This window comes from Opisthocomus hoazin, chromosome 19 (assembly GCF_030867145.1).
Source record: "Opisthocomus hoazin isolate bOpiHoa1 chromosome 19, bOpiHoa1.hap1, whole genome shotgun sequence".
In the NCBI taxonomy this organism is placed as follows: Eukaryota; Metazoa; Chordata; class Aves; order Opisthocomiformes; family Opisthocomidae; genus Opisthocomus; species Opisthocomus hoazin.
Genome location: NC_134432.1, coordinates 10,779,860 through 10,904,537, shown reverse-complemented (window position 1 = coordinate 10,904,537; position 124,678 = coordinate 10,779,860). Strand labels below are relative to the sequence as shown.

Here is a 124,678-nt window from a genome sequence, read left to right as displayed (position 1 = left end):
TCAGAGATGTGTGCAGTCATTAAAAATGAAACCTACAGAGCAAAGATAGAAATTGGAAGATGATATTGTATCACATTTTTCTTCATGACCACAATTGGCCTTTCAAAGGAAATTTATGTTATCAGATACTCTGAAGTCCACATCTGTGGTGTCAATAGTTTTGAGCAGTTCTGGTAGTGTCTGCAAAAGGATCTATAGAAAACTCACACTTCTTTCTTGCTTGTCAGTGTTAAGAAATTGATTATTGGTGCAGAAGCAAACGCAAATGCTAGTCTTCCCTGCTGAATATTATGTGTAATTCTTTGGCCCTCACTAAGCAAAGAACTTGGAGAGGTAAGTCAGCATCAATTAAGCAAGCACTTAAAACTAAGTGTTCAGCCAAATGCTTGACTGAGCCAGAGCTATATAAGCAAGGGCCACACTGTTGAAATTCCGGGAAGTTTATTGAGTCCTGATTCGCATTAGCAGAACAGTTTGATTGTGTATGACTTAGCTGAGGAGGAATTTTGCTCTGAACTGTAACAGGAGAAGGCATAACTGAATGCTGAACCAAGGCTCCAGAGTAGGGACTTGAGAACAGCAGGGCACGGTGGACCCGTGCTCAGCTGATGGTGGCACCTGTCCTCGTGCCACCATCGCACTCCAGCCACAGCGCACTGAGCAGCTGGCTTGCATCCTGCTCCTTGTGATGCTGTGGTCAACCCATCCATACCATTACACTCACCGTAAGTATTTCTTTCCTAGGTTCCCTTTAGTGCTTTGTTTCTGAGGCGGTAAGGATCTTAGACTGCCTTGTAAAGCAGGAAAGCGCCATTCCAATACGGCTTCCTGGTATGAGGATTTAGTATAATCTCTCCAAATGTACTACTAATTAAGATAAGTTTAAACAACATTAAGCAGGTTATCAGAAGGCAAGTTGTTAACTGCTTCTAAACAATAGATTTCCCAGCCCTTTCTGCCACTCGCAGCTTCTTGGTGCTGCAGCAGATTTTAAAACACTTGTCAGTGCGGTAACCCAGCGAAATTGTCCATCATGTCTGTGTGTGTATACATGGCTATAGCTATATGCCTTTGTCTATCAGACAACCATTTTGTGAAGTGATAAACTTAACGAAGGCCCTGCTCATCTTCTTTCGAAAGATGACGCTGGGACACAAACTGTGGCTCTGCAGGCACAGAGGTGCTGTACCAGCCCACAGCACACAAGCAGTGAATGAACTGCGCTGTACTTGTGGCCAACAGATGATGATGTAATGGCAGTCATCAAATATGTAACACCTTACTGTAACCTTAAACAAGAGCAAATTGGTATCCTCCTTTCAGTAAGTGAACTCATTCATTTTATGAAGATCTGCTCTGTAAACGAATGAAGCCATGTTTCAGACTGGCCAGTCAGATACTGTGCCATATGGCAGACCCAATTTTGCAAACTTAACTTCAGCTTGGCAGAAGGTGAGGCCACTGCAAAAGGAGACCCGGTCATGCAAGGTGACAAATGTCTCCCAAGGGCCACGGTGGAGTTGAAGGGACTGAACATCTCTCAGGGTCATCAGACCCCAACTGCAAAGCATGAGGTATGTCCAAGTGGATAGGAGATGAGATTAAGGGCTTAGTGGCGCTAAGCAGTGCCTGGCTGTTTGGGGCACTAACAGCTGCTCCATCATGCACTTGTACACATAAAATTGAAAGACAGAAGTAGGGATGGGAAGCCCACCTTGACCAGTGGTTGCAATGGCCACTACCACCAGTCTGGGGTGTTTTACAGGCTTATAACTTTAGTCTGTTTTGAACAGAGATTAGAGCTGGAGCAGGCACCTGGAGAAAGTGGAGCTAACAGGGCAGCATGAAAATCTGGAAAAATAAAACCACAAAATTACCATGGCCAATGGTCAGCCTGTATCCATGTCCTGTTTCCCAGCCAGGTAAGAATCCCCTTGAGATGGCACAGATGACAGTGAGTGAAACCAGACACACTTGGTACCGAAAGGGAAACCAGATCTAACGCTGAAGCGTGCGGCTGCTCCCGTGGGCAAGAGCCAGGGGAGTGTCTCGCTGGAAAGGAGCTTCCTCACGTTACAGGTGACGCTGAGAGTTACGTCCTAGCATGATGCCCTGGTTTAAGTCGTAATTGTTGCAGGAAAGTATTTCACTTCTACACGCAGGTTTGCAATAATCAGTTAAAGAAGAGGGTGAAGAGCATGAGCAGGCAAGGCCGGGAGCTCCATGGCCCCCAGGCACTCACCCCCCTGCGAGGCTCTTCTCGGAGGGGAAACCATGCCCATGTTTAATGCAGTTTAGCATTTCCAGCCGCCCATGTTCTGAAATGTTCAACAGAATGGTGTTTTGTCCCCGAAAAAGTGGGAGAGCTGAAATGCTTACATCATTACTTTACAAAAAAAGCCAAAGCAAAACAATTGTTTCAAAATGAGCCTCCTTCAATGCAGGATGGGGCACGATAGCAGCTGGCTTCCCAGGTTTTCTCCCCTGCCAGTGACAAAGAATAGCGACTAGAAATCAAAACGAAAGCATAATTATTTCTCTCTCCAAGCCTGAGGGCGGTTTGGCACCGTGGAGGACATGGAAGCCATCAGGTCCAGAGGCTCTGCCAGGCCTGGCAGGAGCCCGGGGCCCCGCCGCACCCCAGCAAACGCCTCTTCCAAAGGCCTGTTTCTCGGAGCCGGGCCCGAAGGCGCCCGGGGGGCGGCGGGGGCCCGGGGGGCGGCGGGGACCGCTCCGGCCTCGGCCTGGCCCTGCAGGGGCCTCGCCACCGGCCCGACAGACGCTCCCTCAGCAAAGATGGCGGCTGTGCCCGGGAACGCTGCATTGTGCCCTCAGTAAAGATGACAGCCCAGCGTCTTCGCCTCTCCCGCTTTGCTAAAAATGGCAGCCGGCGGACGTCTCTGTTGCTTCCCTCATTCAAGATGGCGCCCGACGGCATTCTCTCCCTTTGCCCAGCTGGCAGTCGCCAGCACCCCCCGCCCCACTCTGCCCTCAGCCAAGATGGCGCCTTCCCGCCCAACTTCAGCCGCCGCCCGCAGCAAACATGGCGGCTCCCCTTTAGTTTCAATTGTGCCCGCCTTTTACGCTCCTCCGCGGTGGCTTCAGACCCTTCACCTCCGTCGACGCAAAGATGGCGGAAGCGGTTGCGGCCGTTTGAATTCCAGCGAAGCCGCCAAAGCCGCGCACAAAGGAGCCGGAGCTTTGGCCGCTGGCGGGACCCGCGGGCCGGCGCCGCCATGGACTCGCTGCCGGGAGAAGACCCGACTCTGCCGGTGGCCTTTGAGGGCAGGTAGGCCGGCGGGGCCGTTGGGGGGGGCTGTCCCCGCCGCGGGCGCCGGGCCCGCCGCCCCGCTCTCCGCCGGTGCGCGTGGCGGGAGTGGGCCTGCTGGCCCCGAGCGGGCGGCGGGGTGACGACACCCCGGGCTTTCGGCTCCTCAGCCGTGTCCTCCTCCTTCCTCAGCGTCTCCCAGCTGCCAGACGTCTCCCGCGGGGACACCCAGCCCGGCCCGGCCGGCGGCCAAGGTGAGGCGCGATGGCGAGCGGGAGCCCCCGGTGCGGGGCCGGGAGGCGGCGGTCAGGGCCCCGCGGCCCCGGCAGCCCGGCTTGGAGTTGGGGGGGGGGCTCGGTGCTGCTGCGGGTCTCGAAACCTGAGGGAAAACCCGCCGTGCCTGAGGTAATGAAAAGGCGGAAGGTGTTCCGAAGGGGTGCAGCTTTTTGTAAGTTGGGTCTTTTTAAGGCTACGGAACTCCAGCGGCTGCTGCTGCGGTGCCTGTGGTCGTGTGGCTCCGGGTCCTGCCCAGGGCGGTCAGCGGTTCTGTGGAGCGTGTGCTTGAAGCAGCCGGAGCGTCTGGCACGGCGGTCCCGGTGCTGCGTGCGGTGCTTGGCTGCGGGGAGGCCGCGTGCTGCGGGTCCTTGGGTTTTCCACTTCAGCTGTTCTGGGGTGCCGCCCGCCTGGAGGCCTGCGCTCGGCTGCTGGCCTTGGCGTTTGTCTAGTCACGCGTGGAGAAGGCGCCTGTCTAGGTCCTGTAGAAGAGAAGCTGTAATTCAATACCTTTTTTGGTATGATGACCACGTAGCCGTGTTCATCTTCACGTGTGGGAGACTGGCTTCAGCTGTGGAAGGCTGGCTTGAAATGCTTGTTTCAAAGCAAAACGGCTGAATAGTGTTATTTTGAAACGTTCTCTCTGTGTTGTTAACTGTTCCTTGTTCTCTTATGTAAATTTGAGGTGTATGTTTCAGATTTCTCTTCATGCATTCATGTATCCAGCAACATAACTTGGCTGACTCCGTTGCATAGATGAAGTAGGTAACTGAGACTAGTTAGATGGTTTGCCAGGAAGATCTCTTTGCTCTCAAAAGGAAGGAAATATAAGAAACATACCAATGCTGCAAAACAATGTTACTGCATTCTGCATGTGCTCTAGGAAAGCTGTCTTGTGAAACGAATTAGAATGTCAAGATATGAAAACCACTGGCTGGTATTCTTTGGGTTGTTTCCAAGATTCCTCTGCGTAGTTGCATAACAAATTTGGAAGTGCTTTAAATGAAATACTTTCTTTTAGTTAGTGTGAGAGTCAGTCTGAGTCCTCATTTACCTCGTCTTTATACTTAAGATGATGCAAATGCTCTATCTCTTATACAATCTCATTGTCCTGATTAAAAGTTTACTGTCACAGATTTGAGACTAAATAAATTGTGCAGCCCTGTTAAATGTGGCTGTTATAGAATGCGTGTGCAAACAGAAGTTCAAGTACGTGTACATTCAGGAGGGATTACATTTTAGGAACATACACACTGGCCGTTTCCTCTGTCCATGGTTTCCCTGAATCTAAGGTGGAGGTCTGTCCTCTAACCAGTAAGACACTGAAGGATTTGAACTGCTTGCTAATAGCTTAATAGGACTTAATTCTAATATGGGAGTCCTTTGTAGTTGTTCTGAGGACTTGCTCTTGAAAGTGCACCTCGCATAGCTTATTTTCAGTGTACACCTTGGTTTAAAAGGGTGATGGTGGAACTTGGGAGCTTAAGTCATAGACAACTTATTGCGATCAGAAGAAACCTATATACTAACTACTTAGTAGCACTAACGTGATGTAAACGAGGGGCAAATATATGCTTCCATTGCTTTCCAAAAGAAGTTGTACTTTTATTATGTGTAGATTAACGTAGGCCTTTGCTGTTTCTAAATTGAAGCCTAGTTTAGAGATTCCTCTGTCTGAACTTGTTCTGTCTTCTTAAATGTCTAGCGTTACCAGATGTGGCAGAAGATAAAGTCTCACCAACTAGAGCTCGGACCATGAAGGACTATGAAAATGTAAGCAGAATTTTAATATAAGACTTGGTGACAGATTTATGGCTAAAACATTTCTAACGTTGGTTAAAGTGTAGACTTTCTGGGTCAGGTTCTTAGTTTGTGTCGGTCAATGCAGATCTATTGAGGTGTGGGCCAGCTGGCTATGTGTGCTTTCAATCTCCCTTTATTCAGTATTGTTTTAGAGGCAAGAATTTGTTGTTGAGACTGGCCAAGTGCTGCTTTTAACTTGTGAAACAAAAATTGGCACTCTCTGCTCTAAAGTTCATGCAGTCATCAGAAACAGAAGAACTTGGTTTGCAAGTCTGCATTTGATTTATTTCAGGGAAGCATCAAGTTTATTTTCATTTAAACTAATACAGGATTTAGCTTTAATTCATTGACTGCTGTGACCTTTTACCTTTATAATTATGTATGAGTCTGTTTGGAATACTTTTGTTGTAAAGGTCTAGTATCGTTGTGACAGTTCTCTAGATAAAACCGTTTTTAGCACTTACTAGAATATAAAGGAAAACATTAGATTTTTTTTTTAATATATTAATGGTATTGGTTATTTAAATTGAAGAAGCCAATTGTTTATGACTGCTGAATGATGATTTGGTTGGGGTATAGCTGTGTTGCAGGACACTCTCCATAAAAAGTTTTAAATTATTTAACTAAAGTTCTTATGATTGTGTGAAGAGACTCTAGTGGGGAAAGCAATCGAAAATCTGAGATGACTGCTACAGATAAAGGCTGTGGCTCGCTATCTTCAGGATGTATTGAAGTGTCTGCAGTTTTTAGTGTGCTTCTGTAACTGCTGTTACCTTTTGTAGTGTTGTTATGTCTGAAGTCAGTGTTTCTTCTAAACTCTTTCAGTTTCTTGTGGCCTTATATCCTTCTGAGGAGAAAGCTATGCTCTTTGTTCCGAATTTAAAGCTTGTTTTGGAAAGCCTTCGTGAAAGATGTCTTTTACAGTCTGTATCTATTTCACTTTCTCTTTTGTTTTTGTGTATTGACTGGAGCAGAATGACACAGCCTTGGTGTCTGTATGTGCGTAAAATCTTTAACTGTCATATGTGCCACAGACCTCAGTCTAGAATATACATTCTGCAAGTGGTTTATTATCTGCAGTGTTCCTTTGCACAGGGGAAAAAGTTTTAGAACGGAGCAAAAATCTGTTGTTGTTTGTTCTGTGTGATGTAGAGGAGAAAAGGTCTCCCCACAGATCTCTGGCTTCCTGGTGTATACAGAGGCCTGACATTAAACTGAGCTGTAAAACTTCTCGTAGGCTTTTATGGATGCCAACAGTATAGTGAAGCTCAAAAATCTGTTCAAGCAAAGGAGGAAAAATCCATTAAACACAACTAAACACAGATATTTCTGTAACTTCTGTTTTTGAGTCTTACTGGTAGCTGGAAGGCTAAACTTGAGAAAGGGAACATTTACTTTCTTCCTCCTTTTACTATTTACCGAGCATCCAGTTGTAGCTCTGTTTAGATGCGCTTTTGGACTGACAACAGAGGGCTATTCTTATCCCACTTTAAAACAAACCTGAATTAGTGGGTGAAGTTCCTGATATCTACTGCTTGGAGATGGTTTGTGTGTATATGTATGTTAATGAATTTGCTGATTTTTGGGGCTATGTTATTTATACAGGATATGAGATGGAGGTAATGAAAAGAGCCTTGCAGCTCAGAGAGAGTAGGATGGGTATAACCACCCTTGAAGGGACTAAAGAGTAGATCCATGTAGATAAGGTCTTTTTATTTTTATGCCTGGAGAAGATTCTGAGCTAGACAATATTAGAGATGTAGTTTTTGGGTTTTTTTTTAGTATTTGTGGTGTGTTCCACTTTCTGGCAATATGGGGGGGAATCACCTTGTGATAGAATATATGATTACGTGGGCAAAATGAAAGGCATCTTGAAGTGAGGACCTTGTTATGGTTTATTAGATGCCCATGAATAGAAAGGATGATTGATACCAAGATGGGGAGCTAGTAATATTTGTTGTTTTTTTTCTTGTCTCCCCAAGCCCACTTAGTTCGAGTTTTGTTGTCTTGTAAAATGGCCTCTGCTGGCAAAAACTGTGCTGTGCTGTGAAACCACAGGCTCTGCTGACAGATGCCATTTTGCATAAAAATGGCTCTGTGAAGACTTGGAAAGGAGCTAAACCGAGCTAGGCAAGTGTTATTTGCTACTGTGCTGTCTGTGGTGTGGAATATTCTGTGCACAGTGTATTGCATTATCCTGGTTTTTCAAGAAATGTCTTCTATTTATCTTCTCTTATTCCTTTTTTAAATACAGAAATCAAAATGCATAAATGAATAAAGACCAAGTCTTTAAATGCATAAATTGAGAGGATTGCCATTAAAATCCCTTTGTAATATGAACTTATTCACAGTTTACAAGTTGTCTTTTATTAAGCTATAACTTTTTAGTTGTAGTCTGCCTGAATTAACTTTCCTTTGAGAAACTACATGTCAGAGACAACATTTGTTTCACTTCTTGGTTTATGATTGCATTAGTCTGTTTTGTTTGCCTTTTGAAAATAGTACCCTTAAGCTCTCTGGTTAATTCTATTGCCACTGAAATACACGTGAGTAGAATTAAGGAATTCCGAGTTCTTTTGCAATTGTTTTTTTCCTTTTGACTCAGAAATGTATTGAATGTGTGAAGACTAACTAGAGGTTCAGCTGATACAGTTTCATAATGTCTTTGGCGCTTGGACTTTTTTGGAATGAATAAACAGAGACTAATTTAGGAATGATCTACTGACAGCTTAAAAAACCCCCACAAACCAAACCAAACGCTGTAAGGTCTGCATTCTCCAGTTGACCATAGTGCTGAACTTGACAGCAAGACATGCAGGATCTAGCCCAGTTCTGCAGCCTTGCTTCAAGAAATTGGTAATTTCTTTGCTTACTCTGAATAAAGATTTCAGTTTTGAACAGTATTCTACATTGGGCTCTGTGACTTGATGTACAGTCGCATTGTTTTCGTGCTTACATCCGTCTGAATGTTCCAAACTAGTCATTCCAGTTACTCAAGAGACTCCATGATACTCATGAGTTATCACACTTGAAACAGTTACAACTTGTGTAGTTCAAATTTATATCCAGTACTGTTTGTGGCCAACCAATTGGAATTGTAGGGAACCAAAGATAAAGTTGAATGTATGTATTGGTACTCCTTCTAAAGACAGGCTTCTTCAGGATGTGTGAATGGACCACAAAGTTTGTGTAGTCAAGCGTATGTTCAGTTGCTTGGATGATACTTACTTGTGTGAATAATGACGAGGCATCTTGCTGGGCAAAGATTATTAAACTGAAGAATTGTTTGCAGATGCAGGTTCTGAGTGCAGTTATAGAAAATAATCTTGGGTTTCACGAGTCGAATATTTTAAGAACTGTATTGCTAATAATTTTTACAAGTGGTACTATACGATTCTGGAAAAGCCTACATAAATATTTTATTAGTAGCTCTGTAACATATTAGATTTCCTTTTGCTGAAAGCATCTGGCAGGGGACACAAGTCTCATTTGAATGAACATTTTATGCTTAGTCTCTTAAAAAAAATTTAGGGGGAAACTCCTTTCCTTAATGAAACCATCAACTATGTTACTGCTTCTAGTAGGAAGGCTAAAATTCATAAGCAATTTTTTCACAAAGAATTGCACTGTGAAATATGGGATGGGATAAAGGTTTTATTGGTGTTTGATTGGGCTCACGTGTCTTGTGTGCTTGTGGCTTTTCTTCCTGTGGATAAGGCTACAATTCCAAGCTTTTGCCAAGAAAATACTGTGGTTTCAACATGACGTCTTGTATTTTGTTCAAGTTCAGTTTTGTAGATGAATTAACTACTTAATGTTTTTGGATTTAAAAAAAACTCTGTTGGATTCTTTTTGTGTGAAGTCAGACAATGTTTTAGTACTTAAAGAAGGAATATTCTAAAGAGCACTGTACGTAACGGCATGTATTATAAATTTTTAAACAATGTATTTTTGTAATTGTTACTTGTTTAAGTGCTAGTGTCTCAAGAGTTTTGCAGGGCTAAAAATAAACACAAGCTAAATGATAACATCTTACACAAACACACAAAGTTTATGCATGTGCCAGTGTGTCTACATATCTCAAAACAAAACTGAAAAAACAAACTCCAAAACATTCAGAAAGGGTAGGCTGGAGCGGGATTGCTTCTTATTCGGGTAAGGAATGGAGATAGGGGGGAGAGAGATCTTATGGCTGTGAGGGGATGATGGGAGAGAAGTATGTTTTGTGATATGTGCTGAAGCTGGATAGAAACCTGTTGAAGGGCTTGGAGTATTTGCAGCTCCCTGGGTGATGCTGTCATAGAGGGACAGATGCTTCATTTTGACGTGGGTATCATCTGCTGTTATTAACATCTTCATGATTTGAATGTGTATGTGTGTACATCACCCACACATGTGTACAGGTTTAACATGTCCGGTGGGTTGAATTCTAATCTTGCACTGTGGAGAGCAAAACCAAATGATAGTCGTTTTCACTCTTTATTTTGCTTGGTTTGAAACACATGACATAATTTGCTGATTTTTCCTTCTTATTTCACAGCAAATCACTGATCTGAAAAAAGAGAACTTCAACCTGAAGCTTCGTATATACTTTCTGGAGGAACGAATGCAGCAGAAGTTTGATGGTCCCACTGAAGAAATATACAAAATCGTATGCATTTAGAATAATTTAATAGAATTATGTATCTTTTTGAAGAATTTTTTTTGTGGAGAGGTTGCTTGTTTTACTCAACTTTTGAGTGTTTATTATTGAAAGTTTTGATATGATAACTTTCTTTTACGCTGCCCTAATCCTTTTCAGCAATAACTAAATTAAAATCACCTTTAAGGTGTGGAAAAATTAGTTTCAAATGTATGAGCGTTTGTAGTTATGGGACTGACTAAGAGATGTTATGTTTCCAGTAAGTGGTTATAAATCTTTGGTAGCTGTGCTACTGAAATTATATACTGAATGGTGAATAGAAGCAGCAGCGCGCTTCTCCTGAATTTGGTATGTAATTATTCTGCTTTCTGCTATCAGGCAGTTCAGTTCACTGCTTTATTCTTTCCTCAGTTTATCAGCCATCAGTGTGGTTACTTGGAGGTAGCTTGGGTGCTCCAGCTCAAAGTAGCTTCCTTTGAAGCATGTAAAGTTGTATGAGGGGTGGGTATAGCTTCTAGTTTTATTGCGCTAGATTGAAAGAATGTGTGTTAGTACAGGATTCAGGAAATCTATTGGATTCCTGTGTCAGTTTGTAGAAAAAAAAATGGTATCCTTCTAAGTTGGAAAAAGGATTTGAGTTGAGCAGTATGTCTTGCATCCTTATTATTTCAGGTTTATAGATGATAGAAGGCATTTCTTATGCCCTTTGGTGGTGCCTGCATTCTAGAAGGGAAAGGAAGTAATTTTGGTAATGAAGTAACACGTTATTTATAACAGGTGCTTGCATCAGGTCTCTCTTCTGTAATAGGATGGAAACTTAGGTCTCTCTTGATGCTTGTTGCAGTAAAGTACGTTGATGTTTAGCTGGGTCATGGTTTCAGCTCAATATTGCTGATTGGTCTTCTGTCCTGGTGTTCTACACTGGTGTCTTTCTTGTAACTGCTCCTGTATTGAAATGGTACCTGCCAACTTGCAGGCCAAGTAGTTTTTTGTACAATGTGTGCTTATGTCATGAGTAGTTTTCTCAGACTATAACAAAATAATTTTAAGATTATTAAAAACCTTAATAGTTGATACAATTGGGTTTTTAAAAGAAAAGGTCTCGTAGCTCAAATTAAAAACATGCATGAAAGCCCTAGGAACTCCCAAGCTTATCTGTATTGACTCCCCATTATAATAGTTTTGTGTGCCTGTCTGTAGGGGATTTGTCTTGCTTGAATACAATGGCCCTAAATGCTTTTTGAGATTTCTGAAAGTCTTGAACCTTGTGAAACATGTCCTGTAGAAGCTAAAATGCCTCTGTTCTCATCCCAGTGATACTTTATACTTGCTGGTCCAAGCAAAAAGTAGTCTACAAATTGCTAATAACCTTTGGGTAGGGTGACCTCTGAATTCTCTCTATGCACTTTAATTCTTTTGTCCTAGAACATTGAGCTGAAAGTTGAGATAGAAAGTCTGAAGCGTGATCTGCAGGAGAGAGAGAAACTACTCATCAAAGCCTCGTAAGTACCAATATATTTCTTGATGTTTCTTACTTAAGATTTTCAAAAACTTGCTTCTGTTTGTTTTTCCTGAGGTGTTAGGAATATGAGGATCCCAATGTAGTATTTTAAGGGCACTTATCTAGAAATTTCTTCATTCCTTACAGAAATTATGTGTATTAAATGCAGAATAATGTTAATGTAATTATACTGGATGGTGTGGCTTTGGTATTATCCTTCATTCTACTGTGTTTTTCAGGTAAATAAATGACCCCCTAGTTGGGAATGGCTTAGCATTCCTGTTGCAGAAGTTCAGCTAAGGGCTTAATTATCAAAACAGGTGAAATTTCTTTTTTACAGTGCTGGATTGGGAAGACAGTACACAAAACACTTTTCAGTAAGGCTGAGAGCAGTTCAGAACTAATCTAGAATGAGTCTTCTGGTTTTTAATGTTATAAAAGTGAATGCCCTTTAAATTCCTGCTTTTCTGTTAAAACCTCTTTTCTAAATAAATATTATTTAAAAATTACATAGTGCTACATTGTCTTATAGTATAGGCAAGGTGGAATATGCTCTGGGGAGGGAATGGATGACTGTAGGGCTGACAATAGCCTGATAAATTGCTTCCTGCTAGATGTCTGGTTCAAAAATAATCCAGGCTGGTAATGACTGACAGCTACTGACTGCTACATGGGCCTCAGTTGCAATGGAATTTTCTCTGTGCGGCCTACCTCACATGGCATTGAATTGTTACCAGTTAGCCCTTGTTCAGTAGCTCAGAGAGGCCTGGTTTCAAGTAGATCCTGAGGACTGGATTAATGTTTGCTTGGTCTCTCCAGGTAGCTGTCAAAAGGTATTGCTGGGCTTTGAGTGGAACCTTGCATGAGTTCATAATAGGAGGCAAAGGTTAGGGGAAATAATAAACAAGGGGTCACCCTTAGTTCGGTAAGGAAATGATAGCTGTTCTTTTCTTACAAGGTATTATCAATTACTGAAAAAGCAATTGGAGAAGTCTCAGCAGCTGTGTATCTTCAGTTTATTCCAGTGCTGCTTTCTGTAGAAAATACATCCCTACCAAAGGATCGATGTTGTATTTGGAAGCTTTAAAAATAGGAAGGAAATATTACACTTTTCGTCATACATACAAAGTTCTTGCTTATCCCCTGTGCCAACTCTCAGACTGTACCACCAAAATTGCTCTATAGTGTGTAGATGTTTGTATTTAGCCTTAAAGTGACAAGCAGGTACAGACAAAGTGGAAGACACTTGCTTGTACGTAATCTGTCAGCCACTTGCTCTTTAAATGTTCTCCACTTTGATATGCAATGGGATTTCTGTCTATATTATGGTCTTTCAGTAAGGCGGTTGAAAGCTTGGCCCAGGGTGGTGACGCCGAAATACAGCGCGTGAAAGAAGAGGCACAAAAGAAGATGCAAGAAATGGAAGAAATACTCACTAGCAGAATAAACTTTCTGGAAGAGGTGAGTGGCTGAAACTGAAGTAATAGTTAGAAATCGGTACCGTCTGAGATTTGATACTGTGATCTCTCTGTATTTTCAAAATTGTTTCAGCTTTCCTGGAAAAACAGCCAGTGCAAAACCAGACAAAAATAAAAAAAGCAAAGAAAAAAAACAATGAAAGGGGAGGTGTTTTTAGCAGCTCTTGATGTGTCAAATATGAGGATAGCAGTTCTTCTGGAAATTTGTACTTTTAGGTTCATTCAGCACAAACCTTTGATTCCTGAATTCCAGTGTGAGGGGGCTACGTTTTCAGAACTGCAGTCTCTATTTAGAGGAAGATCCCAATCCCAAGCACAAATACAGGCTGGGTGGAGAATGGATTGAGAGCAGCCCTGAGCAACAAGGACTTGGAGGTGCTGGTTGATGAGAAGCTCAACGTGACCTGGCAATGTGTGCTCGCAACCAAGAAGGCCAACTGTATCCTGGGCTGTATCCCCAGCAGTGTGGGCACAGAGCGAGGGAGGGGATTCTGCCCCTCTGCTCTGGTGAGACTCCCCTGGGAGTCCTGTGTCCAGCTCTAGCCCTGCTCCAACAGGTCCATGTCTGTCCTGTGCTGAGGGCTCCAGAGGAGGCCACAGCAATGATCCAAGGGCTGAAACCCCTCTGCTCTGAGGAAAGGCTGAGAGAGTTGGGGCTGTTCAGCCTGGAGAAGAGAAGGCCCTGGAGAGACCTTAGTATGTCCTTCCAGTACCTGAAGGCGCCTGCAAGAAAGCTGGAGAGGGACTTTTACAAGGGCATGTGGTGATAGGACAAGGGGTAATGGCTTTAAACTGAAAGAGGGTGGATTTGGATTAGCTATAAGGAGAAGTATGTAAGAGATACTATGAGGGTGCTGTGAGGGTGGTGAGGCACTGGCACGGGTTGCCCAGAGAAGCTGTGGCTGCCCCCTCTCGGGAAGTGTTCAGGGCCTGGTTGGATGGGGCTTTGAGTAACCTGCTCTAGTGGAGGGTATCATGATCTATATGGTCCCTTCCAACCCAAACCATCCTATGAAGAGGGACTGGATTTTGAACACTTCTACTGATAAGGTCTCAGCTTCATAAATAGCTGAAACCACTGTGTAAGCACTCCTGTCATTTCTCATCCTTATAGGAGTCCTCAGTATTGCAGTATAGAAAACCACAGAATCCGAGATTCCTATCTCTGCTCTTGTGTGTGGTGTAGGCTGAGAGGGGCCACCTACTGATGGCAGTTTCTGGGCGGGTGAACCAGTGGGCGCTTCCCTGTGTAGTGCCTGCATGCCTTGCACTCTGTTGTTAGATTCACCTTTCGCTGCCAAATGCGATTGGCTTCTGCTGTTACTATAACACCTTTTTGCATAACATTCCTCTGTTCCACAGGATTATTCTTAACAATGTCTTTTTTTATTCCTTGCTGTCTGTGGTTGAGACAGTTTATTCCTGTATTTATTGCTGAGCCATTGCTGATATCTTTACGGGGGAATTGCTTCACATTCTTCCTATTTTATAGTGTAAAGGCAAAAAAACCACAACTCTCTGTATGAATAACGCACCTCCTCAGAAGCAAGGAGAAGTTCAGTTTCTTGTAAAGAGCAAATGTGATATTGAATGGTCTGTGCTGGAAGTGTTTCTGTCGAGTTCTAGAAATACATAAACTTATGATTGTTTTGTATCATTGACTGCATACACTTATCTGTAGGTATGGGATTTTGTAGTTGTGTTTGTGAGGGGGATAGGTGTCTGGTGCTCCTTCTGTAAGTAAACAGAAATACCACAAGTAGGTATATTTCAATATTTGCTTTCCTATCCCTAAAGAATGAATTGGTCATGGAAGATATTGGTAGCAGTCTCCTGATGTTATTTTCTAGTAGTGTGATTTAGCAGTGCTCATAAAGCAGTAAGCTCCGTCAGGGAGGAGGAGGTGGGAAACTCCATGACCTTTTTTCAGTTCAGCGGAACTGGGATTTCTCAAAGCATTCTTCGTGCTATTGGGTAGGTAGAGAAGTTCCTAAATTACTTAGTCTGTACCAAAACAGCCAGTCAGGCTGGTGTTTCCGCGATCTGTCAGGCAGAAGAGTGAATATTCTAATCTCATGATGATACAGGTTTTTCTGTAGCCTGCAGGTAATGTTGGCCTCTGACATTAATTTTATTATGATTATGAATGTAAACACTGCAGAGTACTATTAGTCACTTGCTTACGTAGCACCATATAATTATACAGATCCAGGTAACGCTAACAAAGATTAATTTCCTTCAGTGTTTTTGACTGGAAGGTGAACGCTGGTAGAACAGCTTTTCAGGAGAAGGGGGTGAGTGGGGAGGTCTGGTGGTGAAGGACTTTTTCTTCACCCTCCCTCAAAGTAGTGCTTTTTAGTATAGAGTTGAAGGAGAGAGGGGAAATTACTTTTTAGCTACAAGAAGGCGTTTATTTCATAGAAAGCAAAATTCAGTGAGCACAGCAGGGAAGCTTACAATAGAAAAATGAAGATCTGAAACAAATTTTATGTAGTGTATGACAAGTGTTGTTTTTCTGGTGTTCCCTGTCTCAGTGAGTGGGGTCACTAGAGAAAGTTGACTGGAATATCTGGGTGTTATCTCAGTTTCCATTGCTGTTCAAGAGAAAAATGTCTGGTTCATACTTTATCTGTTCTTGCAAAGTATTACAAATGACATGGGGAAGAGTTCCAATTAGCTACAGCGAGCCCGTGAAGGTTAATTTCATCTCTGATTGAATAAAAAAGCGCTTCTTTAACCTCTTTAAGTGTAGCTATTTATTATGATAGTGGGAGGACAGTGGGACAAAGCCAAATTATAATAGCTAAATCTAAAGCCATAGCATAGGGGCACTTTTGTTTCAAGTTCTGCTATCATTTAGGGTATTTGTTTCTTTGAAACTAACTTCCCTTCTTTATGTACTACAGAAAGCGGATTAATCTTGAAAATGCAGACACAAGAGTTCAGAAGCATTTGCAAAGCACTTAAAATACTGGTAAAAGTTGCCAGATTAAACATACTAACATATGTTTGGTAGAAGAAACCAGTATGTGAAAAATTTTGTGAGCATTTTGTTCTTCAGTGCGTCAGGATTGTGTGTTTTTAATTACAGAATCTTAAAGCTGCCCAAGAAGATGTGGAAAAAGCCATTGCGATGACAGAGGAGGAGAAAGCTCTGAGAATAGCTGCTGAGCAGAAACTTTCTTCAGTTACGAGTGCCCCTGCAAAGGATCTGGGTGTGATTACAGGAGCTGAGAAAGACAGGTCAGAAATCTTGCCGGTGATGTATCGAACCACAGGAATTCTTTACGGTTAAAGTCTGAAGAGTCAACGTGGATATAGGTTTTAATAGTTTGATCTTACCCTCAGATACATGAGTGAGTGTTGCTGACCATCTTTCCCATCCAGCCATTAAATGCACGCAGCAGAGAATCAGTATGCATGTGACATGAGCATGTCCGGCTTTAAAGCATCTTTGTAACTTTGCTGACTTGCCTTCTGCTTGCTGCTTTCTTAAAAGCATTGCTGAATAGAACTTGACTCTACCATTTGTGTTCACTTACTGCTTTCTTGATGTTTATGTCCTCTTCAGTCCCAGTGATGTATCTGTTGAGGTTGGTAAATCTAATGGGAAAAGAAATGTAATGTGTTTGAGCTTCATGGCTTTGATTGTGCTTTGCAAAGCACTGGCTTTGCTTTGTTTGACAGGTAGTTGGAAAGGTGAGTTGTTCAGTAACTTTAGGTGTGGAAAAATGTATAAACTCAAATCTCAGTACTTGGAGGATTCTTTTTTTTCTTTTTTTTTCGATAGTAGGGTAAAATACATGCCTGGCAGGCCTTCCAATGAAGCTTAGTTAGTTTAGGGATGTGAGCCCAGAGTGGAGATCGAAAGATTGTTATGATTCCTTATGCTTTGATGTATCCTTTCCTGTCCATTTGTGACGGAACCCTGCATGTGACTGGTCTGAGTAACTGCATAATTGGTCTACCCTGGTAATGGACAGTTATGTTGGCCAGAGGCTTTCATTTTGTCGGATTTATATTATGATAGGATCGAAGCAGGGTTTGCAGTGTCTTCCATACTGTTGTTGTGAAAGCATATGGGTTGAACTGCAAGTCTGAAGTCTACAGTGGCATAAAATTAGGAAACTGTTCTAGTAAGTTTTGGTGACGCACCTTGTGCCACCACAGTAATTATAACCTGGCTCTCGGGTTATCTCCCTCCTTTCCATTTCCTGGCTTACTCTTTATGTCTGTCAGTCATCTGTGTGAATGCAGTTGCTCTCCTGAGTGACTTGAGCTGGAAAGGAGTTATAAAACCAGTCCTTTTCAGAGGTACTTCAATTGCCAGCTCTATAACTGGTGTGAAAACCTTGCTTAAAGTGTGGAAACAAATTGTCAGGATTGCATCATTGAAGTGAAGGCTGTGTGGAGTATGATGAAGAATGTCCTTTTTTTTCTCTCTGCATTTTTTTTACCACCCTTCTTGTGATCCAGTGTTAGCAAGAGCTTCTGTAATTACATGCTGGTAGATCAGTGTAGGCATTCACAGGACCAGAAAAACGTAGTGCTAATGGAAGAAGAGAATATTTGACTTCTTGAAGTGTATCAAATATTAAAGTGCAATGGTTTAAACTTGTCTGGGAGTAGCACACCTGAAATTCGTATTGTTGTAAAAAGACACTTTCACCATCTAGACTGTAAACTACTAACAGAATCACAGTTGGCTTCTTAAGCCAGAAAGTTTTCACGTGTAACCCTTCCGTCTGTCAGAACACTCAAGCGTGGTCGTTTTTGTCAGTTGAAATACTGGAAGTGTCAAGATGTGTATTGACCAGAGAAGGTAACTCTGACCTAACATTTTTTTTACTTATGTGAAACAAGAACCAGCTTAGGTACAAATATAAATGAAACTGAGTGCTTGAGGGACACTTAGTGATGGCACATAAGGATACGGTATTGTATGTGCTAAGAAGTGCAATAGATTGATAAGCTTTTTGTGTGTGCTGTAAAGGACAAGGTAGCTAAAATATCGAAGCTTAAGTGTTGACATTTGAAATGGTACTGGAGGAAAATAAGAATGAGCGCTTTGCAGAAAGCTCAACCCTGTTTGTTGCTTGCTTTTAAGTTACAGCACCTTTTCTGGTTTCTCTGGAGGGAGAAAGGGTTGTGAAGTACTCCCCTAAGTTTTACAAGTATTGTCTGGAGTCCTTACCTAGGAAAGCTGTCTGCAAGATTTACTGCAATGACTGGAGAATTGGTGGTAGATGATGCAAGATTAATATTAAAAATCTTATAATTTTAGACTTATAGAGCAACTGAATCTGTCATTGAAAAGTAAAGAAGCTATAATTCAACACCTTGAAAAGTCTCGGAGTGGATCTTGTGATGGGAACTTACCAGCAGAAAATATCAAAGAACTTACCATTGCTTTGAGGCATGAAAAAGATAGTGAGATAGAGGTGAGGAAAACGACTGAACAGTTATGTGTTATAAATCTCATGTGGTCTAGGGTTTTAAAGGTTTTGTGCATGACGGTATGTGAGCGACTTAAGCCAATTTTTTAAAATGCTCTTCTCCACAGTTATTCCCTTTTCTGTTCCCTTAATGTTCATTGGTTAGATTGTGGTTTCGTGGTTAGTATTCATCCTTATTGTCCATGCTACCGTTCATTCAATGAGAGGTCATGTTTCCCACTGACTTTATGCCTGTTTTTTATTATAGATATTGTGCAATTGCTTTCCCAAAGTATATATGTAAAAAATGCTAAATGTTAATAGATCTCTCAGTAGATGATCTAACTGCTATAGAAGTTAGGAATGTGAGTTGAGAGGTTATTGTTGGGAAGTATCTCTACTGTTACGAAAAAGCTGTGGTAAGGGAGGCAGACATAAAAACACTCATGAAATAAAGTGGAAGTCTAGCCTTTAGCCGACAAAATGTGCTAAGAGTCTGCCTTTTATTTCACTTAAAAGAGGAAGACAGATATCCTGAACGCTGAAAGGTAGAAACAGGTCTAAAGGCTTACTGTCTTCCCCTCCCCCCCCTTGATTATTCAACCAATAAATTAAAACTGGCAGAATTAAGAAAGTAATCATAGACGCTGTCATGCCTCTGAGAAATTTTCTTCCTTTTTGTTTTGGAACTTGGTATTGATCAATACCTAAACACTTTTTGTTGTTGTTGATATCAAGAATAGACAGGAGAACCTACTATGACAGGTCTGAGTGGAATAAAAAATTTTCAGTTCTGGATCTTCTTGTAATTAAATCAAAAGGTGTCAGGGAAAGCTACCCTGGTTTCACAAGAATATTTGTGTGTCAAGATGAAAACAGGGACAGGGTCATCTTTAGTAATTTCATAGGCAGTAAACAGACTGTATCATCATTTTGGGGTGCAGTATTGGAGAAAAAATTCTGATGAATACCTTTGCACAACTCTGTTTCTATATATGATTGCTTTTTAAAAAAAAATATTCTTTAACCTTCCCAAGGAAAAGTGCTAATTAAAATCTCCCTTGATAAAAGTATCTTGCTGACATAGATAAATGTCACGTAAAAATGCATTTTTATTAACTTGGCAAGTACAGTTGTCCCACCATGGAAGAACATGTTGTGTGGGGTGTTTTGGGTTTTTTTGTCTTAATTTGGACAGGCTCATACTGCGCCCAGGTAGATTTGTGGACTTCCAGGAAGGAACCGATTCAATATATTCCTGCTAAAAAGTTGAATGTAGTACAGTTTTGAGGTGTAGACTAAGGTGTTGGGGTTTTTTTGTCCCCCTCCCCTGTTTTTTAAGCCCATTTTGCTTCATTTTAATGCTTCATGAGTTACATTTGTGTTTAGAAAGAATTTACTTGAATGTAACAACTGTTTGGTTCTTACAGGCTATTAGAATGGAGCTTAAAAATGAGAGAAATTCCTTTGAGAAAATGATTCAGGTAAGTTCTACTCTTGTTTCTGTTTCCTCGACCACTTACAGTGCATGCTGGGATCTCTTCTGTTATGCATTCATAGATACAGAGAGGTTTTGACTCGAAAAGATGCAAAGCAAGTCCTGTGGTAAATTATCTTTTATGTTAGATGATGGGAAGGCTCGCCTTGGTTTTGAAGCAATTTTCAGTAAAGCTGATAGGCATGCTCATCAAATATTAAAGCTGATACTCATGGCCAGCCCATGAGATTATGCTTCTTATGCTATATTCCGGGCACATCTTTAAGATGATGACTTGCATTTTGGGACTATATTTTATGTTAGTAATCTGAGTAATAAGATATAAGAACTCAAGAGAGAATGTACTTATTAATGTGCAGTTACAGTATCTCTTAGTGGGAAGTTAATGCAACTTTCACATAATCTAATTTAGTCACTTCAAGAAGAGCTACAGGAGAGAGAAAATGAGCTTGCTGTTGAAAAGAAGAATGGCTTGAAAAGGGATAAAACCATTCAAGGACTAACTGTTGCATTAAAAGCAAAGGAAAAAGAGGTATGGTGATTATGATCTTGCTGGTTGGCTGAACTATCATTGAGAGGGGAATGTGTGGGTTGTGTATGTGGCAGGGGTTGACTGATCTCACTGTAACCACTGGGAGGCTTCTGGTGGGTCCTTAATCACGGCTGTCATATCTGTAAGCAGTTCTGTTTACCTGGAGTTTTGGGTCTTGGACTGGAGGAGAGAGGAAAAAGATACTTAACTGATACTTTCTCCTGTAAGAACTTTGAGGAAAAATTTTTTCGGTCACACACTGATTTTGATCAGCTCTGAGCACCACTTAAAAGGTGTGAGAAGTGTTTTATGTTGTTGAGTAAGTGGAGCTGTCGCAAAGACAGCTAAAATAGGAGAGGTCAACATCTGAAATTCTGATTTTGTGGAGGAATGGGAAATATTTAACTTGAGTGGTAGGCAGACTAGAGAGTGTTGTATAAGAACAAGGATTTCTTTATGCAAGATTTATTATGATGTATTTGGTGTTTTTGTTCTTTAAAGTATTTGTTTTGTGTAGTTGGATGAATGGATAATGAGATGGGATAGCTATTACTGAATCGCCATCCCTTGGAAATAACTCTTTCTACATAGTATGCATTTTACTTTACTTAAAGAATGAGGAGCTTGGTTCTGAAATTGAAGATCTAAATGCTTCACTGGCTAAGGCAAGAGAGGCAACTCACAAAGCACACATCCAAAAATTCAAGGTAAGAAGCAAGCAATTAATGTGGCTTCCCTCATCCCTGCTGTTCTCCATAATTCCACATAGCGAGTAGTGCGTTGTATCTTTGAGAGAGAAGGAATGGAAATTAGTTTAAAATGTTAAATTTTTCTTACTTTGAAAAAATATTTCCCAAATCAAATTATTTAAATGATAGAGCGTTAAAATGTCAGATTACTCATCTTGTTTCTTGACTTTTTTTCCGTCTGTAACAACTGACAATTAAGGAAGAAATGTGTAAAAGCAAAATGAGTTAAAAAAAAAGACACAAGTAGTTGTGGAGCTGAGATGTTATTAAGCTTTCTTTGTTGACCTAAGAATGTTTTGGTTTTTCTTTCAAAAGCATGGTAACAGCACACTCTTCATGTTAGCAGAGTTGAACTGCACAAGACACTTGGATTTATTAATACAATAAATGTGAAACCACGGTTTATAAAATAGTAGAATGTAGTTTGTGAAAATGCAATTTAGTAATGCCTTCATGTGTGTGGAGAATAAAGGACTTTATGATGGTAATTTATGCACTGTAAAGGTCTTAAAATGTAAAATGGGAGCAAGTAAGAATTTTATATTAAAATAAACAACATAATGTCTCTTGTAATGTTTTCAAACTCTTCGAAAACGAAGTCTGGTAAAACGAACTAATGTAGATTAGAGGCAGTGATGAGCCTTTTGTTAGGATGTTTGTTCGTCCACTTGGTCTCTTAGCTCAGCGGGAATGGAAGCGGTTGATACGCTTGCCTCTGAAGTACACACACCTAAAGCTTTTGTGACTGTCCGTACTGTTTTTTGATTTCAGAATCTAATGGAGTAGTAATCTTTAGTTCTCACAGAGCACCTCCATTTCTTCAAAAGCCATTTATTTCACTTAGGCCCAAATTTTAAGTGTGCTCTGTTGAGAAAAGTGTGTCCTATTTCTTCTTCGAGTCGTTTTGCCCTGCGTGTGAATCTGTAGCTAATGTTTGCTTTTACATACCATGGAAGTCCAGTGTTGAAACATCACTCTAATTTTAGCCCTTTCATTTTTGAGAGCTTGATTATTTTTGAAAAGTTCTAGGTTTAAAAAGTGTGCAACTTATCCCTCCTGTCCACAGAATCCATATTGCATGGTGGGTGACAGAGCAAGCCTTTCTCCTCATTGCTCTGCTACCGAGCTACAAACTTGAGTTGAAGGCAGCTCTCTGTGAGTAGATCATGCTGTATAGCCTGCTACCTGTCACCTGTGGTGTGAACTCCGAGGCCAGCTGTAACAGTATGCGGTGGGGGAGAACACAACTCAGACTTGCTATTTCATGGAAAAAATATAGTTATGACTTGGTAACTACTTGACCTAGTCTGGATTCAAACTGACCCAAAAGTAGAAAGCTTTATGGAATAAGAGCTTTGGGAACCAATGAGATGATCTCGTTTGCATTATGGACTCCTTTGCAGATCAACCTTAGTTATCTAAGGCTTTGTTATCCTGTGCTGGATGTCACTGAAAGCTGCGTTACATTAGTTGAGAAAATTTTCAGTGTAACATTTTCCCTGTTGTGCGAGTAACTGTTATTTCACTGTATTATTGCACCACAGTTTTGAAGTACTGGAAAGAGGTGCGGAGGAGTGGGTTTGGACTCAATAGGAGTAAAGGCTTCCAGTATCTACAAAAAACCCTTATAGAACTTGAATGCTGCTTTATGTTTCAGGGTGCTGAGGATTATCAAGCTCTCCTGATGGAAAAAGAGACCCTCTTAGCAGAGCTACGTTCAGAAAACCTTACAAAGGATGCTGAGAATCGTAAACTACAAAGGAGGATTAAAAGGACCGATCAAGAGCTAAATGATTTGAATTTAGAAAGAGAGAAAATGGAGAAGGAGCTGGATGAAGCACAGCTACAAAAGAGCAGAAGTGACAAAACCATTAATGTTATTATCACTTTTTTCCTTTATTTCATAAAGTTTAAAAATAGCTTAGCACTTGTAGCATGTCCTTTTCTAACAAATTTAGTTTTTTAATTTGTATAATTATTGGAAAGGTAAATGCATTTGCCTAAAGCCAGTGGTCAAAAGGATGTGGCCAAGAAGACTGAGGAAAATTCTGGCACATAGTCTGCACAGAAAACTGTTTTAAAATAAATTTTCTTAATTAGGTTCTAGAAAAAATCATTAGCGTTTGTAAGTGGTAGATAGTTACTGTTGGTTTCAGTTTTTCTGATGGGAGAATCTGACCATGCATGACAATGTACATTTTCTATTTCTGCTGTATTTGTCGTGTTACATGACTATAGATTATTTGAGATTACACTACTTATGTTAAACTTTCTGCTGACTTCTAATGCAGAACAGGAATAAGTAGCCAGTTGTTGCAACCTTAAGCCAAACTTCAGCTTGCTTTTTCTTCTCATAGAAGGGTCACTGTAAAGGCTGTATATTTAATAATTTCTGCTTACAAAATTCCCAAAGTACAGGATTAGTTGATCTCAATTTAACAAAATTTTATGCTGTATCTGTTATTTAATTTTGCTTGCTTCCTATTCTTTTTAGGGTTTTTTAGCCTTGCTGTAGGTGTTTAGATAAGCACTTCTCTGCCCATCACACATAGCTCATGCGACAAAGTGAATGATCAGGTTTCTTCTTTTCTTCCTTTGAAAAAAGGATGCACTTTCTGCTCAGTGTTTGGTATAAAGCATGCTTCTCATCTGTATGCCTTGTCGCCTGGAATTTTCTGAAGTCTTCTCAACTAGAGTCCTGCCTGCACGCAAAGTCTAGTCCTCTTCAGCTGGGGATTAGTCTGCTGCTGTATTAAATTACATAAAAGATGAAATGAGCTTGTATTTATTCAGTGGATGTTTTTGTTCAATTATTAAATAAGGACCTTAATAAAGCAGGTGCACGTGGAAATTGGTGTCCCTGCAATATTACTTAAAACCAGTAGAGGGATCTCTTTACCTACAAACAAAGGAATTTGCCCGGTCTCCTGCACCCAATTTAGCTTGCTTTTTTAGTTGATTGTCAACTGTGGCTTGGCTGCTGTCACAAAGTCTATCTTTGGTGTGTTGTGAAATTTCTTCAGGGTGTTGAGGTTAAGGAGAGAAAGAACAGATCTCTCCTGTCAGTAAAACAGCCACAAAGAACATATTTTATTGATTTAAAGTATTTTTTATTGAACTGTCTTCCCTATTCAGGACTTTTTTCATCTTTCAGGGGAGTTAGAATATAACTCTGTACAGGAAAGACAGGAGAAAATAGAACTGAGTAGGGAGTTGCCAGGGGATTCAGAGTTACTTGTATTACAGAAGCCTATTTGACTCCATTATGTCCAGGTTTTTCATGTAAATGACTAGCTCCTTGGGGAGAAGCATTCCTGTCAAAAGATGAACAGTCTTATAAAAATTATATCCCTAACCTATTTCCTGCTCCTTGCAGAACAGCTGCTTCAATTTCAGAGTTGCTGGTACGTTTGGAAGTAGCAACATTGCCTGTGAAATGTTGCCCATTAAGTAGTAGATATGTGGGAGTAAAAAAATATGCTGTGATATTTTGCTCTTTGACAAATAGAAAACCACTTCAGTGATCTGATGCAAACTTTTTATGAGACAGCCTTAAAAATTCTGTTCTATTTATGCTCTGAGATACCTATTTATCAGCATTTCTATTTTGTTACAATAAAACTAGCAAGGATGTGCGTAAACTGCAGAAAATGCCCTCGACATCTGTGACGAGCTGCTGTCTTAGCTCTTCAGTCGCTCACAGGGAAATTTTCAATGAGTCTTCATACGCTGTAATTGGGATAAGCCCAATTTTTGCATATATCGACTTAAAAACAAACCTCAAACCTTACAGATCCAGAGAAAGTACTTCTGCCCTGTTGTAAATCCAGTTTGTCTGGAGATGATTTGGGCATTACTGTCCTGGAATGGAAGAAGGTTAAGCTAAATTGACTGCTACATCATTCAAATCACAGACTGTGCCCAGTATTAGGAGTCTTCTGGAGCAATGGGTGTGTTGGTTCTGGAACAATGTCCCTGCATCAGGGTGGACGAGTGCCCTGTCTTTACTGGAGCAACATGAAAAGCAAAAACTTTCAGTTTTGTCCTTTCCAGAAGCTGCTGTTAAGCAGTAGTTCAGCATCATGTTAAGCTCTTTGAAGCAAGAAACTTTGGACATATCTTCTTATACACAACTGATGAGGAATAAAGATCAACTCATCCTTAATGTTGCTGGCGTCCACCCTGTTGCCGTGTCTATAATATAGATTCAGTGCTTCTTGATCGAATCAAATTTACATGATTAAACACTTTAAGTATCCGTGCTCTCTCCAGGCCTAAATGTAGACAATTAGAGTGTATTTACTAGGTATTCATATTTGATCAGTTGGTTGGGGAAATGCAGAATAACTCATTAGGAAGAATTTATTATTTGGTTTCCCTACCTGCAATTTAGTCTGTGAGGGAGGTTTTGGAGCTTCAGGACTTAATTATTCACCAACCTGTTTTCTGTCTGACAAGGAGGGGGAGGCATATGCTCCAGTCTTCTACATTATACTGTTCCACATTCATTTTCTTAGTTCAACTATCATTAATCATAGGAAAGTCTCTTGGGGAAGAATGTTGGCAGAGGGAATTGCAAAGTTTATGCTCTGAGAACTGTAGGCACTATATTATCCTTGCAACTCAACGTATGGAAACGAATAGATTTTTTCCCAGACAATTTCAGTGGTCAATGAGTTCAAGCAACCTGCTATAGTGATGGATAGTTTTGTTGCAGAATTCTAGCTCATGCAAAGAAGATAATTTTCAGTCTCAACTCTAGCTGGTTTTGGGAAGGATTTAGGGAACTCTGGGGGCAGAAATAGTGGAGGCAAAGTATCTGCAAATTGCAAATCTCTTGCAGGCTTTTTTACTTTTTCCACAATTGTATGCCTGGTCAGTCCACTTTTTTTCATAAAAGCAGCCATAATGTTTCTGTTGCTTTAAAAATGGAAGTGTAGTTTCTCTACCTGTTAAGTGTTGTACACCAAGATGACTGAGATTAGATAACAGGGCGTGTAGCACTGTTACTGCAGCAGCATCTTTTCTATCTATGCGTGTCTTATCTTTTCTGCTTAAAGCTGTTTATGGTTTTCATAAAGAGAAGTCACAGAGTATTGATCACTTGAAGTTATAAGACAGGTCAAGAATGTTCCTTTGAAGTTTAGTTACCTAACAGGTGATATATTCGCTTAAAGCCTCTCAGTGATGCAATAGTATAAAAACAATGTAAAAATAGAAAGCCGAGGAGTGAACTTTGCAATGCAGTGAAAATCGGAGCACTGCAGTTGATGCTTTGCTTCCAGTTCACCTGTTGTACATGAGTAGGCTTCATGTGAGCCCCTTGAAGAGCTCCATAACTCGAAACCAAAAGACTTTGCAGTTATCAGACCATTACACTACTTTCAGAAGAGCTGTGCAACACCGCAGTTTGTATTTATAGTTAGTAGTCAGGAAGAAGTAGAAACATATTTAAGGGTTTGTGTATATAGACAAGACTTGGACCTGATTCTGCAGTTCTTCAGTTTTCTTAGTCAAGCAAGTAGTTCTTTTGATCCTGAAAAAAAAACCAAACTTTATTAGTTTGCAGAACTGAAGGTCTAAGCTTAATCATGCTTTGAAACTGAATAACATCTGAGTTTTTTGGGGAGCTATTAAGGATTTCTTAGCTGAATCCTGGTAATGAAGCTAAAATTAAGCAAGTAAACCAAAAGGCATTGTAAATGACAATTTCTATTTAAGGTGCAAAATAAACAGAAGTAAAACGCTGAAGTAGTAAAATGATGTTAAGGATTTGATGTGAACCTGCATGAAGCAAGGTAATTAAGTCAAGAAAAGGACATAAAACAGTTTGTAAAGAGATTGCAATTAAAGTGTCACTAGTCCTATTTCTTTATACTTAAAATAAGAAACAGCTATTGAAGTTTAAATTCCAGTGAGGTAAATGTAAAGTTTATAAGTGACTTCCATACGTGCAAACTATTTAAAGGGCTTATGATACTTCACAAATGGGCCCTCTTGGGGAATAAATGGAAAACATTTATTTTAAGATGTGGGCTGTGTTACCTGGTTCTTTGGGTCTGAAGAGAAGTTTAGATAGTATAAATTCTTCTGGAAGTTTTAATTGTTTAATTTTAGACAACTCCTCAGTTGTTACAAGTTTCTACTTCTCTTTTTCCACACAATCCATACAGTAAATGCTCTAGATCTTCTGGCAGAGTAAAAGCTTCTAAAAGGAGGTGAGTGTATTTGCTAGTGATGCCTCCTTCAGCTGACAGTGTTGAAACTTCCAACAAATCGGCAAAGAAGTTTGAAGTGACACAAAGAGTGGTGGTGGGAGAGAAGCTGGAAGGACAGAGAAGACACATTACAGATTTTTCTACTGCCCTGTGCTCTTGCATATTTTCTGCTCTGTAATTGGAACTGATTATTAATGATGTTAATAATTTCATATATATTTCCATCAATTTAGCGATTGTCCCAGTTCGTAGCAAAGTGTAAGGAATAGGAATTATTTGATGTTATTGCTTAGAACCCAAGTCTTTAGCAGGTGGTCAGACTTTGAAACCCCATAGATAGCTACATTTTCGGCTGGCAGAATTTCAAGTGAAGTGGAACGGGATCTGTGGGAATGCAGAGGAGAAAGCTATCAAATGCGTAACCTGCAGACAAAGAGATACTGCTTGTTACATTATGGTAGTCCACCTTGATCCTAACAGATCTCAGGGTCCTTTGGACTTGCTACTGCATGAGGCTACTGACATAGGTTGTTTCTGTGTGTTAGAAGCAAAATGGACAAGAAGTATGTGTTTCTCTGATGGGGAACTAGGACATGGAGATAATGCAACTAATCTTGGAGCTGCAGGAAGTAGTTAGCAGAGCCGGAATGAAGATTGAGTTCTGTTCACAACTTCTAATCATGAGACTGACCCAACTGGTCATTTGAAGTTTGTGCTTTTGTCAAAAGAAAACGTTTTAACGTTTCTGACGTCTAGTTTGATGCAAAAGTTACTAGTAATACAATATTCGTGCCAGAATTCTTGTGGTGTGATGAGAAAAAGAGTAAATGACAAACTGAATCACCCATAACCGATTTTCTCCTAGCAAGGGAGTAAATTCACTTAGAAATGAGTGTTCATTCTGACAGCAACAACCTCTATGTGCATGATATTCCCAACAGCCTTGGAGTCCAGTCATTCTGTATGAAAAGCATTTGAACAATAACAACGTAGATTTTTGGAAGACAATACTTGACACCTCATCTAGAAGTTTTCTTTCCTTAATTGTGTTCATTGATGCCAAGAGAAAGATACTGGCTTAAAAACATTCTCCATGGAAAGTGAAGCTAATAATGTGGGTGGTTAGTCTTAAACATTTTAAAAATTTGATTTGCTAAATATGCAGTTTCATTTTTTTTTGTAGGATCTTAGAAATCAACTAGAGAAATTACATGGTGAAATGACTGAGAAAGAAAAAGCAGCTGAACATCATTACAATATTCTTTTGAGTGAAAGCAATCAGAAGTTGCAGAGCCAAGAACTAGTTATCAAGCAGCTGACAGACATTGTCAATCAAAAGGATCTACTGCTTCAGGTCGGTAGACTTAGGTTGAAATGAAAAGTGGAAAGTTATAATTTGATTTTGTATGAGGAATTATTACAAAATCACTTTTGTATTTGGAATTACTGTTGATTTTGATGATAATCCTTCACTTTTTGTAATACTCTGTTTGCAGCAGAGACATAATTATAGGGTGTGTGGCATTCAACAAGATTTCTTGTTAGAGTTTTATGAAGCGTGTGGACAGAGGAAGAAGAAAGCTTTACTAATACTTACGTAGAATTTTCACTGTTGTGGTAAGATACTGTAAAAGCTCTGAAGTGCCTATGATTTTCAGTTTATTGTGCAGAAACTAGAAGTTGAGGAATAGGTATGGATACTGAAATTTTTTTTTTTTTTTTTTTTTTTTTTTTTGAGCCCATTCAAAATGAGATATATGAGAAGGGAGCTGCCTGAATGCTAACAGACCCCTGTTCAGTTGTTTTTGTAGGTGGAGGCAGAATCCTGAAATGTACTGATTGTATTCAACCAGCAGTGCAAAGAGTAATAGTTGGGGTTACTCTGTACCAAAGTGCATGCCTTGACTTATTTTTTAGTACCTGAAAGATTGGGTAGCTGGGGAAAGCCTCTGTTTGGTCTTTTTTTTCTGCTACTATGTTAAGTTGAGCTCTTCTTTTGCAAGGTATGTGAAGAACATGTGCCAGATCATCCTGGGATATTCTCCTGAATTTTGTTTGTTTTTCTACTTTGCAGTCTAAAACTAGAGTAACTTTTGTAAAACTGTCTTATTGTTTTCTTTTATTAGAAACTTGATGGAACAGTGAAGGAAAAGGATGTAGAATTGCAGGAGCTCCTGAATAAGTACAAGAACCTTCTAAGAGCCAATGAAGAACTTGAATTGAAAAATGAGGGCTTAGTAAAGGAAAAATGTGCTGCACAGTCACAACAGTCAATCATCAAGATAGTCAGAGAGCTAGAGGTGAGTTTTTCATAACTGATCATTTGCAGATAAATATGTTGACTTCAAATTGAAGAGAATTTTGACTTTGGCTTCAAAGGTGTGGACTCATACATGTTGTAATTCACCCATGTAGCAATGGGCTGTTTTTCCTTCAGGTCAATACCATCACAAAATGTTCTGTATTATTAAAATTATAACAGTTACTCTATTAATGATAGCCATATGTTTTGTGTGATTGTGGTGGTGTTGATCTGGCATCATAAGAGTACATAATACTGTACTCTGATGCATTTATATGTGATCACTAAACTCTTTACTCTCACAAAGTGTGTAAAATGTTTTGCCTGCCATAAAGAGGTAGAGGTTTGTGGTCTTTAGGGTAGACATATTTCCCTGAGAGGGAGAGTATCCACATTTTTGAGGAGAGGTGCAGAGGAGAGTTTGTGTACTTCTGATAGATAAGGGGAAAGATTGCACGGAGCTAGTGACCGCAGGAGATAAATGGAATGTGAGGATGAAAAATATAGGTAGGAGTGAAGTTGTGTCTAGGACAAGAAGAAAAGTACTTCAAAGCAACGAAGAAAGGAAATAGTACAGAAAAATATATATATTAAATAAAGGAGGACAACATATGCCCATTATTTTATTTGATGCCATAAATTGAAAAGACTTATTAGTACCTGAAATTGGAGGTCAAAATTCAGATCTTAAAATATAGAGTTAGTTCCTTCTCCCTTCACCCCCCACTTCTCTACTAGCGAGAAAATAAAAGTTAGGTACTGTTGACAGGTTTTTGAATCACTTGCTGACTCCATCGGTGTATTTTTTATTATTGTGTACAGGTTAGTGAGCAAATAAGCTGCTTTTCAAGATACATTTCTTGTCTTTTTTTCTGTGGTTTGCAACATAGTGTATTAAGGTCTCCATAAGCATCAGATAAAGTAAAAAGAATTAGACTAGTATGTAATAATAATGGAGAAAGCTATTTAATTTCTTTAATAATATATCAGTTATTAATGAGATTTTCTCAAGGAAGTTTAAAATAAAAAGTGAGCCAATGTCAAAGGAAGCATGAGTGCTATGTCTTGTTTCACATTCTGAACACACTGGTGTTCACATGCTTGATATGTCGTGGGCACTGTGATTAAACAAGGCAGATGCAAGCACACACTGACTCATGGGTTGTATGACAAGCTCAGAGTAAAGGAGCTGCATCCCTGTTTGCCAGGGTACCAGTGCAGAGTATATCGAAGTGTATGTGAATATACGTGCAGAGAAAATAAAGTCTGTGAAAGGTTGCGCAGAAATTCTACCTCCGTAAAACAAACTGCAGTGCATGCACGTAACTTGTGTTACAAAGGTACCTAAGAGTGAAGGAAAGTCATACAGAATTAATGAAAATCAAACACTAACTTTCCTCTCTACAGCCCACTTCCAGTACAGGTGTAGAAGCAGGAGAGGGAACAGTGGCAAGCGAAGCCGTGCATAGTAATGACCCAGTACCCACCTTCTAATCACAATCTATTCTCTATTGCTGGTTCACTTAGGGATTGCGAACAATACCTAATCACAACCTATTGTCCTCTCAGCTCGACCTCTGTGTAAGGTATCTCCTGTAAGAACCCATTTTGGCATATTAATCATAAGTTTTTGGACACAGATTATCCAGAGCTCTGCTCTCATTGGCTGCCTCGGACTCTTTGATGACTTTACAGTGCTGCACCAACTCTCAACAAACGCACAGCTGGATCCTCCCCACCAGAGAGAACAGAAACCCAGCTCTTCTAGCCTCACTGATCTTTAAAGTTGAAGAAACTGAATTGAGAGATGCAGAACTTTCTCTCTTTCATCATACCTTTTTACTTTATTTTAATGTAATGATAAATTTTAAAGCAACCAAAATCCAAAGCTCTGCTGGGTGCCTTGGCCAGGCCAGAAAAGATAAATGACAGTTTCTAATTAGAGTTTGGATTGTTGAGCCACTGTCATGGGCTATAGAGAGAGCGTGCGAGGGCAGTAATAATTAGGTTAGTCATGCAACTGCTGACTCTGGTGTCTATGAAGTCTTGCAATGAAATATATTTTACAGCCAAGGAATTGAGGAGTGCAATGAGCTCCATATAATTTTGGAAACTGCAGCTGGTTTTGTGCTAAATGCTCTTTTTCTCACAACCAATACTCCTAGACTTACAAAGCTCTTTTTGTTGGAGTATTTTTTAGGTAAATATGTTTCTAACACAGATTTTTATGCCTTTGTGGTTCATTTTATTACTGAGAAAAGCAGCAGAATTGAGAAAAGTGGCTCTTGCTCAATCCTTGAGCTGTGCTTCCGGGTTCTGTTGTGTTGCATGTGTGATCTTGCACGCGACACATACTGCAAGAAGGGGCCACAGTGATACGAGTTTTCATTCTTAATTGGTTTCTCTGAGCCTAAAAAAAATTATTGGATTTTCTGTAACGTAGCCTTTCTGTGATGTCTGTTTCTGGGAGAGGGAGCTTGTATGCTACTTGAGGGTGGCAGAGGGAACGCAGTCAGCTGACGCGCTGCAAGGCAAATCTGATGGTTCTGCAGACTCAAGGCACTTTCTCATTCCTGTGTGGTCAGCACATTAATTGACTTTGGTTATAATTATTCCTGTATTTGGGGACTTCATAATGTGCAGTCATGGAACTGAAGAAGACTGCGTGCATACAGTTGTGATGTCTAATCTGCAGCAGCGGGAGAAGTTACAGCCAGTGCATGGAAGTTGCGGAGGTAGCTGGAACGTTGCAGTTGATGGGTGTGGTGAGAACTGGAACTGGTGCAGTTGTTGCAGTGCTGCAGACGTGTCTAAGCTGTTGAGATGGATGCAGTGTGCAGATTGTTGCAGAGTCATCATGATTATGGCAAGTGATGTAGTTGACTTTTTTTTTTTTTTTTTTAAAACAAGGGTCCTGTCTATTAAACGGTGATCAGTGCATAGCAGTTGCTTTCAGTCTCTTGAAATTGATGTTGTGAACATATGAACAGGGTGGTAGTTCTGATTTAAGGAGTTTATAGCTGAAAACAGCAATCTTTTTTGTCAATATCCGTGTCTTCACACCCTTTTAACGTGATCCTTTTTACCTGTGACACTGAACATGGCCTGGTGATAGGAATGGATGTGCTTGGTGTATCTCACCATTTCCATCTTAGCAGAAATTTCATCTTAAAGGGGTTAACCTGATGAAGTGATATTTGGAGTATATAGTCCAGTAGTCTTGCCTATCACCAAGATGGGCCATGGAGTTCCTTGGAGCCGTCAGCTATGTGACATTTTCTGTGGTTGAGATGACATCTTCTAAAAGTCACCAGCAAAGTCTTTTGCTATAGTAATTTTCGTCTTTAGATCTATGACTCAGTGGCCTGTAACAACTTTAATCTTATTAGTGATTGTTTCATTTGTGGTAGACCATACATAAAGTTTACGGCAGTGTTAGAAGAAATTACCAAATTCTGGTACTGGTGGATGGATGGATGAATCGATGATGAGATGTAGGTTATGGCTTTCTCTCAATCATTCATCCTCTAACCTTCAGAGATTTTGAAATGTTCCTAATGGTTGTTGTAAGCAAGAGAGTGTTCAGTGAGGCAACTGGAAATTCTTGTGACTTTGCCAGTAAGTTATTTATCGTGGAGGTATAAACCTTTTACTTTCATTGCTTACAATTTGAGAAACCTTTAATGAAAATAAGTTATGTTTTCCACCACTGCTGCTTTGCAATAGTATTTCAGACTTAAATATAGACTTTAATGTATTAGATTGCCTCCTTTCATGGGAATATAAATCTTTCACTGCAGTATGGTCCTGGATGTCTTGCAGCTATCTCCTCTAACACATTTTCCCTCACACCATGTGTCAAGAGGTTTAATGTTTCATTAACTCCCACAGCATTATGGTCTATTTAAGTTACAGAGCTGCCTTATGTTTTGTGTACCATTGGGGAGTTGATTGGAATAATTCACTCCTACGCTTTATTTAGAAATGACAGTAATAATGTACAAAAAAAAAAAAGTTCATGCTGTATCTTCTCATCCTTATTATTCATGAAAGATTCTGAATAATCAAGAACACATCATGATTTTGCTAACCTCTGCTTAGCTAGTTGAATTTAGAATTTAATAATTTGTGTGTAGTCTTTGACATTTGGAATTAAGAAACAGCTCATGTCTCCTATTAGGCAGAAAAAAAAAGAGTTGTTGGGATTTCATGAGCTTACTGAGATTTTGGTGCAAATGTAGAATTAAATTAACATGTGAATTCTATAAGAAGCATAGGAAACCGGAGTATGGTTCTGCCTGTAACACTGCTTTGTTAATACAGCAGCAATAGACCCTGAACAACTTGTGACAATCGTTATCTAATTTGTGTACCGTAAACTCTTCAGAGTGACATTACTTTGCCAGTGCTTCAGAAAGAGCTTTTAATTAGGATATAGTTCTGTAGTGTCTTCAGTAATAATTGCAAGGCTTGTATCAGACATATGGAAGAGTTCACTAGAACTTTTAACAGACTGTTAACCGACTAAATTAAGTCAAAAGATTTATATCTTCCTGTTGCTTTCTACGTCACTGATCCGTGTCATTGTGGTCAGACTTTTTCCAAGTTAAATTGCAATCTGTGTATTTTAAGTTTAGTGACTGTTCTTGAAAGGCTGAGATTCCACCACGTTGATGACACTCCTTAATACAGGCTGTAAGATGTGTTTTTTTACATGTTTTTTTGGTGAGATTTTTTAATTAATGGACTCTGGACCACCCACCTCTATCTGTTTGCCCTTGTGTTTCTCAGTACTCGGTCAGCAGAAGCCATTGCTGTGTGCTCCTCCTCTGCTCATCTAGATAAGAAACTTGATGTGAAGCTCAGTATTTTGCACTTCATATACAGAATAATATTTAATGTGTAAATTGAACTAGAACCTAGAAACGATTGTTAGAGTACAGCTACCATTAGGAATGGTGTTAGCTGAACGTGATGCACGTGTACAAAGGCAAGGTCACTTCTTCAAAGAATCTGTAGCGTTAGGTGGTAGAAGCTACTCTTTCTTCAGTGAGATCTGACATGCAGATTACCTCAATGGGAGTAATTTTATCAAAACTTGATTACACTTGCAAAGTATTATTTAACATATTTGCTAGCATACTGTGTAAATAATTAAAAGTAAACAACAGTTGTCCTTGCTTTTGTACTGTTTACTTTGCAGTATACAGAATGTTTCAAATTAACAGACTCTTTGCATCATTAGTGTGAATTAACGAGGTTCTACTGTAGCTGAATTTTTGTTGCAATTCCTTCCTTAGGAATTGCAATTGAGGTAATAACGGCTGCTTAAAACTCCTGGGTGTAGACTTCTTCCTTGTTAATGATCTGTTCACTAATGATTTAGTATCTCTTGAGAGTTTAGTTTCCAATCTTGAGGTTGTAAAATGGAGAAAATAGAATTACCTTTCATTCTTGCTCTCCAGGGTTATCTTGTCATACCAGAGCCACACACATTCCCCCTTAGCTGTGGCACTTTTTTTTTGTTCTTCCTTTCAGTTTTCAGTCGAAAAAGAAAACGAAGAAGCAACAAGGCCTACTATTCTTCTTGAATAGAAGCAGAATATATGTCTGACATTAATACATCTACATTTCTATCCCAGTTCTTTTCTCTTTTGAGGTGGCTGATGTCTTAGATATTTTTATGTAATAAGTGCAAGCAAATACTCCTTTCAATAGCTGCATTTTTTGACTCCTGAAAAAGTGGCTGTGTGGTTGTTTTGGAGTGAAATAAGTAATGGGGAATCAGTGGATCCTTACTGAGAATGTAGCATAAGAGTCTGGATTTATTCTAATAATATACTTTCTGTGAGCAAGACTGCAGGTGAACAATTTTCTTTTCTTTGCACAAGTAAAGCAGCAGCTTGTAGTGAGCCAGCTGAGTGTGCAGAAAGCTGACTCGCAAGGAGTGGGTATCTGCTGTGTTCATCCTTTATTTGTCAGCTCGATACAGCCCATTTGGCTCAGAAATGGAACAGAATTTGCAGAAACCTCTCCCCCAAAGAAAGGTGATTTTATCCAGAACACAGATAGGACTCTTAGGACAGGGTTCCAAAATGTGTACGTGGAGCCTGGGCTTGTCTGCTTGCCCTTCCCTTCCTCCCCTCCCTCTGGAACAGCTGCCTGCCAGGTTGTGGAGTTGGGAACTTGGGAAGTGAGGATGCTCGGACTGGGGGAAAAGCTTTTTAGACGGTGATAGAAATGATGAACACTGTTTAGATAAGTGACTCACTTATGGTAAGTAAATAATGAAACAGTATTTGCCTCCTTTAATAATAGCTGGTTTTAAGTATCATAAATAGTTTCCAGGTTCATATTAGGCTTTAGAGGTGGGCAGTCCTGTTAAGCGGATTTGGATTTCTACTTCTTTGAAGTTTTCTTCAGAACACGGATTTACACATAGTTGTACACATGCGCACTTAAAAATGACATTGCAAGCTTAGTAGGTTCTTGTTTTAATTCAGGAAAATAAAGAAGCTGAATATGAAAAGTTGATCCTTGCATTAAGAAAGGAGCAAAATATTTATTCTACACTAGTGAAGACCTTCAAAGAATCAGACAGGTAAGTACCTTTTCTGTTTTGGTGGATGGTCTAAAATCAAAGGGCAAAAGTCAGAAGCTGTGAAAAAAGGTGCAGCTTAGCTGGAGTGGTGATGATGTTGTGAAGGCCAATTGTTCATAAGGCAGAAACTAGCTGTAGTGGTCTCCTTAAAAGAGAACTATTTTTGTAAGTGAGGTTGTATTATCTGAGTTATTTAAATGTTTCTGAAAATTGGATTGGATTGGAATCTCAGATGAGCCAGATTTCCCTTTAGGTACCAAAGTAAGCAGCTAGATTTTCAGGAGGTACACGTCCTGTGTTGGAATGTGGGGGAAGAATCAAATTGCAGTGAACTTTTGGGTGCTGAATGATTTGCCATGGTTTACTCCCTAACATACAGATAAGCATTATCTTAAAAGTGCCACAGTGAGAATTTTGATGAAAATGTAAGCCAGAAAGATTTTGGAGAAGGTTAAACAAAACAGAATAATTGAAGTTTGCATAGTATGTTTTCAATGTAAAACATTCAGAAGTATGGCAGGAGCAAGTGCTTTTTAACCTTTTAAAATCAAAGAATACAACATTTTAGAAAGAAATCTCTGGCCTACTTTGTATCCTATTATTGCTTGGCAGTTGAGGATGAGACATTATGATAAAATAAAGAAAATTCTTAACCTTTAGGTAAAATAAATGGTTTATAAAAAATTTACTTTTACTATTATAATTACAAATACCTGAATTAGGTATCAGCAGCGTTTGAGTGCTAGCTCCTGACTCTTCCTGCCTGAAGGCAATGGCTCATACCTGCCAACTCTGTGGGAATGTGTGTTTCTGTTTTGCAGTTGGTTTATAGACCACTAAAGTCTGGAAACCATACAGTGAGTAGCACTAAAGTAGATGAGATCTGGTGTTGTAGAAAAGTGCATTAGTAGTAATGCCATCTTGTACTTGGCCACAGCTTAGAAGCTGTTTTAGATAATAGAATCTTTTTCATTAGCAGTAGTGATAGAAGTCAGATTATGGAGATTATTTCTTATCTCTGGGAAAAGAGGCACGGCTTTTCTGACTCTTCTGTTAAACAATCACCGAATGAAGGAAGAAGCCAGTTTGTTTTAATATTTCATATGGAGGGTGTGACCTGCCGTTGAAACACGTTCTGTGGGTGAGGCAATTGTCAACACTCTGTAGAGGAATGACACTGAAGTAACATAGCTCTGATACTAGTTTTTCTTAGACTGTCTTTAAAATGAGGAAAATTACAACTGCAGTTATAATCATGAGGGTAATAGGAGTTTTCCCGTCAACTTGTGTGGGATCAGGAGCAGGATCGTTAGTTCTGTTTTCTTGATACGAAGTTATGGGATGCACAGAGCAGTGCGTGTTACGCAGCAATGTGCAGAGGGTGTGCAGTGGTTCAACAACAGAGCTGGAAGGTGGAGGCAGGACGCCTTATTTCTCCACCTTGTAGTTTTATGGGCTGAGGTGTGCTGTAAAACTCCTCAGGGAAGACTTGAACCCCCAGAGTTCTGGGGATCTGATAAACAAGCCCTGCAGATAAATTCAGCTCACTCATTTGTGTAATTGCCATCAGCAGTGACATGGACTTTAGGCAAACATCTTCTTTCTTGCTGACATGTCTTCTTTTAGGAATTATTTATTTTAAGCAACCTGGATGGTTGTTTTTCAGCATAAGCTACTGGATATCAGGACCAAGACATTTCTTGTCTCTCCAAGCAGGGAATCAATGCTTTTTCTTATAAAAACCTTAACTCATGAAAAGGAGAAAATGTGCTTACTTAGCTTCTAGTAATGGGTTGATCTGTTTTTATTCTTAATTTTTTGCTGAGCATTTAAGAGCTCTCTCTTCAAAGAGACTCTTGAGTGAGGAAGAATTGGTTAAAGCGATGGTTTCTTGTGCAGGAAACACTGACAACAGCACACTTGTCAGAAGACAGAGAGTCTTTTCATACATGCTGCCTTTTAATTAATGCGTTTCTACAATATGCTGTTATTCTCATGCAAGTATGATGTGCATACTGAGTTCTTGTATAGTCTCCTGTAAGAAGGATTTAAATTTGTTTTAAAGGTTCTTGAATTCTCTGGCATTTAGTGCAGTGCGCTGGAAATTCTACAGCAGCTCAATTTATCTTAAAACACTGAGGTTCTGAGTGAAGTAAACGTGAAAAAAAAATAATACAGTCAGTTTAGTAACACCTTGTTATTTGTTATTGAATCCAATTTATTTTATTTTATTACAATTTCAATTTTTAGTGTGCTTAAGTCTTTTCACGGACTGATCAGAACTGTCGGGTCAATGCTGTTGGAGGGTCTGGGGAAGATCTAGCAAGGGGCAGCCAGGGGTGTGCGAGGCCTGCAGGGCAGTGACTGATGCTAAAGTAAGAGCTTCAGTGGCTGCCTGGGAAGAAAGCTGCTTAAAGAATTAGTTCACATTGGCAAATTATCATTTGTAAGTTTTGGTGTTTACAGCCCGTTGAGATAATTGAGACAATTTAGACCTTAAAAAGTCTTTTTACAGACTGTCAGATAGATAAATGAAGAAATAAAACAATTGGTTGTGTCTGGGTCATATTTTCAATGAAACATGTTTGTTTTTTTTTCTTAAGTGGAGCATTAGATTATATAGTATAGTTCTGTATCAAGAAAACAAAGTTTCCATGGTCACCGTATAATGGAATACACAGAGCCATCAATATTACGTGATGATGATATTTCTCTGGCATACTTCTCAGAAGTTAATAATTTTGATTTTCCTTGAAAAGAATTACACAGAAGTTGGCTGGTAGAATATATCTGTCATGTTTAAGCTGACTTACAGGCAGCACAGCTCAAAAAAGGACGTGTATGTCAAGGTTTAGTCTTGTCTTTCTACGTAGGGATCTGTTTATTCTTATGCATCAAAATGATGTACTTTCTGATGAAAAACAGTGATGGCTAATGTGAAGTGGGCTCTTTGTGGAAGCCCACATGTATAAAAGATGCAGAAGTGCACAACAAAATGTTTTGACTTGAATCTTGAAGATTTTTTTCTCCTTTTTTTTTAGTATAAATAGCTTGCAAACAGAACTAAACAACATTTTCATGTTGCGAAAACAACTAGAAGACGACATTTTAGCTAATCGGAATCTACAGAAGGTCTTAGAAGATCAGATTAAGGACATGAAAAACCAACAAGGTCTGTATACATATGCAGCCCATCCCTTTTCTTGATTTTCTTGCATAAAAGAAAACTGGTTTTATTAAAGTCAGTTTGCTGCAATGGAGAAGAAATGTCTGAGAGTAGGAAAAGATGTGAAAAGACTTCTTTTTGGCTTTCTATACTGAAAATGATGTGGGGGATTTGTAACAGAATGTCTTTGAGCAATCAGGGCATATACAGAGGGACAGCTTTTCTCTTTCCATGCAGCAAATGGGAAGAGAAAGTAAGTAATTCTGTGGCAATTCTACTGCAGTGATCATTTCAAGCTGCCTACAGTTTTGTACCCATAGAATTTACTCTTTTCTGCTGACGTCAGAGATTCCTGGATTTGGATAAAGCTGTGGCCATGGGATCACTTTCTGACTATGGAATGTAATTATTCCTAATACTTTGATAAAGAGCTTGTGTCTTGGGAAATGGCTAGGCTTCTCCTAACAGAAGAAGTACTTCCAGAGAAAGGAAAAATAGCCAAAGGTTTTGTTATTTTGTAATTGAAAAATAGTACAGCTTTTAAATATAACTTATCTTTTATCTTTTTTCTTGTACTACTTTGGAGTTGGTTTTAGTACCTACTTAGATATAGACAAGCATAACGTAAGTGGACATTGTTAAATATAGTTTACTGCATATGTACAGATGTATCTGTTTTATTCCATAAGGGATATATAAATAACAATAAAGCCTGTTCACTTACCCCTTTCAACTTAGATATTCCATTTTAGCATCACTCCCTTGACAGCAATGATAAGTGACAAAAGGTAAGCTTCTGCTGTTTCAGAGTTTCCAACCTCAAAGGCACAGAGATAATGAACAACCAGGGTAGGCCAGAGGGTCTTGTGGATACTGGTGGGTTCTCAAGAGCAGTTGTGTTGAGGGTGGGGCTGCTAGGAATGAAGGCTCTGAAAATTAGTAATCATTTGTGAAGCTTTGGGTCCTTACAGCAGCCATGGGATCGGTATCAGAGCTGGGAGTAGGATTTGCATGCCTCTTATTTGTCCTAATTTAGATATGCTTTCTCCCTATCTAATGATATATATGTATAGAATTAACTGTCATCTATATTATAAATGAACAGTTATTTATTGAAACATAACAAATCATTCCTGCAGTTATAGAGGAAAGAAAAAAATAGCTATTTTCAATTCAATTAACGCAATCTTTTGACCCAAAAGTGAAATAAATTCAGTAACTTTGTCTAACCTGGCTATTTCCCTGAAGACTTTGAGTTCATGTTCATAAAAATGTAGTTAAAACAGAATAACTATTCATGCTTTACTTATCCTTACTGAAATTTATTTCTAATTGTAATGCTAAATATGCAAATTATAATTCAGAATTACATTTGCAACTCGTGGTGATAATCACAGAAAATACAGCCACTGAAAATACAGCATGTCTAGGTGTCAGAAGCACAAAAGTATGAGGACAAAATTTCTTCACTTAAACAGAAAGCTTATTTTCGGGGATGAAACATTTTAATGGGCCTCCCACAGACTTACTAGTAGGTTCTTATTCAAAAAGTCCTGTCTTTGCACTTTATGCTGTGTTTTTCTGCAAATAGAGTTTCTGAAATAATTCCTGTCCTTGGTTATTTTGACAGATGAAACACTGTCTTTCTGTGGAGATCAAACATCTTATATGAGTATCTGTTTAGGAGAGCGAGATCATTTAAGCCTACAGATAGACCATCTGTCTCCTGAAGAACTTAAGAAAAAGGTATTGATCTGTTTTATTATTTACTGTTTCTAATGGCTTGATTCAGCTTTGTTTGTAGTTTCTGCATCTCTCACAAAAAGAAACATTTTCATTATTTAGGTACACGGTTGGGTAGTCCTGAAAGGATTTGAAGTTCTCATCTTTTATGAACTATTTAGTCTTTGTTACACCACATGAGCTTCAGAGTCAGCTGAAAGATAGGTGGCTTGCTGCAAAGCTTTTATGACAGTTAGACGCCTGGTTTCAAGTTTCAGACTCAGTACCATTTCTAGACATCATTAAGTATACTAACTCCAAAGAGAAGTTTTTGCATTAAATATCCTGCAACGTGTATTTCGTGCACCTTTTTTAACCATGAAGATGGTAGTGCTGTCTGATTTACACTTCTGTATAGCACACTCCGTCCCAGGATTTGCAGATCTTTAGGTAAATATGGCACGTTATAAAATAACTCGGAGGTAAGCTACTGTTGTTCCTGTTCTACATAAGGAGAACTGAAATTCACAGAGATTAAATGTGCAGACTATTGTCATGCAGTAAATCAGTGTTGGAGTTCAGGAAGTTCTGACTCCTCATCCTGTGCTGTGACCTCAGATCCATGCACCAATTTGTGATAAGGAATTATTTTAAATCTGGTCGTGAACACAAGCAAAGTTTTGTGTTTCTCATGGCCAGCTGAATTGTAGGCAGGTGTTTAAAATCTGGAGGTGGGTAATCTGAAGGAAAGAGGTTTGCCTTATGCTGAACAGGTGTCAATAAAAAAAGCCCCAGATTGTGTCCCAGTCCTGTTCTGGGGTTATATTACTTTTATCTCTGAACATGTTCCCTTCAGTAGGTTCAGCAACACTCATTAACAAGACATTTATAAACCATTTCTTGCTTGTAAAGGGGTTTGTATGCCCAAAAGCTGGTCTTTTTTTTCCAAATATGTTAATTGGTCTGATGAAAGGATTTCACTTTCTTCTGCAAACATCACCTTCTACTACCTGAGTCTGCGACAGTAATGTCCGTTCAAGAGTTTTCAACATGATTGTCCATTCAGATTTTGTATCTGTGACACTACTCAGAATGGTAGTGGCTTAGAAAGGGTGTTTCAGATAGAACAGGTTGTTTCTGAGTGATACCTCATCTTAATAACAGGGCTGGAAACTACAGTCTTACAAGTTAAGATTTCTTGAACACTATCTCACAAATATATAATTGTATTTTTACACACAGGGAGATTGCCTCATGAACAGATACAGAAGCCCAGCCTCTCCAACTCTGCAGTTTAGATTTAACTGGAGATTTATGTATCATCATTTGTTTTTGTTACTAGTATGGGTGTTATCAGTTTTGTTTGTTTTTCCTTTGGTTATTTAGGTTACTGATCTTCTTTTGATGGTTAAGGATCTGCAATCAATTAATCAAGAGCTTAAGAAAAAACATCTTGGCCTTTGTACAACAGATTCTCAAGGGAAGGAATCCCTAAAAATATTAGACCAAAATGAGGTAGGTTTCCTGTGTTAAAGTAGTGAATCTGACTCTCACATCTAACATACCTTGTGGAATCACTTCTATCAGTGCAGAATGAGTGTAAAACCCTCGGGACTTAGGTTACTAATTCATTATAATAACTTTTAATGATGTAAACACCTTTAAGATGTTAGCATAGCAGAGAAACAGCTCACTGTAAGTGTTCAGTGATGTGTGAAGTTGATTTTAAGGAAACAACTTACACATTGAAATATTAAATGAGTCTGTAATATATTTGTTTTGCCAATTGAAAGGGGAGGAAAGAGTTAATTTTACAAAGAAAGCAGTATGTTACATAACATTTTAGCTATTACTGAATGTCTGCTTGTCTGCTGTTCAAGAGTCATTCTCTAATTCTGTAAAAGCTTAGTTCATATCTCTCCTGCAGCTACAAAACAGCTAGGGTTCACCGTAGCCAAAAAAGAAAGAATAGCACTTTGGGTCACTTAAATGCGTGGTTGTTCCTTCATGTAAAGTAGAGAAGTATAGGAAGAAGTGGCCAGCCTTGTGGTGGACTGCTGAGAGCTGCAAGGAAATAGTCATTGCTGCATGTTTCATTCTTTCAGCTCAAAGCTACGGCTGCTTTGAGCTGTGGGGGAGAAGAGGTCTTGGCAAAATACTTCCACTGAGAAGCATTTTGGGTGCTGGGTCCCTGTGTGTCTTATTGTGTGTGAATGATGGAGGATGTTCAGGAGGCTCTGGTAGGTTCTAGTGAACCGTCCGTCTAGCTTGTTCTGAAGTATTACTTGAAATGAGGCTGCTAGTACTTTTCTTTACATTCTGTTGTGCTAGTATTTTGTGTCTTGAATGTCTGAATTAATCGCAAAAGAGCGAAAAATTAGGAATAGTTTGAATCAGTTATGTGTAGGGATTGCCTAGCTCTAGAACTGGGACTGTGATATTGATGGTTTTTCTGCAGGAGAGTTTATACTGCAAGATGCTAGAAAAAGGATCATGTTTTCTACTGTATGTGCTATAGATGCACTGGGAGCACTCATCAAACATCACAAAATATTCATGCTTTTTCAGTTTCTAAGACATAACTCATGTTACCTTTAATTGAAATACATTTTAAATTATAGATCGACCTTTAGGGGTGCCATGGCTTTTATTAAAATAACGAATTTACATGGTACTGTAATAGGTTTGCGTGAAAAGCTTGCGAGCAATCTATTTCAGAGTGCATGCACTTTCTGTAATGAATATTTTTAGCGATTTGCCCCCTGAGCCTGCAGAGGGTGCTGCACCCCCGCTGATGCCGAGGGTGACGCCACAGGAACGCGGGTCCTCTGCTGAGGTTGTGGTGAGGAGATACTGAGAACTCCTGCATTGGGCTCAGCGGGGACAGAACATATGGGGCTACTTACTTAAGAAACTGCCTGCGGGAAATTAGCTGTAGAATGACAGAGAGTGAAGCTTGTAAAATATAAATAAACCTCAAAATTTTGGTAAGGGAAATAGAAAAGTAGAATACTGTATTTTAGCCTGTGCCAGAATGATAAGAGTACTATGGAGCTCAAAAGTGAAAGAATCTGTAATTAAAAGTTTTTAGTTTAAAAGCTACCGTTTTATCAGTCTTGACAATAAATGGCAACCTGGATTTCGGGTTATGGATTGTGACAACAGTGTGTTTTGCATATTAATAACCATTGTCAAAAACCCCTAAGTTCTATTTTTTGTGTGTATTTTGGGCTAGAATTTGTTGGCAGGTAGTGCTGAGATGACACTAACATATGTGCTATAAGACGAATTTGGACAGACACAGGAAGATATATCCTTCTCGGGTTCTTAAAATGAACCCATCTTTCTTTTCCTTCGCAAAGCTGGAGCACAAATCAGATGAATCTGCATGTTGGTGCCTCTGCATGGCGTCTCCCAGAGGTCTGACAGCCCCTAGTACTCTGTTTCTTGGCTTCACGTTCGGAAGGGAAGGAGAAGGGGGAGAGAAAAGGGTTGTTTTTGTACTGTCCTCTGAACATCTGCTTTCTCCGAGAGAAACAGCCTCCGTGATTTCAGCCTTCAGGGCTCTAGGGATCTTTGCAAACCAAGCATATCAGTGGTTCATTTAGGAAAAACATTCTCAAGGTTTTCGGTCTCTGAGGAAATACTTTAAACGGGCAGCTTATCCTTAGTAGACTTCATTTCTGGCCTTAAGACACTTATTTTCTTTTAATATTTTGTTGAACATTAGATTGTATTCCTTGGAGGACAAGAAGTTTCTTTTCAGCCTCTCAGACACAGGACCATAGGACGGGGCTCAGACTGCAGTCATTTGTTGTAATAGTGTGCCATAACCTGTTGGTCTTCTGTAATAGTTTCATTCTAAGTAGCGTCACTTAAGCCAAATACTGGCCTGGGAAAAGCAAAGACTAAAAAACGTTGAGTCATAAATGGTAGTTGCTTTGGGTAGGTAAGTTATATATGCAAATAAGTTTAATTTTAATGAACAAATGCGGGGTTTGACCTGAATCTACGCACGGAAGATTAAACCTTAACAGTTTTTTTACATTATCAGACTTTTGGCATTCCATGATTAAAACAAAAAGATTTCTTTTTCTAGTGAATGTGCTTTCTACATACCATAATCCTATCTGTGTCTTCCTCCAGTTTTCAGGTTGTCTTTACTTTGTGTTGTCCTACAAAACAAAGTCTGAGTGAAAATACCGAAATAATTCATGCATGACTCAGAAGTTAGTTTTCAATACGGATTTCTAATAGTAAAAGGCAAATATATTGATAGGCTGTGCCATCCGGTTCCTGCCTTTTAAAATTGGTACTTAAAACCACTGGAGTTGCTTATACTGCTATGGATTGGAAGATAAAAAGGCTCTTCTCATTTATTTCAATAATAAATGCATACATTCTCTGCATACTCAGTTAAAAAAATCGAAACCCACACATGCGTTCGATTCCTAGTGTTCTTAGGAAGCAAAAATAATGCTCCTTGCAGAATCCTGTTTGTCTGCGACGGGACTGATGTGCTGTGAGCCATGATTTCCCAGCATGTGATACTGGGGCAGCAGGTTTCTCTTTTCTTGCCAGAAGTTTCAGCACTGCACTGTATATCCATTGAAGCTATAAATATCACATCCACGACCCCTAGACACCAGTTCCTTTCCTTCCAGTCCATCATCTGAGTCTCTGTACCTATAATCTCCATTTTCTGTAACTATGCTCAAGATTATGCTTTTCTTGTCTTAAGGTAATTTTTCTTTAGGCCAAGTCACCCCAAAATATGGCTGTTATACGCAGCAGTGCTGTGTGATTGCCACAGTGCTTTAAGACGAAGGTTTTTATCCAGTGCAGGTTTGAATCCTCTGTGTCAGTGCTGTATCCTACCTGTGGTTCAGGCATATTAGACATAGCATCATGGACATTTACCACTGCTTTTGCACGTTTGTACTATTTGATGATATTTTAGCAGCGAAGATCTTAAATAACTATCTTTTTCTATCAGGCTGGGAAATGTTGCTATAAACAAAGATGATATAAATGCCCAATCTGGTCTTATCACAGGGGAGTGGTGGAAAGTGGTAACTGCAGGTCACTCGTGGTGGGTCCCGAAGCAGGACGAAAGACTGTCCTTGTACTCGGGTTGTTGTCTGACAGGCTGTGCCAGAACATGGCTACTAAATACAATAATTCTTTGTAAATAAGAGGTTTTCTTATGATCAGTATTAAACCAACACAGGCAAGGCTAAATTCTGTCCTCACCTCCAGAGCAAGCTGAGTAAAGGAGAAGAGTTGTAAGCAAAGTGAAAACGTTCTCTGTGAGCTGTGTATAAACGAAGCTCTCTCGGCAGTGGTCTTCGCTGCTGGGAGAGAGGAGCAACGTGCACGTCTCGTCCCTTGCTTGCAGAGATGTGGCTGAGATGTAACATCCAGCACACCAGAGGGATTCTGGTCTTGCTGTCAGCTGTGCTGATGTCAGGAACTTGGGTTCTGCTGCTGAAAAAGCTGAGTCTTCCTCCTCCTCTTTGCTCAGGAAATATTAGTGGTAGGAGATGGATTGGGTTCTGTGGCAAACAGGGAGAAAAAGATGATTTGGCACTATTTGCTACAGGTTGGCAAATTTAGGCAAGACAAAACCAAATTGTAACCTTCAGTGTTACGGTAAATCTTTTTAATGTATAGCAAGCTACATGGGCTTTGTCCTAAAAGCATCTGTTTCTTGGATGCTGGAGAAGAGCATAAATTGTGTAGCAAATGAAAATAAATTCTGGAAGTTGGAAAATAAATAGGCACAAGGAGAACATGACTGAAGATAGAGATCCTTTGCCGGAAAACGTTAGGTGATCTTTATATTTTTTGTAAATTCTGAGGAGAAAGGGTTAAATAAAAATGAAGGAATGTATAAAATAAAGTTTCACTGTATTTAATGAGAGTTATTCCTGGGTTTTAAATTAATTTTCTTTGATCTTGTTGAAGAAATCTGATTCAGTGTTTGTTACTTTGTATTACAGGCTTTTTTTATTTTTCTTTTAAGACATGTCACTGACTTATTTATGCATGTTTCATATCACAGTATTTTTTTTGTGCTACATTTTCACATCATTCCATACTTTGTGTAGTGTCTTGAAACAACAGAGGAGCCTGCGATGCGGAGTGAAGGTGGTGACAATGACAGGAAGATGCAGAACAGTCGGTTTTCTGAGAGGGTCAGCCAGGTAGGACTCCGTTCTGGCTCCATTATGTTACAGTACTCCTTTCTGCACATGCCTTTAAAAATTCGTACTTTCTTAGAACACAAAGTCTTTTGCAAGCAAAGCATACTTTTCTTGGTATCTGACTTTGCTTTCAGCTGATTGTTATCCTAAAGAGTTTCTGAAAGCTTTTTCTTATATTTTTCTGCTGCAAAGGTTTTGCAGGCAAGATAGCTTTCATTCTGGGTCTTGTTTTCTCTTGTTCAAATACTCATAATTTTCCTTAATGGGAACGAGAAGTCGTCCCTTTAAATTGTGTTCCTTTACCTACACACACGCTGATCTTTAGTTTCCATTGCAGTCAGGCCTATAGTGCAAATTCTATAAGATTGACTTGCTGCTATGCCTGAGGAAAAAATACTGTGGATCCTTCTTCAGGGTTGAGATACTTGATGAGTTGGTAACTTGTTGACTGCATTTTCAAAACATGCACGAATCTGCCATACTCCTATCCTGTCATTCAAAAGTGATATAATGCATCATGGAATCATAAAACAATTCATGTTGTAAGGGACCTTAGAGGATCATAGAGTGCAATGAAAGTTGAACCTTTCTGGTTTAAAAATTATAACATGCTAAAATATGACATGAAAGGGCATTGTGGTTAGTAAAGTTGAATAACAATGATGTTCTGTGCTTTGAAATTTGTGATTTCCATGTTTCTCTGTTTACTAGGTATGCCTTCAGGTATCTTTGGATTTTCCTGCTGAGGTGAATAAACAGGTAAGTGATGTATTGTAGGTTCTCTTGGCTCTTAAACATCTGAATGTCTGACTGCTGATGTCTGCTGATGCAAGTTGTATCCAAATGGGCCCAGTCTAAATTCTCACATAGTTGATACAGAAGACTTTCATTGATTTAACTAGGGGTTGAATTACTGGAGTGAATCCATGTAGAAATTTCCTAGTACACGTCTGTGGTGTTTCATACAAAAAGTTGGCGGTTGCATCCTCTCCTGGCCATCAGGGCTTGCATCTGGCGATCCCAGGGCAGAATTTGATACCGTAAAGACAGACGATTGAAAGGTGAACTAATAAAAAGTTAACTGCAATCTGCAGGCAACTTTCTGGAAGTTTCATACGTCTTCATAGATAAAGACCTTCAGGGAAATCTACTTACTACTGACTAAACAACTGATCCCTATGAATTAATCATATGAAATAGATGTTAATTAGTTTTTCTATTAATAAGTAGTAAGTGAAATGTCTGTGGATGCTTCTTAATGTAGATAAAGAGCATCAGGAATTACAAAATCTGATTACAAAAAGATTACAGCCCTGAATTTAATAGAACATTACATACCTGTGTAATAACAAAATGTTTGCAATTTTTCAACAGATGACTCCATCAGACTATTCAGAGAGTTTCTGCAAAGACAGACATTACAGGAATCCAAATAAGCCTCAGATTGAACACGATACAACTGGCAAACACTTTGGCACAATAGGAATGAGTGAACATGAAACAGAAGAGAACTTGCTCACATCTCTTTTAAGAGAAAATAAAACATCTGTACTGGAATCTACGTAAGTATGAGGGATATGCACTGCTTTTGACAGTATTTCTATTTGAGAAGAGAATAAAGTAATTTTGCTAAAGTGAATTTAGATAATGGCACTGTCTAATTTACCTGAGAGATTGGCAAGGCGCCTTCAGAGCCATTTTAGTCTATCAGGCAATTAAGTAATTAGGAAACATACTATCAGTAGAAATCCTTATGAAAAACCCATTACAAGAAAAAAAAACTCTCCAAAGTTACTGATATATGGAGCTTTGCTTTAGGGATGGGGTTTAGCAGTGTTTAAGGCTCAGATTATAATAGGTAGTACTCTTTTTTTTTTTTTCTAAAAAATATAAAATATCTGAGGGCACAGGCCAGTGAAGGGTGGTGTGGTGGAGGAGACGACAGTGTACTGCTGTGAAAATTATACATGTAGGGAACTGAGGATGGAGGAATTGAAGTTACGACGACTGTTTTACAGGGTTATTTTTGAGTGAATATCACTGTACGCTTTGTGGCCTTTGCCATTTGACCTGAACTGCTTGGACGGAGGTTTCCTCTTGGTCAGCAGTGTGGGGAGTCTGGGCCCATGCACTGCAGTTGCCCAGTTGGTTATTCCAGTGTAACCACAAGTAGGACTCTGCTGAGTGGAGCCATGTTGTAAGTTCTTAGGGCACTTTTCATGCAGGAGAAAATACTAGTGTAACTAAATCTGTATAAGCTCTAGTGTAAGAAATGTTTTTCAAGTGTGTGTGTGCTACACTGTGGTTTGATCAATTCCCAGCTGAAATGTTCATTTCCATAGGCACTGGACAACACCAAGCAAGAAAAGGGTGTATAGCATAACCACACCCTGACTAGTTTTGTTTGTCCCAATTTCATGCTTATGACACTTAATCTCCTGGATGAAAACTGAATTAGAGACCTGCTGGAGGTCATTCTCATTTTCCTTTCCCAGTTCTCTCCACGCTGTAATGGCTGTGTACAGTATTACGGGGGTTTTTTCAGTGTCCATCAGTGTTGTCCCATCAGCTAGCTGTAGTGGTTGCTGGAGAGTGTTGGGAATGACCTCCTGTATATGTTGTGCTCAGCAATGCTGGTAGCAGAATATCCTGTGGAATTACACAAGTCAAATCCCATTTTCTGTGTTCAGCATCCACTGCATTGACTTTACTCAAGCAATTCTATGTTTTTACATTACTATTTAAAACTCCAACAGGCATAAATGATCCTAGTTGTCAAAGCACTAGTTAGTGGTAAATGAGGAGATCCTACTCTCTTAGAAGATGAATAGATAACATTGTTTTATTTGTTAACTTTACTTAAAAGTCTGCTAATGAGTGATTCCAGTACCATCATCTCTACCACTCTAGTGTGTAATCTTTTCTATATTTAAGTATAAATGACCAGATTGACTGGTGATGAGCCTGTACTTTGCATAACTTAATTCTCACTAATGACTTTAGATACCAGGGAAAGACATAAAAAGCCTAGTTAGCTTCTACCATTTCAAATCTAGCTATACAACTGCAGTTGTTTTAAATGCTGGTTTATATGTTTAGTGGCACAAGCAGCTCTCTATTGGACGCATGAAATAATTTGTAGAATTTGAGAGCTTGCTTATGCTTTAAATGTCTTTTATTTGGCTTCAGTTTTACTTGAAACATTGCTTTCCAGACTGTTATCCACGGACAGCTAGTTATCTGTGGGGTAGTTTGGTGATCTGTAGTGAGCTGGTTTTGCAGGCTTTTGGCTGCTCTCTCAGCCTGTATCTTCCCAGTCACATTGGAAATACATGAAGGGATAGATTTTCAGAAAAACTCAACATCTAGAGTCCTCTGTGGTTTTGGTAGAAATTGATTTTTAAGGTAGTTAAATCAGAAAGTAAACTCTCTTGAAAATCCATTCCTATTTCTGATATTGCTATGTGATATAAGCAGTTGATTTAGTTACTGAAGGCTTAGTATCTGTTCATGAATGGGGAAAGGGGCGGTAGGGCATATATGGTCATAAACAGGAGAAAAGCATTGATGAAATAATTCACAACTCATGTTGTGAAAAGGTTTCAAAAAGTCTGTTTCTTAGCGAGTAATTCATTAGTGAGTAAAACGGAATCTCCTGGGAATTTCAAATATGTCAGGACATTACAAAAGTGTTGCTTAGAAGGTATTCTTGTTTGCTTAAATAAAAATCAAAATTCATGCCTTTTCTTTCCTTCTTACTACGTATAGCAGACAAGAACAAACGAGAATTGTAAATGAACTGTTAGATCATCTGAACACAACTGAGCAAGAATGTTCAAGTGAAGATATAGAGAAAAAGGATGAAAAAGATCTTAGGCAAATGATTATTCAACTAAGAGCTGAACTCAAACATTTCAAGCAGGTCAATAAATTCTTAAAACAGCAAGTAGAATTGAAATCAACTTTTGATGGGAAAGAGAAGCTTTATCCAGATGCAATGCCACAGATTAATAAGGATATTGAGTTGTTGAAAGTGGAATTGAAAGATGCAGCTACACAAACAATGACTTTAGAGAGTAATGTCATGAGATTCGAACATGAAGGCGAAAAAGGAGCCTCAGAAGAAAAGCCAAAATATTCAAGATTAAATGCAGAAAGAGAACATCAGCAAGAAAATGTGTACAAGAAGGGTGAACATCATGAAAGGCATTTTTTTAAAAGGAGAGCAAATGAAGTAAGTTTATTTAAGATTCTCTTTTTGGTACTTAGGGAATAGATGTATAAAAGAGAAAAATATGTCTCATTTCTAATACTAAATCTTACTTTTGTGTAATTTTTAAAATTAGAAAAAGAGATGTAAGCCAAATATATTTTAGATAATTGTTCTTAATGTTCAGGGCTTTTCATCGCATACTTCAGTGTGCTTTAGAACACTAATTAATTGAATTTCAATCCTCCCCAGGACCAGATACTAGTAAATATTACAGCTTTTGGAAAAAGCGATAGTTTGTAGCATAATGGCCTGATTCTGTACTACCTTGTATCTCTGCGTAGATGTTCATAATGTGCAGAACCAGAGCATTTTGAACTGACAGCTTATTAAGTCTAAATGGCAAATGTGTTCTAGAAAATGGAAGACTTGCATAATGTCTGAGAGCGTACTGATGAAGGGTTAATGGTAGATTTCAAGAAACTCGAACCTTAATTTTAGGCTTTTATTAACATCTTATCATTGTGTCTTGCTTTTAGAGAAGCGTGACCAGTGGTACTCTATAAAACTGTGGGGGCAGCTCTTCATGCCTGTTTGGAACCTAAGTGCACAGAATCTGTTTTGCAAGTACAGATGTAATTTGCTTGGGCCAGATAAGTTTTCAAGCCTTTTGTATGCAGCCAGTCTGTGATCCCAAACAAAGAGGTGGGAAAACAGTGTCTACTGAAGTGTTCGTGTGTATTGTTTCAGTAGCAGTTACAGAAGCGGAGCTGAAAACTCTTTGAAGATCTTAGCTCTTGCAGAGCAGACAAAGGAGAGTGTTGCTTTTGATTTTGTGAGCTGCTAATAGAGAACGTTGTAGCACCTTCTGCAAAGAATGGTTTCCATGACTTTAGTGATCCAGAGATTTCTGTGAGCTGGCAATTGGGAAGAACTCATTTTTATTCTGGCTTGTTCTTGTTGGATTCCTTTTTTTGAAGGAAGGGGCTTGTAAGCCGAGAGATGTTGAGAAGACTTTGTTCTGTATAGGCATAAATGTTTCTGTATGGTTTGGGATTTTAAGGAAAAGATTTTGGCATGCATGTCTGGTCCCTGGCAAACACTCCAGCAAACTCATGCCAGTCTTGGCAGTAGGTTATGATACCCCTGAAAAATCAAACCCTAAGTGACTCACAAAAGCTATGTCTTGTTTCACCAAACAATGTACGTGTAATCAAAATCTATCAGAGTGTCTTCAGGTACATTCTTCGTCTTTCTTTATTGGCAGTAAATTTTCTACCTTTATAAAGAATTATGTTTGGAAAGAGCGTAATGATGGAAATGTTCTTGGGCTGTTGTTAATGTTCTTTAGTCTGTCAGGCCTTTGGTCAGTGGTGTGTGGCAGGTTGGCTGCTGTGGCAGCTGTTCCTGCATCTTTGGGATGCCTTGGCTAGCCGGAGACAGAGAGGGGTGGATGTGCTCTCAGCGGTTTGTGTTGGAGCTCTTTAGGGCAGTGGGCTCCAGGAACACGTGAAGAGATGAGGGAGGTTGAAGTCAGGAAGAGTAAAGCCGGGTGGTAGAGGGGGGAGGGGTCTGAGGACCTAGCTGGGCTATTAATGAAGATCTGCTTGCGATGGCTCGCTGAAGAGCACTGACGATGTCTTTGAGTTGCTGGTCTTGCTTCTCAGGAATGAAGGGCAATCTCTCTGAAGGCGAGTAAAGGCCTGTCTGCCCTCCGCAGGGACGAACTAGAGTTCTTTCTGCAGCTCTCTTTGTTCAAGTTCCTGTTCTCATTGAGTTTCAGTATACTGTTTTGATTCATCATTTTCCAGATTCCTCTCTTGTTTAATCAGTTGCAACCTCAATGCAATCCCCAAGTCAATTGCTTTAAAAGCTTTCTTGTTTGGACTAAGGCAATGTATCTTTTGCTTCCGAATGGCTTTTATAAATAATTTCATGTAGCCAGCTGAACTGGACTTTGGGTAATCTGGGTGACGTATATGTCTGTACAACAGCCTGGAGACAGCTGGAAATTGTTCGGCATTATTAGCGCAGTTTGGTGAAACTAGCAGGAAGTTCATCCTGCCTGGATTTATTTTTCAGCCTCCAAATGATATTGTATTCATGTATGTACAAAAGGAATTGAGTGTGTCATTAGGAAAATGGAACTTGCTTTTTAGTATTTTAAATTGTGTAAGGACTATAATTGCTAAGAAATGAATGTGGAAAGGTATTTCAGAATACATTGGGTGGTAAAAGAAATTACGGAACTTATGACACTGGTACAGCAAATGAACAGCAAAAAAATAAACTAAATCTATCTGAACATGCCATTATTGATTTTTATTATTATTGCATACAATTCCATAACTCTCATCAACATATAGGATGTTCTTCTCTTTTTAGCACTATTTTATGCTCTGTGGGTTAAACAAAGACACGTTTATTTTATTCAGTCTTCACAAGGTGAGAGGCTAAAATATAGTGATTGAAGAAATTTAACTTCTCCCTCCAACTCCAGTGATGGAATGTCTGTTACAGTAGGAAACGGGAATCCTACGGAAGCAATTTATAGCATGTGCGGGTGAAGAAGCTTGTCTTGTTCATAAAGAATTTCTCTATGGCAGAATAAATTTCTTCTGTGGCTGATGCAAAGCTATTTTGATTTGCTCAAAGGTATGAAAGAAGGCTGGTACAAAGTAGGGCCTCTTGGATGGAGGCAAAAGGAAGAAAGGAAAATACGTTCAGGAATATATGAAAAATTAGGAGGCTCCTCAATTTATAAAAACAAAAAAGGATTCAAGGGAAACAGTTACTGGGTTGTCAGACATTTAGGATAAAAATCAGGAGACTGGGAAGAAGCAGTTAGAGAGGTCAGTTTGGGTGAGAAACTATTTTCCTAGGGCATACACAAATTCAGGGTTAACTAATAAGCCTACTGATGAAAAACCTTTGCTAGTCAGTGGTGAATTTGCTGTCTTGCTTCATGAACTGGAAGCCATTCACTGTGTGGCTGTGGATGCGTAAGCAGCACTTACAGAAAATTGAACCAGCGGGATAGTTTTTTTCTCTGTGAATGTTTGTTTTCCAAGTTGCAAGGGTAGTGCAATCTTATTTTCAAAGCTATTTAATATGACAGCTTACTGATCTTACTAGAAAATTTTTATTTTTCATGGAATATTTGTTTATATTTCCTGTATTAGACTGTTACATGTGAGCTACCAACTCCCCATTTTGTCCCCTGCCTTTTCCAGACTGATTCTGCTTACCTGCCCAAGAAGTCTCGTCTGCCTGTTCTCTTAAAATCATCCAGACCATTAAGAAATGTGCCATTGAACTCCTGTGTGCAGAAGTCAGATTCAAAACTACAGTGGCATAGCAGGGCACCTTACGAAGGTCTGAAAGCATGGGAAGTACCGAACAAACAATTTCAGCCACAAACAAATGGAGAGTTATTATTGAATGAGTCTGTCACTGAAAACCTTCAAGAAGAGCCTGCACAGGAAAGCACAGCAATGAGAGGTAAAGAAAGAGCAGACATAATGACTTGTAATGCTGCTTGAAATAGTGGCTTCTTTTCTTGTTGTAGAAAGTAACAACAGATCATTTTTACATGTGTACAATGCTGCTTAATCTTATGATTTTCTTGGGTAGGCAAATACAGATCTTGAAACGCACCTATTTTTTTTCTTTCATCTTTGGTGCTAGAATGTAAAACAGCTTTGTATGGAATGGAAAGTGCTTTGTGTACGTGGCATAAGCTATATAATAAATGACAGCTTCACAGGGTGTCCACACATGCACAGGTACATATCGATGTTTAGGTAAATGAAAAATTTCCGTTGTAGGATGCCAAGTCTAATGAAAACTGTCTGTAATGGAGACAGGAGAGTATAAAAATACTGTATTTGTTTATGCTGCATAAACAGGTTTTTCCAGTATTCCACTGATCAGTCAAGTCATCCGTGTCTGTTTCCAGTGTGACTGGGTTAATTTAAACTCAGTTGTTGACAAAGTATCTAGATCAGCAAAGTATGAGAAACTGTAAGGCAGAGAACAAACAATGGGCATTATATAAAGATTTGGAGTGGTAAAAAAAAATTGCTTAGCAGTTAGACTAAAAACTGAGTAGAGAGTTAATGGTTAGGTGGGGCAGAGAGGAGGTATAAATGTAAGAAAGAAGATTCAATCAAGTGGCAAGTGAGCCACTGTCAAACGCAGAGGTTGCAGAGGCTTTGTTGTTAATGTTATTGTGGTAAGGGACAGATAGGGCACAACGTTATTGTAAATACTCCAGCTGATAGGGCTACGGCAATTAGTTTTGGTAGGTGCAAAATCCATGGAGAATTCTGAGAAGGGAAGTGTTTTTGAGTTGGATCCTGAAATGAATCAGAACCCCTTAGGACAGCAGTCCTGGGATTCCCTTTCTGCACTGATTTCTTTACCCTGGATAACAGTTGTACTGCGCACTTCATAATTCTGAGACTTGATGCAGTGGGAGATTGCAGATTATGTTATGATCAGTGCTCAGATTGGAGAAACTTTTGAGCCTTTTGTCTAAGCTTAACATAAATCATTTAAAAATGCACTAGAAATTGATTAACTGTTACATTACAAATAGGACTTGCCTTCTGTTTTACCTTCCCCTGCTGTTCTCCAGTTGACTCATTGCTCAAACTGGGTAATAGTGAGGTCCAGGTCAAGCTGCAAGATGTTGATCCAGATGAGGGGGACAAGAATGAATATGTGATGGACAAAAATCAACAAAACTATCAAGGTAGAGCATTTATATGGTATAGTATATAAAAAAAGAAATTTTAAAACTCTGTTTTCTTCTGAATTGTGCAAAATTGTAAATTACTGCAGGTAATTGTCTCCCTTGCCATTATTCGTGGGTTTTAAATCTCAGTTTCTTAGCTAGTATATATTAATTGCTCTAAGATTCCAAGTTCATCTTTTAAGGGTTATGCTTTCAGGAGGGCCACAGGGATTTATGAGTCTGGTTTCCAGTAAAAATAATGAGTTGTATGCCTAACTCTGATCTCTGTTGCTAATGTCCTCCCTTCTGAACTCTTCTCTGAATTTAAATGTTTGTTACTTAATGCTTCTGCATCTGGTTATGAACTATTGGAACGAAGCAATTGAATGTTAGAATTTTGCTTATCTGAATTATTTGAAGGCATTCAACTAGGTTGAAACCTAATGGAATCATTTAATGAAAATGTAAATAGGCTTAATACTGTATTTCTGCATCATCCATCGATCTTTTGGGGAGGGTTTGAATAATCTGGGTAACATGTTGTGTACAGAGTACAGAGGATGTGGCCAGTTTTGTGCTTCTTGGTCACATCATTAATTTTATTTGTCTGAGTAGTTTCGTTGAAGCCACTCGGTTTGCAGGATAATGCTCTGTGTGTGCCGTTTGTATGTGTCGACACATATATGCAGAGAGAGCTTATTAACTCTCCTTTGATTTAAGGCAGTGTTTCATGAAATATTTTAACCAGTATTCTAATCAGAAACATTTCTTTCCTAATATCTGGTTCTATTTCCTCTTTTTTGTTGTCTGGAACATTTGCATGAAATCAGGATCGCAGAGTTTAAGAGCTCCTCTGGGATCTGGGTTTTTGTCCATCTCAGTCCACAACCTTCTTTGACATCTGCATTACTGCAGCGACCGACTGGTAGAGAAGGAGGAGAAGCTAATGAGCTGCAGTGTTACAGAATCCCAGCATGGTGGGGGTTGGAAGGGACCTCTGTGGGTCACCCAGTCCAACCCTCCTGCCAAAGCAGGGTCACCCAGAGCAGGCTGCACAGGACCTTGTCCAGGCAGGTCTTGAATATCTCCAGGGAAGGAGACTCCACAGCCCCTCTGGGCAGCCTGGGCCAGGGCTCCGTCACCCTCAGAATGAAGAAGTTCTTCCTCATGTTCAGACAGAACATTCAGTGTTGCATTCCCGTATTTAGTAGCTCTTCCTGAATTCATACACAGCCATTTTCTTGGAAGCATTTCTGTCCTGTGATTCTGTCACTTTTAGAATGACATCATGACATCCATAATGGTGTGCAGCAATATGTGTACTGCAGAGAACATCATCTAGCTGTAATTTCAAATATGTTGATATCCCAGTATTGCAGCTTCATTTTTTTTCTAGCTCTTAGGTCATAACTTGTTTTTATTCTCTTGTGCCTGGGCTTGACTTGGTCCTTTATATATAGCTGTCCGTGTCCGTCCGTCCATCCATCTGTTCCCACCCCCCGAGATTTTGCACTGATTTAGAACTTGAACCTGGCCATTCAAATTCTCCATGGAAACCAAATTGAAAGTAGTAAGACCTCTGCAAGATCAATGAATGACTCCCAAAAGGGAGGTTCTAATTTGTAGTGATCTTTTGCAGAACTAATAGAAAGGGAAAATTTAATTTACTGGTAACCAGAAAATAACCATTTTCGTAGATACTTACATATACATATACAGCCTTAAGCATACACAGAACTATAAACATAGAATATATGTAGGAATATATAGCTTTTATTGGTCTGAATCTGGGGTGATTGCGTTACTTCTGAATGGCAAAGTCAACTAAGGGATGTGCAGTGCGTGCCAAATGAGTGCCAGTAAAACCTTTAACACCGAACATTTTAATGGATTTTGTTTAGAACATATTTGAAAAAGAAGTTATTAAAGCCTCATTTTAAAATTTTACTATTTTGTTGATAATCTTTTTAAAATTCCACTGATGTTATGCTCTGATTGGTTTTGTACAGATTTTTGAAGTGAGGAGAAAAAGAATATTTAATTAGAAGTTTTAGGAACAACCATTTAAAGTTGTAGAGTCTACTTTTAAATCTCAGTGCCTTATGTTTGAGGTTATCTTTGTGGCTGGAAAGGTCTCGGCTTCACTGATGTCTGATTCAGGACTGCATATAGCAAAAGTAGTTTTCAGTTATTTGGGAAAAGAAAGTGGGTATATTTTGAATATTGTTTATTTGAAAGGTGATTTAAATATTTAAAATATTTTAAAATATTTAATGTGCAAGATCAATTAATGGGCAAATCATAGAAAGAGGTCAAAACTCCAAAACTGATATTGTATTGTTTGTAATTATTCTGCATTTTTATTTTGTTATAGAAGTAAATGAATTCATCCTAGTGCTGTAAAGAACAGAATGTCAGATAAAGAAATATTAATATTCACATGCAAGCCTTCTGTTTTTCAGAAATGCAAAATCATCATAATGTTAGCAACGCGAATATCCAGCATTCATTAGAAGAGATAAATGAAGAGTTTTATTCCATGGAACATGAGGGCATTGGCTCAGCCACTGCATATTCAGGTTCCAAGTGCCCGTGTTCTCACAAATTGAGTGTAACAAGCACAGATGCACTAGATGACTGTGAAGTCATAGACGATATAGAAGAATTGAAACAAAGAATTAAGAATATGAAGTCTGAGCTTGAAAAGTACAGAATGTTCGTGTTTCGTTTACAGACCTCTGACCAGCTTTTATTGAGTGGTGTTTCCAATGTAGTTTTGAGTGACACAGCCTTGCCTGTGGAAGCACATGTTACACAAGTGCGAGATACAGCTATGCAAGAAATCAGAACATTTTCTAGTGTCCATCAGCTGATGAATTATGAGATCCACACTGAAAATAGGAATTCAGAGTCTTCAAGAGCACCTGATGCATGGACAACACAAAACCTTAAGGAACTACTATCAACAGATGAGGCAGAACTTGAAAAAAAGCAAATTGCAAATATGCATCTTGATGAAGGGTATCATCTTCAGAACAAACTAAGAGAAACATCACCATCCAAGTGAGTAAAGCTATTACTGTTTCAGGTTCCTTTTTGTAAACAGCAATACTAAGTAATGTAGGAAAGTAATACGAAGATAATTTTATTCACATACGAGTGTGTTGTAGTGGAGAGTAAATTTCACTAACATTAACAGAAAACAACTGAAATGCTTATTTAAAAGATGCCTTGAAGTACCAAACAGTATTTCTCTTAGAACAGAGCTGCTTTTGAGAAGCCCAGATTGTCCTCAGTAACGGTTGTGTGCCAGCCATCTGTGTCTCTCCCCACACCTCTGGTCCACAACTCTCTTTGCTGCAAGACATCCTCTTGAGCAAAGTCAGACCTCCTCAAGTTACTCTGTGGGACAGGCTGACCCCTGTAATCAAAGGATTGCAGTTTTGCGTCAGTCGGGGTTTTTTCAGGTGACAACTGTAAGAAAATGGAACATCCCGTTTAAGATAGGAGTGTTTCTGTGGGCAACTGGCTGGCAGATTTCTGCTAGCCCGTCTGTTTGTGTGACTGCACTTGATGTATAAAGTAAGAAGGTTATGCTCTAGTTGTAATTTATTTATTAGTTGAGTGGTGTAATGCCTTCCTTTGAAGGATGTGAAAGTAGCTATATATAGAAATTAATGAATGAAATTTTATAGCATAATCTCAGAAGGTGGAAAATCATTTATGGGAGGCTGGAAAGTTTCAGTCTTATTTTTTGTGTGATGAGACTGGGGGCAGCATTATGACTAGCGTATATACAAATCACAGACATAAAATGGGGTCCCATAAGATGAAACCTTTTTTAACTTCTAGGCCTGCCCCCCGCCCCCGTTGTTATTGTCCTGAAGGCCTAAGGAATGGCAGGAGGTGTAACAAAGAAAGGTGTCCAGCCTGTTGGCTTTCTTTGGAATGCTGGAGTAGAAATATTTGGAGACATGAGCAAGGGCCAGCATGGACTATTATATATCTCTTAGTATTACTGTCATAAAATACAGTTCTGCTACATAGTACATGTAAATTTACATACCTTGAAAATATACCTCATCCATTTTACAAAGGAAGATCAAACTGTGTAAATTAAGGAATGAGGCAGTCTGGATCACTGTAAAGTTTTTATGGCCACTGTCTAGGACAAGTGCATGAGTCACAAGTGACAGATCCAAAAATGAGTTATACGTCTCTTCCTATACAAATGACAATAAAATACTATAACAACCCATACCATTGGAGATTTTGTTTATGCCCTGTATATTGTTTGATTCTCTGCATCTTTTCAGATCCCTCTCCCTTTTTCTCTCCCCTAATGTATGATTGTGTAGAAAGAAGCGTATCTGTGATATAGACAGTGGCAGCATAAAGGGGATGGCTGTATTTGCAAGTGCAGAATAAATTCAGTTGATCTGAGTTTAAATTTACACCCTGGGTTGTGAAGTGGAAGAGTTTGGACACTATAGTGGTTGTTATGGTCATGTCTCTGGTAATAAACGTACAGGGACATGTAGAATTTTCAGACTGTGTGAAACCATCAGCTCAGAGAGTCTGATACTGTGCTCCTGGCAGGAAATACATAAAGTTTCCGAAAAAGGGACAGCTCCATCTGCTCTTCCATACTGAATTAAAAAAAAAAACCAAAAAACTACAAACAGGAAAAATATGTGCATTCTTAAAAATTCTTTTCATGTATTCACTCTTATTTACTTTAATTTGTCACATTTGCACCTTTGCACGCCATCCAGGCTATTTCCAAATAGACAAACAAGTTAATCACTTTAGTTTCTGTCCGTCTTATAAATCAAACAGTTAAGTATAATAACCCAGAAGTTATGCCCATAAATACAAAACTCAACAGTTAGAGACAACACATTTCTCATTGTGGCTGTAAAAGCATTTTAAAAGAAAATTGAGTCACATAAAATTATAGCTTACGAATATAAGTTTAGTTCACTTTTTATTTATATTTAAATGTCATTTAAGGCCAGAAAATTACTTTAAAGATAATTTCATTTTCTCAGATATGATTCATTAGTTCATTCGCAAGCTCGAGAACTCTCCTTTCAACGCCAGCAAATTAAAGAGATCCGTGGTGGTTGTGTCGCTTACCATCAACATCTGACGAACCTTATTAAAGCTTTTGAGGAACTGCTTCAAGCCAGTGATGTAGATTATTATGTTGCTGAAGGCTTCCGCGAACAACTGAATCAAAGTGGGTTATTGTTTGAGAAGCTAGAAAGGAAATTCCTGTATGGTAAGTAGCAGTGTTTAGTGATTATTGTCTGAGATATATTAATGTTCTCAAAATTTGCAAGGTTTTTTTCATTTTTTTAGTGAAAAGGAAGCCTTACTTCCTCTTGGTTGTTGTTAAATGATTTATAGGGAGGACTGCCTTGGCAGATAAAATTTTAGTGCTCCAGCAAGACTGGATTTTACTTTTGTAGTTGTCCTAGGTATTGACACCTTCCATTTTGAGTTGTTCACCTTAGCACATGCATATTTTAACTGCTCAAAATATAGTGGTTATAGTTTAGTAGGCTTCAGGATTTTCTGTTTCAGGAAACACCAGGTGACTTTGTTGAGCCTAAGCATCGGATATCTTTATTGAAGGGTTCTCATGGGCATGGTTCACAGCTGGTTTTTAACACAATCTATGTTTAACAAAAAAGAAAAAATTACATGTTCCTGAAGTTTTTCCCCTAAAGTGCAGTCACTTGCAAGAAGGGTAAATGCAGTGCAGAGGTCTGGGCTGTACTTTGAGAGTGAAAGAAGAAATTATCATATAGTAGTCCATCTAGGCAATTTTCTATTGCCAATGCCTTTAAAGAAACTGTGAAGAATCTTGCATTGAACAGTTGGAAGGTAAAACAGTACCGTGCTGATTTGCACATTATTGATATTCCTGTAGAAATAACACAAGTTAAATTGTATGCAGGTGTAAAATCAGCTGTCCCTGGGTGCCCCAAGAAAAAGAGCCATAGACTTTATGGAGAAACCCACCCAAATGGTGCATATAGAAAATTAGAGTAAGGGGGGAGAAAGGGAAAAACGATTTGGTTAGAAGGCAGAGGAGAAGAATTCCTTTAAGAATTTTGAGTAGCTCATGAATTTGAGAGACTCTGGTATTGCAAACCAGTGTGTATTTGAGGGCTTCTGTAGGGCATAATAATCGAACAAGAGCCTCCTGAGCAGGGATGCTAGGGGAGGTCAGCCAGAGAAGTGTGGTCCTGGTGTTAGAGAAAGCCGAGTGCTGAATGGAGTATGTACCCAGGAAAGGACTTCGTAACATGTACCAGTAAGCAGTTACCAGTGAGAACTGGCATCTTGTCTGAAAAATGGGAGCTTACACATCTGAAAACGCTCTTGTCCTTTGGTTATCCCAGTTCCCCCACCTATTGTTTGGCAAAGCATTAAGTTGGAAAGTCAAAGCCTTAAACGTCAAAGAAGTGGGACCATATCAGGAAATGTATTATTCCTGACATTTCTAATTGTTTTCCTAAGAGACCTGCATCTTGCTGCGAAATAGTCTAGCTGGCTGAGAAAAGCATGCTATCTTTCATAATAGAGAGCTAAAATGCAACCATGTTTTGTAAAATGAGCTTCAAAATCTACATTTGTCACCTGAAGGAGGAGCGTATCATGTGTATTGCCTTCAGTCCTTAGTTTGAAGAAAGTTAGTGGTGAAGCAATGGGAAGGGGATGCTAACAGGAGTGAAATTCAGCAAGAAAGACCTTTTCCTGTCCGCGTCAGTGTTGCTCTTTCTGACCCAAACAACTAGCAATACTTCCACAGATGTCAGCTGCAAAACTGTCATTTTCAGTGAAACACTTGAGGTGGTTGGAAATAGAGACCTTGACCCCACGTCTTCCTGAAATGGGCTCTGGAAGATCACTTTGTTCAGAAACCTTCAAGGCCCAGCCATACAATGATCTGTTTTCTGCCTTTCGTTAAAGATAGTGACAGCATGTTGCAGTTTCAATTGCTCATATAAAGGAGTTGTGTATGAGGAAAAGGTATTACGGCTAGTGTGTCATAGCAGTGTAGTGAAAGATTGAGTGTATTCAGTGATTTCAGTGGCTACAGAGATTCCTTGCATTACAAATGAGAAGACTGTGTAGTGAATAAACATTAAATGCCTTTAGAAAATTCCCCAAACCAACAGATGGTATCCTATATACTATGAAAAGTCACTGACAACCGAGACAATTCAATATATCTAACACAATGGTGTTGCATTGAATCACACATTAAAATAAAATGATGTTTGTAGGGTTATAAAGAACATCCAGCGTACTAAGAATTGACTGTAAAGAAGCAGCATAAACAACCGTCTGTCTCTGCATTTCCATCCTGACCTTCAGTTCATTCCCCTGAAATTTCAGCTGTGCAACTCTTGCCTGCCACTTTTGCTTAATCGCACAAAAATTTTAAAATATGAGGAGCCAAGGTGACACCACAAAACTCTTCTTTCCATATTCAGATTAGTGTCTGAGTCCAGATCTTTTGCACTGAATTGTGCTTGTGCTTACCCACTATACCGTTGAAAATATTGTAGGCAAAATCCTGTGTATGCCCCTTGGTTAAGGATAACTGGTTAGCCTGACTCTGGGTGGACAAAATCCAAGTGAGATGGAATTGTTTTTATGTAATTTTTATCGAAGAAGTAGTGACATGTACCTCTAAACCTTTTGCCATATAGCATAATATTTTACTTCTGTATGCTCACTAAAACACCAAGGCTGTAAAATCTGGGATGTGTGGTACCTAGTTATTTTTCTTGAACTCTAGAGAAAGCTGTTGCTTTGTTGCTGGGCTATAAATGGTTTTGCTTATGTGCGGCATTTGACACTAATGCACAGTGCATTGACTTCTCTAAATTCTCATTTACCGTTCTGTATCTAAATAGTTTAAGATGGAGGAGGGGAAATGTATAATTCTTAATATCTGTTTTTAACTGGAAATTTCTGCTTTGCAGGAGAAGCAATAGGTACAGAAGTGACTATACTTTATGAATTAGCTCAAAGGTAAGAGTGCAACTCAATATTTCTCAACCATGTGGTTGTTTGATAAGGGTGTTTCATGTTTTGTAGCACAGCTTCCACCATTTTGCTTTTCTGGAGGGCTTTGCGTATGCTGCCTGTTTCATTAGTTAATAAAATATCCACAGAAAACAAACTAAGGCTTTTTTCCCCCACTTCTCAGCAAACAGCTGAAATAGTGAGGTGAGGCACCGTGTTACCGAGATTGTTCCTTTCATGAACAAACAAAATGTGCCGTAATACACTGCTGTGTATGTTCAGATATTATCCTAATTGCAGCTGCTAGGAGGGACAGTCAGCTACCTCTCTGTTTCCGTGACCTTGGGGCTTGGCTCAGGGTCGCTGAAGTGCAGTGCTGTTGAACTCCCTTCTCAAAACACCCTTATGCGGAAGGTGAAGAGAGCAGGTGGTGTTATGCTGCACAGGTTGGTTTTATGCCAGCCGGGGATTCTTCTGTGCTACAGAAATCCTCAGCTGCCTGTTGAAGGCAGCTTGAGGTTGGTCCCCTTAGTGCGAAGGTGACTACCTAGCGCTGGAACGTGAACGCTAGGCTGGAGCTCCATTGATTATTCCTGCTGACTTCGGTGAGGTCTGAAGTTCAGCCTGGATATATATCTCTGATGTGTGGTGCTTTGTCATGTTCTGTCACATAAATTCACTTGCTTTACCTGTGTCCTGTAAATTTGACACCGTGCTCTCTATTCATGCTTCCAAAGTAATAAAACATTTTTTGTGTTTTAAAACGTTCTATTTGGCACAAAAGGGATAATGAGAAGAACACCACAATGTACCAGCAACTGAAGGATGAATCACCTGTACCATCTGCTCTTCATAGCTTGTCTGACTTTGACTTGTCGGAGAAGTCGTCTCTTGGATCACCAGAGCACAGGCGTGACCTCGAAGGACAACATGGCACACTGGCGCTTCTGCCAAACGAGTTTCCCCCGGGTAATTTTTTTCCCACTGAAGATTTGCTACATATTGGGAAAATGTGATAAATAAGACACAAGGGAACTAATTAAGAAATAATGAAGAATGTTTGTCTGCTTCAGCTTTCCAGTATCTTGCATAATCATTGCAGTTTCGGTAACAAGGCACACAGAGATGACAGCGATTTGAGCCACCTCCTGTTTGAAACAAAATTAACTATGATATTTTGTGTCTTTGTTGTTTTAGACTATCATCTTTTACAGTACTCCAGACAGTCTTTAAATAGACAAATTATAAGGGGAAAATAGACAATTGTCAAGAGATTATTACATTGAAAAAGAGAGATTTTCTAATTTTATAAAAGCTAGTGTTGTGTTTCCTTGCGAATTGTAAGTGCTGCATAATTAATAAGTGGTGTCATGTTTGACCTGGATAGTTTCACTAAGCACAAGTGATGCTTGCAGTAGTTTGTTATAGGCAGCGATGAAAATTTAATAGCTGAGATAGCACGTACTGTTCCAGAGAAAAATATTGCAGAGTAAACCAGGAGTGTATGACATGGATAAACTGACAAATAAGATAGTGACGGTTAGAACAGATAAGTTCCTGAGCAGAGCTGAAACTTACAGCCAATGGAAGAAAAATTGTAGAATGGCAAAGCAAGAAGGAAAAGGTACGGTAATGAAACTTGATAGAACAAATTTATTTATTATGGTATGCATTGTGTAAGTCAAAGTCAAATTTCTATCTGAGTTACTCTGGCAAGCTTCCTGTTGTTATAAGGAAAAATGTATACTGTTGATGTGTCGAGCCTGAACATGAAGCTGCATCGCAGACCTTTGGATTCATTTCCCAGATGGGGGAGTGTTTTAACTGGACAAAATTGTTATCTACTACAGTTTTGTAAGAAGAAGAAATTAAAAAAGTCTTGAAACTGGACCATTGTTGAAGTTAAAATGCATAGTAGGAGTTTTCACTGAATGCAGGGTTTGGGCACTGTATGGAAAAAGACTGTTGTGGGGTCGGATATTTAATGTCTGCCATTTTGAACAGCTCTGCATCATTTTTTAGTATTAACAATGATTAGATTTGACAGGGGTACACAGTGTAAAGGAATACAATCATTGACTCTTAAGAAATGGTCTCTTGGTTTATTTAGAGTTATTGATGGAGCATCTGCAAGAAATTAGAATCCTGAGACAGCGTTTAGAATACTCCATAAAAACTAATGAGAGACTGAGGAAGCAGCTTGAGAGACAAGTAACGGACAAGGAACTAGATCAAGGTAAGAATTTATTTCATGACAAATTAAATCCACATTTGCTGCTTAAAGCCTGAGGGATCAAATTGCTGCTGGAAATATTTTTTTGTGCTTTTTTGAATAAACCACACCCCTTAACAGCTGGAAAATGTTGTGCCTTTCTCTGAATACTGCTGCCTCTTGAACACATCAGCAGACACAGCTTTTCCATGCTTGCAGAGTGGCATAAATACAGATCTAATGTGCCTCTTCTTGGAGTCCATTGCTTGAAGTGTATCCAGTATGGCTGCACAAAGCTTTGACGGGACACAGGTACACCACACAGCCCAAACCTACAATTGCACATATTGCTAAGCAAACAGGACTACCAGGTAGTTTTATGACATTGGATGACACCGTGATTGAATTTCATCCAGAGAATTGAAAGACCATTCTAGGTCCGTTATCAGCAAACAGACTGGGTTTGGTTTTTCTTTTGCCTTTGGGATGTAATTGTTGTTATCACAGTCTTGGATTTTAGGATGTCATCCTCTTTTAATTCTCTGGCATGTCCAGCCAGGGGCAGTTGTCAGAGAGGAAGCCCATTTTATCCACATAATTTCAGTGGAGCCTGGGACCAGTATGAATAGAGGAGAAGGTGCTTTGCTCTAAATTACCTTTCTGCTATTGATTTAAATTAGGAATGTTGTGGAATTAGCTTTCCTGTCCCCACTCTGTGTGTACCCACGGTGGTCAGTACAGCATCACTGCTAACAGGACTCTTGAAGGTGCCTTCTCTGGAATTTTATGACTGCTTTAAAGCCAGCTTGTGTTTACGTACACAGAGAAAATATCTGTAAGACAGGGCCTAAGCCATGGTGTTCAGCTTGTCATTTGAATTGATTGGTGTGATAAATGTGTTCACAAAATGACATTGTGAGTTTTTAATGAGAAATACTTGACAGAAACTGATGGAAATTTTAACATGGAGTTGGTTTTCATTCCAAACTAATATAAAGCAGTGGATGAGAAATACTAAAAATAGGTATGCAAATTCAGAGTCACTGCTCTCTGTTGCTAGTGTTCAGCATCTTTGAAAGCCAAGCTGTACGCTGCGTTTAAAACTTCTCACAAGAAAGCAGCCAGGCTTTCATGAAGGATGCTTTTGTAGCACCTTTTCAAGCACACCGTACCAGGCATGCTTTCCCACACTTTGCTCTGTTCTTGCTCTTTTTCCCATGTTTTCCCCCACAGGACAGTTGATTAATATGCAATATTACTCAGAGTGGAAGCAGGCAATAAATACATACATGCTTCCCTTTTACTCCGTTTCGCTAATATTGACATTAGATTCATCATGTTTTACATCATCCCCATGATCCATTTCTGTTGTTGTATAAATGGAGACTACCTGCAAATGGCAGTTTGCTTTCAGGAATAATTTACAGTGATGGAAAGATGTATAAAAAGCATCCATTTCATTCATGAAGTATTTACGCTGCTGGAAAGGCATACTGTTCTCGTGAAATAACCACACTGAAACACTTCCAACTCTTTTACAGCTTCATAAAGATTCTGGCAAGGGCATCCGTTAATGCAGTGAAAGTATATTTTCTTTATAAACTGTTGTATGCCTTCCATCTGTCTTCGTCTTGCCTTAGTGTATCTACCAATGCATGGAGGAGAAATTTGGAAAAGAAAGGAAAAAAGCACCTGTTAGAACAGGTCCTTTTGGTTACTGTGTTCTTTCAGTGCTTCCCGTTAATCTCCGTTTTGAAGATCTCTTTCATGTTAACAGATACGTGTATTCTCTCATCTAGTAATGATGCTACTTTTTTTCCTGATGGCTGGACTTTTTTTGACTTCCAGTGTAAGAAGTTGTTCCTAGATGAAGCTGAAGCAGATGGGATGTAATAATTCAAAACAATTTTTTACTTTTAACTTAATATCCTTATTTTGTTTTCCTTTTAAACCCAAAACCAAGTTGTAACGTACTTAATTGTTGATGAGAGCCTGTTAAATTCATGTGATATTGTTTGTTCAACCAAAGTTAATGCATAGAATTATTCTTGTCTGATTAATTTTATATGGATGTATATACACACATCTGCCCACTATTTTTGCTATGCTATTTTTAATATTTAGATTTTCTAAGTATTTAAATGCCTGGGCTTCTAGTATTCTATAAATTACTCAAGTGCTGGTAATGACTACATCATTATTATAGAGCTGAGGTTTGCAGTGCAAGTAGAACTAAAATAATTGCTTCAATCATTTCAAATGTTAGGCTTCAAAATAAAATCAAAGGTTTAATTTTGAGTTTCCTAGGTTTCAAATGTTATTAACAACAGTTAACATTAAAAGGGGCTGTTGTTTGCTTTTTTTAACCCATTAGTAACTAATGTATCTGCTCAGACTTCTCTTCAGCTTTAGTATGCCTTTATTTTGCTTTACCTGGGAATGAATATTTCCTTCATCTTTACTGTGATTTTCAATAATGCCTGTCTTTCAGTCAGTGTTTCCTTTGAAACCTTCAAGGTACGTTTCCTTAGCACTCACTTTTTCAGCACAAAACATAATGAAAACTCAAGTGTATTGCAATTGTAGGCCCTGATGCTCCACTTAACTCTGGTTAGATGGACCTCTGCGTCTATGGAGAGCGTAATTGATGTCAGCAGGGCTCTGCACAGAAGCAGCAGTCTCGGTAGTGGGTCAAATTGCAGGATTGTGGCCTTATTACCACTGGCTCTACATTATCACTTATTATGTAAGATCACCAATAGTTATATTCGAAAGCCTTTCAGTAGGACTGTGATAGCATAACTTTTCAAATAGGATAAAGCTGGGTGATGGGCAATAAATTAAATTAGAATCAAGATGAGACCGTCAAGCGTTGCCACTTCAAGTTGAATTGCTTTGTTAAAATCTGAAAGGAAAAAGCCTTTTGAGTTCACATAGCTACCTCAACTCTTTAACATATAGATAGTAAAATGCCATCAGTGACAGGCTTCTAGAGCCTTTGAGTCTTTCAGTAACGACAAGAGGTGCATATCATGGCATACTACATCCCAGTTAGGTAGTGGGTAAAAGCTTCAGTTGGGATTACAACAAAATGAAATTACTGAGAGGAAGTGCAGCACATCAAATTGAATTGAACTGCCAGAGCTGAAAGGCATCCTCCTCATACATTCAGCTAATTTTTTTGCCAGCTGGTTATTTCTCTATTAACCAAATAGTTGACACTCATGTACTTATCTCAAGCTTTAAAGCATAGGAGATACTGGGATAACCAATCAACTGAAAAATATTTTTAGTAGTAATGTTAATTCTGGTGGGTCCTGAAGTGTTTTACTGACTAGAAGCAGGTTATAAAGGGCAATAACAATTACTTGACTTGCATTTCACAAGCAGCCACATTGAGAGTGTGAGAATGTGGCACTTTTCAGAATATACTGTAACATTACACGTAGCTGTGGGATCTGTAGCATGAATACAGTGCATTATGAGGATTACCTAGGCTGGAGTTTGTCTGACGGAATACACAATTTAACACTTACATTCATACGACTAGCGAAATAAGATCCTCAGAGTAGGATTCATCACCCTTAAGTTTCTAAAAGTTAGACATCTGAAACTGTGCCGGTTACCCAGAGCTTCTCATGGAGGCACTGGAGAGAAACACATCTCTGTGGAGGACAGGGCGTCTCATGTGCAGAGAGGCGTGTAGAGGACGCATTGCAGGAGTTGCTCTCTGGAGGTGCCTGCTTCTCCTCATGGTTACTGATGATTGATCAACACTGGCTCAGTTATCTAAATGTTAGATATGTGAATTTAAGAGGCATGAATCTTCATGCCTATGATCATAAATGGATTCTCAGTTTGTAATCAGAAGCAAAGACTCCAGCCTTATGCTCTAGACTGGCATGGTAACAAACGTATTACCAGACTATTTACGTTACTTTCTGCATTAACCACCGTGGATGAGTTGGTAGAATCTGGTGGTTCTCTTCAATAGTGTCATTAAATGCAACAGAGCATGAACAGAGCTAGACTGAGATATGTGGTAAACCTTCCTACAGTTTGCATTATTTTCAAAGACTAGCAATGTCACAAAATACTCCTGCATTTTGTCCTGTTGGAATTTTATCTGATAGATAAAGACTGCTGGGCATAATTTTGCAATTTTGGTAATGGTTGCCTAGCAATGAGAGGTACTTGTGATGCAGGGCTTTGGATTACTTGGCATTAACCAGAACTGCCTTTTAGTCTGTAGGGATAACCTTCAAAATATATAGGGGAGAAATATCTTTCATAACATGTTTTTCTGCAATTTTTTAAATTGTTCTTGTCTGGAAAGTTTAATCTTTAATGACCTAGAGATGACTCATAAATCATCTTTTATGTATATATTTATAGGTTCTGCAAACATTTTTATCCATGGCTCAGAGCAGCATAATTCCCTGACTTCTGAAATACATTTCCTGAGGAAGCAAAATCAAGTCCTGAATGCAATGCTAGCAAAAGGATCCAGAGGTAAAAATGTAAAACTGTGCTTTACAGGAGTAGACTGCAACTCATTCCAGATCAGAAAACAATAAAATACTAACAGTCCATTCATTAAACTGACTTAACCATTCTTCCTACCCCTGAAATTCCATGCATTCAAACTGAGGTTAAAAATCATAAAGGAGTAACAGTAATGCTCCTTCTTTCTGTTCATTTGTAGCATTTTCCATTTGCTATTCACTTTCATTTCTCCATTCTTCTTTTTGGACTCCTTTCTTTTTAAACATTCTTTTTCCTCTTCCCCTTGGGCCTTTTATTAACATTTTCTTGCTCCTTTTTCCCCATTCGTCCATTCTGAAGCCCTCTTGGGAAAAAAAAAAAGCCATAGAATAGCATTATTGTTGAAAATGAAACCAAGTGATACAGAAGAGTTTCAAAGGGAACTAATTACACTTAGGTTCAGAAGTCTGCTACAAAGGCTTGGCTGGACAGGCCAAGCCATCATCTTTTTGGAAACACTTTAGAAGAGAACAGAGCTGAGGGAAGCTATTTGGAAGTATTTGTAATCTCAGAGATTAGTTTTAAACTTCCCTCATTTTCACACCTGTGAAGAGAAAATATTCTTTTCCCCCCCGAAGTAAACCAACAACTCACCAGCTGGGTTCTTAAAAGCAGCTTAAGCCCCAATTAGGTTCTAAATCTCCAGATTTTCAGACTGTTGGTGTAAAAGCACTGGTGTTTCTTCCAGAGTCGTGTATTCCCTCACCGGTTTTGGTTCATCTTGGTGCTTATCAGTTTGTTCACATTCTACTTTTTTGATTGATATATTCCTGCTTTTGTTTGTTTCCACAGTTGACAATATGATCTGATAATATCAGGGTTTCTGTTTTATAAGACCCATGATGAATAGAACATTGTCGCCTGTGTGTTTTAAAATAATGTCAGGATCTCTGGAGTTTGTGAGATTCTTTTCCTTTTATTCCTGGATGCACTAGAGAAAGAAAAGCCTCTTAGATATCTCCTGTGTGTTTTGGTCTCAGGTGCTTTCTGCCTGTACTCTTAACTTAGCCCCTTCAGTTGTGAAAGGCTGGTGATGCACATTTTTAACAGCACATGGTGATTACCATTTTCATATGCTTTCAACCAGACTCGTGAAGACGTGAGAGTGATTTTCTAACTGTTGGGAGATGGAACGATTCCTCCCTGCTGTTTCTTTGCCAAGATTGCCTCCTCCTTTTCCAATGTTAAGCACAGGGTCACAAAATACGTGGGGTCCCCAGAAGCCGCCCTGATTGCAGCTGTCTTAAAATGCTGAGTTGCCTCTCAGCGATTCTTTGTCATAGAACCAGTTTGGGGAAATAGCTGGTGCTGGAGAAAGAAGGACTCATACGATACGTTTGGCAGATGAACGGATCTGGGAAGGAGAGGACAGAGGGATTTCTGTGTGACAAAGAGGAATGTGGATGCAGCATGCCCTTGAACAATCCCACTGAGTTCTCTTCTTCCTAAAGAGAAGTTAAATGCAGTATTTTCTGAGGATTGGCAAAATTCATGTGCCTGCTTTAGGATCCCGCTGCCACTAGTTGCTGAATACTATCCTTCTGGCCAAATTCAGAGGTTTTGGGGTCATTTGGCATAGAAGGCTGTACACAGGCTTTTTTTGAGCCTTTGTGAATCCTGGTGGTTAAATATTGCACATTACAGAAAATGCATCTAGCAAAAGTCATTAGAAAATTGAAATACTGAAATCCTAAAACTCACAAGAGCAGCTGTTATTTTCTGACAGTCTCTGAAAAAGCTAGTTTTGTTAAAAAGCATAGCCTTAGTGGGTTGTGGGCATTGCAAATACCTTGTGTTTCTTCTTGTTTCAGATAAACAAAAGGAAAATGAAAAGTTAAGAGAATCTCTTTCTAAAAAGAATGCAATCATTGAGCATCTTCATGAGGATTATGAATGCATCAAAAAAGAAAATGAAAGGTTGCAAAAACAAATTGGTCAAAAGGAAGATGACATCAGATATCTGACATGTCAAGTTTACAGCAGTCGTAATGAGTTAAACAGGTATTGATTCTGTCCACAGTTAGACATTCATTTAGAGAAGAAAATTGTCAATGTGACAAGCATGTGTTTAGCCATAGCTATTAACATTAACGAGGTGTGTAGTTATATTCAAAAGGCAAGGGAAGAATTGCAGAGGAAAAGGGAATGGATTTTAGATTTTGAAACAAAATATAAGAATTTAACTTTTAACTTAGCCTTTTATTGGAACTTAACAGGTTGCAAACAGAAATTGATTTAAAGCAACATCAGGTCTGCGAGAATGAGAAGTTACTGCAGTCACTCCGAACCGAGATCAAGGTTTATGAAAATCTGGAAGAAGCAAGAAGGAAAAGGACAGGTATAAATGCAGAATTGTTTCTGTACCTTTAGCCCTGGCAACCCTTTTCTCTCTGAATACGATCTTGTCAAAGGACAGGAGGGCTAGGTCACTGTTTCTTTGTTTCTTCTTGTGTCTGCGATGCAAAGTAGAACTGACAACTTGATGACAAGATGCTACTTTCTGCTTAGGAGTGTAACTGCAAGGTTGAGATGTGTGGTATGGTCTGACTAGGCACACCCAAGTTTCTTCAGCTGAGCTGAAGATAAATACTGAAGATTCAGTGGCTCAGGCTGAGCCACTGAATGAAGCCATGAAGCTGCATGGGGATCTTAGATATTTACTTGTCATCTAAAGACATGCTTCTGCGTCCTCACAGGTAGTGCTTACTCAGGTAGCTTGTGCTTTCTCTTGCCTGAATATGAGGGTAGTGTCTTCTCCCTAGGACTGGGGAGAAGTGCTGGCGTGGCTTTCTGAATGGGACTTCTAATAATTTCCAATCCGCTTTCCTGTCATGAAAGGTGGGGGTTGGGAATGAGACTTGCATGGGTTCTTCCTACCCTTTTTAAGGAAACTGCATCACCATGCAGCTGTTGGTGTGGTTAGGTCAAAAAGTGGAATGCTGTTCATTGCTGCATACTCGTTACAGGATCCAGCATATTTCCCACTGGAAGTTCTTGTAAACGTTGATTATTTTTCTCCCTGCTACTTTAAATAATATGCCCTGCCATCACAGTATTTCGTGCCTAGCTGCAGCATCAGAGCCCTGTTGTTATAAGGCTTTAAGCCAAAGCTGGCTCAGGGATGGCCGTAAGTCTCCTTGCAGAACTGGTAATGTAATTGGAGTAGCAGCACCCTCCTCGTGCGGCTGAGCCCTTCCCACTGTCGGGAGAACAGTTTGATTTCAGCGTGAAAGAATACATGGAATTGTTTGTGTACTGACCTCCTTTTATGAAAAGACGAACGCAGCCCTGGCTCTTTTCAGGTTCAGATTTGTTCATCTGGTTGCCAGGTGATCACTATTTTCTTTTTTATTCTGTGTATAAAATTAAACTCCCAGTTCTACTCCATCCCTCCTCTACACTCCGAGATTACCCATTCCTTTTTCTTTGTCCAGACTGTGCATTAATGCACTTAAAATTTTGTAAATCCTCTTCATTCCCTTTTTATTATATCTTTTTGCTTTTGGCATGAGACTTATTAGCTTTTATGGACAAAGTGAAAAATAATTTTAATCTCTTTAAATCTTTCAAGGGTAGAAGCAATAAAAACATGTTTTTTTGTCAAACCATTATCTTAATGCCGTTTGTAGTTAATTCTAAATATTGAGGATAAAGCCGGCTATAATTTACTTGCTCAGCATTCTGATAATGGCTAATATTATTTTAATTGTTAAAGATGTTAAGTGTTTCTTTTGAAATTGTCTCAGATACCAGATGTGATGCGTCAGAAGAATTCCGAAAAGATCAGAATAATCCACTTGACTTACATGAACTATTGACTGAAATACAGAGTTTGCGAGTGCAGCTTGAAAGAAGCATCGAGACAAACAAGTCTTTGCATGAAAAATTAGAGGAACAGCTTTCAAAAGAAAAGAGAGAGGAAGTGGGATCTGTGTCAGCTGTGAATATCAACTATCTTTTCAAACAAGAATCTCAGCATTATGCAGCAATGAATGGTACTATGCCGTACATGCTTTTGTTATACAGTAGAACCTGCGCCTTGTTCTTTAAAAATGCTGTTAAAGCCTCGTACAACATCAGCTGTACGTTTGGGAGCTGCCCATCAGCCTTTCAAATCCCTCTCCTGTTAGAGCTGTTAGTGCATGGGGAGGTGAAATGCCCGCTGCACTGTCTTATAGCCTCCAACTGCCACTTCTTTTTCGTTCGAGAAAAGCATTTGCAGACAGTCTCTGGGGTGGAAGGATGCCTACATTAAATTGCCATGAATTTTGCTTACCTGGGGGTTCTGTTTTTGAGGCAGAGCTCTATAGTGTTTGCTAAGGCTGACTGTGTATTACTTATGATCAGTAAGTGCACTAAATGGTCTTTGTATAAATCAGTTGTCCCCTTTTTGCCCTTGAGGAATATTTTACCTTTATTTCAATCACTGTTAAGTGATACTGTTTTAGCAGATCAGGGAAAACGTAGTATTTACACTCAGGGTTAGATTATTGTCCCAATATAGATGTACATGGGATGCAGAGGGCACAAGAATGTTCTTCCTTGCTGCTAAAATGTTCTGCACAGTGGCAGCTTTCCATGCTTACAGCATAAAGCCACCTCTCCTGCTGCCTGTACAGGTGTACATTGTGTGACGGGAACCAATAATGATGGGGCTTTTTGGGTCCATACACTTCACCTGAACGTACATACGTAAATCTTATGCAGCACAGAGAGCGAGCAGCACCAGTCAGAGGGTTAGTGTGAGTGGTTTTCTACCACCTTACTTCTTTTGTGGGTTCATCATGTCCAATCAGAATTGGACTTCAGCTGAAATACATAATGAGCATAACTTGACGCTACTCTGTACAAGTAAGAAAGATGCGGAATGTAGCAAATAATATTTATGGGCTGCTACCATTCTCTGTGCACTTTATACTTGAACACTAAACTAAAGTCATGTGCTGCATATGGGGCTGGTTCCTTAGGGTCAGTCATGAGCAAATAGGTGTGGAACAGCTGTTGTGGGGAACCTGTACCACCAGTATCCCCAAATCGCATTGGTTCCTGCTGAGTTTCTAGATGAAATCGTAGATATTGCTTTTGACCTGCATCAGCCAGAGTGGTTAGGAGCTGAAGAAGCTCATTGAGAAAATGGTGAATAGAGTTGTAATGGCTTGGTCTGAGATGCATCAGAAAGACTCCTTGGAACGTCAACAGCTGAAGTTGTTAGCTTTCTAGATGTACTGAGTAGTCTTTACTGATAGGTACTTGGAGAATTTGGGAGGTCTGAAGAGGGGGAATATAGATATGATCTTGAGTGTGGTGTGGCTGTGGACAGTGTCATACTTTTTGTGGCGTTAATGGGAAGCTTACATTTGTTGATGAGAACACCTTCATCAGGATGTATTTTAGATTTTCTGAATGTGACTTGATTTTGGGAGATATCTAGAACTGTGGAAAGATGCTAAAAAGATTAATGTAGGTAAATACTGAAAGATACGTGGTGTGGTACTAGAAAATTAGCTGTGTTTCCCTGCTTCTTGAGTCCAAGTGCAGCATCAGCAAAAAAAAAGGAACCGAAGTAAAGCCTAGAAGTTTTTTTTAATGCATGTTAACTTCTACTGACATACTTTTCCTTGTCCTGTTTTTGTGTATAGAAAATCTTTGCAAATGCCCTGCTACCAGCAGAAACATTTGTGAGCAGAAACATGGACATTGCATTTTGCTAGCGAAAACAGGTATATCCAGAAGTGCGTGTTATCAGTGTCCTAGACTTGCTGTTTGAGAGAAGTCCAGTGTCAGTTCTACCTGTAAGGATAAAAATAGTTAAATGGTCTTTCTGTCCCAGGTACGCACTCAGCCTCTAGAGACGATTTAGATTGCACTTCCCACTGCAGCAGCGCTTCATCTTCCAGTACGGCGTGTACCCCGCGTCTTGTGCCTGGACATCGTATGTGGGCAGACAAAAACGGGCGCCACGTCCTTGGCTTGATCGAGGATTATAATGCTCTGCGGAAACAGATTTCAGAAGGGCAACAGGTTTTATCAGAAATGGAGATTTCTTTAGGAGAGGTCACTGGTATGAAACTGCAGGAGTCTGGAATAAAGGTAAACAGTGAAGGCTGTTAGAGGATGGTGAATTTTGCGTAGAGGTGCAAAATGTGTACATTACAAAAGCAAAGAACTAGGTTAATGGTGCAGCAGGCACCATTGACTGAATAGCTCCGTCAGGACACCTCAGCCTTGACAGTCCAACTCTAATCTAGATACAGGCACATATTTGTGATTCTGGGTGAATGAGTCTACGGGTAAATTAGTTGATTCTGGTCCTTTAATAAGCACTCTCACTTTTACTTGCAACTTGAAATGTGGTGAAACTACTTGCTTTTACTATGGAAAATGATGATAGTTACACTGGAAATGATAAAAAAGCCAAACAAAAACAACAACAGAAAACCCCAGGTAAAACTCTGAAATGCTTTAGAAAGGGCTATGTATCAGTAACCTAAGGATAAAAATAATTAAGGACATTTTCTTGTAATAAAGCCTTGGGATATACCCAGGAAATATGAGACAGTTAAAAGAAATGTGATATACAGCTGAAACATTCCCTACTTACTCGTATTCAGCCCTTTAGTAACACCAGGTGATAACTGTATGTTACGTGAATGGTTGAAAAATTACATGTAATGCTTTCCTGCCTTGGAGTGGGAAAGTAAACTAGGTGACTAATGAAGGTCCTTTTCACCCATATGATTTTATGATAATATAAAACGTAAACAATATTCTCACTGCTCTTCAAAAACCAGAAGGTCTTAACTTCACGGATTAATTTGCACTACTGATTTTTCTAGTTATAATTAGTAAAGCTATTGAACATGCAGTCTTCAGCAATTCTGAAATTCTTTTTGTGATATCACATGTGTGCTCACACAATAAAATGATGTCTGAATGACACTTAAGACTCTCTGAAGTATCACATATTTTCAAATGACCTAGTTAAGGTGCTGATAATGACTGAAAAAGTAATCTCTGTAAGTTTTTAACTTGTTTTGTTGTTGTAAAGATAAAAGCAGCAAGTTTCACAATTTGCAGTTCCCTATCAAGTTTTACATCGCTGAAGTTTCAAACTACTTAGCAAATGGGATATTTCATGTGACAGGAGGATTCTGGTTAGATAAGAATGCTAAAGAAGTGTTCAAATGATATGCTGCATGGGGCAGGAGCTCTGAATGCGTTTCTTTCATTACCCTTCCCCCTTCCGTATTGCCATTGCTTTGGTAATTCATTTGCTCCCCTTGCATTCTTTTGCTCCTTTATTTCACATTTATGCAATTTCTTCAATTTGGTTTTCTCATCTGTCAGCAGAGGAAAACATTTTATGTGTGTCCTGATAGTTATTTTAGCATTAAATGGAACAGTTTAAAGGGTCTGCTAAGGAAGAAACATCTATATCGCTCTAAATTGATGTCTGTAATCATTTGACTTTCAAATAAGGTGACACGAAATGCAAGTGGAGAAAGAAAAGATTTGCCCACTATTACCATGTGGCGTAGCAAATCGAGAAAATATAATCTATTATTAATCGTGGTTATTGATTAGGATAAATCCCCTCCCTTCCTGAAATTCTCAGATAATGCATAATTCAGCAGTCTTGGTAAACTAACAAATTAGCTTTGGTGGCACACAATAGCTGTGTACATCATCTTAAATATGAAATCATACCAACTGGATTTAAACCATTAATTAAGAGTACATTTTCATAATGTTTTAAGCATAAAATTTAACACGTCTTTAATCCTATGATACAGGTACCAGACCAGGCATCACTGCACAGCTTTTCTGCAAACATTCACACAGTACAACAGATTTTAGAAGAGGCTGCACGTCTACTGAAACTCCTCTGGAGAGTTTCCCTGCCGCTGAAAGCCGTACACGGTACTACTCATGGCACTCAGGTACTATTATGTTTCATTTGGGGTTTTTTGTTTTTTGGGGGGTGTTTTTAACTGTTGTAATGTCTGAAGGAAGATGTGCCAGTTAGGAACATGTCATTTGGGAAAGTCTTTTGAAAATAATGAACCCAGGAGGCCCAGTCTCTGGACGCATGGCTTTAGGCAGCTCTCATCACTGAGGGCTGAGGCTGAATGTGTGCTGGCCTGCTGTCCCGATCGTATTGTATACCAGGGTGTTTATTTACGAAATACTTTGTATTACAGATGTAATCTGTGACCCTGTAACGTGACATTCAGGAAACCTAGGCAGGTGTCAAACGTTCAATTTCAACAAGAAAAGGTTTGGACTCCATGTTATAGAACCAAATTCAATTTGATTATGTATACGAGTAACAACAGAAACTTCAGCAACTTTGATGTAATCTGAGCTACATTTTCCTTTTATGTTTTTGATCCCTAAACTGTAAAATAGGATGCTTTTGAAGAGTGTGACCAAACCTCGAGACAAGTTTTATAACTTTTTAACTAAAAAGGATTGCACTATGCAAATGAATGGAAGTAAACTGAATGGGGAATGAATTATCTGTTCTGTCATAACACCACACTCAGTAATGAAACTGTTTCAAACTCACACTTTAGAATAAATCTAAAGTGTTTTCACTGAGGTTTTTGTATGTGTTTCTTAAGGGAGGCAGAATATTGCTGGGGAAAAAAAACCACTTTAGGAAAGTAAACATTTTATATATAATTTTAATAACATTTTTATTGTTATGGTCTGGCATCCTTGAATGTGTAAAGTCACAAAAGCAGTAAGAATGAACTGTGCTGTCTAGTATACTTCACTGATGTTTCAGCTCCCTATTTGGGATGTCTTGATAAGTGTGTATACTTCCATTTTTATCCTTATGTGTATATTCTGTATAGACAGCTACGTGTTAGCCCTGGTTGCAGGCTCTGAACATATCATGCACACACACACAGGTCTTTCAGTGTACATGCCATGCATCTAATGCTTTACTGTCACACTGATCTAAACCTTCTTGATCTGGATCAGTCACTTCTCAAAATCTGACCTCCATGTGTGGAGGATCTGAGTTCCCAGGACTGCACCTAGTTAGAGTTAATAGAATCTTTTCTAGAGTTTGTTATCCAACATCCTGAGATCTTAAGGACATTTGATTGCTTCTGATGTCTTAAATGTAGTATATGAAAGAATATCTCTCGAAGCCTGATTCTAAAAGATACTGACTGAGCATTCGCTGCCTTCTTTTCAGTCCCACAGGAGGTGTGAGTAATCAGTTCTTCTGACGAGCTAAATGCTAGGGGTGAATTCCAGAAGACATTATTAGTTAACAAGTGGCACAGCAAGAAGAAAAATGTACGAGCTTAAGTTTGCATGAGGATCCAGATCAGTGATACCGGCAGAATTTCAGAGCTACTCATAGTCCTGTTTTAAAAGATACTGACCGTAACTTAGTTGGAATTGGTGGTGAAAACTGAACCTTGAATAATGACACTATCAAATTATTTTGCAATAGAAGTATCCCGGTCATCCGTACAATGCCTTGCAGCCCTTTGATAAAGGCAGCATCAACTATTAATAGAGCACTGGAGAGGAAAGCTGGAAGTTCTGAACCGGCAGACAGGATACTTGCTGATCCCATAGCACTGACCTTCGTTATATTTTCTAGATGAGGGGAAAAAAAAAAAAAAGAGAGGAATGGAAGTTGAAAAACAAAAATAGCCGCTGGTGTTAAAAATTTACTCAGACTAGCAGAAAAATTACTTGCACTAAAAGTCAGTGAAGAATTGTAGTTGTCTCTTTGCAGATGTCGTAGAACCGTTCGTCACTGGGGGTGGGAATGTGGAAGGACAGGCACTCAGTGCTTTCACTCCTTTATGTTGTTCATACTCTAAGGAAGCTTGAGGGCTCTTGTGCAAAAGTATTTAGCCATTAACCTGTACAGTTCTTTTATGTAATGCTTTAATATAATATTTTCTTCTCTCAATTTAGGATGAAGGAATGAAAGCAGAAATATTTCGGTTACGTAAGAAACTATCCGAGCAAGAGAAGAAGTTACATAGCACAGTGAAACGCTTGCACTCCACAAACCAGCTGAAGGAAAACATGGAGAAAGTCATCATTGATCAGTGTAAGTGTATGCTTTATTGCGGGTTCTTCTGTTATTTTATAGTCTATGGCTACCTTTACAATTGGGGAAACAACACAATGAATATCAGCACCCGTTCTTTTGCATTGCCCTGACTGACGTTTCCTTGTGCGCACTCACAATTCGTGAGGCTCAGACTGCACGGAACTGCTGCAGCCTCATTCAGATGGAAAGAAGCTGCCCAGCTACAAAAGGCTGCATAGAAGAACATGAGAAGCATTTCATGGTTTTACACAACTGACTGATAATGTGTCAATCTGTGCAGCTGCCGCTAATTGCCACTAATTACTTGAGTTATTCCATTTCAGATATTTCCATTCCACAACAGTTTTCTATCCTACAACAGCTCCTGACAGAGGCAAAGTTACTACTGCTGTAGACCGTTCCAGCCAAAGTTTTTGACATTGCCTTGCTCAAAATTGTGATTTTGCCTCAGTCTTGATAAATGTGGAATCAGGCTTTTAGATTTTCTGAGGTACCTGTCTGCTGCGCGTGTTGCACTAGATAGCTGAGTACTGGGAAAAGCCAAAGCAGCAGCAAAGGAGTTTTTTCAATGCTCTACACCAGACTGAGAAGTGCGAGGGAACAGAAGGCTCAGAACAAGAGAAACAACAGCTTACTATGAGTCATTTTTTAAAGAAAAATTAGGACATGCTGTGAAATGATATTTTGCTCTTCGCAGCCGTATCTAGAAAATTATCTGGAAGCATGAAAACAAGTGGGACGTGGGCTATATTGTAGCGGTGTTAAGCCAGGTGACTGTTTTAAGAGATCCATCTCTTCTGCTCTAATCACTCATCAGAAGAGATCTGAAGGGAGCTAAGGTCTGCTCTACCTTCATGCTATGGCAACAAGTATATTGTGGGAGGAGGATTTAATTTTCTTCTTGAAAAAAAATGTATCCTTACCTTCTCTTAAGAGGTGGGACTAAATGACTAATTAGTCTGTGCTGGAATGGGACTTGTGTTACCAGTAATTCATCTACACTGTACAATGGTACACATCATACAGAGTTATGAAAATGGCCATAATACCATGTTACTCAAGTCATTTAAATGCAACGTAGAGGATTAAATGTTATTTTACTCCATAGCCTGTAATTTTTCTATCTAAGATACATGTATCTCCTGCCTGCTGATTATTACTTTTTTTTAAGCATTTATGGGCTGGTTTTTGGTCACTTCTTTCGGAATTGTTGCATTAAATGATGTTCAAGTTAACTTATATTAAATCCAAAATTATGTTTTGTTCAGGTTTTAAATTTCAGTAGCTCACTTTGGGATTGTCATATAAAAATCAAAGCTATTCTATTACATCTGTCCAAGTAATATCCCTGGGGCAGATTTGCTGGTTTAGTTTGGTCAGTTCCTAGTCCCAGTGACATCTCAGACATACCGGGTAATTTCAGTAGGGCTGGGCAGAGTATAAAGCAGCAGAGGTTTTACCCTTACGGCCAAAATGTTATCCCCACAGCCACTCCACCCACCCATACTTTCAAAAAGAAAACGGTGCATGGCCCTCTTATTTTGCTCACTCCTTTTCAGGGCATTCAGCTTCATCTGAACCAGGTCCTACGGAAACAAAGCCTGCGTTTTCTGACATCTCCTTAATGCAAAGTACTGCCTGGCTAGCAGCAGCTTCGCTATTAGTGTCACATCCTCTAAATTCTCTTCATGTACTGAATTTAATATTTTTGATTTAGAAAAATCTAGTTTGCCAGGTGAAATGACTTTACTAGTGGAGTTCTTTACGAGCAGAGAGCACTCTGCTACACAGAAGGACCCAGATATGATTTTCTGTAAGTTTCATTGATTATGGGAATTATGGATGTCAAGTTACGTTTGCCTTAAAGAACAATTTCAGAAATGTTTCTAAATTGCATCTGTACACAAATTCCTGACGAAGCACACAGCAAAACTGATGGATCATACAAAGCTGCTGGGTTTTGTTAGGATGCTTACACTTGTTTTTTGTTGTTTCTTCCTTTCTCTGTTTGCTGGTAAGAAAGCAAAGGCACCGTAAGAGGTGACCTTGCGTTCCTTCATTCTCCAAACAGCCTGTTAGCTGGCCACTCCGCTGAGGATATTCAAGTTCCCTTTGTCATTTAGCTGAGCATTCCTAAATATATTTAGAGGCAGAGACTGGAACATTCTTGTGGCTCAGAGTCTTCTGTGTGCTTTCTCTGGCAAGAGAACTCATTGCTTATAAACCTCATCTGAACCTCTGAACATGTAACAATGCAGTGCCAAATTGCAGTAATCTGCCAAGGGTGTAATTATCTCATGACAGCTATACCCTTGGAGTTGTTGGGTTCTTATTATTGTAATGAAAAATCTTTATTATGGCTAAATTGTTTATTTTTGAGACTGGAATGTTAAATTGGTACTTGTGAATGGTATTTTTCAGCAGTTATGGAGCTGACAGAGATTAGAGAATCCCATATTTAACCTGACATTTCTAAATATCAGTTTTGTTTAGAAGCATCCCCTCCTCCGTTCACAGGTCTCGCGCTGTCCCCACAGAGCCAGACTAGCTGGATGAATAGAGAAAACTTGGAACCCTTCAGAGCAAGCCACTGACGTGATTTCCCCTAAGCATATCTAGGTTACTTTGTCCTTGAACTGCTGGAGGAGCTGGCTGACTTCTTTTGCCATCTGTCCTCCTCCCAGCCCATCGTCTCCCATAACCTCTCCACTGCACAATTTTTCTCCCTCGCCTGCTAACCACCCCCACCAGCCCGAGTAGGCTACCTGGTAGATCAAATTGTAGTTAGCTCATGCTTAAAATTAACAGAAAGTCTGTCTTTGATTAAGAGAACCAGGTCATCAGTATCACAGGGGGCTGTTCATACCTGTCATGTTAAATGTAGTGATGAGCTAGGTGTGGTTTCAGATCTATCCTTCTTGGTATGGTTGAAAACTTTAAAACCAGTTCCCTGATGTTTCGATCTGCAAAGCAGATGGTGCGCTAGATGGACCGTGGGCTGGGGTAGGAAATGGCACTGCTTCGGACCAGCCCGGCGGTCCTGAGCGAATCCTCCTGCTCTTCCCTGACTCTGATTGTAGGGCCTTGCCCCGTGGTCGCGGGTCACTGCGGCTGGAGGTTTGCGCATCAGCCGGAGCGCCTGGATGGGAGGAACGGTTCTGGGCTGGTGGTGAGAAAGCTGAAGTGGTGGTAGGGGGCTGTGTGTGCTTGCCTGGGCGCTGCCCATCGCGTAGATGTGAGTTCATGCGTTATTTAATATTTGGTCGTAAGACTTGAATACAGGGACTATAGAAAGATAGTGCAGTATTCTTCTTAATCTCCTCTTTCTTTCCAGTGGTTTTAACTCATGATGTCTTGAAGAAGGCTAGAGGAAACCTGGAAGTAAGTAAAAATTTTTCCTTGCATTTAATTCCTTGGTATATATTCATTAGAAATATGCATTGCTGCGTCAGCAGTATTTTGCAGAATTGGTTGGATTTGCTTTAGGTTTGCTGCTTAATCCAGTCTGGGTGACAGCAGTTTAGCATGATAAATATTCTGCAATGTTTGAGGTTTAAATCAGAGTTTTATAACTGACCACGTAAACAGCTAAACCCTCTCCTTTCTGATGCTTTCCCTAGATTAATATTCATGTCTGTCGTCATCTTCCAGTAGTTTATTTTCAGCAGATCACAGTCCAATAATGTGTCTGCTGAAAAAGTTCACAGAAGGCACCCTTATTTAAAGCTTGTGTATGTGTTAATAACTGGGGCTGCTTTTTTTTTTTTTTAATGTAGACCCAATAGGCAAAGCTTTTGCAAACAGCTGTTTGCTAATGCAGTGTATTAAATTAGTTTGAGTGTTTAAGTAATCACTGTTCAGATTTGATTTCTCCCAGAAGGTTCAGGCTTTGCTCCCAGAAGGATGCAATACACCTCTTGACTCCGAAATCCCATCCTTCTCACCACTCCACTCTGAATGATTGTGCACTGCCCAGCCCCGCCTTGAGTTTTTCTCTAACCTTGTCCGTGAATCTCTTCTCCCTTCTCCTCAGCAGAACTCCCCAAGCAGCTGCTGTACTCGTGCCTCAGCCCTACCTGAGTTAGAAAGTGATGACATTAAAAACTCTTTCTGCTTACGGAAGTCTTGGCACTTTAATTTGAAGATTTGCTGAACGCAGACGCTCCTATTTGCAGTGTTACGGCCCTGGGGTAGGGACAAGTTGTGTGCATTGGAAGTACTGTGAAATAGTAATAATTACTGCTTTTCTAACCAGGTCCCGCCAGCCGAGAATCAAAACTCACCTTCCTGTACCAGCAAAAAGAGGATTCTCTGAAGGAGAACGTTCCACTAGTAAAGACTGGTCCTGTGAGTTATTTGCTTCTTTATGCCTTACTATTTATTGGTGTAAAAATGTTTATTCAGCTCTTTTAATGGAATCAGCCTTTGACCAAAAAAAGAAAATAAACAAAAAAGAAATCTTTTGGTAAATAACTTATTTAACATTTTCTGTAATGTAAAAAATTGGTTTTAATATTTATTACAGAAGCAAGGTACTGGAGGTATTGAAGAAAAATCCAGATTTTTTTTTTAAAGTTGGCTCATTTGAAATTTTGTATTTGTACTTGTCGTGTTATAAAACTATTTGCTGTTCTAGTCAAACAGGTCCTGAAAGAATCAAGAACGTGATCCACCTTCCAAACTGTTTCTCTATTGCTAGAAGAATGTAGGTTAAAAAAAATTTTTTTAAAATTTCTGCCGGTTGTCATTGTTTTCTAGCAATATGAGAAATATTCAATATTTTAAAGCATTTTAAACATATCTGGAAGATTCTTCTGGAAGCTGCCTGATGCCGAGCTTTCTTACTGCCCTATTAGAAGCTTAGATTGATGCTAGGTCTGAAAATATTACTTGGAATCAGACAATTAAAACGAAAAATGATTACCAGTGTGTTTGTGGTATTTTGTTGGAAGCACCAGACCGTGAGCACTGACCCGACAAAGCAGCCCCCTCGGAGTGCAGCAGCCGCGGTGCTGAGGCAGGTGGAGCCCGGGGCCGGGGAATGTGCCTTCCAGGAGCCGTAACTGCAAGACATCGTGCTGTTGGCAGGACATTGGCGTCACCCCCTCGCCCTCCCCGGGAGCTGTGCAGGGGACAGGCAGCCACGTGAGGGACACAGCTGAGCGGTTTTGAAATCAGTTTTTCTGCTAAAAGCTGTGAAAATGATTCTTACATTTAAATAACGCCTTTACTATGTTTTTTTAATCTCCCGTGTTGACACAGGTAATAGAGGTGTTTTGGCAAGGCCAGAGAACACCGGCATGAACCAGGCCACGTCGCGCTGCCCTTGTGCTCCGCTCATCCTGCCCGGTGCCGCCTCGGGTTTGCCTTCAGCTGGGGCTGCCTGGCCCTCGTTTCGCAGCAGCGCTGACCGCCTGCAGCCTGCTCCCAGTGACACAAAGCGAACCGGGAAAACAGTTTAGTTTAACCCTAACAAGACCATAATTTAAAGTGATTCTGCATTACAAGAGTAGACTTTATGGTGCAGTCGTGGCTTTATCAAACTAAATGAATTTCAGGCAAAATGGGATATTTTTATTTCCCCCCAAACTGATGCTGTCCCCGTTACACAGGATAACTTGCCCTCGTCAGCCAAGGAGGTTGGCACCGGGTCTGGGAAACCTCGGCACGGGGCTGTGGTTGGATTGGGTCCTTGGATACTGCACTTGCGAGAAAAAACAACGTGTAATAGGCCTGCACAAAAAACGGATCTGTGCTCACTGCAACATGGCTGCAGGTGGCCCTCGCTTGCACCCGCGGAGCTGGCCAAGATCCAGGGGCCGTGCTGACTGCTCCGGTAGGTCACGCGCAAGGTGTAGAGGTGAGGACAACTCCGAGTAGCTCCCCTCCTTCCACTAAAGCCTTGGGGCGTTCAGATTAGTTTCCCAGCAGGTTGATGATGTCCAGCCAGCTCGGACTCCCACAAAGACACGCTCAGTCCCTTTGCCTCTGAAGTGCAGCCTGATACGAAATGGTTGGAGCTGTTGCATCCTCCCTTTGCGTGGACCTGCGCTCCTGAGTCCAGGGCGGTTGCCACCACAATAGCTAGGTATCGCACGGGTCACGGGTAATTGGGTGCTCGGTGCCGGTTCGTGGGGTGGCCTGTCATAGTCTGGACTCCCACCCAGCCCTTCTGCAAGTCATTTTTATTACAGAAAACCAGCATCAAGCCAGGCACTGTCAGGGTGCCCGTTGCCGTGGTCCCGGGTCTGACCTGCTCTTTGTGAGCTCTCAGCAATGGGCCTTCTCTGAAGTGTGAAAATGGATTAAAGGGGGGGGTCCCGCAGCCTGCCTGGAGGCGTCGTGCTCCGAGAAACGTTACAGGCCTTGGAGATGCCAACGTGCAGCCCTTACCTGGGTTGGCCTGAACCTCCAGCTCCAGCTGGGGCTGCTGAGCCCTTGCACCCCGAGTCCCTCAAGGGAAACGAGAGCTCAGTGACAAGACCTTGTTGGCTTCAGCTGGCAGCAGGGGGAGGCAAACCCGTTTGTCTGGATGAGAGGAAAGATGCCAGAAAAAAACTGGAAAAGTTAAAAATAAACTTTGCAAATTGGAAAGGGGGAGGTAAGGGAAGAGCATGCAGTCAAACTTGTTCTTCAGTCTCTTCACACATTATTGTCCTTACAGCTCACTGAAAACGTCAAGTTAATTTTACTAAGTAGCTAAATTATAGACACTCAGATGTAATCAGAATCTGCTATACATTTCAACTTTCAAAATTAATCATCCTACGTTTTTGAGTTATAACACCTGAAGGAAACAGCTGTACGTCTATATATAGCACACCCATGCCTCTTGGTCTGCTTGCAGCCTTTCTTCCCTCCACACCATCTGCACGTAAAAATGAATAAATAAATAAATAAATTAAATGTTTCCTGAGATGATTTGCCACTGCCTTCTTAATCGTCCCTGCTGAGCTTTTCGTCCGACCCCTTTTTCCTTCCCCTCAGCTCCGAGGGCTGCAGCCAGCTCGCAGCAGAGCGTGCGTTCGCTTGTGTGCCGGGCAGGGGGACGCAGGCACCGCTGAGATCTGGTTAGCGGGGGGGGGGAGAAATGTAGTATATCATCACCTCTTTAAAAACAGATGATTCTACGGGATCAAAGTATTTCATCTTAATGAGAAGTGCCTCTTAAACAATCACAATTTACTGGGCCGGTTTAAAAATAATTAAAAAAAGGGAAAAAAGCCTACCAGATGGAGGGCTGCAGAAGACAAAGCTTATGGAGTGTTAAACTTTGTTCCCATTAAAGAAAATTAAATTTTCCTGTAAAAATAATGATGTGGGAGAAAAATAAGCAACATAAGCAAACGGAATTACAGGAGGGGCTCATTCGCCTAGCGAGTCCCTGCCCGTAGTTGCGTTATGTGTGCAAGGTGATTTGAAACCTCCCTGGGAGCGCAGCTCACGTAGGGGTGGGAGACCGGCGGGTCCGCTGGCTTCACCGGTGACCTTGAACTGCCCCGCTCTTCTCCCAGGCCTGCAGGTGGCAGACAGGCTGTGGTCGTTCTTAAGGGATGCTGAAGGCCTGTTGAGATGAAGAAAAGAGAAAAGCAAAGCCTTTCTCCTGCTTGAACAGCCCCCTACGCCCTGTGCAGCTCCATCTGCGCACGGGATAAAGGCAGTGGTTCGTGCCATCGGGGCAGAGCCGGGTGTTGGGATACACACGAGTCCCTGGCACTGCCGCCAGCCCCGAGCCTTCCCTCCCAGGAAGCGTGGCTGTGGTCGCAGCTTAAGAACAAGCCTGTAATTACCTCTGGCAAAGAGAACACATAGAAATAATATTCAAAAATCACAGGTGGTTGGTTGTATTAAAAATAAATCAATGCTAATGCATTCAAGCATTTAAAAAACAAAAGCACAGCAGATCTGTGCGGTATTTAAATCTCGACAAAAGCTGCCGGTTCCATTTGGGTGAGGGAGCTGGCTGTCGGGGTGGGAGGGATGGGTCCGTGGGCAGGAGGGATGGGTCCCTGTGGGCCCCGGGATGGGGACCGGGCTGCTGGGGGGATGGGGCAGAGCGGTGACCCCCCAGCCGAGTGGAGGGGAACGCCCCCTCTTCACATTTCGGGTTTATTTTTAATACTCGCAAAGCAGACAGAAAGCAAATCCTGTCATCACGTCCAAATTCAGCAGAAATGACAATATGGAAAGAAAAATATAAAAAGAAAGCGGCAACACTCTTTGGAATTCTGTTGACACCAGAATCCCAACTTACAAGCAGCCGAAGCCCGACCCCTGGTCACCCCTGGACACAAGCTGCGTGAAGCCGTGGGTGCCCACAGCGTCTCCACGCCGGGCCGGTGCGGGGTGTGGCTCACGGCTTGAACCCGGCGCAGACGCGTGGCTTTGCTGTGGGCTGGGTCACCTGTGAGGGCAAACTGCGCCAGCGCTGCTACTCCTGTCGACGCCCTTCTGTGCACCCCAGGAGCTGCTTCTGGGTGGCTGTGCGCAGCGGTTGGCACCGCTGGGTGCGGGTTTTGCTGGGCATTTGGCCTCTGGATGCTGCGAGCATGGCAGCCACGCTGCAGGCAGCGTCACGCTGGGGCGATGCGCTCTGCCCGCGCCTCGCAGGCGGAGAAACTCCAGCACTAACCTGTACGGATCAGCAGCGCAGTCTGCAACGCCCGGCACGCCGGTCTCATCGTCACGGCCAAAACAACTCGGAAGGCGGCTGCTCGAATAGCACAGGTATCCCCACTCATGTTTCTGGCCCGCTTCCTGACCTCGTCCATCTCCACCTTGGCTCCCCGGGTCCATTTTTGAGCCTTTCTGGACAGCCACTAGATGGCAAGAGCAAGTTGTGCTCGCAGAGATGCAGGGACGTGGCGTTGGGACCGCTCTTGGACGAAGCTGCGCAGAGCCCAGCACGTACCCGCAGCCGCCAACCCTCCGGCACGAAGCCGCTGCTCCCAGTCTGTGCTCCTGCCTGGCTTGGAGGAGAAAGCTGAAATAAATCCAAACGCACTTTGGCAGATCGGGCCTGGGCTTATTAGTGTGAATGACATTAAAAAGGTGAGATTTGGAGCCAGAGCTTACGGAATTTTTATTACTCAAATGAAAAAATCCCGATCCGAAGCAGTCTTAAAAGGTGCTCCGCGTTGAATCCCCAGTGAACCAGAAGCCACTGCCGTTAGTGTCGAGGTGCAGTTATCAGTGTGCTCAGGGCTTGTGGAAGTTTTGGTGCCTGCAGTAACACTCCCCTCAAGGCAACACCCCAGTCCCTGTTCGAGGCTTTGGCTTCCAGAGGAGAGGGCTCTGCGGGCAGCCCAGTCCCAAATCACTCACCTCTGCCCACCTCGGCAACCCCACTGGGGCGACGGGCCAGCCCCTCACCTTCCAGGGCCAAGGAAAAGCAAACCAACCCCCATCTGCCCCTAAAAATGCCATTTTCCTCCACCACAGAGTTTGACACTGAACCCGCAGCTCAGCACCGGGGTTCACACCGTGTGCCGACCGCGGTGCATCGCTCCGGAGGGAAGAGCTCCCTGAGAAGGGCAGCGGGCTGCTGCCTCTCCTGCCATCCTGCAGTCCAGCGTTCGTGTTTAGCAGAGGGTGGAGGGTGCACACATGGGGACAGGGGCTTGGTCACTTACTTTATGCAGAGGGAGAGGAGGTTTGCAGAAATTACCCCTTGCAGGGGGCAGAGGCTGCGTCCTCCGGCTTCTCCAGGCTGCAGAGCAGCGACCGGCAGCAGCTGGGGAAGGCAAGGCTGCCCTGGGGCTGGTGACACCAATGAAACAAGGAAGATTTCAAGTCACTTTGGTGGCCCCTTCCCACCTTTCTGTCCCCCTCCTCACCCTCCTCCCACACACAAAATCTCTTTCTGCATGGCTCGCTCCTGTCTCCAGAAAAGCAGCACAAAATCCAGTTGTGAGCGCCACGCAGAGTTGCAACACGTCTTTGCAAACCAGTAAAGCGAAGCGATAGACAAACCAACCAGGGACCCCTGTTCCAACCTACCCACCCAGAAGTCACTCCTCTGAGGTCCCAACAACGCAAAACCCAGCCCTCTGACGGGGCCGCCGCAGCTCTGGGCTCTCCCCGTGCACCTGGCGGGACCCGCTGCTGCTCCTGTCCCGTCCTGCCGCCCACCCTCACAGCCACACTACCCCGCCTTTGATTTTTGAATTGTCCCCTCTTGAGAAAAAGCCCTGCACGCCTATTTTTTATGTGTTTATCTTGTCATTTCCTTGGAAAGATACTTGTTAGAATATTTTTTTTCCCCTCCTTCCCCCCAGCCCCGTCGGAGGAATCTACTGGGGTGATTTGCTGAAGCGGGTTGCTGGGGCTTGCATTATGCATGAGATGCAATCTTGATTTTTGCACTCCACTGTGTGCATTCTCAGACAGGAATGGCATTGCGTGCCCACACGCAAAATGAACATTAGCAGCTCAAAAAAAACCCACCCCAAACCCCAAAAACCCATGCCAGAAAAAAGAAAATGCCGGCTTATTTAAAGCAAAGCGAAAAAAACCCCAACCCTCCACTCCTTCAAGCTGTTCTAGCTGGGATTGCTGAGAGCAGCTCAACAGCAAGAGCATCAAGTCGTTCCCACCGACACTCCGCTGTTGCTACTCTGGCACGGAGCTGCTGTGCTCAGGCTCCCGAAGGAGCTCGCTGCGCAGCATCGCCCAGTGCAGCGCAGCGATGGGGCCGCAGGTACCCTGTCCTAGGAGCAGGCTCACCCTCTCCACCCCTCCTGCTGTCTGTACGTAGGTACACACTCATATCTGCACGTACACTTGCACTTCTGAGCCTGTTCTTTCTTGCTGCTAGAGGTAGATAAAGCCTGTATTAGTCACTCCTGTCCACGTGTTCTGTGCTGCAATGGCTTTCAGGGCACCTCATGGGGCCAAATCTTTCGGGCCAAACCCCCAAGGCCACGTTCACCAAGGCTTTGAGCCTTTTTGCCAGGTCTGCCCTTATTCATCCACTTCTCCCCCAGCACACAGCCCCTCACCTTCTCCTGCCCGAGGGCTGGGGGCCTGACTCCTTGGTCAGTTACACTGGGAGCAGCTGGTTTGCTGCTCGGGGGAGTGTGGTGGGAGCTGGTGACACCGGAAGGTCAGATCACTAGGGCTACGTGCTGCTAAGCCTTGTATCAAAAGGTTTAAATGCATAAAGCAGAACCACACAAAAAAGATGCAGAAAATTCATAGGCCATCAAAACCACACCCCCCCGCCCACCCCTCCCCCACTGCATTTCATGCCTGGAGGTCATCCACTGTTATTTCAGAGCAATAAGATGCGTAACTCATTCTAAAATCCATTTCAAACGCAGTTGCAACCCTGCTGACCTTACCAACCCCAGCTGCAGCGCAGCCCTCGGCACCTCCGTCCCCTCCCTCGTGTGGGGCCGCAGCAGGCAGGGGGGTCTCCTCCAGCCCCCAGGATGGGCCACGGCCGGTGCTGGGTCACCCCACTCCGGGAGGAGGGTGAAGCCCCCTGCACTGCTGGCCACGGCAGCTTGAAACGGCCAGGGGAGAAAACGAAGGGCAAGAAACCAGACCTGCTAACCCTATGCAGAGCAAAGAATCAGAAAGTGGCCCCTGAGAGGGAATAAAGGGGAAAAAAAATGTCAGAGAATAATAAGAGAAGAGAAAGGGCACACATGGAAAGGGAAAAGGAACAGGGTAAAACGGGGACCAAGATATAAGGCCAATTATTTTTGGTTCTTTGGCTTAGGGGCTAATTTATTACTGCGGTAAATCATGCTTAGGATAGGTAATATGGCAGCCAGAGCCTGGACGTTATTTAGACAGCGTAATCATGATATTAATACTCAGAAAAGTGGAAAATTTTAACTGCCTGTAGCCGTGTCTCACTCTCTACAGCCTTCCCTTCTGCGCAGCGTAAAGAAATACTGCACTTTCCCAGAGCCGTGGGGCTTCACGCAGGGGCAGAAAGGTTTTGCGGAAAGGCACCGGGTCGGGTTTGCTTCTCTTTACGTCGTACCCCGAGCTGGGCTCAGGCTGCAGCGCCCGTTTTCCTCGCTCCCTGCCACTGCGTGCTGGTACTGGGCATGCACCCACCCACGCATCGACCCCAGCAGCCGCTCGGGCACCCACCAGGGCAGACATACGAAAAAGAAAATAATAAAAAAGACAGACATACATGCTACCCGGTGTGAGTCCCATGCACAGAGAGGTGAAGGGGAAGGTGGGGATACCAGAGCTTCAGCTGTGACTTCTGGGGCGGAGACAGGCTGTATAAACTAACTAGGTGAGGCTGAGCCTTTCATCACACCTCCACAGCGTGTCTTGGTTGACAGGCAAAAATCTTTACGCTATATAAAGATGGTGTATATATAGAAAGAAACTTTCTAGGGGTTAGAAGAGGCAAAGTTGTTCGTTACAGATACCGAGAAGCGCCGCAGCCACCCCATCCCCGCAGCCCTCCTCCACCCGCTCGTGGTTCAGCAGGTGGAAGCACGCTGAAGCAGTGGTTCGTTAAGGCTTCATTAAGATATCTGCGCTGCACAGGGCTGGCACAGCTCAGAGGAGTTGTGCCCGGATGCTTCGCCTGGCTCTGCACCAGCCTTGGGGGTGCCACGTCCATCCTCTGCCCCTCTCCCAGCCCGGCTGCAGTCTGACCTGGGTGAGCATCCCAGCGCTGCACCCACAGCTCCCGCCCGACACAGCCAGGGCGCGGGCAGGCACCCCAGAGCTCAGCTGTGAACCGTGCTAGCCCTCAAGGCAGCAAGTGATGTCGGCAGCCTTGAAAAATGATGTCAAACGCGTGAAAAACCAACCTGCTTTGCCTCAAGTCATCAGAGCAGATTACGCATTCTCCATCAGTCATGTAATATGAAATTAAATAACTCCATTGTGCTCCGATCTTGCTGTGAACGGGAGAGACAAATTCTACGCTTCCCCTAAGCATGACTGGAGCCATTTGCTCTTGATTTCCCTCCAGTGTCACTTGCTGCGGAATCCACATCGTGGTCCTGAGGTACTACTTGGCGAACAGAGACAACAGCATCCCCTCGCAGCTCAGGGTCAGACTCACAGGTCCCGCAGCCCTCCCTGTATTCTGCTGCCCTCCAGGCAGGCAAAAAAACGGGAGAAAGAGATTGTACCATCCCACCAACCCATACCAGTCCTGCCTGTGGCACACACTGGTGCCCTGACAGTCTCCACCAGTGTTTTTCTTGCCTTAAGCTACGGCAGGATTTGGTGGCTTTTTTTGTAGATGGGAACATATTCAAGAAATGCATTTACTTACATCCCTTAAAAGCACAATAAACTTATCTCCAGACACTACATTAAAGAAATACTGTGATTTTAAAAGTTACTTTGCTCTGAAACTCCTCCAGGCAGAAAAGATAATAAAAATAGCAAGCCACTGGTGGTTAAGAAAAAAAAAAGACCCACACAGTTATAATTTCACTCCATGGCCTATCCCAAACAGAGCAACGCACAAAATGCACACGTGGGATAACAAGTTAAAATATCTTGGAGAAAGCTATTAATTTATAACAATGGTAAATAAGGGTTGATGGGGACAGCGGAGGTGTTTTAAAGTGCGGTTCATGTTCTTGAATCCACCAGATGTCATGTTGGCACTTAAAAGCCTAAGGTGGTTTGAAACGCAGTACAGATTGTCTCGCGTTTGATCTTCTAAACCTGTCTCCATCCATCATCGTCAGCGACTGTCAAGATAACAGGGGACAAGTTTTGACTGGAGCCTGATTGTTTTTTGTCGGTGTAAAGGCAGAGATGCATATGGTCCTGAAACCTGACTTTACTTCTGCTGCTGGAAGAAAAAAAAAAGTGACTTTAAGCAGAAACAGGGCTAAGTTCCACCCCAAAACCAATTTGTTTGATGGAATTGAGCCTGCAGAAGAGGAAGGATATCTGTATTTATGTCCACTTGAATGCAGGTTTGCATGCACACGCTCCTTGATTGTTTTTAGTTCCAGCTGATGATAATGCAGAGGGAAAGATCAATATGAAGTGAGTTGGCCTGGTAACCTCCACAAATCGCGCAGAATTTACACTGAGACTTGACAGAGGGGAAACTGAGAAACATCATGAAAATTTTATGCAGCCAGAGCAGCTTTGTAATGATCTGCTCTCTGTGGACCCTGAAGGTCTCTTGCATTGCGCTGATTTTCCCTCCAGGCTCCACCTTTCAGGAGTGATTTTGCAGCTCCTGCCCGAGTTGGTCAGCAGTCCTCTGCCTGCTGACGTGTCCCCTAGGAGACCTCTCAGCAGCAACTCCAGCAAGGTCAAGGGTGGACTCTCCCCAGCCACCTTCACGCCAACCTGCATGGAGAGGTGAACCTGGAGCTTCTCCAGTCTAACTGCACTCTCTGCCCTTCAAAGGCCTGGGCCGTCCCATGCTGCAGCAAGTGGCCACCCTAGGCATTGCATGGCCATCACCCTTGCCACAGCTCCTCTGCCAGAGACTGCAGCCGCCAAGCATACTTGACATGATCTTTCTCCAGAAACCATGCACTTTGCCTCAATACAAAGAGCAAAGACCCACCGCCTGGTGAAGGAGAGCAGGAGCATATCCCAGCCTGGGGAAAATCCAAGCTTTACAGCTGCTCCAGTTATGGAGTAGAGGACCTGCTCAGCCCACCATGCCCCTTAGCTTGCATGGTGCTAGCACGTAGCTGTGGAAGCCTCTCTGGACCTCGGCTTGGCTCCATCCCCAGGGAGCCCCACCAGCTTCCCAGGGATCAGTCGCATGAATGATGGCAACAGGATTTGGCTCAAGACACCATAGCAATACGGTGTTGATTAAAGGTTTTATTAGCATGAGCTTCTGTGGCCATTGCATCGTGTAGAAGTGCCAGTAGAACACTTATACCATGCTATTATCCAACCTATATATGCCACGTCACTCTTCTGTAAAATACTTCATAAACTGTTTTAAATTTTTCTGTCATCGTTTTTCCTTGTACCTCTTGGCTATAAAACCAGGCTGGGTTTAACAGCTGAGAGCTCAGCTGAACAGAGCTTGCTGGGAGGGGGAAGCCACCGTCACTTTTTCACTACTTCTAGGATCTTAAAAAATATCTTAGCTGTGAAAACATGAAACAGACTAAAATTATGCAATGTGATCTCCTGTGTAAAAATATTCAATCCAAAATAATCCTGTAATTCCTCATGAGCCCAGTGGCAGAAGCCTAGATTCACTGTTCACGGCTGGTGTGTTGGTGAGCCTTTGACTTCACTGGTTTCACAGAGCGTGGCAGAGCAAACTCCTGCCAAACTTGGATTTTGAGTCTATTTTTTACTGAGGAGCGCGAAGGACTGATTTGAACACATGTGTGCCTACAAACTGGAGGACCCATCTCCAGCAGTGGTGGGAACTGTTTACAAAATGCCAGGGAAATAGGCCAACCCCCCCACCAAACCAGCCGAGACACTCACAATCCAGCTGACCTCCTCTTCATTGGATGAGCACTTAATTTTTGGACAATCTACAAATGAAAAACCCAAACCCCAACCTAAAGGTCAGTCAAAGCAATCTGGCTTGTTCCTGAGGGATAAGGAAGGAATTAACATTAGGACAAAATATGTTGACTTAGCATAAACCTCGGTCAGGATGTTTTTCTGATGGCATGGGAAAAGATTAGCATGCGATCACACCAAAATCTCTCTAAAAATGGAAATTGTACAGGGCTGGCAATGAGGGTAACACAGCTGTGCGTTGGCCAGTCCCTGTTCTTCCCAGGTAAACCCCACAGCCCCCTCTGCCTTGGTGGTGATGTTAAAACCCTGCCCGACCTCCTTGCCACCTTTGCCTGCAGGGTTTTGGGGTGGCAGAGGGCTAAGGGGAGACATGGCGCTCCCCGGAAACTTTCTGAATACACAGGAGAAGGGCTTGAGTCAAACAGGCTCAGCCCTTGACTGAGGTTTCTGGTCAGGAGGACAGACACGTGGACACCTCTCACATGTCCAACACGACTAGGGCTGTGCAGAGCATCATGTGCAGACGTGAGCGACGCGGGTGTCCTGCACCAAGCTTTCCCCCTCCACACCTCCACACCCTCCCTGCTGTGTATTGCCTGAAGTTGGGACATATCTTTTCCAAAGAACCAATTTCAAAGCACTTCCTCTTTCTAACCTCAGACTACTGCTCCTAGTGTGTTGCTTTAACTAACTTTTCTTTTTTCTTTCTTTTTTTTTTTTTGGTCCCTTCAGGAACTGACACAGTTGAGAGAGCAGAGAAATTAAACTGTGCAGGACTGTGTCCTGCAATGATAGACTCAGATTCTTATTCACACAGAGATGTAAAAAAAAAAAAAAAAGGATCTCTCTTTGCTTAGAAATCTGTATTCCATTAACTCTGGCATAAGGCACAATGCAAACCAAAAGAAAGAGAAACTCACACCAGCAGGTAGCTGGAAAACAGAGGCGGAGTAAATTAGCATACTCAGTGTGCAAACTGAACAGAGGACTTTGACTCACATAAAATGATCCCGATGGGAGGAACAGTCAGTCCCTCCTCGGAGCTGCACTAAAAGCCTATGGCCAAGAGGATCTGTGTGAATTTGGTAGCAGAGATAAGAAGGAGCCAAACTCCAGCGAGCATCTCTTTCTTGCAATTGATTAGCTGCTCTGTTTGAAGCTGGAAAACATGTGCACCACACTTGGAAAAATAAGAGTGAAGAGCACCCTGACAGCAAACCACCACGCACAGACATCTGAAGGAAAGCTGGTAAACAAGAAAGTGGCAATAATCCCGTTACACAGTGACAAGAAGTTTGTTTCTGTCCCTCCAAGGGAAGACCCAGGCAGAAAGCGGAGCAGGGTCCACCCAGACCTGGCGAGACGCCGGCTCTCCGGCACCTCCAGTTACAGGGGCTGGAAAGCTCAGCCCCAGGAGGGGCTGTAGGAGCAGCCCCGAGACACGAGCCTGACGAACCCTGCTCAGCAGTAATTACCAGCCTCGCTGGCACCAGCCCCCGAGAGCTGCTGGGCATCGTGCCGAGCAGCGGGCACACAGGGGAGTTAAACCGCAGCTCTCCAGCTCCTCCAGACATGGCACAAGCAGCATGCAAAATCCTTCACGCAGCAAGCGGACCCGTTTGGCAAGGCTAAATGGATGCCTCCTCCTCACTTCATCCAAGAGTGAGAGCCTACCATCCTCTGGATGCTGAAACCCCCCAACCGGGCGAGGAGGATCAGAAAACAATGGGTAGGCAGGTGGCAGACCGGGACAATTGCTAATGGTTTGGCTGTGCACAGCTACCAGTCGTGCCCACAGCCAGCCCGACCGAAAGCCCACCGGCAGCAACAGGCCCCCTCCACCCGCTCGTTCACAGCGGTACAAGCACAGAGGCGGACGATGCTTATCTTAGCATGGGTCCACGTGTTGGCACAGCAGGAGCTCAGCATCGCTGAGGTCTCTGGGCATGGCCAATACACCATTACAAGTTCGCCTGCTGCGGCAGCAGATGCATGTTGAAGCTGGGACCCCAAGCAGGTCTTGGTCCTCCCGCACCAGCCCAGCGACCTGTGGGGACCAAGTGGATCAGATGACATTTGCCATACAAAACACTCCTTATTTTCTCAGCATAATGCCCTGTGTTGAAAGGGTCGCCCCACCAGCACGGGCACTAATGAAGGACCATCTCGCACGGATTTGTGTTTTAGGGTGAACTGCAAGATCCAGCTGAAGCCTTTCCCACATGGGTGTGTTGGGATCTGATGAAGAGCTCAGCTTGTGGGGCTGCTCTTTCTTCAGCTGAGGCATGAGTCTCACACCTTTGCGCAGCGTGACCCTGTTTCCACAAGCATTGATAGGGTATAACGACACACAATGCTTGCACAGCAAGGTGCAGAGCGAGGGAAGGAGGTTGCCAGGGTAGGGATAAGGAAGGCAGTATAAAATGGTGGGAGAGCAGCACGTGGGGACTCTCCATGCCTGTGCTGAAGTCTAGTCTTGAGTAATTTTAAAGCTAAGGCAAGGTACCAGTTTGTGGAAGTGCACCATGGTTTGTTTAATGCATTAATGAAAATATATTTAGGACATCTCTGTCAAATTGAGTTGAAATTCAGAAAAGCTATTAAGATCTGCGTACATACATGTAGGGACTGATCATGTCAGCCTGATTCCTAAAGACATCTGGCTGTAAAAAATATTTAACCCCCCGCCAATATTCCCCCAGGGTATTGCAGAGCACACCTTCCCCTAGCAAGTTCCCTTCATTCGCAGAACTTAAGGCTTCCAGCACTTTGATCAAGTTCTGCACAGGGGTGAGCTTCACCAGAAGAGAAAGGAGGAAAGAAATGCTGCAAATCCCAGAATGACTCTTGCAGCCCCAGCAGTCCTTGTGGGAGCCCTGTCACAGACCAGCCAGAAAGTAAGGCTGGCACGCAAGCCAAATGGCACCGTTTCTAGTGGTCCACACAGGCAGAGGTGATTATGCGATGCATACATAGATCTTTCCAGCTGGAGGTATTTTAAACACATAGAAAATAATGTCAGAATCATAGGACTGCAATCTTTAAATTATATTCAAAAAAGATGCTCAAAGCATATATCATTGAATTATGAACAGCTTTGGCAGCTTTATTGATGATGTTGAATCTGGTTGACAGATGCATTTACACTGCATAAGCATTTGAGATGCTAGAGTAATTGCTTATTAGTCTTGTTGTGAGGCAAAACACCAGATTGAAATAAATAGGAGCTCATGAACACAGAATTTTGCTGCCTCTTTGATTATTTTTTCAAGCTAACCATCTGCTAAGCATCTGGGATTCTTAGAATCCAAGATCCATACCCCACACAGGTGGGAATTAAAAAATACAAATAGAAGGAGCTTAAGAACCCAAACAAACTATAATACAAAATTGTCCAAAATGACTAAGAGGTTTCTTTCCTAGCTTGCATACAAGTGTAGGAATTTCAGTTCTTACAGGACGCCCTACACACCGAGCAGATGAGCCGCCAAGCAACTGTGTCCGCTTCCTGCATCAGTGCTCTTCAACACATGCCAGGGCCAAAAAATGGGCTGTATCACCCCCCAAGGTGGGGCATGGACAGACTGCAGAGCCACAGCCGGGCAGTGTGCTCAGCTGCAGTGGTCTTCACAAAGGAGACACACCAGGAGAGTCCAAATTTCCCTGAAGTCACCAGCAAGACTTCTAGGACTCTCTAGGGCTTTGTTTGCTAGAATTTTTATAGACCTTGTAAGACTTCAGGTTCTTTCTGTCTCTTGCTAAGATATTTTTAAACCTTCTACCAAATTTCCAGCATGTTTGACAGAAAAGGTAAAAAAAAAAAAAAAAAAGTAAAAAAAGAAATGCCCATAGTGAGGGAAAGGCTGCAGGGGCTGCTCAACCTCTTACCCTGGCTGGTCCTTTCCTCTGCGGAGGAGAGGGCTGTGTGCCTACACACCACCCGTCAGGATGGGGCCCCAGCCTTTCACATCAGCTGCTCTTTCCTGCTCTCCAGGCCTCACAGATGCACCTGTCCCTGTTCCCTCCATGGCCCTGTCTCGGCACTGCCACCCAGCAGAGGATGAGCAGCCCCGTCCAGCTGAGCACTCGCCCTTCACCCCCTTTGCTGTCTGGCCTGAAGACACCGGGAAGGGAGCACTCGGTACGTCGGGAGCTGCAGGCTCAGCTGAGGTGTTGCAGTCCCCACAAATAAACAAAAATAATGATCTGACGTCCACTCAAAGCAGTCCAAAACTCAAGCAGGATAAATTCAGGAGTCAGAATGAAGTTTGCTACACAGTTTATTACAGCCAGTGGGATGGCAGCCTTGATGAGAACATAAAATTGATATTTGAATTTTCCCCAGCTGCCATTGCACTTGATGCTGAGAACACGAGTTAATAAAAACAACCAGTTAAATAACTGTCAAACTCTAGCAAATACCCATAAAGCAAATGTTCTTTTAAGAAAGCAAATTAGACATGCATTTTTTGCCATGAAAAAGTGCAATTAGAGAAGCTTTATAACTAATATTTGTTTTTGGTTCGAAAGTATTAAGGATCATTCCTAAACATAGCGCAGTGAAGGGTTTCAATTAATCTCCTTTGAACACACACATTCAGGTGTTTAAAAAGGAAAAAGAAGAAAGAATGATTTGTGCATCATGATCTATCATCTCCAAGAAGCTGTAAACAGTATCTTAGAGAGCAGAGTTTGTGTGACAAATTTGAGATTAGGCGGATTCCGATCTAAAAATTAAATTGCTTATCAGAGAAATAATATTAGAGTAAAATAAATGAGAATCTCTACTGCAGACTGTAAAAGTAATTTTTAAAATTAATTAGAATCAGAAAGATGGATCTCAAAGGATAGGACAACTCTAATTTAGACAGACAGTAATTAATTCCTTATTTCAAAAATTCATTAACAGGCTGTAAGAGCAAATCATTCCTTTGCTGGAGTTAATCTCCAGAGAGAAAGATTCATCTGGAAAGGGGATACGAGCACTCCCGTGCTGTCCGTAGGCTGAGGGCGAGGAGAGCCTCGCCAGCAGCCTCTTGCATGAGGCGCGTGGTAGGGGCATCTGCTGCCTAAAGGGGGGGTCGCAGTGATTTATTCTGGGTGGGCAACACGTGCCTGGGTCCCCTGGGTGAGCAGGTCTTTGACTGTAGGTGCTCACACTTCTGGTGGGGTGGTGAAAAGGCTGCAAGCGCAGAGGCTGGGCTGAACCATTGCCTTTGCAAGGATTTTGGGTGGGAAAGATAAATAAAACACAAAGCATCGCTCTTATTTCTCGTGGAAAGCAATACCATGTGCTTCCCCTCTCCCAGTCTTGGTTGGGAAAGCAGGTTTCCCCATCTTGTTTTGCCCCTTGCTGAGCTCCTGCTAGACCAGCACAGATCCCACCACCAGTCCTCAGGCTCTAGTGTGGAGACCAAAAACCTCGAGATTTGGGGGAGTTTTACCATAAAACTAGCATACAGAAACAAGGAGCTGAGCTCAGAGAGGGAACATTTACATCTTTCTCCGCTCCTTCCTAAAGCCAATTCGCAGCTCTAAAAAATAAACAAGCCCACCCAATTCACAGAGCAATATCCATGAAGAAAACAACTCATGCACCTCAATAGACTAAGTGCACGAGTTTCCACCAGCCTGGTCTGCTGCCAGCCTCCCCGGCGCAGTTTCACAACTGCCACTCCGCTCCGCAATCCTTGGGAGAGGCTGAAGCGCAGTGCTGGTCCTTGCCAGGCAGCACACTCGGCTTGCTGGCGCCTGGGTCCCTTTGATAACCAGTTAGGCTGAGAGCTTATCCTCCGAGCTGGATGCTTTGGCAGGGGCAGGATAAGCAAGGCATGAATCTGTTGCCTGTACCCAACTGGAGAGAAGCCCAAACCTAAATCCTTATCTGAGAAGACCTGAGCTCTGGATGCAGATCCGAGGAGTGTCCCGCTGGCCTTCCCATCTGCGAGGGAGGCAGCCCAAGCCCTGAACCCACAGCGTGGTGGGAGGGAGAGCCATGAATATGGATTTAACCCTCCAGTCGGAACCCTTCGGGCTGAGGACTGCCACACGCAGCGGTCCTGGGCTGTGCTGGCTTCTTGGCCCTAGTGTGATAGAGAAGATTAAGTGGACATTTCTCCAGGGAAGAAGCCTAGTGACCTGTGCAGTGTGTGGACAGATGGTTCCCAAGCTCTACACCTAGAGACCAGAGGAAGGAGATAGAAATACAACAGGATTAGCTGGTGCTGGCTGCAAGATAATCTCCCTCTGTACCTTAACTCACGGCTGCCAGGTCCTAATGGGAGAAGCAGCTTCCAGAGAAGACAACGGATCCCCTGGAAATGGGACTTCACCATCTAGGACCAAGAAGGAGCCACGCAGCATGACATATACAGCAAAATATGCTTAGCTCAAGATCCCACATTTTGCTCACACTTCTCTGCCACAAAGTTAAGGGCTATTCACATCACCTCACCGTGGTTCATTTAAGCCCAGTTTTGTTTTGCAGGAACTGAAGAAGATACCCAAAAAGCTGAAACTGACCCCCATGTTGCACTTGTGCCTGTAGTTTATTTTTCCTAAATCACAAGTCAGCCTAAACCTGCTTTGTTAGAAAACACAAGTTGCTCCCGGTTGCAGAGCACTCAGCTCTGAGCACTGCACCCCAGGGTCTACAGAAAATAAACACAATTAGTGGCTACCTCTGAAAAAATTAAGTGACAGACTGTGAAACTGCCAAAAACGAGCATGTGAAATGTGACTTAAAAAAATATGGCAGTCAATTTTTTTTTCCTTTCACAGAGAGACATTGCTACCTTGAAAATCCTTGCTCAAATTAAAAAAAACAACCAAACAACAACAACAACATAGTAGAGTTACTAGGTTAAACAGCTGATTAAAAGAGAAAGTAAAGAAAGTATCTCTTTTCTCTCTCTGCTTTTCTCTGAAGTTTCCTGGGGTGCTTTAGCCGGAGGCAGTCACCATGGCGCAAGGTTGATACAAAGCACTAAAACCAGGAGGTTTTGGGGATAGGTGGCACAATCTCATCTGCATAGCACTATATGTTTGAAGAAAGGTTTGTATGCTGGATAGCTTCTTTTCCTTTCTGTCAGTGGCTAAAAAAAAAAGTAATATTTTAGCAGGCTAAAAAAGAAAGTAATATTAACTTCTTCACCAGCCTTGTCTCGTTTCCGTCTTTTGAGAACCACAGCTACAGGAATTATACTGCTGTAATGATATACATGCCTATCGATACAGTCACTCTGAAGGGAAGATATGGGCAGGTCTGACCATCGGATCTGTGCTTGGGGTCCTCACAAGCCTGGCAGCTGCTGCTGTGACCTGGGTCCTCCCATGGCTCCCGGGAGGAGAGGAGACCCACAGAGGATGCTTCAGTTGGCAGAGGTGGATGCAACGGTGGCTGTGACTCCTTGACAGATGTTTATAAAATAGATGACAGGAATTAGATATCTGCTCTCATTAAGTGTCCCTAGGACCATGTAGCTAATATCCTCAGTTTCTTTGGAAAATAAAAAACAAACTATTGCTTCTAGCTGGCACAAGCAGTTCCTATTGCACTGACACAAGCAAGATAGGAGGGAAGCGCAGTTTGCCACCCTGAGTCTGTGAAGGAGGTTTGATGGGGTTTTGCTCCAGCTGTGCCTTGACAGAGAAGCATGAGCCAGAGTCAAGCAGAGGAGATTCTGCCAACCCCACATCTGGCCCAGCCTGAGCAACATGGCCCAGTCTGCCTTTGGGGAAGAAAAGACAAAGTCTTGCTGGTGACCCAAGTGCGGCAGGCAGGCTTGCTTGCTGTTCCATGGCGCCTGGTGAACCAGCTGCACGTCACAACTTACGTGGGAAACAGTGGCTGCAGCAGGACAGCTGGAGCCAGAGAAGTCCAAGACATTGCGTGTCACCAACACAGCACAGGTCCTGGCTTAGAGACCACCCCTCTGCCACTCCAGCTGCAGCAGAAGGCCATTTACATCTGATATGTGACCAGCCTCCAGCTGTAAGAGCGTATTTTCAACAACACTCATGCCAGAGATTTAATGTTTAGATACATTTGACTTTTAACCTCCGCTAATGCCCACCCAGACCCTGCAGCATCTGATGCACTGAGCAGTGTTGGGGCCCGCCACGGCACTCTCGTCCTCCTCTGGCCGGTTGCTTTCCTCAGTTTTCTTCCTGATGAGCACTTGAACGTGGTGTTGTGGGCAGCTGCCTCTACAGTTCAGTGAATCAAATGTTCTGCCCGCAGCCGCATTGTTTCTTTCATTTACCGTGTGACAAAAGCCTGGAAATTGTTTGGTTTTCTGTCATTATAACCCAAGGATATTAAATTTACATCAACCCGACAATGAGCGCGCTGCTAAGGAAATGAAACGTTGCCTCCAGAGCGAGGAAGGGACAGGCATTCCTTCGAACACATGGTGCCAGTCTGGATTTCTGCTTTTCCTCCTGCCTCGTCGCTGTCTCCCAGGCTAAGCACAAACAGCTCGGTGGTCCTTGGAGCAGAGACCTTGTGGTCTGGACAGAGCAAAAAGTGGCAGAGGGGATGATGCTGGAGATGCCTCTGTCTCAAATATCTTTCAAGCCCTGAACGCCCTGAGATCAAAGGCACCGTCCCCCGTCCAGCACTACGTCACATCTGTGGTGGCCAAAGGCACAGCTGGCATCTGCCCTCTCATTTGCTTTCTGACTGCCGTGACTCACTGGCTGAGGCTTCTCAGGTGGTTCCCCATCCACAGCCTGTGGGGAAGCATCTGCCCAAGCACGCAGAGCTGCGGGTGGCCGGTCACTCTCCACCGCAGCCGCATACACTCCAGAGCTGTTGCACATTGAGAGTCCCCCCCGTTCCCTCCACAAATCCCCACGTAGCTTCTTAGCTGCCTCCTAACCATCAGAAGGTCTCTGGATCTCTGTATTGATACCAAAAAGCATTTCCACTTCAGTGTAAGCTCCTTATCTCACCAAAGAGCGTGCTCAGTGTCTCTTAACCCATTACCAAATATGAAGAACTCCCATTCTTCCACCTACCAGAAAGATCTATTTTTCGGTGTGTTTACAGCTTTGTTACCCAAACATCTCCCTCCCTCCCACCTTTCCCTGATTGTTGATAAACACGGAAATCCATTCCCCTCCTAGCAAGGAGAACAGGGGATCTTTTATCCTTCCCTGATAAACAGTAATAAGCTTCTTATCCTCTTACCAATAACCGAGAGCGTTGCAAATCCTGTATCAGACACACTAGGGTTAGGGTTGTTTGCATTACGTGAAGAGATTTTGTAAAGTGGCAAATAAAAGGCATATAATTTTCTTTTTATCTGAAACCTCCTTCTAGGAGGGAAGGCAGAGTTGTTTAGAAGTAGATTTAATTGGGTATTATCCTGTATCAGGTTGAGGCAAGTTCTCCTCTCTCCCACAAAGAACTTCTGCACTAATTTGTTCCTACTCGTGGATGAAAGGTCATTGTGCTGACTAGGAAGTTAAGTAAACAAAATTAGCATCTGATTTAAGAGACTTCTTATTCCCTCTGGTGTACATTAGTGTAAAAATTAGCAAGACTTTCAGTTGCTTCTGTTTCCTGCATTTGAAATTCATCAGTTCCCTGAATTTAATGGTGCAGAGGTTTATTATTTCTCTGTTTAGGCAATCGCATACATATGGGTGGTGAGATGGAAGGGATGGAGTGTATCAGCTTCAGATGTGAAAGTCGTTCAAGGTTAGCAAAAGCAGGACAGAAGAGCTCACAGCAGCACTGACACCTGGACACTGAAGCAGTGAAAACTCTGTGCTCAGACAGAAAAATATTTTAAAAGCGCAATGTGGCCTTTAACTGTGAAATTCAGTGCCACACAATAACCCAGGGCAAAGCAAACCCACCTTACTACAAAGGTCAACAGGGTGCTCCCTTCAAAAGTTGTTTTTTTTCAATTGAAATAAAAATGGTGTCTCTCAGGTGTCCATATCACATTCAAATCACTCTGAATACTTTCCAGAGATTAAAAAAGCAGCCACACCTTGGGATTAAGGTAAAAAACCCCAATAAATATGCTCCAGAAACAGGTTCCTAATAAGCTGCTCATTTAAAAGCTTTAAACTTCTTCCCAGTCATCTATTGTTGATTATTGCTGCCCTTTCTACATACAGGACCAGAGGGCTGAAAAACTTAAACACATCAGAAAGAACCTCGGAGAAGGAAGGTGACAGAGGTATATTCTTCTGTCCTGCTGGGCAGAACAGCCTTCCAAAGAGGCAATCCTTCCTGGGGAGCGAGGAGGAGTTGAGCTGGCAGTAAAGGAACACTTGAACCTTGGTATCTTCCAACACAAGGATGGGGGAGATTTTTCTAATCCTCACTTCATTGGTTTAAAGACTGTTCCCAGCATGTCACGTGTTGTATTTCAACAGTGGATAGGAGACATGAAGACACCTATTAAATTGGAAGGCTAGAAAGAAAGCCCAGAAGTGGATTTTTTCAGAATGCTTCTGGCAGAAACCTGCAGCTACCCCATAACAAAGTGAGGAGCGTGATGTTTGGGCCTCGCAGAGCCATGGAACTCACATCTGTGGGACATCTCTCCCAAGACAATTTTGCTTGGAAAAAAGTATCAAACAAAGCTCCCAAATCAGGATTGGCTACGAATATTGGCAAGAGATGCTGGGTGTTTGCTATTTCTGTCCACCTGCACCTGACCCTCTGCAGAGACTCTCTGTGGTCCCAATGTGCCGACCCTGTAGAAGAGTTTCTCCTCCGGAGTTACACTGGCTGCAGCACTGTCCAGGGATGATGCTCTGGCCCCATCAGAGCCATGAGCTTCCCCAGGGACCAGCGTTCCGCAAAGGGAGCAAAACCAGCTCTCCCAGACGGCCTCCTTGGTGTGGGGGCTACACCGGTCTCCGGCGAGGTCCTCCTACCACAGTATTTTTAATCTTACATGGTACTAATTTGGATGTTGATTTTCCACTGTGCAGTTCAAACATATTTCCACTTTAATTGGTAAAACTCAGTCCCCAGACCCCAAAGAGAGGTGCAGCATTTTCAACCAAGCTCATCATTTTGAGGCTGCAATTGCTTGTTAAACCAAAAAGATGTGGAACTGAGAGCAATATGTTAAAGTTAATAACATGAATATTAATTCCCTGAAGAGTTACAGAATGTATCTGTTCTACCAGCTAAGCAGAGGTAATGCTCCTCCAGCCCCGTAAGAGAAAAGCAGGCACTGAAGTAATAGTTTGCATTTCTTACAGACTCCTTTTACAACGTGAGCAGAAACACTACTTTTCCGGGGAAGAAAAGAGCAGCTATTGCACTTGCCATGAAAGGCTTTCTGCAGCAGAGCAGCAGAAGTTTGAGACCTCCCAGGTGTGGCTGGGCAGACCAGGGGAGGACCACAGACCCCTGACTGAAGAGCAGAGCTGAGAGACAGCCCACGTGCTGACGTTTGGATATTTCCAACATCAGAGTTGTCAGAAATCAGACCACTACTGGCAAACCCTCAGGCCTCAGTGCCCAGGTATGGTTGTGTGTGCCACCAGGTCATTTGCTCTCTTTGCACAGCAAATCCTGGACTCCTTCCCTGCACTAGGACATCCGTTCTCCCAGGAAAGCCACACCATGAACTTTTTCCTGTGATTACAGAGACAGCATTTTGTGAGAATACCAGTTTTTCCCAGTTTTGTTAGGCATGTGCTAAAAATTCTAGCCTCTTCAGAGACTTAAATAAAGGCTTAGTTGCTGGATACAATTGGGTGTAGACACAGAGTAAGCACAGAAGTACTTCTCTGCTGAGGAAGATCTCTGGAAACACCAAGGCCCCCACCCAGGGGATTCAGGCACCTCCAGGCAGAGGTGGCAGCTGAACAGGGGTTTCAGGCAATGATGTCAAGGAAAAGGTATCTGAAGTCCTCCCAAACCACCCCTGAAGGGCATGTCTTCCTATGTGGGGCCCCGGTTTAAAAACAAAACCAAATTTATCTTCTCCCATGGGGAGAACAACAACCTCAGCTGGCTCTGGAGCAGCTGAAGATTTCCCCCCATTGCCCAGATCATGCTCGGATCCAGCAGCCCTCTCTACCGGGTCTGCTTGATCCCACCTTGACCAGCCCTCAGCCGGGACATCTTGCTGTAGGCATTTTTCCTCACTATTGTATTCCTCCTTGCAGCTTAGCAGTCAGAAGCAATGCTGGAGAGGAGGGCAGAAGTTCAAAGCCTGTCACAAAAGGGACCCCTTACAAAAAGGCCAATAGACCTTGCAGCGAAGAGACAGTTTGTGACTGCTGTGGCCACGGTGTCTTACAAAAACAGAGAGTAAAACCACAGCTAAAAAAATAAGCAGAGGAGCCATTAAGCATATGCTGGGTACAAGCTCATAAACACATAAACAACAACAATTGCTAGTTAACCATAGGCGAGAACTTTCTGCAAGCTGCAGGTACTAGGCACAAATTGACAATAATCAGGTTTAATGGGTTTGGTTTACAGTCTCACTGGTTTACATGTTTTATTCTTCTCTGCAATATTAGCCAGTAAAATAAAGTCTCTGTACTTGCAAATCTGTTGGGGTGGGAGAATCCCAGATGTTGGAAGAGTCGTGGTCAATGGAGATCCCCAGAGACTGGGATTTTTTATTCTGTTGTAATGCTGAAGCCTCAGGCAGAGTGCAAACAGTGCAGTAACAAGGATGAAATTTGGATCCAAACCAGAAGTGATAACTAACGGAAGTGCTTAAGTCTAAGGGAATAATCTCAAACTTTTATTTCCATTCAGATGGAAAGCACTTTGCACTAAAAAATGCAAGAGGTACCATAAGAGGGATATTTAAAACACAGCAACTCTATTTTCTACATAGAAGTTGAAGCTCTGCTTCCACTAGAGTAGAAACAGAAACAAATGAAGCTCCTTTGGAGAGAAAACACAGCAACCTTTCAGCTCAGCCTCTGAAAGAGGCCGCTCAGACCCAGCAACCTCTAGCTGAGATCTCCGGAGCAGCTGCGTGCACTTGCAGCTTTCCTCCAGGATCTCACCGAAGCAGGCAGTGCTGCTCTACCCCCTCGCAAGGAGGAGAGAAATCCCGGTTCCGCTACCCGTGTGGGCAGCGAGGCCGCTTTCCGAGGCGGTTATGGGTATCCCCGCAGAGGCACGCGGGCGTGCGCAGCTCTGAGCCTCCACTGCGCATCAGAGCCACCGCGCTGCCCGTGGCACGGGGAGCTGGGAGCTCGCTGCGATCAAAGCTTGGAGAACGCGCCGTGAGGACAGGAGTCATCGCCACAGAGAATTTTTCTAGTAAGACATTTCTACAGCACAACAAGTTTAGTTTGCATTTCACAGACGAGGATGAGAGACTGTCTGACCCAGAGAGACTTTAGTCAACATAGGGCAGAACATACAAGCAAAACAAAATACAGTTAGAAGCACAGCGGAGAGAGGGACTCAGAAGAAAAGAGGGAGAACCAGGTATTCAGCAGAATCTGGCATAATAAGAGCTTTCAAATTATTTTCTTAGTATCTCTTGCACAGTTTTGCTGACTGAGTGCATGTCAATACCTTCAATTCTCTGGTGAGGAAGCAGAAAACAACATGACTTACCTGTCTGTATGAACTGAGGCTGGGTTTCAGGTAGGTCCTTGCTCCAGGCCCACCACAATACCCCTAAACTGTGGGCAGCACCCAGAGCAGCCCCTCTCCCACAGCAGGAAAACCTTTCCCCAGCTTCCCCTCCAACTGAGTTGCCCTTTGCTTTTTGATTGGCCCCAAGAACCTCACACAGCAGTGTGTGGGGAATTAATTACATCCTCCTTAAAGACTCCTGATTAACATTTCCATCACATGCTAACGAGACACTTCCTGGCTTCAATCTGCTTTCCTTCATTATAGCTTTCTGGAGACAAACTTTACACGTTTATGAGAAACATTAAATACACAGTCGTCTAACTACAATTTATAGCCATCCTGGCTCTGGGAGGTTACATAAAGACTCAGTATATTATAGTATGAAATCTGGAATGGGCTCCTTAGAGCTAGGTCTCCATTCACAGCTGTTTCTTAGGTCACTTTGGAGGTTGCCATCACTGCAAAAACCAGCAACCAAGCCCAGAAATGTAGATTGATGCAGCCTACCTGTGCCTGCAGAAAATGGAGGGGAAGCTCCACCTCAAAAAATAGCAGTAAATCGATACCTCCAGGACTTCCAGCAAAAGCACAGAGTGATCTGACCACTAACCGTACCTCCAACAGAGAGAGATATTATTGGGAAAAAAGGTAGCACTGGCATTTTGGGTAATTTGCTGAAAAATTAAAGAGAGAAACAACAAGCAAAAATGGCTGAGCAATACCATGTAAAGATGGGAATGAAGGCAGGCAAGTGGAATATTTCTTGCATTTAGTGCAAGAGAAATGTTCCAGGGTTTCAATAAGGTGACTTGACTCCTATCAAGGGTTTTGCAGTTATACTGACTGTAATGCTGATTACCCCTCGCATTTAGCACACACATTCAGCATCCAGAGTTTCACTCCAATACATAATACAATAAATACACAAGAAGCTTATTGTAATAAATACAACACCACTGCAAATGAAATAGTAATTAGAGGCATAATTCAGACAGATTTTAGTTAATACCTATTTACTAGGAGGTGCTAATCTCCCAAATAAATGTCCTAAGTATACAAAATATGCCTCCACGCTCCCAACTTGACTCTGTCAAAAGCTGTTCACCTGTTAATTGAAATTTTAAAAATTGCCCCATTTTTTGGAGGATGTTGGCAACAGCTATACCAGCTTTTGGAAATGGAATGTTGCTGAGGTGAACAGTTTAGCACCTCAATTGTGAAAGCTTGTGTGTGCAAAGCAATCCATCCAGCTTGCTCTCCTCCAGCCAGGTTGGGGTCCATCACACCGCTACTTCCACTAACGGGAGCTGATATGGTTAAAAACTGCTGGCAATCCTGCTTCCTCCCTCCTTGGCCAATTCCCAGCGTGCACCCTCTCCCAGCCAGCACATTCGTTCCCTGCAAGGCCGTAGTTTAGCCATTAATGGTGCAAGGTGCAGGTGGACCTGCAGGCTGGAGGGGAGTGGGGACAGCGTAACACCAGCCCAGCACACCTCTGCCCGCTGGGTGCACGGGCAACTGGAGGAACAGGGGCTCCTCTGCTCATTCCCTGTATTGAGACTCGTGCCAGCATGCTGCACTTCTGCTGGGTCTCTGGGGCAGCTCAGACTTCATGCCTGAGCTTCATAGTTAGCCTAGGAATTATTTACAAATGTAGAGTAACAGGCAGTAGAGGGGAAAATTGTTTATTCATACTAGAGTGGAGCCCAGAGGTCCCAGTGGAGATCGGGGCTCGCCTCCTCCTGTCACTGAACATGAGCAGAGTGCAAGGCAGTGCCTGCTCTGCCCCACACCAACAGGCCAGGCAAAGGCAAGAGACGAGGACATTCTTTTGCCTCCGTTTGCGTAAGGGGAAGGGAGTCAAGCATTTGAGGCTTGCCTAGATGCACAGACAGCCTGTGGCAGGGAGGGAAGCAGCTCTTCCAAATCCCAGCGCTGTATGCACACCTCCAAATTATCAGCGAAGCAGTGCTGAGCCAACAAAACTGAGCTGCAGCCTTTGCCCAGGACTTGACCCTTGCTCTCCAGAGAAAAGATCAAAAAGAGGAACAACAGTTAACTTCTGCTTCTCCTTTACACGTGGCCGCAGTGGCTCTGAAGCCTCGCCCTAGCTGGGGATGAGCACACTGGGTTCTGATGTGAGCAGAGTAAGGCTGTGCTTGCAGAGGTGCATCCTTCCCAGTGGAGAGAAAAAAAGGAGACCCTACAGGAGCTCACTCTGACCAGGGAACAAGTCAATCAGTCCTATCTCCCACGCTCCATACCTGGAAATCCCCTAAGATACTCAGGGTGGAGGGAGAGCAGGCTGTGCTACAGAGAAAGTCTTCAGAATCATGGACACGTGTGCACCAGCAATTGCCACCGCCACTCAAGCTGGACCCAGAAGTGCCTGTCAGCCCTTATGAAGTAAAAGCACCGATTGCCAGCAGCTGTGACAGCCCAGGGATTGATCTGGCCCTTTTCCCCCAAGGGGGAAAGTGGAGAGCATTAGCCTACACGGACCATAATTCTGCAGCCCCAGGCTGCGCATTCATTGCTTTTTTCCCTCCATCACTGGGGTCATGTGCAGTAAGGAATTTTATCCCTCGGGGCTACCAGCCTTTTAATCCAAGCAGTTCATTTTCTCCTTGGAATTCATCTTCTGGACCAGGACGCACCCACTGCGAGCCTGCATTTGTGATAAAGACCATGAGACATAAATATTTTACGCTGGTAATGAGATATTTAGCATTGATATACAGCTCAAAGCCCAGTGCAATTCCAGCTTTGTTAATTATAATGAACTATTGTAGGACTCGACTTCATCTGCTCCTTGTAAATCTTGCAATGCTGGTGTGATATGCTGGTGGCTTCTTTCCAGGGTGAGGCTGGAGCTCAGCCTGGTGAATGTTTAATCAGATGTTCAGGCTCACTATAAGAGCAGTTTAATGGTGTGAATGGTGCGTGGGTTGTGCTATGCCGCTGCCTGGCTCCCTTCTGGAGATGAAGATACAGTCCTGTGCGTAAGGACTGAGTACAAGCCTGCTGCAAACCCACCACTTTTCTCCTTAGAAGTTTCAAGCAGGGACCAAAGCTGCTAACCATGAGGACTGCCTTCTACCGCCTGGGCTGCTGTGACTGGTAAGAGAGAAAGCCAGCTTTGCTCATGTAACTTGACCCCTGGAAGAGGATATCAACCTCAGCCATCATTTTTTGAAGTCCTGTGGACACCTCCTGTCAGCTCCCTGCTCTTCATGTGGCAATGAATTATTAAGAGTCTTGTCACGCCTCCCGAAGCCTGTGATGGACAGCAATCCCGTCCCCATCCCCTAGTCCTTCATCTGACACCTCCCATCCCAATTTTGGCAGGCTTAAAGCTCATGTTCATTCATAGTGTGTAAATAGATAGTGCAGATATACCATGTATTGGGGCAAAAAAAATCTACATTCAAAGCAAAGCTCACTGAAGTCCCCCTGGATTTAGGCTGATCCTCCCTTGCTGAGAAGGGATTGTCTTTCCACATTTTCCTGTTGTTGCTTGCTGAGGAGGAAAGGTCTGGTAAGACACAATGCTTGTTACACTGGATAACATCCCTGAAGGAGAGATAGCTGTTGTAACCCCCTCTCCTTCCTTCTCTAAATGCCTGGGAATATCCACCAGTTCCTTTGCTTCTCCTTGTGTCTTTTGGGGAAAACATCTGTGTCAGTCCAGTCTGATGCAATTGCTGTGGGCCATCACCTGGGAAGAACTGCTGTACTCTCCAAGGCAAAAATGCTGCAGAACTTTTTATCCTGAGACATACTGAGCCTTTAGAATTATGTTCATGTGCCCAGAATCACACAGGCTCAGGCCCTTTTTGCCCTGAATCATGTGTGGGACATTTGAGGAGCGGAGGAGAACGCACTTCTGAAATAATTTGACACTGAAAAGTCACATACCTCTGTCCAAATGGGCTAGCCAGCATGATCAGGCTCTGAATAATTCCTGCCTCTGCTGAAGAACCTGGAAATGGAAGACACCAATGGCAGGAACAGCATCAAGTTAAAAATGTGATGGAGTGTGAAGCTGGCGTTGGGAACTGCCATGCAGGAATGCCACAGTTCCACCTTTGTTTAGAATTAGTGGATACTTGAAAAAGCAGCTTAACATTTTGTCAGATGCTAAGCATAAATCTGGATAATAATTCACGCTACACTGGGCTCTTTATAACAGTAGTTTGCTAAAACAAATTGAATTCAAACCTATATTCATTTACTAACTTAATGCATGGCATACCTGTGAATAATTTTTCATAGTCTAAAAAAAATTCTAGGCACAGTCTTAGCTGGAAAAGGGCCAGCAAATCTAAGATTAATGTACATTAAGGCATAACTGGTACTCTAAGTGCATTTGTTATATGCAACAATAACTGCTTTAAGCCTTTTTTTTTGAGAAAGAGATTACTGTGTAATAGCTAAAAGAAGTGTAGATCTGAAAGTCCTGGGGTAGAATGGTAAATCAAAGCTTCTTATATTTCAAACTGAGGTTGTGTAAATTTGGGAGGAGGAAAAGACCCAAGCAATCTGGCACTTAGAAGATGCAATGTTATTAATGGAACAACTTAAAGAAAAACTTTGCCTTTTTCTTTTTTAAATGGTTACTGGGGGTGGAGACAATGAAACTTCTTTGCTTTTGAAGATGTGTTGAAACATCTCCACTTTCTCACCATTTATGTCTCACTTGAAAGCATACAACTTCAAAAAAAAAAAAGAAAAAAGTAAAAAAGAAATTATTCTACTTTTACGCATTGCCTTCTAAAACTGAAGTGATTCCAATATTTTTTTTCTGTTGAGGGGTAAAAGGGAAAAACTTGCAAAATTCTGTAAAAGCGTGGGCCCACTTCTACACCACTTCTTCACAAAAACGATCATTGCAGTCCTACAAAACCAAACGCAGGCAGGGTTTGACAGCCACCCATTTGCTTAGCAAGCAAAAGCCTGACCCTCCATGTGACATGCTACGCAGACAGGACCACTTGGACCAGCAGTGTAATTTAGCAGGGCCACCCAGAGCATGAAGGATGGAAGACACCCAGCTGTATCTTGTGTTTTATGTTACTACCTCCTACGAAGATTTGTGTTTCAGAAAGCAAGAACACTCATTGCACACCATCCAAAGGCTGCCTTGCATTTCACCTCTGTGTCATCCCCTCCAATGCACATTAATATTAATTTACTTTTCCTCCTCCATCCCAACAATTATTTACTTTGCAAAGGATTTACTGTGACACTTCAGCTGAAGGCAACGTATATAAGTCCCACTCCTGCTGTACAAGAATTAATTTTTAGAAATCTTAATTTATTACCAATTAATTTCTTCTAAATTATAGGAGAGGCAACCTGCTGTAGATAACTGTTCCTTTCTAATGCTTTCCTAGAAAATCTTTCATTAATGAGCCCATTAATTTAATGGTGGCAGGGGCAAATCATCCAGAGAGAACCCTTCAGTTGCAATCTGTATGTGCCGCCTCATATTCTGGAGAACATGGTAGAAAAAAAGCTGGGTTTCTTTGCAATAAATGCTGGTATAAAATATGCCTGTATATGTATGTATGCAAATAGCTTGATCTAGCATCATTAAACTTCTTAAGAAAATATGAAGTTTTGAAGCCATTTCCCACTTTAGATCTCAGGCAATGACTGGAGCATCTGCATTAAATGTTTAGTGTTCAGCGGAAGTGCAAATCACCATTTAATTAACTTCTTCCATAAAATATGATAGTTTAGTGATGTGAACACAGATGAATTATCATTATTCGGGAGGATGCTGAATGCATTGGTGAATACCAGACTTCACAAAGTTGACAACAGTGGATCAGGGGGTTCTTGTTATCTAAAACACAGTGGGTTTTTTAAGGGACCGTTTATTATTCATTAAACTGCATTTTTCCACAGCAGCCACTGTTATCAGACCCAGGCATGTGAATGCACAATTAAAGGCAAATAACTACTGCCAACAGCTGGCAAAAAATAACTTCCTTGAGCAACTATTCATTAGCTTCTAAACTGGAGCCTCTGCGAAGCCACTGCTTGCTGCTAAAAATGAGTGTCACTGTAATTGTCTCATGAGGGGAAGTCACTGTTCGTAGAGATCATTTGATACATGTCACTGCAGTACGAAGTGGGACAAGCCATCCTCGACTTCCCTCTGAAAGGCACTGTTGCAGTCCCTCCAAGAGGGACCAGATGGAAAAGGAGCACTAGATGCCACTATAGAGAAAGCTATATTCCCTCTTGGTGCCTGCAAAAAATTGGGTTGCTGCATCAGACAGAGCATATGCTGCAAACTTCGGTTCTCTGTGTAGAATCCATGGGACAAACTCTTGGGCTGGTGGTGAGCCCAGATGTACCAACGGAAACCAGGAGCTTTGGCGCTGGATGCTCTGGTGCTGCCTGCATTAGCAGTCTCCTATGACAACTGAGATGTTCCAGCCTGTGCACAGGCTTCCCAGAGGGTCAGAGATGCACCCTGCCCTCTCAGGCACTGCGAAGTCCACATTGCCTTGCCTTGCTAAAAGTGCCCCTCTTCCTCCATGATCTCTAAAGCTAAAGGGTGTTCAACAGTCTCACTGATTTCTTTCTCAGATTCCAATTTTGTGGACTTCTGCTCATCCCCAAAACCATCTGGAAAGGATTAGCCACTTCGAATGGATTAATTTTATCTGATTATTGCCATCTACCACTATGCCACTCATCTATGCTCCTCTATAGTCTGTGGAGATGAGGACAAGTCCATTGAGCACTGTCATCTTAGATGTATCTCATAGCGAGTCACCCCCTTGAAATACCTTTCCCTTTCCCTCTCTCTGATGATTATAGATGGAGACTAGCTGCTCATTTTATGTGGAACAGTTTGGGGTTTTTTTTGGTTTTTTTAAATCCTGCTGCTGTACTACACACTGCCAAAAAGCCAGGACAGACAGGGCTACATCTTGTCTCCGGGGAGCGGAGACCTTTGCCACAGCAGGTCGGTTTACAAGGCAGCATGCACGTGAGCTAGTGCAGAGAGTGCCACCGTGGAATAATGCTCAAAACAGGGAAAAAAACCCTATGTGAAGATGACCTAAGGCACTTCTGATTGTTCGAGAAATGAAGAATAATGAAGCCAAATGTTTCAAAGTTTGAGTTTTCCCATTTTATTTTCACTCTTCCACTAACAATGATCCTGCACTTTATCGCTCAGGTTCTGATTTAACAGTGCTTCTGCTTGCCAAAATCTTGTTTTCCCTTTTGATAGATGTTTCCTTGAAACAACCCTTCTCAATATAAAAACACATTCCATTTGAGCAGTCACTAAAACTGTCCTAATGTCTGCACTCTTCACTTGAAGAAAAATCCCAGCTCCAGCGAGGTGATTCTCTGCTTACATAGAGGTAAATACATCAGTGTCAAAAACAGCTTAATTTAATGTCACTTCAGCAGTCATTTAACTCTGTTTGGCTGTCAGAAACCATCTCTTTTTGCCTTGAATACTTGCCGTTAACTTCCCATCGATAACTTCTTAATCTGTAACAATCTTGCCCTTTTCCCCCCTGCTCCTTTCATCACCCCTCCCCGGTCCCTTCTCCGGCTCTCGGTGATGCCCACCATCGTGGGGTCACAACTGACAGGGGCTACAGCTGGAGAATTGGCACTGATCTTTCAAAATTATTTTTTATCATGTGTGCTGCTGACATGGTCACACGTGCACACGTAAATAACCACTGCTTCTTACTGGACGATATGTCACCGAGTTGCCCTTTGCCATCTTTAGCTGGGTTGTTTATGTCCAAAGTTAGAGATGGCTTCTATTGCAAAAAGGCAGGCAATTGGCATACATGTGGGTACAAAATGTTGTTTTTTTCAGTTTGGGAACAGGGACGGATGGAAACAGAGTTCTACATCCAGAAAATAAAGTGTAACAACAAATGTATGTTTCAGTGCTTAGACATGAGCGTCCAAGAGAATCTGGGATGCAGCTTCTAGAGGCACACAAGGCACAACGATAGTTAGGTACCTGCAGAAGGGATTTACAAGACCCAGCATGCTAAACTAGCTTCCTACCGACAAGCCTGGCCAGGTGGAAAAACCAGAATTCAACTGAGCACAAGTCAGGGATATCATGACACAGCAAGTCCGCCCTGATCATGACCATGAGAACGAAGGATGTGAATTTACTACAAATACAGAGCAGGACAGCGTGTTTTACAGCAGTCACCAGCTTCAGAGAAGCTCTGCAGATGCCACAAATGTGATCGCCTGAAAAGAGCAGGAGAGTGTTTTTGCAAGTGGCAGTTTATCAATCAATCATCGCTTTCATCAACAGCTTTTCATTCCTTGTTCCCATCAATAGGGACATCTCTGAAGGTTCGTTCCGATCAGGACAGACTAATTGGTACTAGAAAGTTCAGTGTTTGAAGATTGTATGATTAGGGAAATGTACAAATTCAATTTCTTTCAACCAGATTCAATTCTAATCTAATCAGAGAGATAGAAAACTCCAGTGTAATAATGACAAAGAAAATGACTTTGTTTCAGGCCATTTAAATGTCCCTTACTGCAAACACTCCAACAGAAGAGGCTGTGTTTAGAGTCAGAGACAGGGTATTTGCTTTGAATTCAACAGCAAATGGGCCATCTTCTGTGTCTAAATTAATGTTCTCTCTTTTTGAGAGAGAAAGAGAGAGACCATCTAAGTCAAATGAGCATTTGTGACATTTAATAAAGCAATTATATCTAAAGGCTAGGGGCTTGAGATAGAATAGACTGGCTAATGTTGTCTCGGAAAAGTCTCTCGATAAAGGAATGGTGCTTCTCTGCAGGCTTCTGATGACCTTGAACAGATTACAATTGGTAGTGGAGAGCATCTTCCATCAGCAGTATTTAAGCCAAAACCAGATCAGAACAAAAGCAGGTTATTATGAGTTCCTAGGCAGATATTTGAAAAGAACCTGAAGGACTGAGGAGCCTTGTGCCCTCCCAGGATCTGAAGTGCTTGACAGCACGGCCAACCAGCAGTCCCAGAGTGACCGCACCACCTCTTGGCTTGCTGTTGGCTAGCCTGCTTGGTACTGACCACATCATAGGTGGCTTTTATACCTTGAACTAAGACCCAAGCTGTGCTGCTAGACTGCTGCAGACAACTGAGCTACCTAGTTTAAAGTGAGCTTAGGTCTATCTGTGTAAGCTTCACTGGCTTCTTTGACCTTCTTGATAACTCAGTCCTAACTCTGAGCAGTTGAAAAAGTTTGAAGATGGACATTCAAAGCATAATCAGCTTTTTTAAAATGTTACTGTTGGTATTACAGTAATGTCTGGAGTTTCTGAGCAGGCATCGGGGATCTTGGAGCCACACAAACATAAGGAGGATATATCTGGAGGAAAAATTTCACAAAGCAACCTATTTGTTCTAGCTACTCTGCTGGAAAGAAATCCCCGCCACGTGCCGTGTCAGCAGAACCGCATCCACGTTGAGAGCTGTTGGAGTGTCTCGCCAGGTACTCTTGCTTGACTCAACAACAATAAAAATCAGAGGGGCCAAATTACAAAATCATGTTTGAGAAACTCAACATTTGAGTAACTCAGAGTTGGCTGATGAATCAGTGGCACAGCTGGAAATAAACTCTCGGAGTCATGGCTGTACAACCACTCTTTCCTTGATGTGACACTGCTTACTCTCAGAGCTGTAAAATTCCTTTTGCTGGCCTTGGAAACAGCAGCTCATTTACTGCACATTCAGCCCAAATGGGCCGGCACTGCTTCAGAGCAGTCTCATCACAATACAACTTCGTGTCGACTGGAAATACTTCCACGCTCATAACAATATGCATTGTCTTGAGCTGCTGCGCAGCCGGGGTCAGCAGAGCATTTCTTTTTCTTTAGATATTTTTAAAGTGAATTTTCTGCCTGTGAGAGGTTCTTGATTGACAGATCTGGAGACTGAAGTTCTCAATTTAGCAAGAAAACAGGGTTACAATATGAGCTTTAGTTCTGTTCTAGCATTTTGTTGGGCCTCAAATTTGGGCTGAATGGAGCAACACTAAGCAGGAGAAAGATTTTCCTTTACTTCCTGGCCTATCCATGTGCCAGAGGTTGGCTAATAGGAAGCTTGCTGTTTTTATGGGTGACACTGCGGTTTGATTTCAGCCTAGTTGTTATATCAGCTGAGGCTTTAGTGACAAGGATCTCTTATTCTACTTTATTTTTCCAGCTAACAAAAAGCCTGGCCAACAATAGTGACCCAGCTGTGAGAAGTTCAGTGCTTTTTCTCTGCTCCTACAGAGCAAAACCCATTTACTGCTTCACTTGGACTAGCCTTGCTCGCGGCAGCTTGCTCACCAAGCACCAAGGCTGGAGAACTTCAACAGGGAAGGCCATCTTGCTTAGATAACTGCAAGGATGAAAGGATAAAGCCATCATGCCTATATGATGACAGTCAAATAGAAATGGTTAGATGGCTCATGCAATGAGAACTTGTTCCATGTATGAAAATGCTCCTTTCGGCAAGTAGCAGCTAGACTCTAAAATTGACAAAAGAGGACAAGAATTTAGACTGATGTCAGAGATCTCAGAGAAACCGCCCCAGATTTATCCTATTGTGCTACAGAGTCCATGCAGGCATGTGTGATTATAAGCAACAATAACTGGTAGACCAACATCCGGCAGCCAGTCCCCCCACTCAAGGTGCTGTGCAAACACATGGAGATGTTGTCCTGGTCATTAGCAACCTCCATTTTAACTCAAAACCTTGGCAAAAAAAAAGGCTTTCCCTGGATGATCCAGTTACTTGTTTGATGACCTATGGTTTAATCCTGCAGATCCTCACCAGCCTGTCTTACTCTGCAAATCCCTCCAGCCTGTGGGCATCATGCTTACTATCAGAGACCCTTTGGCACCTTGGCAGGTCCTGAATCCTTCCTAAATTCATCCAGCAAGGAGTCTCCAGCTGTGTGAGATTTTAGACGCTTCAGTTTGCGATAAAGGAGTGAATGCTGTTTCCATTGAATTGAATGGAAATTTTCTTAAGAAATATCCTGATTCAGTACCATGAAAAAGCACCTTGCAATCAGAGAGCAATTTAAATCAATAAATATTACCATCATTTAATGACACTAAAAGATCCTTTCAGAAGAGAAGGTGAACCAAAACTAGCAGTCCTTTAAATTTAATGACCTACGAATGAATCCAGATAATCTGTGCATTTGACAGAATCTTCTATGTTTTATTCCATTCAATTATTTGTTAATAAACATTGGCCCCACTATTGTAATTTAATACTCCCAAATTATAGATGAAGGTAGGGGCTACCTGTCTTTTATGTCATTAAATTACTGGGTTTTGGTTATAGAGGATTTTATTACCCCAATAATACGATTTTCAGGAGAGGTTTTCGTAAGCTTCATTTGCATGTTGATTTTTTACAGTAATTATCAGTAAAAGGTCAAATATTTGCTTTATCTATATAATTCAATTTTAGAAATGCCTTTGGGATTCAAATTAACTCCCTTGTAATATCTTCATTGAAAAAGAAGATTAATTATGCTTACAAGAAACCTAATTTGGCTTATCAGACCTTTAATGTTACAGGGATCGTTAATGCATTTAAATTTAGGATTAGCAGAGTGATCTGGTTCCATTATTTTGGTGACTTTAATATTTGTCATTATTTTTATGCATACAGTTTCTTTTCCCTAAAGTGAAATTATAATGTCTATTATAAAGGAAATAAACATTATATATTGACCTTAGTAATTATGCTTCTGGTTTTTAAGAGTGCATAAAAAGATGTATTTGTGACTCACATATAAATTCAACATTCATACGTTAAGTGGACTCTGGGTGGTAACACCGCAAAATTCATCATTGGAGGAGAAGCTGGGAGCGTTGGCAGGGCCAGGGAGCCGGATTCGCAGCAGTATCGCAGTAGGGACCCCCAGAAGGAAGAATGGAGCCTCAGCCCCACTGCACCCATCCTTCACCTCCCTCTCCTCCACCTGCATCCCTCACGCAGGCTACCGGTACCGGTGCTTCAGGGAACAGCGCTGGTGCTCGTTGCTGCAGGTATCTGGAGGATGCTCGTCCCTGGTGCTTTTGCTCTTGCAGGAATTTTTCAGTTGCACTGACTTTGTTGGGAGCAGAACTGGAGAACCAGCGAATGCTTTTGAGAATACTGTCTGCAGGCCTGGGTTCATCACAACTGCTTAAAATTACCCCAAGCCCATCTCATTCCCTCCACTGGTTTTCCTCCCCTCCAGAAATACGGTGTGCACAGCCCACAAATATGACTGTGGGTGGCTGCAGGGGTTAGCTTAGCTGGCTGCATGGGGAAGAATTGGGAGCGCGCCAAAGCTGCTATTGGTGTATAAACGTCTAACTATATTAATAAACACATATCAGTGCTCTTCTACCTGTCTTCTCTCTGTCTGTCTTCTACTGTGCTTGTTGGTATGGGATACAATTATTCATGCCATGCTGATTGCCGGGATTTTGGGTTATTTATGCCAGGCTAATTGCTGTGGTATCACAGTGCTCATGCTAAGCTAATCACCATGGTATTGGATTATTTATACTGAGCTCTCTGCTGTGGTATTGGGTTATTTATGTTGAGCTCATTGCTAGAGTATAGTGTTATTCATGCCATGCTCGTAGCTGTGGCATTGGGTTATTTATCTTGTGCTTATCCCTGTGATATCTGATTATACTGATTAAACTAGTCGCTCCTTCTGGTTGGCTATTCTGTTTTCTGGTCTACTATCAGAGAGGAAAATCGTCCCTTCTCTGCTCTTCAGATCAGGTTCATGTTAATGTGTTCTTTTGGATGACTCTCTGTGAAACCTCCTGGCAGTGTAACTCCACCAGAGAACTTAGTTGTAGAGTCTCGAAGTGGTTGCACAAGCAGCGAAGACATGTTAGGGCTATCAAGCCTGTCCTCTCTCGCACCAGCTCCATCTCTGAATTGGCATTTCTATAGCAACGTGATGGAGGTTATGAGCTGTGTCTTACTGGAATCTGGACAAAGATCTCTGATCATTTTCTTGAGTTCTGTATCAGATTTGCCTTCACTCTGTGGTTCTTTGGCATCAGGACTCCTGCATTCTCTTCTTAGAAATTTCTGAATATACTGTGTAAGGTCATCTGTTCTTGCAATTCATTTGCTGCCAGCTCCAAATCCATCCGTCTTGATCTGCAGTTGTTGGACTTGTTTGGTAGAGTCCAATGAGTAAACCAGCCACGCCTGGACCTTGCTGGTTAGCCCTTCAGCTGCTGGTATGGTGCATAACACAGAACCAGACTTTTCGCCCTTGTAGGACTTGAACCCAATGGTTGCTTAGAATTAGGGTAATTTTAGCTTATAAAGTAGCAGGACATCCACGTGCAACCGAGGTACGGGATGAATTAACCCCTTCAGTACTTGAAAAGAGAATATGACCAGGACCTTTCACCCCTTCATTTACCAGGTGTCTTACATCCCATACTGCCTACCTATATTGCATACTAGAGATCACAGAATCCCAGAATGTTAGGGTTTGGAAGGGACCTCTGTGGGATATTTAAATCTGAGTAAGTCCAGTGGTAACATGCACACTGTCACAGGAATTTGGAGTGCCTGAGTGTCCAGTGCACCTGGGGGAGACGCTCATACCCTTTCAGGGCCAGATCTACTATATTCTCAGCCTTCAGACACTCTACTCCTTGAGTAATGACTGTTTTACAGGCCCGCTCTGTGAGTGATGATCCTTTGGTGGCCTCTCTGAGAGTGACCAAATTGTCACACGCTGGTGCAAGTAGAGGCATTTGACATGGTAATTTTTGTCCCCCAGCTCTGCAAACGCAGCAGTAAGAGGGAACACGCTGTCGTTTGCAGTTCCAGGAACAGGGGATGCTCTTGTGGCAAAAGGACTTATATTTGCTTACAGGACTGCAGCTGCAGTACAGCTCGTGCTGAGCAGCACATATCTGTGCCTGACTGATGCATTTAGATACCTACACAGATAACAGCAGCCCAAATCACCTCATCTAACCTCGGCCACTGAAAGCCACCAAAACTGTCCTGCATACCCATGCATGGTGGAAGATGCTGCTCTCTGCATTGCTGTTCTCTCCTTGGCTTTGAGCAGCCTCACTGATTAGATGCAGCTGGGTGCCTAACTTAGGAAAAGATGAATTTAATCCCTAATCGATGTGTCCAAGGTCAGACAGAAGGATTCCAACGCTGCTACGCTCAGTCTTCCCCCAGCCCCCTACCTTCCTGCCCATTGCTCCAGCTTGAGCTGTGACTGCTGCTTGTCTCTGCCAGTTACACACAAATAAAAATGATCAGCTCTGTGGCACCTGCTTTTCTTTAAGTTGTTTCCAGGATTTTTTTGTGCACCACTAAC

The 124,678-nt window shown here is 41.7% G+C and overlaps 1 protein-coding gene across 1 annotated transcript; it reads left to right on the top strand.

The window, feature by feature from the left end:
- Window positions 1–2,982: 2,982 nt before the first annotated feature.
- Window positions 2,983–86,162, top strand: CDK5RAP2 (CDK5 regulatory subunit associated protein 2). Its single transcript, XM_075439263.1, is given in 40 exon segments — window positions 2,983–3,051; window positions 3,054–3,289; window positions 3,461–3,522; window positions 5,247–5,314; window positions 9,885–9,995; window positions 11,412–11,488; window positions 12,825–12,948; window positions 16,057–16,208; window positions 18,250–18,406; window positions 19,831–19,884; window positions 20,311–20,430; window positions 21,045–21,137; window positions 22,837–23,055; window positions 28,581–28,751; window positions 29,524–29,697; window positions 36,203–36,300; window positions 39,342–39,472; window positions 41,097–41,212; window positions 42,575–42,703; window positions 47,299–47,394; window positions 48,106–48,153; window positions 48,769–48,956; window positions 51,163–51,628; window positions 54,838–55,105; window positions 56,244–56,360; window positions 58,805–59,405; window positions 61,394–61,626; window positions 64,349–64,397; window positions 65,176–65,360; window positions 66,502–66,627; window positions 70,999–71,115; window positions 72,960–73,149; window positions 73,365–73,486; window positions 74,895–75,143; window positions 76,788–76,868; window positions 76,979–77,238; window positions 78,942–79,088; window positions 81,100–81,238; window positions 84,576–84,622; window positions 85,497–86,162. Coding segments are annotated over 40 exon segments (6,132 nt in total). The 5' UTR covers window positions 2,983–3,000; the 3' UTR covers window positions 85,557–86,162.
- Window positions 86,163–124,678: the final 38,516 nt, after the last annotated feature.